Source organism: Pomacea canaliculata, linkage group LG14, assembly GCF_003073045.1.
Source record: "Pomacea canaliculata isolate SZHN2017 linkage group LG14, ASM307304v1, whole genome shotgun sequence".
Lineage (NCBI taxonomy): Eukaryota > Metazoa > Mollusca > Gastropoda > Architaenioglossa > Ampullariidae > Pomacea > Pomacea canaliculata.
In genome coordinates this window covers 13,647,134-13,751,693 of record NC_037603.1, presented here as the reverse complement: position 1 = coordinate 13,751,693, position 104,560 = coordinate 13,647,134, and the positions used below count along the sequence as shown (strand labels likewise).

General features: G+C 38.5%; 10 protein-coding genes across 15 annotated transcripts in view; 6 read left to right on the top strand and 4 right to left on the bottom strand.

Moving 5' to 3' along the window:
- LOC112555058 (E3 ubiquitin-protein ligase RNF13-like) overlaps positions 1-13,469 on the top strand; it is a 16,316-nt gene extending 2,847 nt beyond the window's left edge. The window contains exons 4-12 of one of the 2 annotated variants that reach the window (XM_025223214.1): positions 110-232; positions 3,056-3,146; positions 4,114-4,201; positions 5,082-5,190; positions 5,689-5,782; positions 6,658-6,738; positions 7,185-7,400; positions 7,967-8,082; positions 8,314-13,469. In XM_025223214.1, the coding sequence (XP_025078999.1) occupies positions 110-232; positions 3,056-3,146; positions 4,114-4,201; positions 5,082-5,190; positions 5,689-5,782; positions 6,658-6,738; positions 7,185-7,400; positions 7,967-8,082; positions 8,314-8,499 (1,104 nt within the window). In that variant the 3' untranslated portion in view covers positions 8,500-13,469. Of the gene's footprint in view, positions 1-109; positions 233-3,055; positions 3,147-3,726; positions 3,821-4,113; positions 4,202-5,081; positions 5,191-5,688; positions 5,783-6,657; positions 6,739-7,184; positions 7,401-7,966; positions 8,083-8,313 lie in introns of both variants that reach the window. The other variant, XM_025223213.1, reaches the window with a different exon arrangement.
- Positions 13,470-22,624: 9,155 nt separating this feature from the next.
- Positions 22,625-26,474, bottom strand: LOC112555819. The gene is made up of 5 exons (XM_025224345.1): positions 26,011-26,474; positions 25,022-25,148; positions 24,388-24,645; positions 23,966-24,100; positions 22,625-23,632 (listed from the first exon to the last, which is right to left on the bottom strand). The coding sequence occupies exons 1-5, from the start codon at positions 26,139-26,141 to the stop codon at positions 23,258-23,260; spliced, it is 1,026 nt and encodes a 341-aa protein (XP_025080130.1). The 5' UTR covers positions 26,142-26,474; the 3' UTR covers positions 22,625-23,257.
- A 5,693-nt stretch (positions 26,475-32,167) lies between these two features.
- LOC112554981 lies at positions 32,168-36,669 on the top strand. Of its 2 annotated transcripts, XM_025223073.1 has the most exons (7): positions 32,170-32,420; positions 34,105-34,152; positions 34,652-34,687; positions 35,165-35,206; positions 35,388-35,472; positions 35,964-36,051; positions 36,490-36,667. In XM_025223073.1, exons 2-7 carry the CDS (start codon positions 34,110-34,112, stop codon positions 36,577-36,579), a joined length of 384 nt encoding a protein of 127 aa, XP_025078858.1. In that variant the 5' UTR covers positions 32,170-32,420; positions 34,105-34,109; the 3' UTR covers positions 36,580-36,667. The 2 variants fall into 2 exon arrangements, with proteins under 2 accessions (XP_025078859.1, XP_025078858.1); XM_025223074.1 differs by lacking the exon at positions 34,652-34,687 and having other exon boundaries at positions 32,168-32,420; positions 36,490-36,669.
- Positions 36,670-39,669: 3,000 nt separating this feature from the next.
- Positions 39,670-43,484, top strand: LOC112554980. The gene is made up of 5 exons (XM_025223072.1): positions 39,670-40,217; positions 40,911-40,940; positions 41,144-41,228; positions 42,096-42,183; positions 42,699-43,484. The coding sequence occupies exons 1-5, from the start codon at positions 40,091-40,093 to the stop codon at positions 42,783-42,785; spliced, it is 417 nt and encodes a 138-aa protein (XP_025078857.1). The 5' UTR covers positions 39,670-40,090; the 3' UTR covers positions 42,786-43,484.
- Positions 43,485-46,028: 2,544 nt separating this feature from the next.
- On the top strand, positions 46,029-49,188 carry LOC112554979. The gene is made up of 5 exons (XM_025223071.1): positions 46,029-46,441; positions 47,371-47,412; positions 47,615-47,699; positions 48,222-48,309; positions 48,815-49,188. Exons 1-5 carry the CDS (start codon positions 46,315-46,317, stop codon positions 48,899-48,901), a joined length of 429 nt encoding a protein of 142 aa, XP_025078856.1. The 5' UTR covers positions 46,029-46,314; the 3' UTR covers positions 48,902-49,188.
- A 1,581-nt stretch (positions 49,189-50,769) lies between these two features.
- LOC112555642 lies at positions 50,770-53,126 on the bottom strand. Its single transcript, XM_025224077.1, has 5 exons — positions 52,925-53,126; positions 52,264-52,390; positions 51,628-51,882; positions 51,204-51,338; positions 50,770-51,051 (listed from the first exon to the last, which is right to left on the bottom strand). The coding sequence occupies exons 1-5, from the start codon at positions 53,044-53,046 to the stop codon at positions 50,770-50,772; spliced, it is 921 nt and encodes a 306-aa protein (XP_025079862.1). The 5' UTR covers positions 53,047-53,126.
- Positions 53,127-66,515: 13,389 nt separating this feature from the next.
- LOC112554977 lies at positions 66,516-70,391 on the top strand. 2 transcript variants are annotated; one of them, XM_025223068.1, is made up of 5 exons: positions 66,516-66,705; positions 68,067-68,111; positions 68,499-68,583; positions 68,996-69,083; positions 69,308-70,391. In XM_025223068.1, the coding sequence occupies exons 1-5, from the start codon at positions 66,582-66,584 to the stop codon at positions 69,386-69,388; spliced, it is 423 nt and encodes a 140-aa protein (XP_025078853.1). In that variant the 5' UTR covers positions 66,516-66,581; the 3' UTR covers positions 69,389-70,391. The 2 variants fall into 2 exon arrangements, with proteins under 2 accessions (XP_025078853.1, XP_025078852.1); XM_025223067.1 differs by having other exon boundaries at positions 66,520-66,705; positions 68,064-68,111.
- A 2,305-nt stretch (positions 70,392-72,696) lies between these two features.
- Positions 72,697-76,100, top strand: LOC112554978. Its single transcript, XM_025223069.1, has 5 exons — positions 72,697-73,246; positions 74,523-74,570; positions 74,961-75,045; positions 75,438-75,525; positions 75,747-76,100. The coding sequence occupies exons 1-5, from the start codon at positions 73,123-73,125 to the stop codon at positions 75,822-75,824; spliced, it is 423 nt and encodes a 140-aa protein (XP_025078854.1). The 5' UTR covers positions 72,697-73,122; the 3' UTR covers positions 75,825-76,100.
- A 928-nt stretch (positions 76,101-77,028) lies between these two features.
- On the bottom strand, positions 77,029-82,081 carry LOC112555290. The gene is made up of 6 exons (XM_025223626.1): positions 81,048-82,081; positions 80,640-80,786; positions 80,221-80,347; positions 79,634-79,891; positions 78,690-78,824; positions 77,029-78,271 (listed from the first exon to the last, which is right to left on the bottom strand). Exons 2-6 carry the CDS (start codon positions 80,765-80,767, stop codon positions 77,702-77,704), a joined length of 1,218 nt encoding a protein of 405 aa, XP_025079411.1. The 5' UTR covers positions 80,768-80,786; positions 81,048-82,081; the 3' UTR covers positions 77,029-77,701.
- A 9,641-nt stretch (positions 82,082-91,722) lies between these two features.
- Positions 91,723-101,246, bottom strand: LOC112555291. 3 transcript variants are annotated; one of them, XM_025223628.1, is made up of 7 exons: positions 100,840-101,246; positions 100,228-100,371; positions 99,815-99,941; positions 98,763-99,020; positions 98,240-98,374; positions 97,420-97,687; positions 91,723-92,544 (listed from the first exon to the last, which is right to left on the bottom strand). In XM_025223628.1, the coding sequence occupies exons 2-7, from the start codon at positions 100,353-100,355 to the stop codon at positions 92,249-92,251; spliced, it is 1,212 nt and encodes a 403-aa protein (XP_025079413.1). In that variant the 5' UTR covers positions 100,356-100,371; positions 100,840-101,246; the 3' UTR covers positions 91,723-92,248. The 3 variants fall into 3 exon arrangements, with proteins under 3 accessions (XP_025079413.1, XP_025079412.1, XP_025079414.1); XM_025223627.1 differs by lacking the exons at positions 97,420-97,687; positions 98,240-98,374; positions 98,763-99,020 and adding exons at positions 93,217-93,351; positions 93,511-93,768 and having other exon boundaries at positions 91,723-92,812; positions 100,840-101,242; XM_025223629.1 differs by lacking the exon at positions 91,723-92,544 and having other exon boundaries at positions 97,003-97,687; positions 100,840-101,241.
- Positions 101,247-104,560: the final 3,314 nt, after the last annotated feature.

Here is a 104,560-nt window from a genome sequence, read left to right as displayed (position 1 = left end):
GATATGAAAATGACATACACAATTGATGAAGTAGGTGAAGAGGAGAGGAAGATATTTCTGCATGAGTTTACGTGAAAGAAATTGATGCTGTATGGTTTTACTATACCAGGGACATCTGTTTTATGTGATACCACGCGAGGCATGTGGCAAGGATGTGAGTCCTCCTCCAAAAGATAGAAATTATCTCTGGATTGCCCTTATAGCTCGAGGAGGCTGCGAATTTGCTGAAAAGGTAAGCATTTTGTTCGCACTTTTGTATATCCTCTTAAGTCTGACTTAAAAAAACATCTTTTGGAGGAGGCTAAGTCTTTTAAAGTGCAAAATAATTTGTAATGAATTGTAGGTCATAATATTTGAAAAAATTTAAAAATAAATTCTCATGACCTAGTGCTTTTATCACTGTATTTTGGAGAAAGCACAATAGTACATTTTTGTGTGTATGTTTGTATATCAGAGAGAGCATGCACATATCCTATACATAATATAATCAAGCACATATAAAAATCTTTGTAAATGCTAAAGAAAATATAGATGCATATGCCTAATCATTTATGTGAAATCTGATCCAGATGTTTTGAACTATTTCGAGTGTACTTTTTTGTTTAGTTACCAAGTGTTTAGTTGTGTCTAATTTGCTTTCCATTGCCAGTTTAGCTTGCTAAAGTGGTAACAGCATCGAGTGATTTTGTACTGAGAGTGTGTCATCTTGTATACTCCTCCTGCTTTTCCGTGTGACCTCTTTTTATGAATTTTTTTTTTTCTCGCATGAGTTCTACGTGGGAGGAAAAAATATTTTGTTAATTTGAACTTTACCAGCAAGTTCAGTATGGAATTTTGTTAATTTGAACTGCACCAGCAAGTTCAGTATGGAATTAACAATACTACTACTATTTCTTATTGAATGAGGTTTAAAAAAAAATAGAATGAATCTTGCAAAGATATTAGAGACTGGGTCATCCACACCCATTTCAAGCTTAGCTACAGTAATGATACCTGCACTGATGACCTTCTGTTATTTTATCCAACCATGTTCTTCCTGAAGGGCAGGGGCCAGGTGAATAGAATGCAGCTAGCCTAGCAGTCAGCTAAACTGCTCATAATTTATTATTTTAGTTGGCCATTCTGCTAAGATGCTAGCTGCATACTGCACACTGAGTCCTTTTGGTGTGAGCTGTAAAGTGATACACTGCAAATGAAACTGCATCTCACCCCTCCCCAATGGTGTTTTCTTGTTTAAAATTGTGCACGTTATGCCTCCAGCTCTTCAGGCTTTCTGCTTTGTGTCAGCCAACAGTTTTTTTTTTTAATCTTCTCTCTCTACTGCATAGGGTTTCTGGAATTCCTTATTTTGCCTGCATCCTCCTCATTTTTGCTGTACCCCAAGATTTCTGCCATGCAACTTTGAGAATTTTGCTTTCATATTACTATGTTATATTTTATATTAATAATTGATCAGCTCCTCTCAGCAAAATGTTATTACTACCGTAAAAATCTCTTTATTAGGACCTTCCCTATTACGATCCCCTCTTAATTATGACCCACAAATTTTTCACAGACATATTTTGCTATACAAATGTCATCATTATTATTTCTTTCTACTTAACTGCTTTATTTTTTGCAGAACTAGCATCTTGAAAAAAAAATTAAGTACTCTTTAAAATAAACTGCTTCTGACCGACCGTCCCACCCTATATTACAAGAATTCATAATTTAAGTACATGTTGAATCTTGACTGCTTGTTCATTTGGTCAATGGTCATTTTAACCTAAACCATATCACTCCAATAAAGTATACCACACACCAGAGTTGAGTTGACCCATTGTGACTACTATGCCCCAATATCAAAAGTTGAATCCATTTAGAGAACAAATCAGATAAAGGTGAAAAAGCAATTTTTTCTTAATTTTTTTTTAGAAAGCCTTTGTCACCATTATTGTTTAGTTTGGAGGTTCATATTAAATGTATATACGGACATTTACACAATGTCACTTAAACAATTGTTTCTCTTAAATCAAGTTTTAATGAAAACTTGGTCATCATTATTTTTTAGTTTGGAGGTTTTTATTAAATGTTCGGTTAACATCAAACAAGTATCACTGCTTGGGCATTCATTGGGCCTGGGTCGATCTGGCTTTCGGTGTATTGAAGATATAGTCTTACGTGATACAGTATAGTCATGATGAGGTTGATTTGACTCAGGCGGAAGGTTGGTATAGCTAGGGCAATATGTTTTTTTGTCGAAATGACCACCCCGTTAACTGTCAATTCACTGTCACATCAGTCAATTATGCTTCATAAACAACCTTTTGCAGAAGTTATAGTTTCATAGAAATATTGTTTTTATGGCCAACTGTTTGTGCTTAACTGCAGCAATTATGTTCAAAAATATAAATAGTACATTTTAAGAGAGGGTCTTTGTCCACCAAAGTGCATGTATGTTGATAGATTGCTCTTCCCTGGAGAATTAGTTCCCCTATAAAACTTCAGTCAAGCACAACAATGACAAAATAAATATGACCAAGCAAAAATGACAAAGAAAAAGCATTTTGACGTGGTTTTTAAGAGCTTTATTTCAATGTTTAAATAAGTGAACTTGAATTCAGAGGTGCATAAAGTTCCCTCTCAGTTATGACCTGTTTTTTGTGGATTTTAGAGAGTTTTATGAAAGAGGTGTTACTGCATATTGATATTTCAAACAGGGCTTGTTTTTGCAGTGTAGCATTTCATTCTTAAATGATGGTATACACCACACTCAATGCAGAGTAGGAGATGCATCAGAAACAAGGCAAAGAAAGCATGTTGTGGGGGTAGAGGAGAGGTGAAGAGAACATTCTGCTTGTAAATGAAAGCTAACAGGGTTTATGCCAGTGATACAGCTTTTTTTTTTTTAATCTTTTGCCAGCCTTGTCTTCAGGTTGTTGTACTTGCAGACATATCTTGTACCTGCACATATGCCGGAGTGCATGCATGCATGTCAGGGTGTGTGCTTACACCATGAGAATGTTCATGTGTCTTTCACTAAGTGTCTCTTCTTGTATGTCTGTTGCTGTTTCAGGTCTATTATGCTCAGAAGGCCAACTTTTCTGGGGCTATTGTACATAACTCAGAAAATAATGATGAACTAGTGGCGATGGGAGGAGGGGAATGTAAGTTGTAATCACTCTCAGTTTTTACTCAGTGCTGTCTACCAGATTCAGTTTTTGTTGGGTTGTTTTTATGAAAATACAAGATGCAAGGGAGTGAGGTTCAAGGATTCCATGAAGCCAGCACTATTTGCAGACTTTAAAAATTTTATAGTGTCTAATAGTTCTTTGATTCAGGAATGGTGCTGTTTGTACTTGCTTCAAGAACAAGATCTTTGTTTCTAACATTCTTGATTATCTTTGCCAGAGGTTTGTTTGCACTGCTTTAGCATAAAGTGAGTGCAGACACTCTGATGGAACTGCATAGTCTGGCTTGGAGCTACCTCATTCCCTTGCCTTGTCTGGGTTAATGGGGAATGCTCTCTGTTTGGTGTAGCCTTTGTGCTGTTGTGGAGGATATTTTTTGAAGTGCTAACATCTAATCAAAATTGAAATCATTTTGAGACAAAAATTCGTTTTCGTGACACTCTTTGTTTGGTCCACAATAGTCATGAGCAGCTTCACCATGCAGAGAACAGAGCCATCAATGTGTGCATCTCATAGTCATGTAGATGCCACGCATAACGTGATACTATATTTACAGGTACTTAATGTACAGGAAAAGACATACTCAGCTGCTATTATACATAATTTTCAAGGAAATGATACATTGGATGATATGACCAGTGATCCGAAATGTAAGTCATTATAAGACCAGGGTTTAATTACTGTGTTTTGCCATATGTACATGCATAAAGTTCACCATTATTAAGGATAATTTTTTGCGCAGTTTTTGTGATGATCACTAGTGTCATTATTTAAGAAAGATTTGCTGTAATGTTAGGTGTAATTTTTGTGTTTAGGTGCATGAGTGTGAGTGAGTGAAAGTGCGTGTGAGTGAGAGAGAAAGTGCAATAAATTAGCCTTAATAAATTAAGATTGCTGTTGATTAGATTGGTAACTGCAAGTACTCTTCATAAATTTTTCACAGATGGGACTCGAGTCCAGATCCCCTCAGTTTTTATTGGCTACCATGATGCCATGCACCTGTATTCCAACTATAGCTATAATTTCACCAGGTAAAGATAGAGAAAGTATACTGTTTGAATGTGATTAATTTAATATAAGGGGTTTTGTTTTATTAAAGGTTGACTTAAAAAAATTGTTATCAGTTTAAATCTTGAAGTGAATCCAGATTGAACATATTTCTTATTGAGAAGAGCAGAGGTGATATTTAGTAAAATAAAGTTTTAATGATTTTATGTGTCCTGTAGTAGCAATAAAAACACGTATGAGCTTTTAACTTTGCTGACAGTGTTTATTTGGACCAAATCTTAAAATTTGGCCTTGATTATGGGCAGAAAAGGACCATCAATAACAATACTAGCTTAAGCATAATCTGTTAATATTGTATAATTATAAAACATTTATTTTACATTGAAGAGACATGAATATGCATACAATTGTTGGGAGGTTTTATAATTGTGTCATTTGTTTGACTAAAGAAGGTCACTGCTTCAAAGCATGTTTTGCAAGTCTTTTTTGTGACTTCAAAGAATGTTGAAGCTGGTGTAGAGAGAGAGCTAGGTTCTTTTATCTTCATGGCATATGCAGGGCATTGGTAATAATTATTTTCTGCACCGATAGCCAATTTAACCTTGAAACATTCGTACATTTTTTACTTTTAATTTTGCATATATGCACGAGTATGCAGGCTTGTACATTAAATCATGTAGATCTCTTTTTTACATATGTGTGCATATATATAACCACCCTGTAGCCTTACAGGTTCTTTCAAACCAGTAAATGATCACCTGATTTGTGTCTGTAGATGTATGTTTGTATCCTCATTTATGAGATCAGAGGTACCATATTGATAGTCTGATAGAGATGTATTGAAATTTGAACAGTGTGAAATTTGTTGTGAATAAAATCATTATGGCTGATTTGTTCTGACAGAACTGTTCTTATCAGGATCAAGGAAAATTATGACTATGACTTTCGTGCCTACCTATGGCCTTTTGCAGTTGTTGTGGGAACTTGTTTTGCATTAATGGCAATCTTTATGGTGAGTTAATGTTCTATATTGTATAGAGCACACCTGTTCGAAATGCAGCAATCAGTAGAAGGCATTAGTACCTGCATATACAGGGGACTGTTGAACTGTGGATTTAACATTATATTTTACTGTTTATTCCATGTGGAATGAGCAGCAGTCTTGGGTATTTTATTTATTAAGTTAATATTTTGTTGTCAGATAAATGGTGTAAAAGTAACTGAAGTCTGTGTAGTATGTCATACAAACATCTGCTCTCACATGGCTATGACAAATACAAAACCACAACAACCCCCTGGTGTCCTTTGGATTTTCATAGCTTAAAACGGACATATTCAACTGCCTGTCCATGACATCTATTTTAAAAAAAAAAATTGATGTCCGGATGATACACACACTCAGACATAAGACACAAGACTTCATATATGAATCAACTTTAGACCTACCACTACTCATCACAGCCAAACTTTCACATTCTGTTGATTGCTGTAAAATTTATTTTACATGCAGTTATTGCGCTGGGCCAGAGACATGCGTCGCCGCAGTCGTTCTCGGCTGTCAGCAAAACATTTGAAGAAGATACCTGTTAAGAAATATAAGAAGGGTATGTAGGCCATGAATTTTGTTTTTGACCATTGATAGATTAAAGACCATTATGAACAAGAATTTATTTTTTGATTTTTTATTATACATAGTGCTCTATATATAGTGCAGTGTTTCTCAAAGTGTAGTCCGTGGACCACTTGTCTGCCGCACGCATAAGTCAAGTGGTCCATGGCTGACAGTCATCATATATATCAGTAAAGTGATGTTTAAAACACCAGATATGCTAGCTAATATTGATTTCACATGCATTTTAATTTTATCAGTGCCCAACTTCTTGTTTGCATAAATTGCGAGCATTGTGCCATTTAACCGCATCGTTCATTACCCCTTAGTAATGCAGTGCACTTATTTTTAATATTATGTGTACTTTGTGAAGGATGTAATGTTATGTAATCTTATTACTATATTACTGTCACAAAAGTATATTTAGTTTTGAATTGTAATAAGACCAAATGCGGCAATTTAAATTTGAAATTCACAGTAAAGACTGATTTTGGGCCTTGGTGGTCTGCCGTATTTTTACTTTAGTAAAGTGGTCTACAGTCCGCAATACGTTGAGAAACACTGATATAGTGCATATTTAGTGGAGAAGATAGTATTAGTAGGCCTTTGTTTTACTGTGCGTGCGAGCATTCATTTGAAATAGGGTACGCACACACATATGTGTGTACATGTAGATATGTAGTGGCTTAATCATTGGAAACATGTGCCATAATGATGAAGCTCTGTCCCACCACTTAAAGAAATGTGTTCTGGTGAGTTAGTGAAACCTGCACAAAACTTAGACTTATGATTAAGGGGTGCAGTATCAGCCTGGTTGAGTCTATGTAGCAATTTTCTTAATGTCTTGAAACTGGCTTGTCCTTGAACCAGGTGATCATTATGATGTTTGTGCCATCTGCCTTGAGGACTATGAGGAAGGGGAGAAGCTCAGGGTGCTACCCTGCGGTCACAGTAAGAAATATCAGTCTTTATCTAGAGAGTGCTACCTGTAGTCATAGTAAGAAATGTTGCTGTTTATCAAGAGAGTGCTACCCATCAGTTACAATAATAAATGTTGCTCTTTATCTAGAGAGCTGTTGATAAACATTTTTATCAAGTATGACATCAGATTCTGATGAAAGTGTCAGCTTTTAGCAGTTTGCTGTTACTACCTAGAAGCAAATTTGAATTTTGAAAATTCTGTGTTGTTCCCTTTGCTTGAAAATCCTAAGGCTTGTAGTCATGTTGTATATAAATGTATGCATTTCCTTCATTCTTTAAGTCACCTTTTAAATACTTAAGGTTTTTTTATTGTTGAATTCTTTTTGGAAAAGGTTTGTTTATGATACCTTTATTTAATTTTTTTAATGAAGATAATAAAAAGAATGGCTTCAGTTCATCAGACAATTTATTCACAGCCTTCCATTGCAAATGTGTTGACCCTTGGCTGACCAAGCGAAAAAAGACGTGCCCCTGCTGCAAGCGCCGTGTTATTCCTGGTCGTGACAGAGAAGAGTCTGGGAGTGAGTCGGAGAATGAAAATGATGGTGATTCACCTGGGGAGACTACTCCTTTGCTAGCAGGTGGAAGTGGCCAGCCTAGCACATCTGGTGGATCTACCTTTGAACATTCAGGTACTGGTGGTCACTTATTCACTATTCACCCACATTGTGAGCTGATCACTTTGCACCTTTGTCTTTCCTATGAACACTCAAGAAGTAATGCTTATATGAACAATTATCCTAAGGATAGACAAGGATTTTTGGAAATCCTAGTCTATGCATGGTTTAAACTATCTCAGTGTTGTTGTCACTGATGAGAAGCCTTACTTTTTAATGTAGTTTTGAGAAGAAAAGTTATCACTTAAAAAAACTGATTTAAAAAAAAAATGTGTTTCCAGCAGTGTTTAATGCTGTAGATTATTGGTTTGTGATACCACCAAACAAATTTTTGATGTTAGATACTTTTGCACCTCAAAAAAAGAATCACATATTGAAAGCAAGGAGTCTAGGTTTTTTAAAAAAGGTAATCTTTTACATTTCAAATTAGGGCTTTGTCTATAAGTGTTATTATAATATTTTGATAGCTTTTATTATTGTACATCTGGCTTAGTTATCCGTTCATAAATGACCTTGATTTAGCAGTTCTTAAAAGGGATTGTAGAAACATAATCCAGTTTTCCCTCTAAATATTAATATAGCTCCTCCAGTGCTGGTCCACACAGAGGTGATTAGTGAAACCCAAGATGAGGCTCAGGACAGCTCTCTGGAATCTTTGGATGGTGCAGGAGCTTTAGAGGATGTGTCTTCAGAAGAGGTGGGTCTCTGCATACTGCTGTATATTACTGAAGCTCTTGTTGATGCATTTTACTGAAGTTCTGTCTTGGTGTGGTCCACAGAGGCATAGCTCAGTGTTATGTTTATGTGGGGCTTTTTTGTGAACTATGTTTTATCTACTATGTCTTGCATTTTCTTACCTCTGTGTGGATACATGTGCAGAACATTTTCTCCATAGTGCTTCTGATACTAAATTGTATGTCTCATGTAGGCTGTTACGGACAGCCAGCCCACAGTTGCTGAAGTTGACTCTGGCAGCAAGATGGATGCTTCCTGTGAGAGAGTGCAGCTGGCCAGGGCAGAGGGGTCTATCAATGCTGGATTTTCTTCCAGTGAAGATGATACATCAGTGAAGGAGAAGGGCAGGAAGAAGCGTAACAGTAACCAAGTAGTTTAAGGTGATCTTCACAAAATTTGTGGTTGATAAGTTGTCACCACATTGAAAAGAAATTTCCTTTAAATGTGGGAGTCTAATAAAGTGGAGATGGTGTTGATTAATGGGGTGTGAATAGAGAAATTACTCCTGTTAGAAAAGTATAGTTAAGTCCCCCCGCCCCTTCCCAAAGTTTTGTGATATTTCACTAAGGTAGGAGGAGTGTAAGTCTTGTGCCAATCTTGTAAATTATATAGAGCATTGAACATAGTCTGCATTTTAAGAATTTTTATGCTGTGTGTGTTTTTTTATGTATGTGTGGGAGGTGGGGTGGAGTGGGGTGAGTGAGAGAAAAAAAATGATAATAAAAATAGATGATTTTTTTTTATTGAGCACCTTATCCCACAAACAGGTGGATTCAAGGCACTTACATAAAGTTGCATGAGCACACATCAGTAAGCATCAAATACCTCTTACAAGTTGATTCTTCATCATTTGTAATTACTTGGTTTTTCTCTCTCTCACTGGCTCAGTGTTAAACACCAATTCTGTTCGCTCCCACCAGTCACAGGTGTGTGTGTGAATGGTGCGTGTACATGCGCTGCATATGTGTGTGCATTTTTGAGGGGTGATGGGGAAGACCACATGAGTGTGTTCCTTTTGCAAATGTCTGTGTATGTGTGTAGTTACATGATACCAACTGATGTATTTGGGAAAATACAGTGTTGCTTTGAAAGGCAAGAGATATAAAATGTTTATAAGGAACATGCTATTTCCAGTTTATAGTGCTACAAAAGGGTTGGTTATTGTTTATCTGATTTTTAGTCAGTGCAAACACAAAAAAGCTTGGCACTGATGAGCTTAAAGCACTTATTTTACAGTGTGTCATGTGCATCAAACTGCTTTGGAAACCATTTGTTACTTTAGTTGACTAACGTGATTGTGAGAACTTAATGGTGTCCTGTATGTTGAAAAGTGCACTTTGGGTGACTTATTCTGTCCTTGTTTTTGAAGAGAGTCTAATTCCTGCATTTTATTTGTGTACCTCTTTGTACTTGTATTTTGTCTTTGTGAAACGTTCAGAGAAGGTAAATGCTGTGTGTTTTCTCCTTCATCCCTCACATTATTTTGAATTCAAAAGTTGCTCTAGTGAGCAAACTGGGGTGTTTTCATAACAGTATTTCAACCGAGTGTTTGGCACAGATGACGAAGAGAAAGGTCCTGTGGATTTGAATGCAAGTGTGAGCATGAATGTGTGTTCCCATCCCCCAACTGGTACCAGTCAAGGAACAAGGGACTGATGAATGGGAGGACATATGAAATATAAACTGAATTACTGTTTGTTGAACTGAACTTTTTTTTGAATGAAAAATAATTGATTATAAGGTATTATTAGGATATCAATGTTGTTGCCCCGGTTATGTACAGCTGTATGATACAGTGCAAAACTGTACTGCATTAGAAGCATGGAAAAAGTTTTTGTGAGCATATTTGTCCAGATTAAGGTGTTTTGCCAATAAAAGGAGGATTAATTCAGGAAAGTGTTTTTCAGGGCACTAAATAATAGATTTACACATTTTGCCTAGAACTGCTGCACCTCCCATGGCTGTCACTTGTGCTCTAGTATTCTGTTGGTTTTTTTTTTTTGTGGACTGTTTGGAAAAGGGCATTCTTTAAGAAAAGAAGTGATAATGGTTGACCCTGTGATTCTGTATTGCTGATGAAGTCAGCCAAATGGCTTGCTATGTTCAGTTCTGCTGAAAACCAAAACAGGGTTAGGCCTTGCAGAGATTTTTATTTTGCTACTTAGTGTGTCTCTTCAGTGTATGTGCATATGTATGCTTGAACCGAGTATTGTATTTCTTTGTTGATTCTGTGACGCAGAGATAAGATACTAATGTATTTGAGTGTTTGGTAGAGTTCGTGTTCATTCCTACGCCTCTATTTTACTTCCCATGAATTCTTGCTCCAGTTATGGCATGTAGTGTTTGGGTCTTTTAAATTTATCTGCATGTCATCTTAATGCTTTGCAATTTCTGAGTCTCGATTTTATTTCCAAGCATGTCTGAGGCTTGGGATAAGCATATAAATGTTTCTAAAGCGGCATTGTGTAATTTAAGATTTGCCCAACCATTCCTCTCCTTTTGTGATGTGATGTTTAAAAAAAAACATTCTGTGTAGATTAAGTACGACACCTTATATTTTTTATGCCAGTTTGATTATGATGAATTAGTTTTCTTTCAAACTGCATTTACTCGAGATTTTTGTGGCATTAAATGCTATTAATTGGCCATAAAATTAATTGTACAGCGGTAGAAGTTTTAATGCATTTTTTTTCACAGGAGTTTCACATTGTTAACACTCTGTCACCAACTAAATGGTTGTGGAACTGTGTAATGATTTGTGTATGGTAATTTAAGCGTGTCCTTAAAAATACCGAACATTATTACCTCTGAGGGCTCATTAACATTCAGCATTTTTATGCAGATATTCATTTTCAGATGGGAAGCCTTCACTGAAGATGTTATTCAGTGAATTTCTTGTTTAACGTAGTCTTATTTCTTCATTCTATATATGACACCATTCTTAAATGTTTGTAGATCTTGCAGCATAAGCATTTTTTTGGGTTGGATTCATTTTTGATTCTGATATGAATCCTACATTTCTTGTCTTCCTTGTCAGGCATGGAAACAAATGTTGCTTGTGAGTGATGCACTCTCTTTCTCATCCACACTACACCCACATTCCCTCTCTCCCCACACATTAATTTCATTAAACCGCACTCATAGTTTCTTGATGTTTGGAAACAAAGGGTGTCTGAACCTATGAATCATTCTCTCTCCTATGTTAGTCAAAATTGACCATGATCATTGATTTGAAGGGGCTTTAGTTAAATCAGCTTTGCACTCGTTTTTGATTTTTTTCCCACTTTTTATTTTGGCCTATGTGTAAGCAAATGTCTTAAGTAGGTGTATTTGATATAAATGTAGTTGCATTTGAAATAGATGTAGTTGCATGTAAAAATGGCTTAGTTATGTTAAGCAGGATTTTTTTAAAGAAAAAGCCTGCTGACAGACATAGGGTGCAAGGTATTGTAAAAGATTTTGTTGTTATTTAAACTAGGATATAGAACTGTGAATCTTATTCTTTGTTTCCTGTTGTCTAAGTGTCAAAAGATTCTACTTAAGGGATAACACCATTATTTTATGTGTCTTGTACATTTTATTACCATAGAATCTCACTAAAATTAAGGGGGATAAAAGGCTGCCATGCACAGAATGAGAAAGTATAATTTGAAGTTACTTGCAGATGTTCTCTTTTAGACATTAAGACTTAACTGAATTTTTAGGTGTAAGTATTTGAGACATTTTAATTAAAGATATTTTAATTGATTGACTGAACTCTGTAGATTGTTTTTTAAAACAAGACAAATTTTGTTTATTTTTGTATGACTGAGCATCATGTCACAGAGTACTGTATTGGATATGCCTAGTTTTAGCACTAGTTATCAAAATACATTCCTTCACTTCTCAACCTTAAGACACTTTGCTTTTGTTTGTGCTGCCTGTGATGCATATTCACATTAAAACTCTTGAGTTGTACTTTTTATTGCACGAACTGTTCATCAACAAACCTAGATTTTTTAAAAAGGCTGCATGATCCTTAATCTGGGATTTTGTGCTTTTGTGTGATGTAAGTGAAGCAAGTATTTCATCTCATCTTTCTTTGTTTTGTTTCTCTAGTGTCAGAAGTAGCAGTTGAAGCTTATCTTTAAAACTGCTCAGTAATCAGATAGGATCCAGTGGTTACCTCTGTCTCTAAAAATATTTTGTTTGCACATTTTATGCACCTTTTTTTCTGTATTGTTGTGATAGTTCTGTTGATAACAGAAGGAATTTAAAGAAAATTTTAGTTCTTTTTATTTCTTAATGTAAATTGTGTTTGAGAGAGCAAGAGAGAGGAGAAAATGGGAATATTGTACAATTGAGTATAATTGATAATGTTTATTTTGTACAAGCAGATTAAATACAATATTTCTGGCCCTGTCTTGATGGTATTATTATGAACAGTGGCATCAAAACAGGCCTGTCATGATGCATTACAACTGGTGCCAGGATCTTTACTGTGGTGTTGGCTATTGTAAAAAATCTTTTAAAGAATTTGCTATTAGAAATTGAATGTTTTGCCCCATATTTCCATGACCGATAGTTCCAGCAACATAATTCTTATTTTTTTCCTGTAGTCCAAGGTGATGAAGTTCTTGTTCTTCAGTGATCTACACCAAAAGATTATTACAGAATAATCCATAAACATGTACAGTCTTCCATTATAGCTGGATTTCACTAGAATCACTCGTTGTGAAGTGATAGTTTGAATAAGCAATATGAATATTATATTGTGGCTTGTATTCTATTCATCACTATTTGTCTACTAAGAAGGATTTTCATTTTCAACGAAATCATGCAGAATCTTTCAAAAATTCACAGACTTATGTAAGATCAAAATTATCTAGAAACTACAAAAATATAAGGTGGGTGGCATGATCACAAAAACTCCTTTGAACAGTTCACCTGCATGTGTAGTAAGTGCTTTTGTGATCTTTGTGCTTGTGAAACATCAGGATTAATTACCTACTGTAGATAATGGTAACTGTAAGTTCCCTATATCAATGTTGTGTAAATTTTCGGCATTCTCAGTTCATGAAATTCCCACATACGTTGGTTGAAAATCAAGATTCTGTTATATCTTTACAGTTTATTTTTTAATGTTTGTAGGAATGCTAGTTTTTGGTTTGTAACATTTTAGGGTTTAAGATGAACCCGAAAGCCCAGATAGCTGTCACAAAACAATTTGTTGGATTTGCCTGACAGGGTCACTTTGAAAGTGCTACAAATTTTTAATAAAACACTGACATGCTCCTGTAACCATGAAACCGTAAAGTGCCGTTTTGTTAAAGTCATGCATGTCAATAAAAGTTTTATGAGTAACATTAAGTGTCGCTTTAGAACCGTGAGGGCTTTGTTATTCTTACTTTACAGTGATTTGCTTGTTGTCTGAAGGTTAATTGCAATATTGAAGTTTGTGAAACAGCTCAGCTAGCATCAACAGTCAGACTTTTCTTACTTTAGGGTAAAGCAGAACCACATATGAGTATCTGCATGTGTACTTATGTACACTTTGAGGAAAATGCGGAAGACGTTTGTTGTAATACCCGGATATGTGAGGTTTGCGAAAGTAGAAGTCGCTGTAATCTTTTGGTTGTTGGGGAATGAGGCGTTTCGAAACAGCACTTAGAAACTTTTTTTTTTGGGTGGCAGTGCTATCTTCTCTTTGATGATTCCTTTCCTTCTTCACATTAGATACCCGTTCAGCAGCTTAGGGAGGGTTGGGGTCGTTGCCCCAAAATAGTAGACCCTAATGAACGCTTACTGCAAGGGAAGTAAAATTACAAAGAATGAGAATAAGACATTCCCATTCTTAGAAAATGTCGCGCTCCAATATACTGGTCTCTACATTCACCATCATCACACACAGTAAACATGTTTTATTATTTGGTATTATTCTCTGCTCTTGCTAGGGGAAATGAATAACAATGTACTCCTTTACAGATCAAAGAAAACATTCCTCACCCCTCCATTTTTTTAAAAATGCGCTTAGGCAGACGTGCGTGCCCCTGTTTACAAGAGAGAGAGCAAGATGAGAGATTCCTTGCGTCTAGCACTTTCACAGATTTTCTTGTCAGAGCCTGTAGTATGAGAAATTCAAGCTTGTTGGGTGGTCGGAAAAAAAACCGCCAAACAAGATATTACATAAATGAAAGTAGATAAAAAATACCAGGTAAAATAACAATTTCAGGAAAATCTAACACCAAGGTTTGGTGTAATTACTGTTGTCACGATAATGGTATTAATAAAAGTACCTCATCCGCCATCATTGGTGCAGTTTGCATGAAAGATCAGATAATATCCTAAACAGGAGACAACATTTCATCTATAACTATGTTCATTAACTCAGTGGCAGTCCTTTATAGCACCTGTGAACGTTCAATGAGCACGCCTGATCCCCTCACACAGCAAGCAAATGCTCGCTCGCACTCATAAACACATAAACGGATGCACATGCATTCGAGTGCATGCAGGCACACACACATCAAGAAGGCGATATAAGTTCGAACACACACACATACACACGCGTGTGTCGTTAACTTGACATACTGCGAAGTCTGTCAATGGTTAGCGGCAGTCTCCATGGTGTAGCGCACAGGTACCCGTTAGCTGTCTCGTCTGCCGAAGGTACCCGACACCTCGACCGAGCTCAGTCACTCATCTGAAGGCGCTGTGGGCGTGGTCTCTCAGGTGTGCACTACCCGGACCACGAGACATAGGTCTGACGCTAGTGTTCTCAGAAGGACGAGGGAGGATTATTATCGACATCAACACGCAAACATTCGTAGACACATCGTGCATGCATGTGTGCACAGTGCAAGGACAATCCACCAGCGACCTTGTCCTCACCCCTACGCCGGTAACTGTTTTGATCCGTTTGTGTTAGCAACAATCGACTGTTTGCAACCCAGAGTAGCGAACCCAACCCTAACACACCCCATTCCACCCCCCCACCCCACCCACATCCCACCCCACTCAAAACACGCACACAGCAATCAGGCGCTTTTCCCCCACCCCACCCGACCTCCCACCCACACACATAGGGGTATTCTCAAGACTGTCCTGTCCTAGCTTGCCTCAGCTTGAGTGTGGAAGTGGTTAATGTTTTAAGTTATTTACCCCGCAATTATCGACCACATGAAAATGAATGAGCAGCAAACAAATAATTCACAAAAAAGCTGACCTTTAACTCCGAGATTTCGTGCTTAACGGAAATACTGCTACGTTAGTGACATCTCGAGGATTCAGGGTGGTCTCAGGTATCTAATCGAAGCCAGAGATTTAAGGCTCAGGTCGAAATGACCCCCTGCAGACGGCGGAGTTTTAGGACAGCCATTTAATGCCAGAGTGGTTTGAACAACGGTAGTAGTAGATGGTGGTCTGTCCCTTGTGTGTAGTTGTGTGGCGTGTGAATGGTGAATGTGGGTTTGTGTGATGTGTGTGTGGGGGGTAGTGAGAAATAGTAAGGTGTGTGTTGATGTGATGAAGAAGGAAGGAAGAGAGTAGAGTCCCATGGAGAAGTAAACGAACGTGGTTCATCTTAGGTCTGTAAAATGTGCAGTCTAGTCATCGCCTTTCTCCGCCATTACCTCTCCTGATAGCAGTAAACAACAACAACAAATGTAAAATTTATAAAGTGCATACTCACACTCCGAAGGAGTATGCTCTTAGCGCCTAAGAACAAAAGTGAGACACGGACAGCATGTGAGGGACTGGAAACAAACAAATAACACATCAACTAAGAAAGAATAAGCAACAGTACTAATGATGAATAAAAACAAGCACAGAAAAACACAGAGAACCAAATAACAAGAACCGAGAATATCATGAAAAAGACGAGCAGGATATGGCGAGAAAAAAGACTAGCATGGTGGGAAAGGGCGTTGGCAGGGCAGTTACTACAGTCACAGGTCCGTGAAGGCCTCAAACCATCTACTTTCTATTCCACATTGGAACTCAGGAACTACAAACATCCTACCCTTGTACAGAACCTGAAAAAAAGAAACCAGGCAGAGCAGTGGACATTTTAAAAAAAAGCCTTAGTCTTTAATTAGTTTTTCCGTTCTGCAATTTAGCGTTTTCCATTCTTTCAGCTGTCAGATTAGTAACAACGTTGGTTGTAACCTTAGTTAACAGCTGTGGTATACTACTACTAATACCCTACCTTAAGGAGGATGAATAAAAATAGACATGAAAGGAGACTGACGGAATATACACAGTATCGCTTCATATATCAACGTTTCCCCGGCAACAAGCTATTTATTACCTGGTGAGAAGCTTCACACTAACTGCTGATTAGTTTGACAGGAAGACAATTTTCACAGGTTGTGCCTAAAATTGGGTTAGCAACCAGATGATCAAAAGCATTTCATAACTTATTCCCGTCATAACAGCTCAAGGAAACAAGGCGATCATTACAGCGGCTTATTTATTGTGAAGGTCGATAAACAATTCTGACACCTGATCCTTTCCTCTGTTTTTTTAAAACTTTGTTGGGAATTGTTCTTGGCCAGCTCTCAGCCATGTCATACACCTTTTTCAGGTCTCTTTTAAAACCTGCTTGTCCAACACGACTTTCAAATGACAGGGTGTAGTTTATTTTAAGATGCTGTTTCCCCCAAAATCTGTTCACGATATACAAGCCTTTGAACATGACAGTTTTCTCTTATGTTCTGCAAATATGTCAAGGTTTCATGTCTCGTGACGGTACACTATAGTAGATTTGTTGTTATGGTAACGCCTTATTAGTTCTCGCATTGACTGCAGCCTTGAGTGAAAGCCAGAACTTCAAATTAACGGCGGTCCAGGTGGATGTAAAAAAAAAATTAGAATTTTTTTGTGTGACAAGCTAGTGGCATTGATCTGGTGCCGGGTGCACAGTCCGGGTGCTATCTGAATAAACATTATCTATCAACCCTTCTGTAAATAGCTGTAATAGTTTGAAGATGCTCCTTGTTTGCAGTTTCTGTCTTAGAGTGCTGTTGTATTAAAAACTTTGAGTGTTTTTTTTTTTAAAGAAAAAGCTTTCCCACAAAAGCAATATGAAATGGAATTCAAGAACATGCGCTGGGGCCTAGAAAGACAACAAAGTGTAAAGAGAAAAACTTTACAATACGTTGTGTAACAGTTGCACTTACAGTTAAGCACGTGCTGGAGCCTGGAACCTTCTATGAAAACCTTTGTGGTTACCCTGAACAAAGAAGTACTTTGTGTCTTCCATCCTGACCAGAAATACAGCGCCATCGCTGTCTCACAGAAAGGAAAGGGGTGAAGGGTGAAGGGGAGGAAGCAACGTATGTGAGAGAAACACCAATCAAGCGTAGCTCTGTCTTCACACCAGCTCGTTCTAGTCAATGATTTACCTGAAAACAGTTTACTTAAAAAAGACAGATTTATTTATAATTTGGTCAAGATTATATGGAATCCACGAATGCCGCCAACTCATGCAGTAAGATTTTTTTCTCGTTGTGTTGGCACAATTGACCGTGTTACCATGGTGATTTCAACAGCTGGCTTTGTAGACTCAATGGCACTGTATAATTAAACAATGGATTGAGTACAATCAAGAACTTGTATTCCTGGACTGCATGCAAACGACATTTTTTCCCCAGTTAACTACTAAAACGAAGCAGGTTTATACAAAGCTTCCGGTTTAGTCACACTCATTGTTTAGGCTCGCCGAGACTAACAGCGGAGAACTTCGCAAGAGGCTAAGTGTTAGTCTCGGCAGACAGACAGCAGTCCAGCTATAGACGTGGTACAACGGTTAGCGAACTGCTTTTTTTTTTTTTTAAAAAGGAGACGGTTCGCCTTCATTGGATAGTTTGAGAAACGGTGTGCAGGCTTTTGTTCTTTCCTTATTTTCAGACCCTCCATGTGTTTGATTTCATAAGCTTTTTGCAGTTTGACCCTAGATGGTGAGCGCGAGGTGGTCGTAGTATTAAAATTAAAGAAAGAGGACAACCACCTATTTTTTGATTACTTGCTAGTGATGGAACCCGGGCATCTTAATTTTTACATTTTCTTTTTATATTTATACACTGAGAGGAACACTAAAAAGAGTAAGCTGTTTCCTTCAAACGGCCATATAATTAAAAAAGCGCTGTATTGTCCAAACGAAAATATTTTCACAATTAATAAAGGTGCAACCCTCTTGTCTAGGTCGAATCCGTTCAAACTAAGGTGGTGAGAATAGGAAAAGATGGAAGTAGATACTTGTCCATTTGCTTGAAAACATATTGATAAGGACCTACGCCGATCACAAAGTCAGGTTGGTGTTTCTACAGATATTCTTAGAGATCTGACCAAAGCGTTTGACGCAGTCAGAAGAAATGGTTCGTGGAAAATTAATGCTTGTCTTAGTTGAAACCAATAGATTCTCATCATCCTCTGACAAATGTCATATAAGATAATTTTTTTTTTGTTTTACCTGAAAATGCAGGTAATCTGAAGAAGATTGAAATGATGTTAAATAACTTATGGCCAAAAGTACCCCATTAGGAGTTTATTACAGTAAGTACATTATAAAATCAATGGTTAGTACATTTTGTATGTGTTCAAGAAATAGTACGGTTAGAAAGAAAGATCTAGAAGCATTGAGAATGAGTTGAGATCGATTTGGTTGGTTAATATGCATGGCTTAAAGGTATCGACACAACCGCCAGTATACTGGACGGGTAGAGGGGGACAGGGGGCTGATTCCAGCTGAAACATGCCTCGAACGTTGGACAGGAAGAATCCAAGTTAAAAGGAGGGAAAGGGGATGAAAGAACAACTTAGAAAACTCGAAGGAACTTGAACAAACTTGACTAGAACGCAACACAAATCAGAAACATGTTTTTGAGTATTAGAAACGAACAGAGACTATTTGCAACAAAAAAGAGCTTCCAAACACAAAAATTTCTTTTGAAACGCTACAAAAAAGTGAGCTTACCACCCATATTGATACACAACTTCATTTCACCCAATCGAGCTGACAGATATTCGACACATGGGATTTTCCACCCAGACTGTCCAATCAGAGGTCTTCTTGTATATGTTGTTTTTTTTCGTTTTTCCAAGCGTGATAGTGATTGGTCAGTGAGACCAGACTCTGACATGTGTCCATCAAAGGAAGACCACTATAAATTTGTGTTCTGGACACCGTCTCAACCAGTCTCAAAGTGGAACTGCACTTCCCGAAGGTAAGCAAACCTGTACATTTTGGTATTTGAGCATTTTGATCCTGTTGTTTCAAGTAGCTGCACAAAGTACATAAATTTTCGAGGCTACCTGGGTGATAGTTGTCAGGTTGGGCAGCTCTCAAACGATCTGAGTGTTCTTATAATAATTTCGAGATGTAATAACAACAGCAGTAACACACAACCGAGAATAGAAGAGCAATTACAGCAAGTATTTTGAAACCCGACATTTAATGTGAAAATATGATCATTCTGACATACACAGGGTAGGGAAGGGAAAGCGGGGTGGAGGAGAGAATAAGTTTTTCAACATGCCATATTTTTCAGTGAGAAAAGCAGAGATTCCTGATTTCAAGCAAACATGGAAGAAGGTAAGCATAGTTTGAATTTTGTTATAGTAACAACACGTTGTTTTCACAATATTCTTGCATGGTCAGTGTATCTGTGTATCTCGCATCAGTCTTATCATACAACTTACAACTGCAATATCTTACTGGATATTGCAGTTGTGTCTAGACAAAATCTTATTTGCTTATTCGTATTATTAATAATAATAAAAATAAATTATTCGTAATTGCCTGTTTAAGATAGGAATGATGTCTATCTGAGTATATTATTGTTGCCAGGCTTTATGGATGGCCTTAGCACATGTGTTTCTAATCTTTAGATACTGATTCTAGGATATATTGACCCATATATATATATAGTAATTTATTATAGTCGAAAATAGGTGCAATTATTTTATTTGGAATGATAGCCTTCTACTGTAAAATGCAATTGTCATGTACTTAATGATGTAATACATGCTTCAATAAATGTAAAATAAACGGAGTAGAAACTATGGATTAACGTAGAATATCTCTCGCCTTCTTTCTCCCTTTTTAATTAGTTTTTCCTTCGTTATTTCTTTTTAGTTGTATTCCTGAATACGTGTATTTTTTTATGCTTTTCTATTGAGTTAGAAGTTCATTTGAAAGAAATTGCCGTGCTTGCAGCTCAAGTTGTTGTCGAAAAAAGTGTTCTGAAATACGACTTCGGAACAAAACCACCAGCAGGAGTCAAATTTAGGTGGACGTAAGTGTCGCTTGTTTTACTGAAAAAATTATCAGATATAATTTTATTAAGCATAACATACCTTCAGAAAATATTCAACGGGTTCATTGTCATTATTTTTGAGTGGTTTGTATTTCGCTATAGCCTTGGATTTGTTTGTGCATAAGCAGTGTTGACATCCCTACTCTTGTTATTAACTTCAAGCTGTGTAAAGATTGCAGAATGTATAGCCACCAGACTGTAACTAGCTAATGACATTTCAACACGAACAATTCTTTAAATAAGTATAATGTATTTGTAAATAAGTGTAATGTATTCTTTTAATAAGTGTCAATCATTTTTTATTGCTGATTGCAGAGCTAACGGGAATGCAGAACTGTATACGGACCACGACAGTCAACCTTCGTCAGGTGTAATTCCAGAAGATGTGAGGAAGAGTCTAGGCAATGTGAGTGTAAATAACGCTTTGTTTTTATTAATTTTGTTCATATTTGATTTTTTCTTACTTTATTATATAGTCCTTACTGTTTTTTCCTTTTTACTTTGCGGTCGAGTTAATAAAATTTAAGGAAAATCTCCTATTCTGCCTAAATCTGGAGGAGAACTACTGTAATTTCTAGAAGACTTACGTTTATACTTATCCAGATTTCTAAATATTTGCTAGAAAAGGAAAAGTGGAATAAAGGACGGTCAAAAATTATGATAGCAAATGAAAAAGACAATTTTTAGCCGTTAGATTTAAAATTAAAATCGTAAATTTTTACTGAGAGTTTTCAACAAATGCAGATGTTTTCTTTGTCGATCACAACCATGAAAGGTAGACAATTTTGGAAAGAAAACACGGGAGACTATTTTGCCTGTTATTTCAGGGACAAGTGAAAATTGAGGGCAACTATGTTATTGTGGAGTTCAACAAAACTCCCAAAGTCGATCTGACGGAATACCAAAGCTGTTTCTGAAACCAGAGGTCTGCGGAGTTTTCTGGAAGATAAACAAATCTGCTTTGCTGCACTTCATGTCGCTGTTCTTACAATACACACCAACACAAGGAACTGTCTAAGGAGGGACTAGACAGGTTATGATTTCATCTCTGTTGGAGGCATCACAGAAAATTAAAAAACTGAAGACTGATATATTTTCTAGATTTTTGTAGATAATATCTGCACCTAAAAGATGCAATAGTCATCTTCAGATTTTTGGCAGTGACGAATGAAGGTATTTTTGTTGATTTTTAAATTTTCGATAGTTTGTATCACAATTACTCCCTTCACTTAGTCTGTGCTTTGGCCTCTATACAGGCAACAATACCATTCTAAATTCTTTTTATTTTGTAGTTGCTGATGCATTTGAAAAGAGACTAACACACACATACACAAACCAAACAACTTTACTATTAAATTATAGGACATTCCAAACAAATATGTTTAAAGCTTAATCTTGTCCTAGGTTTTATTTTTTCTTTATCCAGTAAGATATTGCAGTTGTCTCTAGACAAAATCTTATTCGCTTATTCGTAGGTCTTACAACAAAGGTTGCCATAGTCTTAACTGAACTGAGAGATTTGCCCTCCTTGTGTACATCCCTTTTTCCCCCCACAAGATTCTTTAGAGTGCTGTAATATTCTTGAACGATTTGGAAAGTTGTTTGAGGTCTTTATGTACTGCAAGACTTCATCATGCGCTTGTACTCGCACATACACACCCTCGCGCGCGCTCGCACACACACACACAAACAACACAACATACGCATGCATTTTACTTCACACATTCTCACACAGGGAAAACATAATTATGAGACATGTTACTGGAAGCGAAAGTTATAAAATAAACGAATTTTTTGGGCTTAAAGCACTGCTTATGTTGCTTCTCTGTCTGAAATAAATGTTCGAACATTTTCATGTGTTTTGCTATCTTTTTGTCCATATTTGTGGAGATTTCTCGAAGAAAGATGAAAAATGGACGCAGACTAGGTCTGGTGCAAATAAGATGCGTGTGAGTGTGTTTGCGAAAGCACGCCTCCCTTATATATAGGTGTGTGTGTGTGTGTTGGCTTGTACTTCTGGTATTCAATAAATCACAATATAGCCAAGTGCTTACATTTATGTTCTGTACTCTATGCTTTTCCTGTTACTCATTAAAACTATGTAAAGTTTCACATCTCATAGTGACAATCCTAATTATTTTCATTTGTTTGAAAAAAAATTGAAGCAACGCTGACACTCAGGCCAATAGACAGGAACAATTATGCATGTTTAAAATTTATTTTCTCAAGAAAATTAACAAGCAAAACTGCTTTACCAACACCTCTAACTTCTGCTTTGTGGACTTCAATGCTAAATCAAACAGCAAATATATAAACATCCTCGAAAATAACACCCCATTCATGTAAACAGCAACAAAATAATTACATAATGAAAAGCAGCTTATGAAAATAAAGTCCTTAAGCGTAGCGTCTCTTGAGACTAATGTAGCTGATGTAAAATAGAAATTTATATGCTAGTATCAAACAGAATCCATTGACCTATTAATACAAATAAGTTTGTTTTCAGCACAGTCTATTTCTTTGACTGCTTGTTCCCGACTGCATGTGTTTCAGTTTCCGATTTGGATGAAAAATTTATGAGAATTTATTTAAAAAATAGAAATGGAATCTCCAGCAAATCCTTCATTTGAGGACAACCCACTTTTTCAAGCAATTATAGATTGTTCTGGATGCTGATGGTCACTGTGACTTAACCATTATCTTTTTTCGTTGTCGTTTCTACATCAGGCATAGAGTCTACCAATGTTTGAGAAGTCTGATGTTCATATTCAGTATTCTTGGCCCGATAGAAGTCGTCTGTCCCATTGCCCTGTACTCCTGCCGAGACCTTTTCCTCTTGTCTCAAAGCTTCTCCCTCTCCGGATGACTCTTGCACACACTTTGAAACAGGTTCCTTGATTTTTCCATTAGGAAGTTGCCTTGAATGTGTTTTGTGACAGGTTCCTCTGGTCTGTCGACCTCAGCCTTGTCCTGCTGCAGGTTGATCCTGTGGCTGGACAGCTGCACGCCGTCCACGATGCCTTCGATGTGAAAGATAACTGCGTCCTTCCTTGGTTTTCCAGTGACTTCGTCTGGCGGAAGAAGCTCCACGCCTTCAAACTTCTTGAAGTAGAATGGCAAACTGGAGATGATCCTTACTAGAACGAGCTCCCCAGTACGAATGTCCTTGATGTACACAGGCGCCTTCTTCTGGGGCATGGTCATCATAATGGATATCTGAAGATTATATTCAATTATTCATATATTTAAAGAAATAAAATTACATTTACTGCATGAACATCTTTTTGCCTAATAGGTACAAATAAAGTATTCAGAAAACTTCTGTTTTTCAGATGATTTAGCAACAAATTTGATTCAGAGACTAAACCATGCGAATCAGAACAAAAACATTTCGCAGAAAATGAAAGCTCGTGAAAGAACACAAAAAAAAAAAAAAAAAAAAAATAGAAAAGAAAAAAAAAAAAAAAAAAAAAAAAAAAAAAAAAAAAAAAAAAAAAAAGAAAAAAAAAAAAAGAAACAAAAAATCCTACATCTGCCCCTTGACCTCACCTTAAAATCGGCTAGCAACGTCCTTTCCTCCATGACAACAGTGGCCGTGTAGTGACTGTTGGCAGCAACTGTTATTTCACTCGTCGCGGAGGTTGTTACAGTCTCCTCAAACGTATCTCCCGTTGCCTTGGTTACCTGTTATTTGTTTCAACCACCTTATTACACACATGGCTATACCCAATTCTATTTAAAATATTTGTAGCTGGACTTTCAGATTTGCAGTATTTTCATCTAACACATCGCCACTAAACTTATGAGGACACGAATCTGAAGAAATTTATCCAACTTACGAAGGAATTGTTTTTGAAAGGTTTCAGAAATAATGCCTTTTATACTGATACTTTAGGGAATGTATTTGATTTTTTAAAAAACAAAGCTTCGTACAGTCCGTTCGCCCATGTTTTGAGTTGTTTCTCTCTTACCTCGACATATGCCTCCACCTCGGCTCCAACACTGCCGTTCTCGTCTACTTTAGGGAGGCCGAGGGTGAAGTTGGCCTTCCCCCCGATGCTGTAGCCCTTCTGATAGGTGATGTTCACTGAGGCGTGTCTGGTCTTCTCGAAGTTAAAATTGTACTTTTGCTCCTTTTCCGTGTTGTTGTTGAACATCGTCTTCAGCCCGACCAGACCGGACCCGATGGCAGGCTGCTTCTGAGCGCTCTTTTGACCGTTAGATGAACCCTCCAATGAGAAAAGTGGATTGCCTGCATTATCTATCTATCTATCTATCTATCTATCTATCTATCTATCTATCTATCTATCTATCTATCTATCTATCTATCTATCTATCTATCTATCTATCTATCTATCTATCTATCTATCTATCTATCACAACTTTTAAAATAATATAACCAAAATATATGCAAAATTGTGCGTTGTGAGTCTTTTTTTGACACTTTCATTTTTAACATGAGATTATTTAAAACTTATAAAGATTTTTGTGTCGCTTAAATTTTGATAATTTAACATTATCCAACAAATTTTTCTTGCTATGAAGGGACAGAGTTAACAACATACTACAGACTCAAAATGGCGAGGTCAGGATACAAACAGATACCTGTTCTGTTGGTCTCAAGGGATTGCTTTTTCTGATCTTAAAGTCCCGGGCGATTTCTTCGAAGTGATAATAATTCATTGGAACCTCGATTATGTAATCTTTCTTTTTAATCCTCCGTTTTTTCCACCTGCGATTGAAGACTATATAAGTGCCGCAATACAGACAGAATAATGATTAACATTAACAGAGATGTTAGAAGTTACACCATTGGCTTAGAAGAATTAATTCACTGAAAAGTTCGTACTTTCGGCTATCCTTAAAGTACACGTAAAACTCGAATCTGCAGAATAGAAGAAATGACACTCTGACTTTGAGTGAAAGCACTAAGACACGAACATATATATACACACACAGAGGAGAGAGACAGACAGACCGACCGACCGACCGACAAACAGACAGGTCAATCATGTTTATGAAATGTTCTCAGGTATGATTTTTTTGTGGTCAAATTTGTTTATTTTCCTTCCGGAATCACTGGCCTTCAGAATAATGCAAATAATATTTAAGTTTCCAGACTTTTAAACGCTAATACTTCCCATACCCTTCAAACTTTCAAATATGTTACAAGGCTCGTCAGAGCGCAAGGTTATCCACCATTGCAATTATAAATGTCACGTGACTTAGACGTCAGGGCAGCGAACTGTGATTCATTGTGTTGAGGACTGCATGTGAAAAACGAACCCAGTTCTATCCCATCTACCCTGATATATCATGCACCCATCTGCTGGGAGAGCTCTAGCCTTGAACCCTCGACCTTTTTTTGCTGACCTCTAGGTTGCCCCTCCTCCTTCAAACACATTGGCACATACGATAAGAGTTATCTAATGCAAACGTGAATTCATCAAGAGACGATTACAGACTGCGGCTAGAATATGAAGAAAGTTTCGCAAGACCGCAGACATGGACACCACAACGACTGTTCACCGCCCTGTCATCAGTCCGTTACTCAAGCTCACAGATGGTGTTCACGGGTGGTTTCCGTCACTCACCAGCTCTTCGACACAAGAAAACTTTCCCAAGCAGCCTTGGAAAGTACCTCCTGCACATCAATAATGAGAACATCGTTGTTTTTCACTTCTTCCTCCTCCTCCAGTCCCAGACACCTGAGGAGACACGCCATGGTTCACACCTCAGGCCCCGCTGCAAGATTGACCCTCAAAATGCACCGACGATGAATATTTGCTGCATCTCACAGCAACTAGGTCTTCCTCTTAGACGATGTGAAGTTTTATTCCAATTTTCAATCACGCCTCATCATGGAAACAATGGAAGTCACTGAACACACTTCAAGAAATGTCGCACAACACGTTTCGTGTAGAGCCAGCCGGGGTTGGCAAGAAAAATAACACACGGCAACCAGTCCTGTGTCAGGGAACAGATCAATGACACGCACCGGGGGAGAAGGACCGGTCGATGGTCCTCCCAGTCTGCTGAAGGGAGGTAATGTATACACTGACGGTTACCTTCAGTAATTCTTTTACTTCAGCAATCATTCGTGCCATGAAGTCTTTTGCAGTGTTTTCTTGTTTTCTTGCGAAAGATATATGTGTTGACAGTGTTTCGAATGCCGGTACCTGAAGTTGTCTTCTATTAATTTTGTCCCCGTCGCCGACATGTCAATAAATCTTGAGCTGAAGCTTACCTGGGTCACTGGGAACAAACAACAACATGAAATGCTTACAACAGGTCACGGCATTGAACTGCATTTTTTTTTTTGGTGCCAGGAGACGAAGATTCTAAACAGGACTGCATCAGTATTCTCTCTTCCGTCTCATCCAGAAAGGATTTCATATTTTAAGATAGTGAAATAGAATAATAAAATTTGTTTATGTGTGTTGAAATAAGATACAAACGTTTGATTGTCCCGTTATTAAAATTAAAAAAAAAAATCATGAACCATTTCAACAACAGACTCTTTGCGACCTGGTGATATGAACATCTGGGATTTAAGCTCAGTTTAATCGTAACCACTAATAAAAATAAATCTATAACCATACCATGAAAGGTAAACCAAAAAATGAGGCAGAAATTTTCTTGAACATAGAAAAGAGCAGGTAAGAAAACATTATTTATTCCATCTCCAGCCACAAAGATAGGCTGCAAGGGTATTTTTCTGTCCACAGTTGACTAGTTACACTGGCGACATTTTAAGAAGTAATTAACTTCCCCCTCCTTGTGTTTCATTTATTTTCCCCTTCATACATTACTCTTATTTGGTGTGTCTTAGTTTCTATTCCCTGTGTGTGTGCGCGCGCGCTTGTGTGCATGTGTGTTGGTGTGCGTGTGTGTCTATTCGCATGTTTTTGTGTGCGTGCGCGTACTCGTGTGCATTTCATATTGGATTGTGTGTGTGTGTTTTCTCTTCTCTTTCATCCTGACTCTCCAAAATCTTTAGTCAATGGCTGTCAGGAAATTTATGCTACTTTCATTTTCGTTTTATTGTCTCCAACTTTCATTTCCCCAGTCTACACACAAAGGGCCTAGGCCTTGGCTGGCTTTTATAATAGTTACACGCAAATGTGTATAAACAACTCGTTAGCTCTGTCGTCGAAGGTGACTGGAAAGACCAGGCTGAAAACACGGGGCAGATGACTCCTACATCAGATGAGAGTATAGGATGCGAGCTAGCGGTTTTCTTCATTAATTCAATTATATAAAAAAGAACAAATTCTGTCGGGTTTTTTTTTTTTGGTTAATGTTTGTTTGTTTGCTTGGAATTTTTTTGAGGAGGGGGGAGGAGATCCGGCTTCCTTCACTCTCTCTCTGTGTGTGAATACATTACAAGGCTGCGTGTTTGGCCTGCATGACGAGCTGTCAACATGTGACGCCATGACAACACAACAACAAACCAGGTTTGCCGGCTGCTTTAGCTCACGATAACAAAAGATTGTTGATTGTGTACTGTTAGTTTGGAAAATACAAACTTTGGTCCAATTAACGATGATGATGATAGCAATGATGACGACGACGAAGACGATGATTTATCAAACACCTTGCTCATCAAAGACGTCAAAGTCACTCAAACATCATCAGTAGCCATCAAATGCGTCTTTCAAATTAATTCACTATCAGTCCAATCAAATCTCTGTTTCTCTGTACCCCGCCCCCACCACACACACACAGACCGGAGGATGGAGTGCGTGAGAGAGAAGAGAGAGATATAAATTATTCCTGCTATTGAAGGTATTCGAGAAGGAAAAGCGTTAACTGCACAAAGTTTTTAAACATAGTTTGAAGGGTTGTAGCGGTGACACATTTCTAAAAGCCCGAGAGAAGAAACTGTAAAAGCTGGGGATGACAAACGACTTAAAAGGCTCGTCTGTGTCCTGGTGCAGGGAGGAATCCACAAAACAGAGACTGGATATAATGGTGTGTGGGTGGGTGGGAGAGGGTGGGAGAGTCAAAAGTTCAGACAGGGTGGAGGCAAAGTCACGAAAACACCGGTAATATAGTGAACATCCTCACCAATGTAGTTTGTAAGCGACCATGAACCTCACACCAGTGTAGACAGCAACATCGTTCATGAACCTTATACCAGTGTAGACAGTGTAGATAATGAACCTTATACCAGTGTAGACAGAGATGTAGCTAAACTGACACCAATCTACCAGCATGTAGTTAATCTGAACATCACCCGCTAATGAGTAAGGTATAGCCAGTGAAAGACTCAGTCATCACAAATAATAATTAGGTCTAAGCTTTGGCTCTGCTTTCTCATACAATAACAACTACATAATCTACATGCATCTGAATTTACTAGTGCTACAACAGGGGTGGAGGAACCCAACTGGTGTAACTACAACAACTACAACAACAACTCTGATCCGTCCACAAGCTGGACTTTCACGACCCCTCGACCCCATGTGCAACATTCTAGCGCAACTTTGCGAGTGAGTGTGAGAATGCGCGATGCAAATCCTTCATTTATTATTGTCAGGAATTTGATCACGTGACATTAAAAAACTAAGACTGGACAGCAATTCACAAACCGAGAGAAACAATAAAAAAGAGAGAAACAATAAAGGAGCCACTGCGACAGCCACTGCAGGTTGCGACTCGAGGACAGAACACATCGCCGCTCAATGGAGGAGAGTTCACACCCATGCCTACTGCGCATGCGCGAATGTATTATGTTGATTACTGCTCACCCTTCTCGTCAAGGTAATTCTAGTCACGGCGGCATGCTCGCTATTAATACATCGCAAGTGTTGTTGTCAACAAGTCTTTGCCTCGTGTCACGAGCAGTCGATGTGAAGAGCGAAGAGCGGATAGTTCACTGTAAAGACTCGTATCTTGTTTCACTCATTCTGGAGGTATTAACTCCAGCTTTTGAAGTTCTTTCAAGCAAGGATGCCCGCATGCAAATGAACCTCAACTTCGGTGACAGGCGCCAGTTAAACGACATACGTTCAGACAAACATATGGTCCAGGCCTCGAAAATGTCCATTATTGAGATTTAAAGTTCAGTTAAAAAATTCTGAAAACAGAGGGCCTCTCTTTTCCCCAAAGGTCTGAATAACAGTTTGTTTGCTGCATTCCACTTAGTTAATTAGTTATTCAAGCATACACTTAAACCTTTCAGCTAAAGTCAAGCATCTCTGAGCGAGGAAGTGAGAAAGTGAATGAAAGAGATTGCATGACATTTTACTTTTTACTGTTCACGTGCACTCGGCTACAGAAGGGGTGGCAGTACTACCTCCTTATTTATCCCTATTTATATCTGTCTATCCACACTTTCGGTCCCCCACACCCTTAACCATACAACCCTGAAAGCAACTGCAAATACACATACTGCTCTCTAAAACATACCTTGTATGTGCTGTGTGTGTATTATATACATGTGTGAGCGTGTGTGTGAGAAACAGATCGCTAGAGAGAACGAATAAAATAGAAATATAATTTATTCCGGACACGCACGCACCCTGAACTCAATGGAAGCGTCAGGGGAAGTAGAATCATGTCGACTGAACTAACACAAGCCCACCTGTACAGGTGTATTGAGGAAACATATTGTACACACTTGCTGTTTCGTTCTGTTACTTACTTCCCCTTTGACCGACACACCATGGATTCTGTTCCACGGTCTGTACAAGAACTACGGCTACCCGTTCTAGAAATTAAACATGTCTGCCAAAGCACGTTCTGAAATGGACTGAGTAGACAATGGTCTCTGAAATAGAAACACATCATAGATGAATTGGTTGACGATGTCGTTACTAGAAGATCGATAGGATGATCGATGAATTGCGTGGAGCGGTGGCTCTCAGCCAAGTTCATACAATGACGCGGTTAGGTTTTAATCAGAAAGATTTGCTGTTTTCAGCAACAGTTCAGTGTACAGTTAAGTTTATTCTTTTCGATCCACAAGGGAATTTGGAAAAATCCAGGATTATTTTGTTGAACAGCGATTCCTACAATACAAGCAGAGGAGGACCGACGCGTAAATGCACCTACTTGTGGGCACACATGAACACACACACACACACGCGCACACATACACACCACGCACACATATACACACAGAAGCACACATACACACACGCATACACATACACAAAAACGTACGTAATAAATCTTTATATATCTATAATAGATATATACACACGCGCGCACACCCATCTGACTCCTAAACATGTATTCGTATACACACATACCCATACAGGAGGAGTAGTATGAATAATCATAATAAGAGGGTGTGGACAGTTGTCATCAGCTACACACTTATATCGGGCAGAATGCCAGGCCTCACATGTCACCACTGTTCAAGTGTGTGTGAAGCAACCAAGCTGGAGTTTTACCAACAGTTAGACAAGAAATGCCGCACGAAAAAAAAAAAAAAAAAAAAAAAAATCCTCGTTGTAGAACAAGACCAAGACGAGAGAACGGGATAGAGGGACAATAGTGAGTTCGAGATTCGCGATGCGTAGGGAAAAATCGCACCACAACAACCGAGGCGCCCCTCTAGGATCACTCGTTGTGAGAAAGCGATTGAGATTTAAGCGACAGGAACTAATTAACTGATATTATCAACTGTTCACAAATATCTAAAAAGTGGCGTTGGAAAAATAATCGACATCACCTAACTTGCACTTTGCAGCCAACATTAACCTCAGAAGGCAGAAAAAAAATGAACTTCAACATACTAACAGATAGAACAGGTACATAATGGACGGGGACCAGCGATGACATGGTCAACACCATCAGTAACAGCAAAGATCTTTATGAACGGACATAAACTTAAGGAGGTCAATAGTACCTGGTGGACAATAAATAACAACCAGAAATTCTTCTCAGTATTGCACCATTGGTCTGACTTTACACGACCAGGCTCACCAGCACCATCAGCTTTGGTTCTAGGTACACATCCCTTGTTGTTTCCATCCAGCTTTACGAAACCGAGATGAAGACGCTGCTTGTCGACACGAGAAATGATCTGTGCATCAAAAATCAAATGCCTGTGAAATTTCTCCGAATTGTATCACCTGGAAATCTTGATAAACCGTTTTATACAGGGCATAGCACCTCCCTTCTAGCAACTGTAAACAAAAAAAGGCTTTTTGGGTTTGGCCATGGATGTGATTCCTCACAACTTATTTCTTCAGGATACTTTAAAGAGAGGACATCAAAATCATCAAAGAACTGGATGGAGAGCGGAGTGAACCAAGTTTTCTGTATTGTTGATATGCTCCACACTTGAATATGAAGAACAAACCCATTCACTCATTTTGGCTTCACAAATGTCTTCTCTGTACAGAATCCATCAGCACGAATTGTGTTTTAAGAACGGTTAGATTGCAGAACCACCGGTAGATATTTAAAAAGTGACAACTGCAGCTTGAAAAAAAATACAGCTGACACAATCACATACAGATACACATACACATATGTAATATTTAACCCAAACCTTTAGAGTTTAGTCCATATGTGGAAGCTTGTGTCAGTTACGAAAGACGAAAGGAGGGAGAGGTAAGACCAAGTACACTAAGAAAGTCGACAACAAGTTACTTCAGTCTTTCTCAGCTTGGTGGGGGACAATGTTCACACCTCCCTCACCCATGCTAAGCCCATCGTATTCTACCATCGCTCCATGTGAGCGACCAAGAAAAAAGGTATCGCCACTATCATCTAGAATACTTAAGTAGACATTTTCGGATGTCGGGAGAATAAATGGGGTGGCAGAGGATAGAGTTGCGAGTCATCATGCGACAGACAGCCAAGTAACACGAGTCATGTAGTCCTCTGAGGGTGCCATCGTGATTGGTGGAAAATCTCCAAAAGAATACATCGTGTAAGGTCCAAGGTGTGGAAACGAAGCCATCTTGTTTTGCAGCCTTCATTTCACCTACCCGCCCTTTGGTTTACACTTGCAGCTCGTTTTCTTGGATTTTTTGTCAGTCTGGTAAGTAAACGTATATTCCTTCATTTGAAAATAAAAGGATTGACTAAAATATATTATTGTACTAATTAAAATAAAAAAATTACATTCTTAAATAGATGTACACGTGTGTGTGTGTGGCATTGTATCAATTTCATTGTAGATTAGCATTCATTAAAATATTTGTGGTATAATGAATACAAAATAAAGCTTGTTTTAAATTAAAAAGACAGTTTAATTGCAAAATCACATCAAGCAAATGTTTGACATGAAATGTGACCACCAGTTAAGTAATAATAGAGACTACTCATGCGATTTTTCCTAAAAACGATTTTATCGGGTAAAATTATAAGATAATTTTCCTACATTTACATACACTAATGATGAAAGGATATTTTTAGTCTAAAAACTAAATTCAGGAAAGTATTACAAGATTTTGCCGTTCCTAGAAAAAAAGTTCTTTTTCAGAAGAGACATTTTTTCTTGACTGTAAAAGAGAATTGAAATATTACAGCAGCCACTCCAATTTTTTGTGTAAAATTTAACTATTAAACATGAAATAAAATCACCATTAATTATTTAGTTTTAAGTCTTTTATTCTGTTACCATTGCGAACCAGATTTATATTAACGATTCCTCAAAAACAACCACACCCTGACCCGACCCGGCATTTCAGATATTGTTGTCCTCTGTTACATTGTGAACAGCATGTTAGAGTGTGAATAAATATTTTAATTTATATGTCAAAATAACAGTCCAGAAATAAAAAATTCAGAGTTCTTCTTAATGGGTCTATGAAAGGCAAGTTTTCAAAAGAAAAAAAATATCTTTTTTGCACACCGATGTGACAGATCGGGTTACTCGTCGCCACGAACTGTTTAGTACTAACGGCAATGGAAGGAAAACAAGATTTAGTTCTTAGAGCTTTGAATGGTGTTACTCACACCATACACTTACATGTAAAATTATGAAACATTTTTTCTTGAACGTATGTGAAGAGGAGGACTGTGGTATATAGTTACTGGTTATAATAATCCATCGTTGGCTGACTCACTCAGATCGCTTGGTCGCTTTGGTACATTGACAGTCCACAGTCCACATACATCTAGGTCATTATTTAATATGAAAGAGCAACACAAGGTTGAATGGTCAACTGCAGAAATCCATTTTCTTTCTTTTCACAAGATGATCTAGCCCGCACTTCTCCATCTTTGTATCTCTGATATTTTCTAACAGAAAGTCAAGCGCACTGGTGATCAGGGACATGAGCTATAAGTTGTTCTTGTACTACTACTTATGATGATGATGATGATTAATGATTATTGATGATGATGATGATGATGATGATGATGATGATGATGATGATGATGATGATGATGATGATGATTGGTGATTGGTGATGATGATGATGATGACTATGATCATTGAGTTTACTTGATAAATCAACAGAGACAAAGTTTTTTTGAATTGATAAATACAACAACCTTCTCACTCAGCTCCCCAATCCCAAAACCAACACAAACACACACTATTACAAAAGAAAGATAAAAATGAATTGCCATCAAATAACGATCATTGACCTACTTAGTCTTACAAAAATGTTAATGGAGACCACATACACATACACAGACTGTGAATACTTATATTCTAATGGCTGTCCCACCTTGATTTGTGAAAGAGTTCGATACAAGTGCAACATGTTTTTCAGGGGCGATGGGTGGAAATACATCTAGCAATGCATCTAGCACACAGCGTGGTAAGTTAAACTTTTGTTTTTTTTACTTCTGTTTGTATTTTGAAGTCTACATGAATGTAGACTAGAACGACCCATCTGAAGTTTTGGTCTGTGAAAGAGCAGCAAAAGGTTGAATGGTCAACTGCAGAAATCCATTTTCTTTCATTTCACAAGATGATCCTTCCTCACTTTTCCATCTTTGTATCTCCGATATTTGTTAACAGCGGACATGAGCTATAAGTTGTTGTTCTACTACTACTACTACTTATTATAACAGAGACAAGGTTTTATGTGATTACAGATATAAAGTAAATTGGATGCACAGAGTTTTTTGAATTGATAAAAATAGATAAAAATAAATTTCCGTCAAATAACAATGTTTGTTAAATACATTGACTTAACTTAGTCTTGCAAAAATGTTAATGGAGACTACACACACATACACAGACTGTGAATATTCTAATGACAGTCTCACATTAATTTGTAAAAGACTTCGATACAAGTGCAACATGTTTTACAGCGGCGATGGGTGGAAATACATCTAGCACACAGCGTGGTAAGTTAAATTTTTGTTTTTTTTTTACTTCTTTTTGTATTTTGAATGTAGACTAGAACGACCCATCTGAAGTTTTGGACTGTGAATAGCAACACAAGTTTGAATGGTCAACTGCTGAAATCCATTTTCTTTCATTTCACAAGATGATCTACCCCTACTTTTCCATCTTTGCATCTCGGACATTTGTTCTTATTCTTCTTATTATTATTGATTGCGTTTACTTGATAAATCAATAGAGACAAAGGTTTTTATGTGATTACAGATATAGAGTAAATTGGATGAACAGATTTTTTTAAATTGATAAAAATAAATAAAAATAAATGGCCGTCAAATAACAATATTTATTAAATACACTGACTTACTTAGTCTTACAGAAATGTTAATGGAGACATACACAGACTGTGAATACTTATATTCTAATGATTGTCTCACATTACTTTGTAAAAGAGTTCGATACAAGTACAACATGTTTTTCAGGGGCGATGGGTGGAAATGCATCTAGAAGTAGGGTAGAACTTGGTAAGTTCAACTTTTGTTTTCTACTTCTTTGTGTATTTTGAAGTCGAAATACCATTTATGAGACCATTCAATGATCGTGAAGCCAGCATGCTATGATAAACATCCAGTCGGTCGGTTGGTTTATCCATGTACACATATGTGTGTCTCTGGTGTCTGACGGAAGATAAACTTTTATTTGTAGTTCAGGCTGGGGTAAAAGATGGGCATGTTGTCCAGCTGAAAAGATGTAGCACACCTTTTCCCCGTGGGAGTCATGGTATATGGACGTAAGCTCAAAAATATTTTCACTTTTTCATTCTCAGAAATAATAAACCACATAGACATGCAACCAAAACAACAACGACGACGACAACAACAATAACTGTATTGAAAACTATAACACACATGAACGAAAAATTATTTCTAGTCTATCAGAGTATCGGAATTGTGTTGTACTGAAACAATAAAATTTGTAGTGATAAGGCCAAATTAAAATGTTACATTACCAGAATGTTATTTAAACTTATCAGCAGATAATACCGGAAATGATGCCAGAGTCAAAAGCGAGAAGAAATATTTCTTTTGTGTTCTGTAATCATTTACTTATTTAATTTTGACAGTTAATTCATCCTACTATATAGAGATAACAAAAATAGAATAGTTGCTTCATATACACTATACACTACCCACATCTACATATTCTAGGACCTCCGCCAAACCAGTTACAATAAAAAAAATTACCCATGCAGACACATATATTGTAGTAAACGCATTTCAGAGGACGCATTTACCAAATTGTTGAAGCTGATGAAGTGCTGTACGCATCCAGAGAAGTTCCACCAGAGCTGATACCACAACTTGGATCAGTAAGTCCTAGTGAACAATGCTCTGTTATTATGATACCTTCACATTATACAGTCTCTAGTTTTATTTCCAATAGCCATACAGCATTGATAAAATTGATAAGCCACTGCTTATCATCAGGTTGTGTATGAGTTGGGATTTTAAATATTTGGCGATTTTGGATAAATTTTACTCTCGTTGTGATATAACATTAAAAAATTGAACTCCCATGTGTAAAAAAGTGCATACTGCAAGTAGAGGTGAAATAAATATATAAAGATAATACAGAAAATTTCTCTTGAACGTAAGGTTTTTGTTTTTAATTAGTATATAAAATATTACTATATTACAAAGGTAATTATTAAGTCTGGCTAATAATTAGAGACGAAAATAAGTTGTAAATTTTCTGTCTATAATACTGCCGATCGCAATTACTCACATATTGTTAAACTTTCTTACAGGGCAACATTAGTTTTTCAGGTGTTTATGCCACGATCACATTCAACAGGAACGATGGGAACCTGAGCGATCACTTTCTTGGATATCCATAAATATTCCATAACAATGATGGGGATATTAAAGAATACTTGACTTAATATCACATCTGAGATGAAACTGAAGCAAAAAAGAAATATCAACATTCAGGACTATTTGCTTGTCTTAATTCTCACGAAACTGAAGATAACTATTGTTGATGCTAAACAATAAAACATTTTGAAAGTTGCATCTTTTTGTAATCTTGCATATTGGGTAAGAACTAGAGACTAGTAATTATTCAGCAAACAGCCATGTACAGTTCCTTTACAATTAATATGAAAGAGTTCAAAATTCGAAGTGCAGACATTCTTCACCAGACATTTCTGATAAACAACATTCACCGGCAGGTATGCTTGTTAAGACTAACCTGCTTTTTTCAGATATCAGTAGATATAGGCGACATAGACCTCACCTGTAAATTTCAGCCTCCAAAACCCATCCGTTAATTAATTATCCGCTACGATTCGCACCTGCGATTAATGTAGAAAGTACAGGTAGTCCTCGGGTTACGACGGTCTCGAGTTACGTCGTTTCGTGGTTACGACGCTCATTCCGACTTACGAGGTCAGTGCATCAAAGAAAAGGAAGACCATCACCATGGAGGTGAAAGTGGATATCATAAGGCAATCTGAGAAGGGGGAAACAGCAACAGAAATTTGCAGGTCATTAGGACTTAGTCGTTCGACTGTCGCTACGATTATCAAGGATAAAGATCGCATCGTTGAACACGTGACAAGATCTGCTCCTATGAAAGCGACAGTGATAACAAAGCGTAGTGTACTGCACAATATTGTACTGTACTTATGTTTATTGATAATTATGTAGGTTGCTGTGTTAGGATAGGCTAAGTGTTTGCAGTACTGTACTGTTATTATGGTACAGTACTGTATGAACGTATGATCCGACTTACGTCGAAATTCGGTTTACGACAAACGCGTGAGAACGGATCCCCGTCGTAAGTCGAGGACTACCTGTAGTGGTTAACCACATCTGCTGAATTGTTTTACCACTAAGACATAAAAATCAGTAGTTACTGAGACAGGCATGCAAGCTCTCAAACACACAAACACATAGACATGCTTAGCACAGGCATTCCACTCCAGCAAACATGTACTGTAGGACAGTTGTTAATAAGTATTAGTTACACCAAAATAATGAAAGCTTTTATGTTAAATTTTTATTATTATATGATGATTTTTTTATATTTTCGTTGGAAAACTCAACGTAGTCGCCTAGGTTATCAAAGTCTTCAAAAGCAAGTCAAATAACAAAGGGATTCCGAGTCTCAGAATTGTTAATGGAAGGGAAGATCTCATAAAGCTTGTAAGTCTATGCAGCGAGGCTCAAGTTGCAGAACATAAACATTTGATACATCGTTTTATAGACATAAAATGTATAATAGCATCTTGAGCTTTCTGCACTTGTTACAACACCTTGTGAGGTCACCGCAGGTCAGACGTTCGGGCGTCGACAGTTGCTTTGGGCTTTAGTTTCTTTGTGTGTGAGTCTGTGTGTGTAATCCAAGAATTCAACGACCAGCCACTGCAGGTTCGAGCCTGATGTAAGACATTGTTTCCCTCATTCCTTAGCCAACTGGCATGTAATCATTAAATTACTTATAGTCCTCTAAACATGTTCAGAGGTACTTACAGTCCTCTACATGCTAAGCTCATGAGTCATGCCCCTTTGGAAAGACAATAATGCCCGACGACCTTATAGTTAGGTTCAAATTAAATGAAAATGTATATTTGTCTATAGATTGTTGTTGAATATGCTGTTTGGTATTGTCAGTATGGTTGTATCTCCACTGTGTCACAATGACCATGAGTCATTGGCAAAAAAATGTCTTGTCTCACACACACACCAAACACCACACACACACACACTATAATATAAATTTTAGTGAGGGTGCATATCACGCGATTCCGTTTAGCAGAGAGCTGAAATAAATTCTATCGAAAACACACCGACACACTTAAGTAGTTGAAGAAGGATTTAAAGTGTGGAAACTATCAAATAAAACTGTCACATTGTAACTCCCAGCCTCTGCCGGCAGTAAACTTGTCACATTCCCTCTCTTCTTGAGTCTGTGCACAACATATTTCTTTAACAACGTGCGCCTGTTGAAATGGAAATGGTTTATTAGTTGCTGAAGATAGCACCCTTTTAATGGCTTAACATTAAGATAAAATATTTCCTTCACTACATGCTTCTTTGAACATTTAACAGTCATTTACCACAATAAAACACACTCAAACTAGACTCTTTGTAATTGAAATTAAGCCGAATAAAATCAATTAACTGACTGCATAATATTTTCCGTGTAATTTTTCCCTCTCATTATAATTTTGGTTCTGACAGTACAATGAAACTTGGATCTACATTATTTTTAAGTGATAATACTTGATGACAAAAATGAACATGAATGGCAATTCTTATCACTCAAGAGCGAACTTCCACCAGGACATTTCGTTGCAATCTGCGATGCCAACTTATTTATTTAATATATACACAGAAATTTTAAGTATTGGAATTTCTTGACGGAGATCCTAACTACTTGTATCTTTACTCCTAACTGTGTGTTAAATGTCTGTATGAGTATGTATGCCTGTCCTTGTGAGCGAAGAAAAATTTTGGCTCCATTGTTGCTAGCAACCCAATCGCACGAACGGCATTGTCTCAGTGATTCTCGTCAGGTGGACGTACAATAAATGCAAGTAACTGAATCACAGACTGCTAGGAATAACAGTTGCAGGTGCCCTGGCCGATCTTGCTAATAAGCATTTAAGGTTTCACATCCACAATAAGCGAGCACACGATTCCCCGTCGCCCCACGTTCGTGAGCGCCATTGATTTTGACCAATCGTGGTTTTGACTAGAGAGGAACAGACGAAGCTTGAGTATTATTTGGTAGATAAAAAAAGAACTTCATAAGAATACTAGCATATTCTTCTATAATAATAATAATAATAATAATAAATAGTAATAATAATAAAAATAATAATGATAAAATAATAAAAAAAAAATTAAAAAAATAGAAATGCACTATTTATAAGGCATTTCTCCAAACCGAGGCACAATTGATGTGTCTTGTAAGTGGATAAAAAAAGACATACCATATCTGGAGAGATGTAGGCGTGGCAAGCGTGTTAGAATATTATTGTAGGAAACTAATAATTGACGTCACACACGTCAATCAACCAAGAAAAGTGACCAAATAAGTTTTGGGGCGGAGCTTGAACGTCATGTCACTTCCTGCCAGCGTAGTAATCCTTCATTTCTTCAGGAGTGCTAAAGCTTCTCAGTTCACTGCAAAGAAAACGTGCGTATCTGACAACGGGACCACCAGGACTTCATCCAATGAAACAGTGACATATCATCTTACCATCATTTACTAAAATTGTAAAGATTCGATTGGATGATATTTTCAGCTCCAGGATGCAAATGAGTTTATTTCACACTAACTAGCGACATATTGGGAAAAAATTTTCATAAGAAACGTGATTGGTGGACTGGAGAACGACGATGACAGGTCATTATGTTTATAAGGTGCTTGATGAGGGAGGACGCCATTTTGATCTGGGTGCTAGAGGTACACACAACTACTTCAAGCTCAGCTTTGAATTTGTTTCAGTGGGAAAAGATCCTCTCTGTGAGTAATTCGTTTCACTGAAATTTTTTTAAATTAAGCACGTTTGTTAAACTTTACATAACAATTTGAATTTGTGGAAAAAGGTCATCTGTGTGAGAAATTCTTTTTGTATTAACTTTGTTTTAATGAAGCACGTCTGTTAAATTTCAAATAACAATTAGCAAATGTGTTTATAAACTAACGACTCTAGAATATTGCTACAATAGGCGAGGAGTTAAGTATCTGTGTGTTTGATGTTTTCTCTGGGAGTGTGCACTAGACACTAGACAGACTAATTCTGATACATCGATGCGGCACCTCACCTATGTATAAAGAAGAAAATAATAGTCGAATATATCTAAAGAGTCGATAGCCAAATCAGAAGCCACTAATGATTATGTGTGTGGTTACAGACAGATGTAGACGAAATGGTATATGATAAAATACCCCCGCTGCCCCCCCACACACAAAGCGCAAACAACTAAACCAACGAAAGAACTAAAAATAAAAACAAAATGCTCTGCAAAGTTTAGAGTGAATGACCGCCAAATAAAGGAATAAAGTTGGTAATCATGATTGCTTAACCCTCAATCTTTAGTTATTATCTTACTAAAATAAGACAACATAAGCAAACAGATATAGACTGATGCTTACATTCTAATGCCAAACTTTGATTTTTAAGAGAGGTCTACATAAGTTGAACATTTTTTTCAGTTACAATGAGTGGAAATCAGCGTGAACCTGGTAAGTTAAAATTTTATTGGTTTTTTCTCTTTTTTTTTTGTATTGAAGTATCGTAATGAAAATTCCATTTATTGAGCAATCCACAGATCGTGAAGCCAGTTTTCCATAATTATCATCCAGCTGATCATTTGGTTTATCGTGAAATGATTTCCTAGGTACTCCTGTTCATCTCTTGTTTCTAAGCGCAAACTCTTCATTTGTAGTTCAGGCTGGAGTGAGAGATGGGAAAGTTGTCCAGCTGACAAGGGCCATCACACCTTTTCCTAAGCCAAGAAGTGGTGGCTGGAAGTAAGCTCAAGATTCTTTTTTATTTGATAACAGTATAGGAATGTTTTCTGTACTTATAAACACACAAATATTTTTCTGGTATTTCATACAATGTTTAAATATTAAGGCAGATAAATATAGTGTAGTAAACACTTTCAGTGGAGATATTTACCAAATGAAGATATATATATATAGCGAGCTGAAAAATCCTTTAAAGAGTTTAAGAAAACAAATCTCTAAAAGTTAGAGAGCATAAAATTAAGACTCAAGTTATCAATTTTGTTTAATTCACTAGTTGGAACCTATCATGGCAAGAAAGGTGAACGTATAATGAGAGATTGCTATATCTAGCGCCTCTACCAAGCTATACAATCATTTACATCAGGGATGCCCAACCTACGGCCCGCGGGCCATATCCGGCCCGCGACGCGGTGCCATCCGGCCCGCGAAACTTCTGCCCACAGTGCAGGAAATTGGCATGTTAGTAATAAAAAAGAATCTCTAAAAAAAACCGAAAAAAAGGAATAAGAAGTATTTATCCCTACGTAGGGGCGTCTCTCAATCTTTTTTTCGATAGACGAACATTTCGATTCAGTTCTCCAACTTGGTGTCTCTACGATGAGGCCGGACATTCAGAAGTTTCGGTAAAACAACTTCAAATATCCCACTAATTACTACATAATTAATGGTAAGTACAACTTGTTTCTAATAAAAATGTTATCTGCTCTATATTTTTTTCTTTTTTGTATTTTTGCGGTGAAGCGGCCCCGTGACACGCATGTCGGAAATGCGTATGGCCCGCAGGCCGAAAAAGGTTGGGCATCACTGATTTACAGTAACATTTGAAAATATTAAGGCAGATAAATATAGTGTAGTAAACACTTTCAGGGGAGAAATTTACCAAATTGATGGAGCTGGTGCTGTGATGTACCAGTCCAGACATGTTCCAGCGCCGCTAAGAAACCAGCTTGGATCGGTAAGTCATAGTGAAAATTCTCTTTTATACAACATTTTCAGATATATTTATATATTCTTTATCACTGACACTTACAGCACCAATTAAACTTACACAATTGTCCTCATCATGAGGCATGACTTTATGTTGAAAAATCTGGCGATCATGTATGACCTTTTGATACAATATACATCTCAACACAAACAAATTAAACTTTGAGGATCGAAACAAAATAGACCACAACCATTTGGTTTCTTTAGGCCCCTTTATTTACAAATTTTTCAGAGGACGTGGTGTCATACCTTCAATTCAGTTTTATTGTTTTATTTTTTCATTCAAAGTGGTACCATATTACTCGAGTGCAAAAGTGAAATGTATACACGAAGATGTAATTTTTTTCAGGTAAGACATAAAGTAATGCTCTCTGACAAAAGATAAAAACGAGTTTATAATACGAGAAAGAAATAAGCTGTAAACTTTGTCTCATAATAGGGCAAATCGTAATATATTGTTGAAGTTTCTTTTCTTTGTCACAGGGTAGCATAAAATTTGAAGGTAATCATGCCACGATCACATTCAACCGAAATGATGGAAATCTTGCCGAGTACTTTCAGGGTTTCTGAGCATCATATCTGGGATGATACAAATCACATTCAGAACTTGGGATCCTGTCTGTGCTTTTCTTTATTAACATAAAATTTAAGAGATGCGGATACTAAAACTGTTTTGAATGTCACATCTATTTTAGTTGTCAATGTTACATTATGGAAAATAATAACCGAGTAGAACTCATTCAGCATCAACCATGCATAATTTTTTTGGTTCTTTTGCTCTGTCGCTTTACCATGAGTAGACTGCTTTGAAAATTCGTCTTCAGGAAAACGTAAAAAACTTTGTGTGATAAAATACATAATTTTAATTGTTATCCATCGAAAAAATGGATTTAATTAAAAATTTGCGCGAGAGTATGAAAATTTCGTTGCAACAGCTTACTATTTGTTTTAAAATTGCTCGTAGTCTAAATTTATATTTGTAGAATGTTTTTGTTTGCCTAAGAAGAAATTTGGGACAGAAATGGTATTTAATCTTTTGTGTTCTCATTAACCATATTTAAACAATCAAAAGAGTACACAACTTTGTTTAGACATCAAGACTAAAAATTAATGATTATAGTAATGATCTGGTTAGGACGTATTAAGAGTAACTCAATAAAGATTATGTCTGAACTTTAAATGGAATTCTAGAACTTTAAAATGCCTAGAATATGGTTAACGAGTCATTTAAAAGGCTAACAAAGAATAAACTATGATGATAACTTTAAAGAGACTTTGTTTCTTTTGAAAATATGAATTGAAAGAAATTTGACTCCTATTGGTAGAACACCTAAATTGAAAGCGATTATACATTTGCATATCCAGTGTTGTCCATAGGAATGGGAATCCCATGGGAATCCCATGGGAAACGTCCCATGGGATGGGATGGGATGGGACAGCACACATTTGTATTTCCCATGGTAGTCGATACTTGATATTGCAAAATAAATTTACTGTTATTTCATTCATCAAGGATTTAAATCTTTCCTCTGAATCATCTATTGTATGTGAAGTAGCAGGAATTATAGAACAAAAGCCGAAAAGTGGTTTTCAGTGTTGTCCATAGGATTGTTAATACCATGGGAATCCCATGGGAAACATCCCGTGGGATGGGACGGGATGGGACAGGCATAAATTGCCATGGGATGGGATGGGACGGAATAGAAAAATATGTCCTATGGACAACCCTGTGTATATCTATGATAGCTGTTGCCAATTAAACCAGACTTCCTCATAAATTAGTTACAATGTTTAATCTTTTTCTTTATATGAAATCAAACCCCACATAAATTCAGGAGAAAGATTAGTTCTAAATACGCTCAATAAGACCATCTAAGTATGCCTCATATTTCCCCTTTTATGTTGGACTTAATTGTCATGGAATTTAAAAAAAACCCCATGAAATACAGTAACCACGGATGGACATGTATTATTCAAGATACCAGGACAGAAGTCAACTACTTAGAACAGATGGGCATCAAGCAGCTCCGTAGAAAAAGTTTCTGTGTGTAGCATATCAATGCCATACCTTGGATTTAAGTTATATGTTGTCTGCTTTTATCCACAAGTCAACATTTGTTTGTTTAAACACATATATATATATTTTAAAAAAAGACCTGTTTGAAATCACAATTCGCTCAACCTGACACACAAAGCACGTAATAACAAGTACTTTTTTTTATTAGACACCTGGCTTGTTAACATTTAATCATCAGTAGCCCTATATACATATAAATGTTCAGGTTGTGCTCGATGACCATGATTGTTCTAAGCGCTAGTCATTGTTGTTTTGGGTTATCTTGCTGTTATTACAAAAAGCCAGAGCTGTTTTCTACAGCACTGTCCAATAAAATGGTGCAGATACAGGTTGGGGGAGCTTGGTTTATTTAGTCCTCACATTTTATTTAAATACATTGAAAAAAGTAAAATGAAAGTGTAGACATATGATAATGTTTCCCAGAAGGCAGAATGCTAAGTGTCCGTGCACCTGACGATTGAGCAGATGGACACAAAGAGAACCCAGTCCACAAAGTCAAAACCCTAAACTATTAACCTGTAATGGTTAAAGGCCAGAGACAGGGTTGTAGAGCTTAGAGTCTGTGTCAACTGATGATCTTCTCTTTAAATGTCGTTGGAGATAGTTTGGCGAAGCCATGAGTAAAAGTTACAGGAAACCAATGGTCTGGGGGAAATGTTATAGACATTGGAACTTTGTGGTCAGCATGCTTTGTGTCTAAGATCAGACATGTTTGGCAATACATTTTTGTTACATTTTAATATATTTTCAAGTGTTTCTGTGTTTTGACCCTTCGGCATTTTGCCAAATTAGAAAAGACTTTCAGGAGTTTTCTCAAACTATTGTTACATTTAAGTCTATATACATCCCTGACAAGCCTAACAAGACTTGTTTGTGGTCTTGCTGTGACAAAAATCTGAAAACCAGAGTTTTGAGTTTGTAGAGCGTTACCTACAGTGAATATTAAACGTGTAAGTCGCTTGACAGTTTTATTGTTACAAAAGACATGCAAAGATGTCAATGAAGACACAATGACAAAGCACACTCAGGTGATTCGGTCAGCTCTCGATATAACCTCTATGTCTTCATTGACATCAGCTGTGGTTTTACCGATATGGCTCAACACTCTCCAGGACTGAGGTGTTTGGCTCAATTGTTGCTAGCGACCCAATCGCACGAACGGAATTGTCTCAGTAATTCTCGTCAGGTGGACGTACAATAAATGCAAGTGCCTGAATCACAGACTGCTAAGAATAACAGATGAAGGTGGCCTGGCTGATCTTGCTAATAAGCATTTAAAGTTTCACATCAACAAGAAGCGAGCACACGATTCCTCGTCGCCCCACGTTCGTGAGCGCCATTGATTTTGACCAATCGTGGTTTTGACTAGAGAGGAACAGACGAAGCTTGAGTATTATTTGGTAGACAAAAAAAAAAAAAACTTCATAGGAATACTAGCATGTTCTAAAAACTTTAATAATAATAATAATAATAATAATAATAATAATAATAATATAATAATAATAATAATAATAATAATAATAATTACTTAAAAAATAAAAATAAAAAATGTTCTATTTATAGGGCATTTCTCCAAACCGAGGCACAATTGATGTGTCTTGTAAGTGGATAAAAAAAGACATACCATATCTGGAGAGATGTAGGCGTGGCAAGCGTGTTAGAATATTATTGTAGGAAACTAATAATTGACGTCACGCACTTCAATCATCCAAGAAAAGTGACGAAATAAGTTTTATACGAGATGTAAAGTCCCTGCCAGCGTAGTAATCCTTCATTTCTTCAGGAGTGCTAAAGCTTCTCAGTTCACTGCAAAGAAAACGTGCGCATCTGACAACGGGACTACCAGGACTTCATCCAATGAAACAGTCACGTATCATCTTACCATCATTTACTAAAATTGTAAAGATTGGATTGGATGATATTTTCAGTTCCAGGATGCAAATGAGTTTATTTCACACTAACTGGCGACATATTGGGAAAAGATTTTTATAAGAAACGTGATTGGTGGACTGGAGAACGACGATGACAGGTCATTATGTTTATAAGGTGCTTGATGAGGGAGGACGCCATTTTGACCTGGGTGCTAGAGGTACACACAACTACTTCAAGCTCAACTCTGAATTTGTTTCAGTGGGAAAAGATCCTCTCTGTGAGTAATTCTTTTTATTAAAATTTTGTTTAATTAAGCACTTATATTAAACTTCACATAACAATTAGCAAATGGGTTTATAAACTAACGACTTTAAGAATTTCACTATACCATACTTGTGAACAAGTAACATCAAGGACTTTTGAAGAATTATTATCGGAACTTAGTTTTCGTTAGCTGTGTTAGCTATAATTTTCTTACATAGTAATGTGCATATCCGCCTATCTCTCTGTGGTGTGGTTTATGAGTTCGCGAACCAGCTTTCACGATTGTGTATATCGAAATCTACGTGCGACATCAAATGAGAAAAAAAAATCTTTTTAAAAAGAAAATAAAAACATACTGTTGACAACATCGAAAAAAGTAATCATTATTTAAGAAATTAAGAATTGTACTAATCTATGTTATAGATATGTTATTTATTAGTTCTTACATTTTGGATATTTTGGACAATTTAATGATTCAAAAAAATTAATTCATGTTGTCTTGAAAATACAGATTGGACTTCAAGTAATTGTTTCTTGCTCCGGTGCATAGTGATATTGTAGCACCCACGATAATAACCTTAAAAGAAAGAACATAGGAGCAATAAAAAAAAAACCTTAAAAACTAACCTAAAGAGAGATAAGAGAGAGTCTACATATAATTTAGCATCTTTTGATGTTAGCTGGTGATTGTCACTATTTTATACAACACTTGGTGTTTTATATTATGATAACATACCTCCATCCAAAATTATGAAAAGCGTTTGCTCGAGGAGTTAAGTATCTCGTGTGTTTGATGTTTTCTCTGGGAGTGTGCACTAGACAGACTAATTCTGATACATCAAAAATAAGTTCGAACTGATATCAGACTCACTGCACCATTTGTCACATCTGTAAAACTTGGATTTTAAATAGAGCTCTACATACGTGGAACATTTCTTTCAGTGACAATGGGTGGAAATTCATCCAGTAATCAGCGTGAACCTGGTAAGTTACAATTTTATTGGTTTCTTCTTTTTTTGTATTGAAGTATCGTAATGAAAATTCCATCTATTGAGCCATCCACAGATCGTGAAGCCAGTTTTCCATGATTATCCTCCAGTTGATTATTTAGTTTATCGTGAAATTATTTCCTAAGTACTCCTGTTCATCTCTTGTTTCTAAGCGCAAACAAACTCTTCATTTGTAGTTAAGGCTGGAGTGAGAGATGGGCGAATTGTCCAGCTGACAAGGTCCTTCACACCTTTTCCTAGTTGGAGCAATGGCAGCTGGAAGTAAGCTCAATATTTTTAAAATTAGTAAACAGTGTAAGAATGTTTTCTGTACTTATAAACACAAACATATTTTTTCTGGTGTTTCATACTACCTATATTTATAAGCAGGCATCTTCATCATCACCTGTTTGTTATACTTAAGCTTGTCCCTGTCGTTTAAATATTTATATGACGCGTTTGAAGATCTATCTATATATATAGGGAGGTCGTGTATTATTTTGTGTAATAATAGTGTCTTGTGTCTGACGTCTTGTGTGCGTCATTTCTTCCACGTCACTTGAAGCAGAAAAAAGACGTCATATATCAGAGAAAAGCAGACAGTTGCTCTAAAAATGGCCGAGAGAGCGGGGACAAGAAATTATCAGTATTTTTTAACTCACTAGTAAAAACCTATCATGTCAAGAAAGGTACACATATAATGAGATATTGCTATATCTAGCGCCTCCAACAATCTATACAATCATTTACAGTAAAATTTGAAGCTATTAATACAGATAAATATAGTGTAGTAAACACTTTCAGAGGAGGTAGTTACCAAATTGTTGGAGCTGGTGTTGTGATGTACCAGTCCAGAGATGTTCCAGGACCAATCAGAAGCCAGCTTGGATCGGTAAGTCATAGTGAAAATTATCTTTCATGCAACATTTTCAGATATATATATATAGTTTATCACTGACACTTGAAACCAGTTAAAGTTACTCAATTGTCCTCATCATGATGCATGGCTTCATGTTGAAAAATCTGGCGATCATATATGACCCTTTGATACCATATACATCTCACCACAAACAAATTGAACTCTGAGGATCGAAACACAATATACCGCAACCATTTGGTTTCTTTGGACCTCTTTATTTGCAAATTTTTCAGAGGACTTGGTGTCATACCTTAAATTCAGTTTTATTGTTTTATTTTTTCATTCAAAGTGGTACCCTATTACTCGAGTGCAGAGGTGAAATGTATACATGAAGATGTAATTTTGTTTTTCAGGTAAGACATAAAGTAATGCTCTCTGACAAAAGATAAAAACGAGTTCATGATACGAGAAAGAAATAAGATGTGTCTCATAATAGGGCCAATCGTAATAAATTGTTAGTTTCTTTTCTCTGTCACAGGGTAGCGTAAGTTTTGAAGGTAATCATGCCACGATCACATTCAACCGAAATGATGGAAATCTTGTCCAGTACTTTCAGGGTTTCTGAGCATCATATCTGGGATGATACAAAACACATTCAGAACTTGGGATGCGATCTGTGCTTTTCTTTATTATCATAAAAATTAAGAGATGTGGATACTAACAACCGTTTTGAATGTCACACCTATTTTAGTTTTCAATGTTACATTATGGAAAATAATAACTGAGTAGAACTCATTCAGCAAACAATCATGCATAATTCTTTTAGTTCTTTTGCTCTGTCGCTTTACTCCAAGTAGACTGCTTTGAAAATTCGGCTTCAGGAAAATGTAAAACCCGTTGTGTGATAAAATACATCATTTTAATTTGTTTTTACCGAAAAAGTAAATTTATTTGACAATTTGCGTGAGAGTATGAACATTTTGTTGCATCAGCTTACCTTTTGTTTTAATTACTCGTAGTCTAAATTTACTTGTAGAATATTTTTGTTTGCCTAAGAAGAAAATTTGAGACAGAAATGGCATTTAATCTTTTGTGTTTTCATTAACCCTAAATAAACAATCAAAATAGTAGATGACTTTGTTTAGACATCAAGACTAAAAATTAATGATGATAGAAATGAACTGGTTAGGAAGTATTCAGAGTAACTCAGTAAAGAGTATGTCTGAGCTTTAAATGGAATTCTAGAACTTTAAAATACCTAGAATATGGTTAACGAGTCATTTAAAAGGCTAACAAAGAATAAACTATGATGATAACTTTAAAGAGACTTTGTTTCTTTTGAAAATATGAATTGAAAGAAATTTGACTCCTATTGGTAGAACAGCTAAATTGAAAGCGATTATACCTTTGTAAATCTATGATTGCTGTTGCCAATTAAACCAGACTTCTTCATAAATTAGTTACAATCTTTAATCAATTCTTCATATGAAACCAAAACCCACATAAATTCAGCAGAAAGACTAGTACTAAATCCGCTCAATAAGACCATCTAAGTATGCCCTGTATTTCCCCTTTTATGTTGGACTTAACTGTCATAGAATTTTAAAAAAGCTGAAATACAGTAACCACTGATGGACATGTATAATATACATCCGCTCAACCTGACACACAAAAACACGTAATAACAATTACTATTATTTTATTAGACACCTGGCTTGTCAACATTTAATCATCAGTAGCCCTATATACATATACATGTTCAGGCTGTGCTCGATGGCCAGTATTGTTCTAAGCGCTAGTCATTGTTGTTTTGGATTATCTTGCTGTTATTACAAAAAGCCAGAACATTTTTCTACAGCACTGTCCAATAAAATAATACAGATACAGGTTGGGGGAGCTTAGTTTACTTAGTCATCACATTTTATTTAAATACATTGAAAAAAGTAAAATGAAAGTGTAGACATATGATAATGTTTCCCAGAAGGCAGAATGCTAAGTGTCCGTGCACCTGACGATTGAGCAGATGGACACAGAGAGAACCCAGTCTATAAAGTCAAAACCCTAAAATATTAACCTGTAATGGTTAAAGGCCAGAGACAGGGTTTGAGAGCTTAGAGTCTGTGTCAACTGAGGATCTTCTTAGACGGTCAAATGTCGTTAGAGATAGTTTGGCGAAGCTGTGAGTAAAAGTCAAAGGAAACCAATGGTTTGTGGGAAACGTTATGGACACTGGAACTTTGTGGTCAGCATGCTTTGTGTCTAAGATCAGACATGATTGGCAAGACTTTTTTGGTACATTTTAATATATTTTAAAGTGTTTCGGTGTTTTGACCCTTCGGCATTTTGCCAAATTAGAAAAGGTTATCAGGAGCATTCTTAAACTATTGTTACATTTAAGTCTTGGCTCCTTTCTGCCTTTTTGTCACTTTTTTCGAGAACAGAAGACGGGTCTTCGCACAGATTTTGAGAATGACTCAAGCAGACATTTAATTCTTAGTAGTCGTTAGGAAAATACACGGAAACGCCATCTGTTGCTCTCTGTTCAACCACTTGGATGACACTTTGCCTGCTGGACGTTGCTGCATCTGGACCTCTCTGAGGCATCCTACCTTCTGCAGGGATGCGGGCTGCTTCGCTTCGGATGCCTGGCCGTTGACCAACAATCCCTGCTGCTCTACTTCCAACGTCCATGGAACCATTTTGAGGAGAATCTGCATCTGTGTTATTGCTACGGTCTGCCTCTGTTTGCTTAAGTTTGATGCAGTGGGTCGAGAGCTACCTGTACATAAGGTCTGATAGAAAGAATGAGCTTAGTATAAGAGATAATTGAGAAAGTTCTGGGTAGCATATGGGCAGGATATTTTTTCCGAATATCATTAGAATATGCTGCAAAAAATAGTCAATGATGAAATAGCACTGCACGTTACCTTGAACGTTGCCTCCAGGTTCCGTTCCTCCATGACGACAGTAATTGTATAGTGACTGTGGGGAGCCACAGTTATCTCGCTTGTCGCCGAGGTGGTCACTCTCTCCTCGTGTTTTTCGCCCGTTGTCTTGGTGACCTATGGGAAGTTGATACTAGTGTACACAGAGTAGATTCTCTCTCCCTGTATATGTGGTTTTGTGTGTGTGCTTGCTTGTATACGATCAATCTTCAAGATGAAAAGGAGGAGGAAGAGAAGAAAATATAAAGGAGGGGAGAAAAAACTAGCAAATAAGGACAATAAGAAAAAGAAGGCAAAAAACCCCACCAAAACCAAAGACTACAAAATAAATAAGAGAAAAGAGAACAACAAACACAAAGAAGAGAAGGACAAAGAATATAAGTCTGAGTCTGTTTCTGGCTCTTACCTGAACGTGAGTTTCAATTTCTACCCCTAGACTGCTGTCCTCGGCTATCTTGGGTATCCCGAGAGTAAAGTTAGCTTTGCCACCGATGGAGAAGCCTCGCTGGTAGGTGACCTCGACAGACGCTGACCTCTCCTTCTGGAAGTTGAAGTTGTACTTCTGCTCAGTGTCCGTGTCGTTGTTGAACCTCGTCTCCAGTCCGATCATTTCTGGTGTTGCCTGTCTCCTTGAGCCTCCTTGTTTGTTATTCGCATCTGTCTGAGGGCATTGGGAAATAATATGAGTGTTCCTAAATTTCTTTAACAATAATATAACAAAAATGTTCACACATATATATATAGGCTTGAATATCACATTTGGAATTGATACACTGGGATTTTCTGTCTTTCTTTTACTTCTCGTATTCTTGTCTATCTATTTCTTATGCAAAAAAACAGGTTAACAAACATGCAAACAATCATAAAAGCATGTTCACGAAAGCATATAATAGAATGTAACTTGGTTAGGACATGCTAATAAAATCACTGTTGTCCTTATGACAGCAATAAAAACCAGCTTTACTTTAGTGTTTAAAGAAAATGTGACAGTCAGCTTTTAGGAACCAAGTAAGCAAATTGTTAGGAATTAAAAACTACTCACAGTGACCATGTTAGCAGAAAATGTGGATTCCATTAAGTTTATATCAGTCTTCCCTTGCTCAAAATAGTAGTAGTTCATTGGCACGTCTATTACGGAGTTCTTTTTTTTGATACAACACCTCCAAAAGCTGTCATCATTCGTAATTAACAAACAAAAATTAGTTCTGAATCCACCAAACATATCATGATACAATCTTCTTATTGTAATTATCGTTATAACCATAGTTATCGATATTTTAAAGAACAGTTTACAAATAATAAATTTGCAGCCAACGCTGTACAATTGTTATCGCCATGATGAAAGATAAAGTGTAGGTTGTAGTCGTTAAAACTTGTTATTACTAGTATGGCAGAGCCTGTAATAGCATGAACAAAATGATTTATATGTCAGATTGCTATACCTATTTCACACATACACACATTCACATACATACATGTATATGCTCTCTCTAACACACAGACATTTACACAAACTCACACAAACACATACACACATATATACTCTCTTTCTCAGAAACACACACACATACACGCATACACACTTCTCAAACACATTCCCTTTTACTTTGCTAGAGACAGTGCTGATTTTAATTACTACTTCTCATCAGACACATTGACCTACACACATTCACTCTCATGTTTTCCCATGACCATGTACGCACCAGCTATAGGAGTGAAGGAATGATTCCCAAGCTTGGTCTCCAAGCACCTTTTCCACATCAACGATTGGAGCATCTGGTCCCTCATCTTGCTCTGGGAAGGCAATGCTCTCTATCAACCCCATATTAGCTGCTTCTCAGGCATTTCTTCTCTTCTTCCTTGTTCACAACAAGGGAGAGCATTCTCGGTTCGACACAGAATCTACAAAAGTATATATATAAGTAGTATAGGCATGTTGTTTTCACCCCCTATTTGGGGAGCCGTTTTGGGGAGCCGTGACGTCACACCCGCCGGAAGTCGCACGGGGGCGGCCATCTTGCCGGAAGTGGCATGGAGACGGCCATTTGATGAGTCATATCCGTGGCGGCCATCCTGTCGACCATCTTGCCGGAAGTCGCATGGGTGCGTCCATCTTGATGAGGTCATATCCGTGGCGGCCATCTTGTCGGCCATCTTGCCGGAAGTGGCATGGAGGTGGCCATCTTGATGAGGTCACGAGCGTGGCGGCCATTTTGTCATACCCCCTCATCTTGTCATACCCGAGTGATGGTTGTTTTTGTATTTGTGGAAAATGTATTGAAAGAGCCCATTTCGTCAAAGCTTAGAAAAGTATAAACTTTAATAAACTTTGTCCACCAGTCGCCACGAGGAGGCAGGGCTTTGTTTGACTGGCAAAAATGTGTTTGACGCACAAAGAACAAGAAAAACTTTTATCACAGCTTTGAAGATATCGCAGTCTAAACGGAGCAGCAGTCTCAAATATCCAACGGTACGGTAGTCACCCCATCGGCAAGGACCTTTCGCTTGATGTACAGATAGGACAAGGAGTTGCGGTGTTGTTGGTAGGTAAACATAGATTTACCATCTGTTTTGAAACCGGTGTTGCATCCACCGCTGGCTTGCTGTGTCTGTAAAACCTGTTTGAAATGGCTGTGGTCAAGTTGATTTTGGTATTTGTTTAGCCCCTTGGTGCTGAGTTTTTGCGTGTCGCCGAAACAAATGTAAGTTTTGCTGCAGAGAGCCACGATGCCATCGCCTGTGTACTCTGTTTTAAACAAGCCCGGTGTGCGTTTGTCGTCGCGAGCGCGTTGGAGACAGGCAGGACAGGCAGAGGGGTCCCAGGGTTTGTGGTTTGTTTTGCTGTGCACAAAGTCTCGGTGATGTTGGTCGCATGCTTGTCCCGGGAACCATTGCGTGTATTCTTGAAAAAACTGTTGTTGCAATTCAGGACGGACGGCATCTTCGAAGCGAGGTGCCGCCAAAGCCATGTACAGCGAGTCCGTGTCCATCTCGCACAGCTGAAAGTTGCTGCGGTCTACGTACTTGTCCACGCAGTCGTAATAAAACTGAAGCATTCTCAGTTTGGCGTACTGGTAGACGAAATAGCCAATTTGCAAGGGGAGGCCCCAGTTGATGTTCTTTTTGGCCATCTCTACCTCGTACAAGTCTTCCGTCAGTTCCGTCAGTTTTTGAAAGCGACTGTCGTTTATCAGTTTTTCACAGTCAGAGTCACCGACGTAGTAAATGTCGCAGTGCTGGCGATGTTGGTGAGCGTCTTGCCGTAAGCACTGTTGCCTAGCAGTTTGAAACGTTTCGCTCAGAATGTTTTTGGACGGATCGCTGTCTCCTTGGCGTCGCGCGCTGGTGACCATGTCGCCAAAGGCCTTAAAGCAAGGTTTGGGTTGGTATTCTATCACCAGGTAAACGGCAGTGACTATGAGACCATTTTTCAAGATACCATTTTTAACAAAGGAGTCGCTAGTAAAACTTTGTTGCCGACATAGCTGCCGATGAGCGTTTGTGGAACAGGTCAACAGTTTATATTTTTCCGCGTACGCTCGCATGAAAGGACAATGTCGGAGCGCGTGACATGAATGTTTTGAAGATGGGCGTCATCTCGCTAAACCGTTCGCGCAACGCCTCGGGGACGTGAAGATCGCACTGCACCAGGCCGAACAACGTTTCGTCTTTCACGGCGGCTAAAATGTCGTTTTCGGTGGGATATCGTTTGGAACTGTAGGAGGGGAGCTTTTTACAGCGTATAACGGTGGAGATTTGGGGGTTGGTCTTTTTTGTCTTTCCCATTTGCACTCCCACATTTCCTGCACAGCAACACCGACGACGTTTTGTAAGTACGCGGTGATCTCGCGCGTTTTTTCCCGCAACTCGACGAGTGGCTTTTTGTTAAACGGGTTGATGACGCGACCGCGCGTGAGGGAGCAGTTTTCGTGTCCGTGAAAAAGACAGCCGTGAAACTGATAGACGGTCTGCGTTTCCGAATGCCACCCATCGACGCGAATTCGCCTTTTTCCTAACTGTTTTTCTTTTGAATTAAATTTATGTCGAATGTGAATGTTTTTAGAAAACATGACCCACTCTAACCACTCGCGACTCTTTTGACCGTACACGTCTCTTTTTTCCCCCTTGAAATTATTTCTTTTTTACGGATGATCGGGTGTTCCGTCGGCATGTTTTGACATAAGGCCCAGAGATACAAGGCGTTGGCATCGAAACCCTCTATGCTTTGTACGGGTTTGCTGATGTCGTTGCGAATAAACGTGTGAGATTTTTCGTGATGGCGGTGAAAAATGATGGAGGGACCGCCTGTGATGTTGTCGCGAAGCAGCGAGTGGATGTCTTTCGTTTTGTCATCGAAAAGAGAAAAGTAGACGTCGGAAGGCAGAGTTTTGAAGAGATAGCGCAGTGTGATGCCGGGAGCCGAAATAGCGTCTTTCACCATGTCTACACCGAGAGTAGCATAGAACGTGATCTGGTTGTCGAGCGCTTGCAGAAAAGGCACAACGTCGAGGTTGTTGTACCACATCAGAAAATCTCGCAGCGACGTCATGTTGCGAGTCTCCCAGACCTGTTGACAGTAGGCGTACTGCTCGTCTGTGATGTTGCTCTGTTTGAGTGTCGAATAAAACGCGGCGTGGGGAGGGAGTTGCTGTTCTTGTAGTGTGTCGAGAGAGGTGACGTATTCGTAGGGGAAGAAACCTTTTTGCTCTGTGACGTTGTAGGCAGCCAAGTACTTTGCGTAACTAAATCCCGGCGCGAGAAAATTGACGACGTCTAGAAATTTCAGCTTTTGGGTGCAAATGCACAAAAATGCGTTGTGGCGCTTCACCACAAACTTGAATGGGTTTTTTGTCTCGTCAACATCGTCATCGTCTGCTTCTTTTTCGCAAAGGACAAACCGGCGAACGAGGTAGGGTTTGATGACGTTGATGTCATATTTTCCCGAGTTAAACCCTATGACCGGTAGTTGACGCAAGTAGTCGTCGAATCGGGCTCTGAGGGCGGCGGTGGGAATTTGAATACTATCAGGGGAGTTGTTTTGTTGTTGATCGACAGCATCTAGCTCTGTAAGCACGTCACTAAATCGCTCACATAATAAAAGATAAGACCGGTCCGAAATTTTTTCTAGATGATCGACCATGCGATCGATCAAGTTTTGAGAGTCGCCGTCGCTGACGAAACAAACCGGCGATTCAAAATCTGGAACGTTACTGGCTACCGACACGGACAAGGGAACGTGTTGGGCTGTGTACCGCGTGTTGTTGCTGTGGGGTTGGGGAAGACTAGAGCGATCAAAATAAACTTCAAAATCAAAGGTGGCCCTATACGGAAAAACAAACGACGTATCGACCGAAAACCCGTGCGATTGTAAACTTTCCAGGACGGAGGGTGTACCCTGATAGACCCCGCCTTGATACGTCTCTTTTACCTTATCACCCTGACATGTCTTTTCGTGTCGCTCCATCATCCAATTTTTTTTCCAAAGTTTTCCGCACTTGGGACATTGAAACGCGTGTTGAGCTTGTCGATGTCGATGATGTGCATGAAATGTTGCTTGTAATTAAAAGACGGAGAACGTCTGTATACTTGTACGCGCTCCGCTGGAGGGGGACGAGAATGGAGGAGACTGACTCTCATCAAACTGAAAAACATCGATATTTACTTTAAATTTATCTTCTAAACTCGGCAGATCTAGCAGGGTCACTCCTGGAAAGTCAGAAAAAGAAGCAGACGCGGACCATTGGTTGAACAGTTCTCGCGCAGGGATCTGTAACGAGTGTGCCATCATGTCCACCTCCTTTTATGTCAACCCCATCGCCGACTTTCCTATCGGTTGTTGTACAGATGATGCTTTACCCGAATACATACAAAATAACAAAAGCCTGCATACACTTCAAACAGACGAACACAACAGACAGGGCGTACCGTGACAATCTTTGTTTTTAGAGCCCTCGCATTACACCGTGGCGCCAACGCACACTCGTTACAGATCCTGCGCGAGAACTGTTCAACCATGGTCCGCGTCTGCTTTTTTCTGACTTTCCAGGAGTGACCTGCTAGATCTGCCGAGTTTAGAAGATAATTTAAGCGTAAAATTATCGATGTTTTTTCAGTTTGATGAGAGTCAGTCTTCTCCCATTCTCGTCCCCCTCAGCGGAGCGCGTACAAGTATACAGACGTCTCTCCGTCTTTACATTACAAGCAACATTTCATGCCACATCATCGACATCGACAAGCTCACACACGCGTTTCAATGTCCAAGTGCGGAAAACTTTGGAAAAAAAATTGGATGATGGAGCGCACGAAAAGAGCATGTCAGGTGATAAGTAAAGAGAGACGTATCAAGGCTGGGTCTATCAGGGTACACCCTCCGTCCTGGAAAGTTACAAATCGCACGGGCTTTTCGTCGATACGTCGTTTGTTTTTCCGTATAGGGCCACCTTGATTTTGAAGTTATTTTGATCGCTCTAGTCTTCCCCAACCCCACAGCAACAACACGCAGGTACACAGCCCAACACGTTCCCTTGTCCGTTGTCGGTAGCCGAGTAACGTTCCAGATTTTGAATGCCGGTTTGTTTCGGTCAGCGACGGCGACTCTCAGAAAACTTGATCGATCGCATGGCTCGCATCATCTAGAAAAAATTTCGGACCGGTCTCTATCTTTTATTATGTGAGCGATTTAAAGTGACGTGCTTACAGAGCTAGATGCTGTCGATCAACACAAACAACTCCCCTGACAGTATTCAAATTCCCACCGCCGCCCTCAGAGCCCGATTCGACGACTACTTTGCGTCAACTACGGTCATAGGTTTAACTCGGGAAAATATGACATCAACGTCATCAAACCCTACCTCGTTCGCCGGTTTGTCCTTTGCGAAAAAGAAGCAGACGATGACGATAGGTTGACGAGACAAAAAACCCATTTCAAGTTTGTGGTGAAGCGCCACAACGATTTTTGTGCATATTTGCAACCCAAAAGCTGAGATTTCTAGACGTCGTCAACTTTCTCGCGCCGGGATTTAGTTACGCAAAGTACTTGGCTGTCCTACAACGTACAAGAGCCAAAAAGGTTTCTTCCCCTAGCGAATACGTCACCTCTCTCGACACACTACAAGAACAGCAACTCCCTCCCCACGCCGCGTTTTATCGACACTCAAACAGAAGCACAAACATCACAAGACGAGCAGTACGCCTACTGTCAACAGGTCTGGAGACTCGCACTGACGTCGCTGCGAGATTTTCTGATGTGGTACAACAACCTCGACGTTGTGCCTTTTCTGCAAGCGCTCGACACCAGATCACGTTCTATGCTACTCTCGTGTAGACATGGTGAAAAGACGCTATTTCGGCTCCCGGCATCCACACTGCGTATCTCTTCAAAACTCTGCCTTCCGACGTCTACTTTTCTCTTTTCGATGACAAAACGAAAAGACATCCCATCGCTGCTTCGCGACAACATCACAGGCGGTCCCTCCATCATTTTTCACCGCCATCACGAAAAATCTCACACGTTTATTCGCAACGACATCAGCAAACCCGTACAAAAGCATAGAGGGTTTCGATGCCAACGCCTTGTATCTCTGGGCCTTATGTCAAAACATGCCGACGGAACACCCGATCATCCGTAAAAAAGAAAATAATTTCAAGGGGGAAAAAAGAGACGTGTACGGTCAAAAGAGTCGCGAGTGGTTTTAGAGTGGGTCCATGTTTTCTAAAAACATTCACATTCGACATAATTTAATTCAAAAGAAAAACAGTTAGGAAAAAGGCGAATTCGCGTCGATGGGTGGCATTCGGAAACGCAGACCGTCTATCAGTTTCACGGCTGTCTTTTTCACGGACACGAAAACTGCTCCTCACCGCGCGGTCGCGTCATCAACCCGTTTAACAAAAAGCCACTCGTCGAGTTGCGGGAAAAAACGCGCGAGATCACCGCGTACTTACAAAAGTCGTCGGTGTTGCTGTGCAGGAAAATGTGGGAGTGCAAATGGGAAAGACAAAAAAAGACCAACCCCCAAATCTCCACCGTTATACGCTGTAAAAAGCTCCCTCCTACAGTTCCAACGATATCCCACGAAACGACATTTTAGCCGCCGTGAAAGACGAAACGTTGTTCGGCCTGGTGCAGTGCGATCTTCACGTCCCGAGGCGTTGCGCGAACGGTTAGCGAGATGACGCCCATCTTCAAAAAACATTCATGTCACGCGCCCGACATTGGTCCTTTCATGCGAGCGTCGCGGAAAAAAATATAAACTGTTGACCTGTTCCACAAAACGCTCATCCGCAGCTATGTCGGCAACAAAGTTTACTAGCGACTCCTTTGTTTAAAATGGTATTTGAAATGGTCTCATAGTCACTGCCGTTTACCTGGTGATAGAATACCACCCAAACCTTGCTTTAAGGCCTTTGCGACATGGTCACCAGCGCGCGACGCCAAGGAGACAGCGATCCGTCCAAAAACATTCTGAGCGAAACGTTCAAACTGCTAGGCAACAGTGCTTACGGCAAGACGCTCACCAACATCGCCAGGCACTGCGACATTTACTACGTCGGTGACTCTGACTGTGAAAAACTGATAAACGACAGTCGCTTTCAAAAACTGACGGAACTGACGGAAGACTTGTACGAGGTAGAGATGGCCAAAAAGAACATCAACTGGGGCCTCCCCTTGCAAATTGGCTATTTCGTCTACCAGTACGCCAAACTGAGAATGCTTCAGTTTTATTACGACTGCGTGGACAAGTACGTAGACCGCAGCAACTTTCAGCTGTGCGAGATGGACACGGACTCGCTGTACATGGCTTTGGCGGCACCTCGCTTCGAAGATGCCGTCCGTCCTGAATTGCAACAACAGTTTTTTCAAGAATACACGCAATGGTTCCCGGGACAGCATGCGACCAACATCACCGAGACTTTGTGACCAACAGCAAAACAAACCACAAACCTGGGACCTCTGTCTGTCCTGCTGTCTCCAACCGGCTCGCGACGACAAACGCACACCGGCTTGTTTAAAACAGAGTACAAGGCGATGGGGCATCGTGGCTCTCTGCAGCAAAACTTACATTTGTTTCGGTGACACGCAAAAACTCAGCACCAAGGGGCAAACTAAATACCAAAATCAACTTGACCACAGCATTTCAAACAGGTTATACAGACACAGCAAAGCCCAGCGGTGATGCACACCGGTTTCAAAAACAGATGGTAAATCTATGGTTTACCTACCAACAACACCGCAACTCCTTGTCCTATCTGTACATCAAGCGAAAGGTCCTTGCCGATGGGGTGACTACCGTACCGTTGGATATTTGAGACTGCTGCTTCCCGTTTAGACTGCGATATCTTCAAAGCTGTGATAAAAGTTTATTCTGTTCTTGTGTGCGTCAAAACACATTTTTGCCAGTCAACAAAGCCTGCCTCCTCGTGGCGACTGGTGGACAAAGTTTATTAAAGTTTATACTTTTCTAAGCTTTGACGAAATGGGCTCTTTCAATACATTTTCCACAAATACAAAAAACAACCATTCACTCGGTATGACAAGATGAGGGGGTATGACAAAATGGCCGCCACGCTCGTGACCTCATCAAGATGGCCACCTCCATGCCACTTCCGGCAAGATGGCCGACAAGATGGCCGCCACGGATATGACCTCATCAAGATGGACGCACCCATGCGACTTCCGGCAAGATGGTCGACAGGATGGCCGCCACGGATATGACCTCATCAAAATGGCCGTCTCCATGCCACTTCCGGCAAGATGGCCGCCCCCGTGCGACTTCCGGCGGGTGTGACGTCACGGCTCCCCAAAACGGCTCCCCAAATAGGGGGTGAAAACAACATGCCTATACTACTTATATATATCCTCAAATTGTTCGTGTTTTGCTTTTCTACTTTTAGAGGTAGAAGCCCCTTAAATATAACATTTCTAAAACCGAAAATGTTTTCTTTATTTTTTTGGGGGGTAAACAATCTTTGAAAAGTATATCCGAATTTCCTCCCCTTGCTTACACTCTGCCTCCTTGGTTTATTTCTACTTGACTGCCTTCTTCCATCTCGCAAACACAGGTCAAATCGGTTTCAGGTCAAATTACTAAATAAGCTCTTGAACTTGTTCACCTCTGTTTCTCGTAAATTCAACAAGCTCGCGAAATCATGGCTGTGTAGTTAATTTTGGGTTTTGCTCTAATTTACAGTTTTGTTTGAAAATATCTGCCTTTTCACTGGGGAAATCAAAGCTTATATTTGCGATTCCAGTTTATTTTATCAAAGAGATACTCGTTTATTCTGTTATACTTGAAATTAAAGAAAATCTCACCGTAATTTATTAAGACATGTTAAGCAAGAATGCATAAAGCAAAGGAGCAGTATGAAATATTATTGCATATATTTTTGTTACATGCACAAACTGGTTTCTGATGCCCCGTGTAATGAGAAGACGGGGCGAGGATAACAAGGCGTGGTCTGTTTACTATTTATACTTGTGTGTAGCCTAAGCCCTTTTGTGTGGACTTTTTGTCTGAGTAGAAATTTCATACTCATGGCGGGTCGTGATGAAACAGAAGAGAATAAATGACAACACCCGACAAAGTGCTTTGCAAATTGAGATCAGTTTGTCTTTGTCTTTGTTGATTGGAGGTGACTGAATGTATTCAGGTATACATGAATGACAAAAAGTTCCTGACTGATATCGGGAAAACAGAATGAATTCTCAGAGTATAGCACTAATATTCCGGTAGAACGCAGTAGAAAGTATTGACTCCTGAGTAACCAGGGAAACGAATACTTGCTCGGTGTGTCATACACCTGGTCAGGTGACTGAGTAACCAGAGAAACGAATACTTGCTCGGCAGAGTACCTCCTTGGTGTACCATACATTTGGCCTTAGTTTGTAGCAGATTCTGTAAAATTCCATTTAAAATTTAAAAAAAATTAAAGTCGTGGAAGAGTTCCTACCTCCGGTGCTGTAGATTTTTTCATATCAAAATGTTGTAATGGAATATTTGTTCAACCGTGGTGCTGCCTGGTCTGGAGCCAGACTATTTATTCTTCTAGCAGTTCTTCAGTGGCAGTGTCACGGTTAATGATTTATCGATTACTTTCATCATGACTGCGTGGGTGGATGATGATGCTTGTGTAGTTCTGGCACTGCTGACTGTTTCATGTCTTTGAAAAGGTCTGACTAGTAATTGCGTCCATTCTTTGGGAAAATTTTTGGATTCTCAGACTCTTGATTACGGAGCAGTGATGATCTTTATTGTTTCATGTTAATGTTGAAATAATTAAAAATCTGTTATCTGGCATCAAAGTATTTGTCTTTATCATAGAATACAGTTTATCAAGGGAACATTGGGACACTTTTTTCTGTTTTTGTCATTTAGAAGACCATCCATTTAGATATACTTTCATATTTGATGTAGGGTTTCAACTGTGCCGTGCTCTGAGCTTGGTCTCTGGTGTTCCAAAAATTTTATTTGCCTCGTATACTTGGTGTGCGTGATCACTAAAGGATAGCCTTCCCTCTATCACCGAACCAAAGTGCATAAACTGGCAGCCCTCTACACCTGTTGTACTCATCTGATTGATTTGTATCGATGGAGAGAGAGGTTACTGCCAACGACACGGCTAAGGAGCGGTCTACACACATCTCCGTGTACCCTTGGAAAGTGCGAGTGAAGCCTAGGCCCTTTTGAATAGACTTTGCTAAAACGAAAGTTGAAGGCCAGGAAAACGAACACGAAAGTAGCACAAATATACTGACAGCCCTTGACTAAAGATATGTGCTAGTCGCGATCAAATAGAAATGCAAATGTATAAGACAACATGCAGCTAATTCTAGGAGACAAATCAAGTCATGTTTAAGATTTTTTTTAAAAAGCCCGTTTTAAACTCTAAAAAGACACAAGAACTAGTTATTTACCTATTTTACTTAGTTTACATCTTTATATATTGTTGGTATCTCTCTGCCACCAACTTTTCAAAAACGAAAGTTGAGGCCAGTACAATAAAATGAAAAATTTCTTGACGCCTTTGACTAAAGATTCTGGCGAGTTGCGACCAAACGGAAGAGAACAAGTGAGAAAACATTCAGTTGGTTCCAGTTCTACAGTTAAGTTAGCAGACTTAAGCTTAAGTTCACTTTTAAGTTCGCTCATGCACATCGGCCCTGGAGACAAATCTGTGAAAGTTCGTAGAACACTGCTAGAGCGATCACCAATTTTTAAACTTTAAAAGGGTAGATATTTCAGGATCTCGTACGGGGGACATAGAACCTATGACTTTGTACAAAGCTTGGTCACCACACCATAAACTATAATCAAACGACATAAGCTGGTCTGGTTTGGCCATGTGACCCGGCACAACACTCTGTGGATGATTGTTCTTCAAGGAAGAAGGTGGACACCAAGAAAGAACTGGTTTAAGAAAGTAAAAGAACCTGTTGACCATCATTCATGACAAGCCTGAGTGGCTGGCCTCATCTATTCATGTGCTCCCGACAAAGACCAGAACCAGTCATGGGACGGATTGAATGAATGGCGATTTCGAGCCGCTCTCTTGCATCATAAAATCTAGAGGTGCATGTAAATAGTGCCATGTTGCCGTAGATACGTATTGCACACTTGCATTTCTCGAATTGCCACGTTTATTTGTGCTCATACAAACACACTTGCGCACACATGTTGATTCAATGCACTCACACATTCTGGATGGATTTACAATGATTGTTTTTACAGAAAACATCTCGATCTTTAGCATGTTGACGACACGTATCAAAACGCTTTATCGTTAAGGTCGCTCAGGGGTCAACAGATCATTTCCCCTTTTGAATTCTAAGGCATAGAAGTTATACAATACAACACTCGCACTGGTACAGAACTAGTTCGCGCACTTGATTGCAGGACAGATCAGATGGACGAGTTCAAGTCTGACAGTCGAGGATGTGAACATGGCGGTCAGCAGGAAAACAAAAGATCAAACAACAATATATTGCCTTTACATAAAATCTTGTCGCTGAGTGGAAAATGAGACAAAGTAAGCGTTTAAAAACACACTTTGAAACTGCTAGTCCTCAAAAAGCTGCTCAGAGGCCAGTATTAGTAAATACATTCAGCTGAAATCAAACCCATTCACACTTCTTCACACAACAGACTAGAGTAGACGATAATGTTTTTTCAATGGTGGCTCACTGTCCATTTTGAGAACTTTTAATCGTTTCATGTAGCCAGAGTACAAGGAGTATACTTAAAATATAATATATCTTCCACTTGTATTTACATGTGATGACATGTCCTCTTGAAGCTGTACCAATGGAGCTACATCGGAGGCATGGACTACCAAGGCAGTGTCTTCTACATGGACGTCGAAGACCGGACGGTTATCTAGAATTCAGTACTTTCGGTTCATAGCCAAAGTTTTAGGATACGATGCCGTTGAATGGTAGGGATCGAAAATAAAAACAACTTGAGATAAAACTCATGCACCTCACTCCTGGCTTCTCCCCATCCCAACACCCTCCCAGAAACCACCACGTGTGCAGAGCAACTGAAGGGCCTGAAGTAGCAAATGATGTCAGCTTTATTTTGTTCACTGACAGCAATTCTGGTTTTACCGATATCAGTCAGGAACTTGCGGCATGGCTAGGAACATGTTTTCCTTCGCTGGAAAATGGTTAAATTGGGGAGGGACCATATGAGCTGGGTCTGAATACTCGACTTCCCACTTAAGACAATGACGAAAAGACTCGTTTTAAAGACCTCGAACACAAGCCAACTGCAAGTTTTGAAAGTTAAGTCAATAAACTTATGTCTGACTTAAGACTTTACAAGCAGCCATCCACTGGTAGTCTGAAATTATTTCTACAAGGCACAATCTGTTTGACCAACGACTGACTTCTGTATTCAGATTTTTTTTTCATATCCTCCTTTCTTTTGTATTTACAGTCCAAAAAATGAGGTATTACACCATAGACATCAATGAGAGAAAAATGCGTTAACACGAGTGAAATCCATTGGCGAGGCTACAATATACTCCTTTAACAAAACTTTTGACTCATAATTTCCCGATTAAACAAACAATTATGTCATCTTCGTCTTGTATCCATAGAAAAGCATCAAAGAACAAAGATAATATTTGGACAAAATTCTTTTCTTTAGTCTACATCACAAACAGAAACGTGTCTACACCTGCAAAGAAACGGAAATTTCAGACCTATTCGTCATCTTTAAAATTATCATCGCACATGACAAAGTCTAATTGATTCTAAAACGAGCACGAGCATGAAGCTGTAAAAACAAATCACACTTGAGTGACTCGGTCAGCATCAGATATAAGCTCCAGGTCTTCCCTGACATCAGCTTTGGTTTTACCGATATGGTTCAACCTGTCCAGGACCTTGCTGGTAACAAGGCAATCACATGTGTGAAACTGTCCACGTAATTTTTGTCACGTGGACGAACAATTTTTGCAGATGACTATGAAAATCATGGATTCTAAGAACTCCCGGGAGCATGAAAAACAAATCAAACCTGAGCGATTCGGTCAGCATTAGATATAAGCTCCAGGTCTTCCCTGCCATCAGCTTTGGTTTTACCGATATGGCTCAACCTGTCCAGGACCAAGCTGGCAACAAGACAATCACATGTGTGGGACTGTCCACGTAATTGTTGTCACGTGGACGTATAATTATTGCAGATGAGTATGAAAATCGTGGATTCTAAGAATAGTAGTTGGTGATGGCCCATCTGACCTCAGTTACGGTCTTCACATAGTGACGATAACTGGAGACACACAGCAGACAAAAGTTGAGAAGGATTATCTGGAAGAAGAAACCCTGCAATAATACTTGTGTGTTTTAGATATAATAATAATTACTTAAATAATTAATAAGAATTCTACAGTGTTTTTCCACACAACTGAGGCGAGCCCGACACGCTTTGCGAGAGGATAAAAAGTTTCCATAAATGGACATAAATATATGTTAATGTGTGACAAGACCAGCTGTAACTCTGTGTCTACCCTAGACTGGAACTGAAGAAAATGAATGAGTGACACACGTCAGTCATCAATCCAAATATCGTTTTGGGCGGAGTTTGACTGAGATGAAACCGGACTGCCGACCACCCAGCATAAGTGTTTCATTTCTTCAACAGAGTAGGCGCAGTTCTTTGGGTGGAAGTCTGCTTATCCTGAGGCACAGGCCATAGAGTTTCAACCAATGAAATACTGTGTTCTAATATAAGTTTTTGTCACTGAAATGCAAGGACAAGATTTGATTGGCTAAACGTTTCTGAAAACAACAATCGTCGCACGTAGCTACGTCATTTTGGAGAAATTTTCCGAACATAAGACACTTGATTGGTCTTCGCAATGAGGAGTCGGTGTACTTACGAGCTGTTGGAAGGAAAGACTTGTCATTGCGACGCAGCTTTTTCAGGGACAGCAACCTGTGACTGGAAGTTGGACACTTTTGTAGCAGTTGAGGATCGACTGGGTGAGTACTTTGTTTTGGATTTGATCACAACCCACTTCAAAAATTATACATAATATATTTATTAATATATTATAAAATTAATGGGTGATTAGAAGAATTGTAGAGACTTCTTCTATTAATAAACAAGCTTTCTACTCATAAAATTTCCTTAGCCGTAGTTTGTTGAGAGATGGCTTTTATTTGGATTTGTTATATGGCTATGGGCTATGTCATGCATGCATATGTGTGTATGTTGTGCATTAACCTGTTTCCAATTTAGCATGTGTATGATATTATCGAATAACATTTTAGTGAAAAAAACCGGAAAGTGGAAACAAGGATTCAATATTTTAGGAAAAATTTTGAGAAAAGTTAATGTGAACTATTGTTGTTCATTATCTTAGAATATATTTGTTGCTATTCATTTAACTAGAGAGTGTTTTGATTCTTCTGTATTGGACAAATCGTTTGTTGAGGGATATAAACCGATGTATTCCTTTTTGCACCTAATGTCTGTCTAGATTATAAGCCACTAAGATGTCACATGATGTAGTTTTCATGAGTTAGGGTTAAGTTAAGAAGACCAAATCGCACGTTTTATTTTATCATACTTAGAGATGCCTGGGGGAGTTCATGGGATTTACAAAATGTCCGCACACTCACATGCTTGCACATAAACAAATTAACGCATCAACCAAACTAGTTTTTACATTTATTCATCCTTTGGAAATTCATGAAAAGGTAATGCTGGACACTTCTAGGCTGAACTCAACACTAGGGTGCACAGCAATTATGATGATCGGGTTTTCATCGTATGAGCCGACTTGGTCGAAAAACGCCTCACGTATCAACAGGACTTCAAACCGGAAGTGGTCTACCTTGGGATGAATAATTCTCTAAAAATCATCCATATAGGCCGCAGACAGCCGACGAGAAGCATACGTGTCCTGTCTTTTCCCTAATGGAGGTTTCTCGCTTGTGCCTCAAAATTTACTACCTTATTATGATCATTCACTTAAAATAAATTTAAGTTGCTGTGAACAAGCTCATGGACTGACTGCAATCTGCGATTGTATTGGCGGGCCGGATTCATTAAATGATATTGTGAACTGTATTTGGTTTCCCCAATCCCTGCTATATATAGATACCTCCCTCTGTATGAACTCATTGTTCTGTTTAACAATCATGTGCTGTTTACTATGTTTTGGTGTTTTCATTCGATGTCGATACTTTTCATAGACAGGAAGATATAGTTTGATGTGTTTAAATCACTGTTTCTATTTTGTTAAGGGCAGAAGTATTTAGACAGTAATTGACATTTGTTGTGACATTATGTTTACTTGCTAATATTATTATGTTTCAATGAAATTTGTTTTCAGAAGAAATGGGTGGTTGTTGCAGCCGATCAAGTAATGCGAGAGAACCGAGTAAGTTAAATCAAATAAAAACAACCGATTTCATTTATTTTCATATCTGTTAGCCTGTAAGTAAGAACTTCTGTAGAAACTTCCTCGCAGTTATCCCAACTACTGATCAAATAGAGTTTACACCTTCCCTGACCTCAAATGTAAAGAAGTTCTTCGGAAAATTTGTAAGTGAATCGCTTCAAATGTTACTCCTCTAAAAACCTAAAATATCAAAAACCAGAGAACCTTGTTGAAGTGCCTTGAGGCTGTGAACTGTAAGTGATCAACTGAAATGAAAATAAGGGCGCCAGTCTCTGCTTTTGTTGCCTTTTACTTAATTAATTAAGCATCCTTCGAACAAAGTCGACATTGAAATATATCATATCACCAGCTTTATGTTTTTTTCAGCTCAAACTGGAGTGCGAGATGGGCGGTTTGTTGTCGTACAAAGGAGTACTACAGACTTCCCTGGGGACAGCACGGGAGGATGGAGGTAACTTTAAAGCCCGTTTCAGCAAATCTTGAAGCTGTATTGTCACAAAAGTTATAAGGCTCTCTGTTCAGATCTCATGTTCGGGCACAAACATACTTTTACTGATTGTGAGACCTGAGCTTAGTGCTATCGGGTGGGTGTTATCGCTGGATACTCTAGTTCCATCCTTCTTCGTCAGCCTCCTCCTATGGTAAGTTATGGCTTGAAGGCCTTTAGATATTAAAAAGATTCTGTGCGCGCGCACACACACACACTGTCTCTCTCTCAACGGCTTCTTGTACTCCCAGTTCTTCTTCCTTTTCCTAGATTTTACATACAGGAAAAAATTTAAATGAACTATGACCGCGATTTTAAATGTGTACACAAAAATATATCAGTGAATTGTATATGTAAGTGCAGTCTTTCTTTGTAGTGGGGACGTCTACCGCATCACTGGAGCAAATCAGACTATGTACAACAGCCAGCCAGTGCCTGAGGATCTTAGACGCCAAATGGGCAGTGTAAGTTCCTTAAAGAAGTAAAACTGCTAATGGTAGGGGAGTTAACTTGCTACAGTAGACTATCCGATAAGTTAAATCATTAAGCTGCTAATGATAAGAAGTTACTTTGATATTTGTGCACGCAATATTTAGTGCTTCTATTCAGAAACAGATCCAAACAAATTTCTACCAATGTCGGTCAAAGAGGCGCTGAAACACTGATTTTTGTTCTCTCTTATTTTCAGGGCAACTTAACGATCGAAGGGGAACGAGCAAGGATAGAGTTTCGAGCGAACAACGGAAATATTGACCAGTATTTCCGATAAACAAAGAAATTCACCAGTGCAAATGTATATACATGTAGTTAGTATGGTTTCGGATGCCCTCCTTTGCACAAAACGATTGCGTTATGCAAAGGGGAACAACTATGTTATTAAGGGACGCCACTCTTTCAGCCATGCTGTTTTCATTGCTAGTTAGCACTGCGACATCATGCAACAATGAAAGTGAATCTGTTGTTTTAGTATTTTAGTAATTTGTAAGTCTAGTAATTTGAATTTACAACATTCTTTACCTTTTTTTTAAAAAAAGTGCAGCTTGTTATCCTTACCATGGTGATCAGTTATTATTAGCTCCCCCAACAACACGGCAACAAAAGCGTGTACCTCTCCCACCCACTGACCTACAATAAATGAATAGATCCCAGCTGGCTGTACCTGAAGTCAACTAGCCTCCATATTTGAACTCCCAAGGTAATAATGTCACAGTGTTTGAAATGTACTAGGCTGTATTTCCGTAAACTGCCAACGTCGAATGCCTTTTCCGTATCTTAAATTGTTTTAGCTCATGTCTTGATTTGATTTGAAACTAATGAGGTAGGTGTCACTCTGTTCATGCTCCACGCTGGCTTAAATGACTCTGGGAGAGGCCAGGTGATGAGGCTGCGTCGTGGTTTCATCAACCTCTCTGATAAAGTAGAAAGGGTGTGTCCAACAGTTTTAGATAAGTTCTCTCTATCACAACCCATTTATGTTTTTATCAGCGTATATATATCTACACATAAAAATATTAAATTGATCCGGCTGTAACGTATTGCAAATGTAACAGTCAGGAAGCAATGGAAATTTATTTTAAAAGTCATATAATAGCAAATCTGGCTAATGGTTTCAGTTCAAATTTTGAGTGATTTTCTTAAATGCAGACTGGTACTGTCAGATAATCAGTGAAAGTAACATCAACCTCTCCTTACAGGAGGATCAACAGGTGTTGTAAACAACTTTTGCCCTTTTTTATGTTGTCTACATGTAATAAAGCTGGCATGTTTTTTCACATTTTACTTCACTACAATGCTTGGCAGCAGTATAAGAGACTTGAGTGTTTAAGCTACTTCAGGAATAATGTTGTGATGAAGTCTACATGGATTTAGATCACGTGACTTTCCTCAGATTGTGCCAGTAGGTGCACAGAGAAAAATAACTCTTCCTCCAAAGTATAACAGATAACTTCAGTGCTGATGCTGTTACTACTACTACTACTACGCACACACACACATACACATCGGACTTTAAACTATAAAAACATCGTTTATCTTTATTTTAAAAGTTCTGATCCCCAGACCCAAAAGAATATTCAAAAATATACTACAATGGTTAATCTTAATCTAACAAATTATAATGAAGATAATGTGTGGTGATTTAAGTACAAAAAAACATGGACTTTGTCCAGTATATATATGTGTAAAATTTTAGAAACTTAGAGACATAAACCCTTCCATACGTCGATACTGTGCTAATACTCAACGTATTCAAGCAATTATTTCCCAGTTAAGCTTAGTCAAGGAAACAAAACGAAACTGTAATCCTCATTAGAAAAAAAAAAAACAACCACAATTACACTGAGTTCTATGCCAGACACAGTCCACAATATCAAGTTCCACTAATCCTATACTTAAAATAAAATATATCTTCCACTTGTATTTACATGTGATGACATGTCCTCTTGAAGCTGTACCAATGGAGCTACATCAGAGGCATGGATTACCAAGGCAGTGTCTTCTACATGGACGTCGAAGACCGGACGGTTATCTAGAATTCAGTACTTTCGGTTCATAGCCAAGGTCTTAGGATACGAACTGCCGTTGAATGGTAGGGATCGAAAATAAAACAACTTGAGATAACTCATGCACCTCAACTCCTGGCTTCTCCCACTCCCCAACACCCCTCCCAGAAACCACCACGTGTGCCAGAGCAACTGAAGGGCCTGAAGTAAGCAAATGATGTCAGCCTTATTTTATTCACTGACAGCAGTTCTGGTTTTACCGATATCAGTCAGGAACTTGTGGCATGGCTACGAACATGTTTTCCTTCGCTGGAAAATGGTTAAATTGGGGAGGGACCATATAAGCTGTGTCTGAATACTCGACTTTCAAATTAAGACAATGACGAAAAGACTCGTTTTAAAGACCTCGCAGACAAGCCATCTGCAAGTTTTGAAAGTTAAGTCAATAAACTTAAGTCCAACTTTAGTAGTATGAAATTATTTCTACAAGGAACAATTTGACCAACGACTGACCTGTATTCAGATTTATTTTCATATCATCCTTTTTTTTGTATTTACAGTCCGATAAATGAGGTATTCCACCATCGACAGCAATGAGAGAGAGAAAAATGCGTTAACACATCTCCTAGTGAAACCCATTGGCGAGGCTTCAATATACTCCTTTAACAAAACTTTTGACTCATAATTTCCCGATTAAACAAACAATTATGTCATCTTCGTCTTGTATCCATAGAAAAGCATCAAAGAACAAAGATAATATTTGGACAAAATTCTTTTCTTTAGTCTATCACACAAACAGATACGTGTCTCCACCTGCAAAGAAACGGAAATTTCAGACCTATTCGTCCTCTTTAAAATTATCATAGGACATGACAAAGTCTAATCGATTCTAAGAACTAGCAGGAGCATGAATCTGTAAAAACAAATCACACCTGAGTGATTCGGTCAGCATCAGATATAAGCTCCAGGTCTTCCCTGACATCAGCTTTGGTTTTACCGATATGGTTCAACCTGTCCAGGACCTTGCTGGTAACAAGGCAATCACATGTGTGAAACTGTCCACGTAATTTTTGTCACGTGGACGAACAATTTTTGCAGATGACTAAGAAAATCATGGATTCTAAGAACTCGCGGGAGCATGAAAAACAAATCACACCTGAGCGATTCGGTCAGCATTAGATATAAGCTCCAGGTCTTCCCTGCCATCAGCTTTGGTTTTACCGATATGGTTCAACCTGTCCAGGACCTAGCTGTTTGGGTGGTTGCTGGCAACAAAACAATCACATGTGTGGGACTGTCCACGTAATTTTTGTCACGTGGACGCTTAATTATTGCAGATGACTATGAAAATCGTGGATTCTAAGAATAGTAGTTGGTGATGGCCCATCTGACCTCAGTTACGGTCTTCACATAGTGACGATAACTGGAGACATACAGTTGAGAAGGATTATCTGGAAGAGGAAACCCTGCAATAATACTTGTGTGTTTTAGATATAATAATAATTACTTAAATAATTAATAACAGTTCTACAGTGTTTTTCACACAACTGAGGCAAGCCCGACACGCTTTGCGAGGGGATAAAAAGTTTTCATAAATGGACATATATATATGTTAATGGTGTGACAAGACCAGCTGTAACTCTGTGTCCTACCCTAGACTGGAACTGAAGAAAATGAATGAGTGACACACGTCAGTCATCAATCCAAATATCGTTTTGGGCGGAGTTTGAGTGAGATGAAACCGGACTGCCGACCACCCAGCATAAGTGTTTCATTTCTTCAACAGAGTAGGCGCAGTTCTTTGGGTGGAAGTCTGCTTATCCTGAGGCACAGGCCATAGAGTTTCAACCAATGAAATACTGTGTTCTAATATAATTTTTTGTCACTGAAATGCAAGGACAGATTTGATTGGCTAAACGTTTCTGAAAACAACAATCGTCGCACGTAGCTACGCCATTTTGGAGAAATTTTCCGAACATAAGACACTTGATTGGTCTTCGCAATGAGGAGTCGGTGTACTTACGAGCTGTTGGAAGGAAAGACTTGTCATTTCGACGCAGCTTTTTCGGGGACAGCAACCTGTGACTGGAAGTTGGACACTTTTGTAGCAGTTGAGGATCGACTGGGTGAGTACTTTGTTTTGGATTTGATCACAACCCACCTCAAAAATTATATATAATATATTTATTAATATATTATAAAAATTAATCGGTGATTAGAAGAATTGTAGAGACTTCTTCTATTAATAAACAAGCTTTCTACTCATAAAATTTCCTTAGCCGTAGTTTGTTGAGAGATGGCTTTTATTTGGATTTGTTATATGGCTATGTCATGTGTGTATGTTGTGCATTAACCTGTTTCCAATTTAGCATGTGTATGATATTATCGAATACCATTTTAGTGAAAAAAAAACCGGAAAGTGGAAACAAGGATTCAATATTTTAGGAAAGATTTTGAGAAAAATTAATGTGAACTATTGTTGTTTATTATATTAGAATATATTTGTTGCTATTCATTTAACTAGAGAGCGTGTTGATTCTTCTGTATTAGAGAAATCGTTTGTCGAGGGATATAAACCGATGTTTTCCTGTTTGCACCTAATGTCTGTCTGGATTTTAATCCACTAAGATGTCACGTGATGTAGTTTTCATGAGTTAAGGTTAAGAAGACCGAGTCGCACGTTTTATTTCATCATACTTAGAGATGCCTGGGGGAGTTCATGGCATTTACAAAATGTCCACACACTCACATGCTTGCACATACACAAATAAACACATCAACCAAACTAGTTTTTACATTTATTCATCCTTTGGAAATTCATGAAAAGGTAATGCTGGACACTTCTAGGCTGAACTCAACACTAGGGTGCACAGCAATATAGTCGTTCGGTTTTCATTGTATGAGCGGACTTGGTCGAAAAACGCATCACGTATCAACAGAGAAGCATACGTGTCCTTTTCCCTAATGGAGGTTTCTCGCTTGTCCCTCAAAATTTACTACATTATTATGATTATTCACTTAAAATAAATTTCAGTTGCTATGAACAAGCTCATACATCAACTGCAATCTGCGATTGTATTGGCGGGCCGGATTCATGAAATGATATTGTGAACTGTATTTGGTTTCCCCCATCCCTGCTATATATAGATAATTTCCCTCTGTATGAACTCATTGTTCTGTTTAACAATCATGTGCTGTGTACTATGTTTTGGTATTTTCATTCGATGTCGATACTTTTCATATACAGGAAGATATTATTTGATCTGTTCAAATCACTAAGTTTCTATGTTATTAAGTGCAGACAGTATTATTAGTATTAGTATTATAATTAGACAGTAATTTATATTTGTTGTTACTTTATGTTTACTTGCAAATATTATGTTTCGACGAAATTTGTTTCAGATGAAATGGGTGGTCTTTGCAGCCGATCAAGTAATCAGAGAGAATTGGGTAAGTTAAATCAAATAAAAACAACCGATTTCATTTATTTTCAGATCTGGTAGCCTGTAAGTCAAAAATTCTGTAGAAACCTTTCTATCAGTTATCCCAACGACTGATCAAATAAATTGAGTTTACACCTTCCCTGACGGCAAATGTAAAAAGTTCTTCAGAAAATTTGTAAGTGTATCGCATCAATGTTACTCTAATAACCTAAAATATCAAAAACCAGAGAACCTGGTTGAAGGGCCTTGAGGCTGTGAACTGTAAGTGATCCACTGACATGCAAATAAGGGCGCCAGTCTCTGCTTTTGTTGCCTTTTACTTAATTGATTAAGCGTTCATAGAACGAAGTCGACATTGAGGTATATTATATCATTAGCTTCATGTTGTTTTTTTTAGTTCAAACTGGAGTGCGAGAGGGGAGAGTTGTTGTCGTAACAAGAAGTACTACAGACTTCCCTGGCGACAGCACGGGAGGATGGAGGTAACTTTAAAGCACATTTCAGCAAATCCTGAAGCTGTACTGTCACAAAAGTTATAAGGCTCTCTGTTCAGATCTCATGTTGGGGCACAAGCGTATTGTTACTGATTGTGAGACCTGAGCTTAGTGGTAGGTTTTGGGGTTCTCGTGGGATACTCTAGTTCCATCCTTCTTCAGCCTCCTCCTATGGCAAGTTATGGCTTGAAGGCCTTTAGATATTAAAAAGATTATGTGCACACACACATACTGTCTCTCTTTCTCAACTGCTTCTTTTACTACCAGTACTTCTTCCTTTTCCTATGTTTTATATGCATTAAAAACATTTATATAAATTATGACCCCGAGTTTTAACTTTTACACAAAATATGTAAGTGAATTTACGTCTTTCTTTGTAGTGGGAATGTCTACCGCATCATTGGAGCCAATCAGGTTATGTACCAAAGCCAGCCAGTGCCTGACGATCTTAGAAGCCAACTTGGGGAGGTAAGTTATGTTAAATAAGTCAACTGCTAATGGTAGGGGAGATAACTTGCTACAGTAGACTCTCACATAAGTTCCTTAAATCATTAAGCTGATAAGAAGTAACTTTGATATTTGTGCATGCAATATTTAGTGCTTCTATTCAGAAAAGGACCCAAACAAATTTCTACCAATGTCGGTCAAATAAGCGCTGAAACAATTATTTTGTTCTCTCTTTTTTGCAGGGCGACTTAACGATCGAAGGGAGACGAGCAAGGATAAGGTTTCGAGCGAACAACGGAAATCTTGATCAGTATTTCTGATAAACATAGACATTCACTTTAATGAACACCAGTGCAAATGTATATATATATATGTAGTTAGTATGGTTTTGGATGTCCTATACTTTGCACACAACGATTGCGTTATGCAAAGGGGAACAACTATGTTATTAAGGGACGCCACTCTTTAAGCCATGCGGTTTTCATTGCTAGTGAGCACTGCGACATCATACAACAATAAAAGTGAATCTGTTGTTTTAGTATTTTAGTAATTTGTAAGTCTAGTAATTTGAATTTTAAATATTCTTTACCTTTTTTTTTAAAAAAGTACAGCTTATTATCCTTATTATACATGGTGATCAGTTATTATTAGCTCCCCCGACAACACGGCAACATAAGCGTGTACCTCTCCCACCCACTGACCTACAATAGGTAATAAGATCCCAGCTGGCTGTACCTGAAGTGAACAAGCCTCCATATTTGAACTCCCAAGGTGATAATGTCACAGTGTTTGAAATGTACTAGGCTGTATTTCCGTAAACTGCTGACGTCGAATGCCTTTTCCGTATCTTAAATTGTTTTAGCTCATGTCTTGATTTGATTTTGAAACTAATGAGGTAGGTGTCACTCTGTTCATGCTCCACGCTGGCTTAAATGACTGGGAGAGGCCAGGTGATGAGGCTGCTTCGTGGTTTCATCAACCTCTCTGACAGAGTAGAAATGGTGTGTCCAAAAGTTTTAGATAAGTTTTCTCTATCACAGGCGTTGTAAACAACTTTTTTTCTTTTTTTATATTTTCTACATGTAATAAAGCTGGAATGTTTTTTTTCACATTTTACTTCACTACAGTGCTTGGCAGCAGTATAAGAGAATTGAGTGTTTAAGTTACTTCAGGAATAATGTTGTGATGCAGTCGACAGGGATTTAGATCACGTGACTTTCCTCAGGCTGTGCCAGGGGGTACGCAGAGAAAAATAACTCTTCCTCCAAAGTACAAGAGATAACTTTAGTCCTGATGCTGTTAATATTTTAATACTAAAACACTTTTAATATAGCACTAAGGCTGAAAGCAATTAGCCAGCATGGCATACACCTCCAACCCAACTTATTCACCCAACAAATAAGCAGAGAACACAAAACATACGCACGCTGCGCACGCATATACACACGCACTCATCTGCGCTTGCGCGCACAGACACACGCGCGCACACACACACAAAACGGTATTTAAACTATAAAAACAATGTTGATCTTTATTTAAAAGTCCTGACCCCAGGCCCAAAAGAATATTCAAAAATACTGTACAATGGTTAATCTTAATCTAACAAAGGATAATGAAGATAATGAGGTGAGGTTCTTTAAGTACAAAAAAACATTGCTTTTTTTATCAAGTATATACATTTATATGTATGCAAAATTTTAAAAACTTAAAGACATAAATTATTAAATACTTCTATACTGTGCTACGACCAATAATTTCCCAATTAAGTTTATAGTCAAGGCAACATAAACGAAACTGTGTTTCTCATTTGAAAAAAAAAATGCCAAAACAACACAATTATACTGAGTTGTATGCCAGACACACTATCACTCCACAATATCAAGTTCGACTAATCCTGAAGAGACAGTGTTACCTATAAAAAAATCTGTCCACCAAAAGCACACGCACGCATACAGTCACATGAATTATTTGGAGTAAAGTTGATTCAAATTGGCACCAAAGCATTATGAAAGTTTTGGCAGTGTTGGAATCCTACACCACTAATAACATAATAGAGAGATCGTGCTATAGGTCGTTACATATTGTTTACAAAATATTACATGTTGCGACCCAATGTTACATTTTTTGACTTCATGTACGAAGCAAATAGCTGCGTTTAAAAATGTTAGCCGAGCAATGCCATATTTTCTGGTCAAAACTAGAATTCTAACCATCGTCCAGGAACATGCACGGCACCACTGTCTTTGGCCTGCTGGACAATGGCCTGCTGAACGCCTTCCATTGCTGAAGCGTCTGAACTGGGCGCCACCTGGAGGATCCGGTCCCCCACACCCTGGCTGCGCACCGGGTCCTGCGCACTGCTGCTGCTTGCCACATCCGTGGTGGTGGCCCCACTTCCGCCTGACGGTTTCGAAGCAGTCAGCAAGGCTTTGCCTTTAGGCTCTCGGGAACTTACTTTGGGAGAAACCGCAACAGGATTGCTGTCTGCAGTGACCACGCCTGTCTGTCTGAGGTTGATGCAGTGGCTAGAGAGCTGAACACCGTTCACGATCCCAGCGATTTTGAAACGAATATCCTTGCATTGGGCATTAAGCTCTTTAGTTTTATCGATGACCTCGCCATTGGCGTTGAGAATTTGGACATCCTGAAATTTGAGGAAGTAGAAGGGCAAGTTGGTGACGTTTTGGACATAAACCACTTCGCCAGTCTCCTTCATCTTGATGTAGACGAGACCTCGCTTTGCCGGCAGGGTCATGGTCACAGGGATCTGGGGACAATACACACACATACAAAAGGGTTAACAGCAGTAAAAGAGAATAAACAGGTCACAGAAGATTAGAAGCAGACAAGACTGCGTCTGAGTTTGGCCTCGTTAATGTTTTGTAATCTTTTTCTAAATGAAAATCTGTCTTGCTGGCTGAAAAGGTTAGAAGGTATTAGCTGATGGATGTTAAATATCTGGACACTGTTACATATTCTTTATCTTTTTTTGTTTTGTTTCATAACTGACTGTTTGTGTCGGGTATTCCGCTTCTGTTGCTGCTAATATCGTAGAGGTAGCTAACTGTCTGACATCTGGAATGATGACCACAGACAAAACAGAATTGTTGTTAGTTGCATAGAAAGGTGTGACACACTGTAAATATCTTTGTCTGACAGCATCTTGTTGTCTCCTGGGACATTACCTCAAAGTCAGCAACCATCGATCGCTCCTCCATGACGACGGTGGCGGTGTAGTGGCTGTGGGGAGCCACAGTTATCTCGCTTGTCGCAGAGGTCGTCACTCTCTCCTCGTGTCTTTCGCCCGTTATCTTGGTAACCTGCGAAACATTCCAGTGAAGATTTGAGGAAAAATACACTTCACCTCGCCAGCTGCCATCCAGATGACAATCGCGAAGAAGTCAGTTAATTAGCCTTTGTTAATTCATGAAAGTAAAGGTACACTCGTGACCTTTCGGTCGTTGTGAAGTTAATTTAAAAAGACTAAAGGCTGTAAAATTTGTTGAGGATTGTGTAAACTCGGTGCGAATCTAGATAAATACACTTGTATTCTCGAGATTCTTCCAAAAAAAAAAAAAAAAACCAACCCCCCCCAAAAAAAACCCCAAAAAACCCAAAAAAAACAAAAACAACAACCAAAAAAAACAAACAAAAAAAAAAAACAACAAAAACAAACACCATGCGCAAGAAAATGTGACATTTGTACACAGTACGCTTAATTAGCAAATGAACACAGCTCTTCCGTTGGATGAAGAATTTACATATTAAAATAATAAAGTGCAGCTCTGTCATTTGTTTCCTTGACCTCTTTCTGTGCATAGTGAGCCTGTTTCTCAAGAAAAACCGTTCAGGGTTACATTTGAAGAAGCTGTCTGCTTAGATGAACTTTACTTAATCATGAGAAACACATTTCACACAAAATTAGTCCGTTAAAGACATTACTACTTCTTGGTCACGTGTTTTATTGTCTTAAACAAATTACATTGTGTGTGTGTGTGTGCATGTGGGCTGGAGACAGAGGCAGTGAAATATGTAGGTAACAAACAAAGAAGTTAAGAGAGGTCTTTTATTTGCGAGACAACCGAGAGAAAAAAAGAAGAAAGAATAAAAAAACTCGGAGGCAGCTTACCTTCACATGAGTTTCAATGTCGATGCCAACTTTACCCTCCCCAGTAACTTTGGGGACCCCGAGAGCAAAATTAGCTTTGCCACCGATGGAGAATCCTCGGTGGTAGGTGACCTCGACAGACGCTGACCTCTCCTTCTGGAAGTTGAAGTTGTACTTCTGCTCGGTTTCCGTGTCGTTGTTGAACCTCGTCTCCAGGCCGATCATTTCCGGTACCCCTCTCCCTTCTTGGACGGCTTGTCGTGCGCCATCTGTGTCTGTCTGAGAATAACAACAATGACATCGATGACAATTACGATGACGAGGATGACGAAGACGAAGACAACTTAAAATATAATTAGGTCAATGATGATCCCGATGGTAACAGCAATGCTGACGACGATAATGACAATGCTGAAAACAATGACGAAGCCACCAACGTCAGCAACAACAACTGCTACTGTTTACTGATGAACACAGTTTATAAAAAAATTGCTATTTATGGTTAATCTACACACGAAAAAGTTGTTACATTTTAAAATCTGCTTATCCTGAATATACTGAACATTTTGACTGATCTCTGGATGACTAAACTAGTGATGGCTGCTCACACTCAGATTGTGTCGTGTTTGTCCTACGTGCCTCACTGTTATTTTGGGTGGCCCTTGTTCAAAGTGGTAGTAGTTCATTGGAACCTCTATGGTGAAGTTCTCCCTCTTGATAAACTTCCTGCGGAAACTGAAACGGGCAGATTTACTTGAACAGTTTTAATCATTTAAAATATAATTACATTTATCATGGGCCCCAAAAAATGCTGTTTAGTGAAGCTATTGGATCACTTATTGCAAGAACAATAATGTTATGTAACAGCAACTTAAACTGCTCAATGTCCATCAGTTGCGGCGTTTTTGATGTATTCTACATTCACGCTGACCTGTGACCTGGATTTCCTTGTCCCTACTATCTAGGTTGACTAAGTGAACCCCATTCCCCCCACAGAATTATTCCTGTTTGACAGTTGAAGACGCACGGGCCATAGGCGTGGATGTACATGTCCCAGGCAGCTTCTGCCAGAACTTCTTCCACATCAATGATGAGTGGATTCGGTTTCTCCTTCTCATCCTGCTTTGGGAAAGCCAGACTGTACAGGAGGCCCATGTTTGTTGACTGGGGGGATCTTTTAAAGGCAAAAGTTTGAATTAGTCCTAGAATTATCATGTTTTGCTTAGAAGAAAAATTCTCTTCCTTTAAAACGTTTTAACAGTTTAAAAAAATTAATTTGGTTTAGATGGAATCCCAATAAAACAGTTACAAACAACTGAAGACTTTTTCAAAGTACTTATAAAAAATGACTGATCAGTAGGATATTTATTAAATGCAGGTATGATAAGATAAACGACGGTCGTTTGCTAGAATGGATTGAAAAGTTTGTACTTACTACCGAGGTGTCCAATCTAGCCAATGCAAATAGCTGTTAGCGGGCAAAGTAGGGGAGGAAGGAAGCGGAGTTGAAGTGGTATGATTACCGTAGAGCACAGCTGATGAGAAAAACAACTCAGGGGGAGCTACATCCGTGTGTGTGAGTCCGCAACTGTCAGTAGGTGAGTTCGTGAGAAAAGTGTGTGTGTGTGGATGGATGTTGTGGCGGGCGTGTGTAGGTAACTCTCTTGTCCATCCTTGTATCTGTATTCTTATGTGTACTTCCGCATTTAAATTTGAGCATGTGGATGAGTGGGTGTGTGTGTCTCTCGCTCTCTGTGCACATTCGCGTGCCTCACTCTACTAATGAAGGACATGCGGACTTGCATAAGTCGCGTGTCGAATGCTGGCTTAGCCCGAGCCTTAGTTCTGAGGGGAGGAGGGGGTTGCTGCGTCATAATCTGACGCAATTTTGTAGGTTTTATTTTACGTTTTTGGCGGGAAAAAAGAGGTGAAGGATCTCGATGGCGGCGGATTGCAGACCTCTGTCTTCGGGAGTGAAATTCCAGCTAGTGTTCCGGTCGTGAGGACGGACTAGAAACCTTAAGTGGTGGTGACTGGGAATTTTTTCTGGAGATGGCGAGATGGAAGATGTATATCGCCGCTCATCTGTTTGTAAACGTCAACAACATCGTCAACCCTTTCGAGAGGAGTGAGGGGGGCCAGCTGGAGGAGAGGAAGAGGGAGGTAGGGGTCAGCGCTGGGGTGGCACGCAGGGCCAGAGGGCGGGCTGCCGCCCAGCGGACACCTTGAGCGGACATTTGACCTGCTACCCCGCAGTGCGTGCGGGTGGAGTGTCCTATTTGTGATCACTTTGTATCTCGCCTGTGCACAGGGCAACTGTTTTACTGTATTTATTTTTGTTTGTTTATTTTATCTTTTTTTTTTATGTAGGTGTTAGAGACGTATGAGATGTTTCTCTTGCATTATTTTACGTAGTTAATAAATTAGTTTGTTTTGTAATGTGAATTTTGTCTTTGTCATTGCTGTGTGGTCTGCGCTCAGCTGGGTTCGAATGGTTCATCGCAGGCCGTCTCTGGACGAGCGAGGGGTTGGGCGTTCGTGCCGGCGGTTACTGGCGTGCATCCTGCGACGTCTCGGGATGGTACGCGACAAGGAACTTAACTTCCGTTTGTCAAATCTCATTTCCTCTTGTTTTGTGAATCTGACATAAGGAAGAAGTCTAATCTACTTTGTTGCAATGCATTTTCCCATGCCAAATGTATCATAGTACTTATGGACTTAGTTTGCACTGCATAAGCCCAATTGTTTAATACATTCTTCTAGCTGTCAACAAAATTGTGTATCCTCCTTAATATTTATTAATTATTATTTATTATATAATTTTTTAAAAATTATTTTGTCCACATATACTACCAATTAAGAACTTTGATGTTTTTATCACTACCATAGCATGATTCCCTGCATTACCTCTGCAGCTTTTAAAACTGAAAATTTAAAGCTGTTCTTAAACAGGGTTGTTACCACATGCAAGGGAGAAATATATGAAGTAAAGACCTCATTCTACAGAAAAACCTTGTCTTGCATATGTTCATAGTGTGTCTTGCAGGGGGTAAATTGAATAAGTTTAATTATCTGAATAAATTTCTCTTTTTTTTTACATATGACCTAGTCCCTGACAGCTCACTGTAGTGAAATTTGTACTCCTATATAAATAAAAATGTGTACTCAGCGCACATGACATAGCTTTTGTGTTCTTTATTCTGCCACTACTGTCTCTTCAAAACTGGTTATATCATGGCTAAATGATGAAAATTAAGAATAAACAGTAAAGCAGTAAATGCAATGATGCCTTTATATAAGATGTAAAGAAACCTGATGTATACATATTGATCAAAGATTGACAAAGCAAAAAAAAAAAAAAACAAAAAAAAAAAACCACAACACTGTAAAAGACATTAATAAGTAAACAAGCACATGAATACAATTTCTTATAACAGTGTTAGCAGGGTGGCATACCATAGTCAATATTATTTGCCATATACAGCACTGGCTGTGAAGATTTTTAAGTAGTGAAATTTATAAGCAGTCCTTGACCTTATAAACATGCACCAATACACTATTTACAAAACTGGGAAAAAGATATTACAAATATACATTTGTATAAAGAGTTGTCTTTCTAAAAGGCTAGTTAAATTATATTTGGATACTTGTGTGTATGTGTGTATTCTTGTGAGAGTGTGTCCAGGTGTTTGTATATGCATAGTGAGCTGCAATGAACTGAAAGATGAAAAAAGTACATGGACCTTTTTGTTAAGGCAATCAAAAGTAAAAAAGAAACAATGTAAAAAAGTGACGTCTTAGTGCTGAGGCACTTAAGAAAATAAAGAAAATCAAGTCACAAATCTTTTACAAGCATACCAGAACAAGTTCAGAAATGAATCAAGTGAACTCAAGCTAGAAATTAAGTTTTACAAGAAACTTTATAGTTTACAAGAAACTACCCCAGAAAAAATGCTTCCAGAAGAAGACAGGTGTGTGTATGTGTATGTGTGTGTGAGAGAGAGAGAGAAACAGTGTATTGTGAGCAGCAATGGGTTCTTACATTAACATGGTGAAAAAGAAAAGAGGGAAAACTACGTCACCCCTTGACCAGAAAAGAGGACGAGTGAAAAGTATGTTGTAAACAGAATAGTTGACAAAAACAAAAAACGAATACTTCTGCACTGCATACAATCAACAAAATGTTCGCCCCAATAGTAATGGCGAATTCGTGTTTACACAGTTAGTTCTTTGTCTGAGGTTGCAGTTGATTGTTGGTTTCTTGATGTGGCTATAGAACAAAGCTGTTTCAGGGTCGAGAACCTCCTTCTTGACCCAGGGTTTATTCTTGCTCTTTGGTCGCCCTAGTATCTTTTTGGCCACCCTAGTACCTCTTCTTCTTTGAACAGACGAGGACATATACACACATAGAGCATACCTGTGCTTACATAATACATGTTTAATCACATGTACATACACTTCTCTACCAAATGCTTATACACACTGACACTGAATATAGAGAAGTATTATTTCAAAGTCCAAACTTCATTAAGGTAAACGATGTTCACATATTTTGAATATGAAATCGGTGAGGTGCAAGGGTTTGTATCAACTATTAAACCTAGGAAAGGAAGACTTTTATCTACATACAGTTCTGAAAACTGGCATATGTATGTAATACACCAAATACTAGAAGAAAGAAGAGAATTGTCAGATACAAGAGATATCTAAAATTGTTATTATTTACATTACGGTTTATAGTTGTCACAGATGAGACACAGAAATCTAAAATTGTTCCTAAATTTTGTTTTCTTTTGTTGATGAGGCTGTTAGTATATTTGAATGAAACTTCGATCAAGATATGCACGATAAATGTCGTGTCGTAAAATGTTTAATCATTACGATAAAACACCAGCAATAAATAAAAAAAATTATCGTTCGACCATAAGAATTCAACTGAGTCGGCTTGAACGTGTTGCGAATAAAAGCTGATTCATAATTGTTGTATTTTTTATTTTATTTTATTTTATTTTATTTTATTTTATTTTTTGCTGGGGATAAAAGACAAGTAGACTGGTAACGGAAAAGCGTCAAAGGAACTTTGGAAGTGTTGGGTCCCGTATGACTTTTCTGTTAATAATTGATGATGATGATGATGATGATGATGATGATGATGACGAGGAGGAGGAGGAGGAGGAGGGGAGGAGGAGGAGGGGGAGGAGGAGGAGGAGGGGGAAAGCAACAAAAGAGAAAAGATGAAAATAGAAATTCTCATATTACACCTGGTGCACGAGCACTCAAATTCATGATCCTAACAGTTAACCTCTTAAATATAAATACATCCGTGAAGTAAAGTAATCACCGTGTGAGCTATTTCAACACGAGATGCAAAACACGTGAGGGGTAAAGGTTACGGAAAGCCATTCAATAAGTGTATCCTTATTAAACAGATGTAATCCCTTGTTCCAAGTGCTGTCTGTCTGCTCTCGTCTAATTACCTAGTTATCTCTCTTATCAACTTCGATGATAGGCTTAACTCTTAGTGTGTGTGTGTGTGCTCTGAAATGTTCAGAAAATTACGCGATTCATTTTATTTTGTGCAGATCAGTTGTTGAGAGGGAACGGGTACTTTTCTAGCCACAGAATCTCTCGCACACATAAATCTTATTAAGATGCAAAACACGTGAAGGTTAGAGGTTAGAGGTTACAGGTTTCAGGAAGCCATCAATAAGTGCATCCTTATTAAACAAATTCCCATGTTTTCTGCCCTCGTCTGTCTAGTTAGCTAGTTATTAAGTGTCTACTTACTATTAATAGTATTATCATTAATTATAATAAGAGTTCCAACGTATAAAGAATGAGCAATGAAAGTGGCCTACTGTACTAAGGGCACGGCGTTCAAAAGAAGATGAAACTTCGCCTTCCGGAGTTCCACCACCACCACCACCACCACCACCACCACCACCACCACCACCACCACCACCACCACCACCACCACCACCACCACCACCACCACCACCACCACCAATGGTGCTTTATGAGTATGATTATGCACTATAAAAATTACAGGCTTATTATTACTTATACACGAACACGAACCATTTTATTAACCTGAAATTGAACTGGCAAAAAATATTCACCCTACAAAATGGCTCATACGGGTATTTTGAAGCGAGCGCCACCTAACGGACGCCATAATGGCGGCTACAGCGAAGCTTCGAGCTGGTGGAGACTCAAGCAGCGCATTTGCACAATATCTCGTCACAAATATCCTGGCAAACCGTTTTTCAGATTGGTCAGATTTCCATTATCACACGATTATTTTCAATACTGTTTTTAATACACAGAAATATTGCTTGCTGAAGATTATCGATGCTGAACTTCGTCGTCTGCTACACTTCATTTTCCGGATTGGATACACAAAAAGCGATAATAGATTAGAAAATTTCGGTAGGTTGATAATTTTCTGGAAGTGAAGTTAAGGGTTAGTTGATGAAAATGTTGATAATTGAACAAACGAACAAAGAAATCGACGTGTGTGTGTGTGTATGTGTGTGTGATATTGTGTTTCCAGCGGGGTACTGCTCAGGGTAAAGTCCTTCATAATGGTTTAATATAAATATTTTCATGGAAGACTAGTTTCAATTTATGTTTGAGAGTTTATAATTCATTAAGCTAGAGTCATGGAGATGGAGGAGGATGTTTTAGTGGTCAAAAGTTATAGCTATATATTTATAACTATTTCTAGATCTTAATGTTGTGGCAAGGACTTGAGAAGACAACATCAAAAAAAAAAAAAAAAAAAAAAAAAAAAAATAAAATGCATACAAACTATCGCCCAGTGCACGGAAAATTAGACTGAAAAATGTCCACTCTAAAAAAAAAAAAAAAAAAAAAAATTATCTAACCAAGGTAGATTCATTTGTAGACGTTTATACCCAAGTTTTAGGGGGAATGCCTCTACAAAACAAAGCCAAATGAATATGAAAGTCTTAAATGCTTAGTTGACACAGGATATATTATTATATTTGTTTCTTAAATTCAGATTGATTTTTTGGTTTTCCTTTTTGTCCGAATTTAACTGCAAAATTGCATGCGGCACATAGTATTGTATTATCATTTATCTTCAAAAAATCGAATGCAAGAAGAAATATAAACACTGGCAGAATAAAGATTTTGCTGTAATTTTATGTACATTTACTATTCTACTGAGCCACATTTTGTTGATTCAACAAAACAATTATAGTAGCCGCTTAGAAATGGTTAAGAGCTCCAACAGAATTAAAGAAAAAATACAACAGTATTTTCGTCACTCGATTTTGTTAGCAAAGATGTGTTTCAATGAAGAAAAGGAAATTTTACAACTTACATTCACTTTTCTTTGAAATTCTTTAAGGACATGTTTATATGTAGTCGAACATAGAGGCAAATAACAAAGCACACCGATGCGATTTGATCAGCACTCGAGGCAAGCTCTAGTCTTTCATTAATATCAGCTCTGGTTTTACCGACATGGCTTTGTTACTGTCCAGGGTTAACCCTAGGGTCAGTTGTTAGTAGCAACACGAGTTGAATTGTCCACGTGATCTTCGTCGCGTAAAGGCACACCTAATGCAAATGAATGTAAATTAATGCAAATTCCAAGAATAGTAGTTGTGAAGGGTGTAGCTTACCTTGTCGATAAGCAATGGTGGCGTGGACCTAAGAAGAAGCCTGAGCAGAATCTGATAGAGGACAAAGTAAACCTCATAAAATACCAGCAATTTCTAGACAGTTTTTAATAATAATAATAGCAATAATAATAATAATGATGATGATGATGATGATGATGATGATGATGATGATGATGATGATGATGATGATGATGATGATGATGATGATGATGAATAATGATGAATAATGCGTCAATATTTCCATCACATTTCACCACACGAAAGCAAGATCGATGCTTTTTTACAAGTTGGCAATTAGAAAGAAATAAAGAAACAAATGTTGTAGACGTTGCAACCCAGGAAGTAACTCGTACTAGAATTAAGGGAAAATAATTGATGCATGTCGGACATGTCAGTCATCCATCCTGAGTGACCAAATATGGTTCCCATCAACTTTAGGGGGCTGGAGCTTGAGTGATTTGGAACCTTCTTGCCAGCATAACAGTCCTTTATTTCTTCAGTCATATTAAGCTTCTGTTTACTCCATAAACAACCAGTGAAACACAGTGTTGCAGACTGAAGTTGTAAAGAAAGATTCGATTGGTTTAAATCTTCGGTTGGAGGAACCAAATTATTGTCCAATAAAGTTTCATAACGTTGAGAAGTCACTCTATATAATGAGCTGCTGGATAAAGAGACACGCCATCTTGACTTGGATGCTAGACATCAAATCTACTTCAAAACTCAACTAATAAGTTTCTCAGTTGATCGTCTCGGTGAGTATTTTATTCACATTTATTGGTATAAATTTAAGAACATCTTTAAATTTCAACAAACAATGAAGTAAACAAGTCAAGGCATGAATTTGACAATAACGCACTTATCAACAAAAAATGTAAAGAAATAACCGGAGCTTTGAGTTCCTTTGCTATATTCTGTTTCTGTTTCTTTATTTTTACAATTTTATGTTATGTATAGGTTTGTTTACGTGTTAATGTCATACAAGCTTCTGTGTATGTGTGAAAAAAAGATATGTATGTGTGTACGGGCTCGCGTGCGTGAGTGTATGCTTCTGAGTTCCCAAACCAGTTTTCTTGCTTCTCTGCATGTATGATTGTGTGTGATAGCTTTGCAAATAATTTTTAAATTAGTATTTTTAGAGATCGGTGTCGTGGGAATTAACGGTTGTCTTAATTTTAGGTTTTTTATTTATTCATTTGACTGTTGAATCTACAAAAATTTATTCACTCTGTGGGAAAATGCTTTCCTAATTTTTCTTACAACATTCCTTTCAATTGTCAGCTATTTGTTTCTATTTTTTTTTCGGTTTATTATTTTTTTTTGAATGATGGCACTGAAGCGCTCATTAACGGCATCATAGAGATTTAAAAAAAATCTAACAATAGTGCACAAAAACTTCAACAGAGGTCAACTTGTAGCACAAAGAACTAAGAGCTCACGTGTATTTTCATACTTTTGTTTCAGCTGGTGTTAGTAATTGTGTTAACAAAAAGTTTATTAAAAAATCAACATTTTCTCAGAATCAATAAACTCGTATGTACGGTGTATATGTGTGTGTGAGAGAGAGGAGTGTAATACAGTACTTTTTGCTTTACCTATTGCTGACAAAACAACAACAACAACAACAACAACAACAACAACAACAACAACAACAACAACAACAACAACAACAACAACAACAACAACCACCCCCGAACGGGATTTTACATAGGAAAAGCTTCTGTTGTTAATGTGTGTGCTTTTTTTCCCTCACACAAATTATATTGTGTTTTCAGGTGACGTAAGAATGAATCCACAAGTACCAGATTTAAGTATGTTAAGTGGCTTTGCTTTTTACTGGCATTTTACTCTTAAATATAGAGGACATCATCCATGGGCTGTAGTTATTAAACGAGAGTAAGTAACTACGGCGCACGTGATCGCGACAACATGCATTCAGACGTGTGTGTGTGTCCCCCGTATAAAGTCCTTTCATTCATTTACACATTTAAAACCCTCGACTGTGTCTATTGTGGTGATACTAGACTAGCAACCCTCCATATCTCCTGTTAAAACTAAACGCTCTTGAATTTGTTATACTGTTTTATAATTGAACAGCAGCGTTTCTTTTCTAGTTTTGCCATTTCGTGCTTTCTTATTAAGTATTTCTGCTTTCGATCACTTTGTTTTTTTTTAATAGATTAATCATTTCTTTAAAAGTGCGCATGGGCAGTAGTCGAGGAAATCCATAACAACGCCCTCAGGCAACGACTTACTCTCGCTTCAAAGCTACAGTCCCTGGTGTTCGGTCAGTCACGTCTAATAAAAGAGTTAAAGAACTTTGACAGATAAGTTTTCGTGAAAGGCTTGACAGAAAATCATATTAGAGAACGAAAACATCCCAAAGCAAAACACCAAAAAGAAAAACCAGAGAACCTATGAGGCTATGAACTGTAAGTGATCCACTGACATCAAAATAAGTGCCACACTCTCTGCTTTTGATTAAGCGTTCATAGAATGAAGTCGACATTGAAATCTATCATCAGCTTCATGGTTTTTTTTTTTATAGTTCAAGCTGGAGTACTAGATGGGCGAGTTGTTGTCCTAACAAGGAGTACTACAGACTTCCCTCGCGACAGCAGGGGAGAATGGAGGTAACATTTAAACCCGTTTCAGCAAATCCTGAAGCTGTATTGTCACGAAAGTTATAAAGCTCTCTGTTCAAATCTCATGTTGGGGCACAAGCGTATTTTTACTGATTGTGAGACCTGACCTTAGTGCTAGGTTTGGAGGGTTCTCACAGGATACTCTAGTTCCATCCTTCTTCAGCCTCCTCCTATGGCAAGTTATGGCTTGAAGGCCTTTAGATATTAAACAGATTCTGTGCACACACACACTGTCTCTCTCAACAGCTTCTTGTACTCCCAGTACTTCTCCCCTTTCCTAGGTTTTATGTACTAAAAACATTAAAATAAAAAAAATTACCCCGAGTTTTAACTTTTACACAAAATATGTAAGTGAATTTACATCTTTCTTTGTAGTGGGGACGTCTACCGCATCATTCGAGGCAATGAGGTTATTTACCAAAGCCAGCCAGTGCCTGAGGATCTCAGACGCCAACTTGGGGAGGTAAGTTATGTTAAATAAATCAACTGCTAATGGTAGGGGAGTTAACTTGCTACAGTATACTCTCCGATCAGTTCCTTAAATCATTAATCTTCTAATGATAAGAAATTACTTTGATATTTGTGCATGCATTATTTAGGGCTTCTATTCAGAAACAGATCCAAACAAATTTCTACCAATGTCGGTCAAAGAGACGCTGAAACAATTATTTTGTTCTCTCTTATTTTCAGGGCAACTTAACGATCGAAGGGAGACACGCAAGGATAAGGTTTGGAGAGAACAACGGAAATCTTGATCAGTATTTCCTATAAACAAAGAAATTCACTTTAATGAACACCAGCGCAAATACATGTAGTCAGTTTGGTTTTGGATGCACTCCTTTGCACACAACGATTGCGTTATGCAAAGGGGAACAACTATGTTATTAAGGGACGCCACTCTTTAAGCCATGCGGTTTTCATTGCTAGTGAGCACTGCGACATCATACAACAATAAAAGTGAATCTGTTGTTTTAGTATTTTAGTAATTTGTAACTCTAGTAATCAGTGTATATATAGTATAGATATACACATAAAAATATTAAATTGAACCGGATGTAATGTATTACAAGTGGAACAGTCAGGAAGCACTGGAAATTTCTTTTAAAAGTCATATTATAGCAAATCTGGTTACAGTTCAAATTTTGAGTGTTTTTCTTAAATGCAGACTGGTACTGTCAGATAATCAGTAAAAGTAACATCAACCTCTCCTTAAAGGAGGATCAACAGGTGTTGTAAACAACTTTTGTTCTTTTTTATGCTGTCTACATGTAATAAAGCTGGAATGTTTTTTTTTTACTTCACTACAATGCTTGATAGCAGTATAAGAGACTTGAGTGTGTAAGTTACTTCAGGAATAATGTTGTGATGCAGTCGACAGGGATTTAGATCACGTGACTTTCCTCAGGCTGTGCCAGGGGGTACGCAGAGAAAAATAACTCTTCCTCCAAAGTACAAGAGATAACTTTAGTCCTGATGCTGTTTACTAAAATACTTTTAATATAGCATTTTTCGCACTAAGGCTGAAAGCAATTAACCAGCATGGTATACACCTCCAACCCAACTCATTCACCCAACAAATAAGGAGAGAACACAAAACATGTGCACGCTGCGCACGCATATACACACGCATACACACACAAAACAGACTTTAAACTATAAAAACAACGTTGATCTTTATTTAAAAAATTCTGACCCCCAGGCCCGAAAGAATATTCAAAAATATTGTAAAATGGTTAATCTTAATCTAGCAAATGATAATGAAGATCATAAGGTGAGATGCTTTAAGTACAAAAAAAAACAACATTTTTTTAAATCAAGTATATATATTTATATGTATGCAAAATTTTAGAAACTTAAATACACAAATCCTTCCATACTTCTATACTGTGCTAACACCCATCGTATTCAAGCAATTATTTCCCAATTAAGCTTAGTCAAGGAAACATAAACGAAACTGTGTTTCTCATTCGAAAAAAAAATGCAAAAGCAACACAATTATTTTACTGAGCCTGACACACTATCACTCCACAATATCAAGATCGACTAATTCTGAAGAGACAGTGCTACCTATTAAAAAATCTTCCCACCAAAAGCCCACGCACGCACGCATACACATTCATATGAATTATTTGGAGCAAAAGTTGATTCAAATTGACATCAAAGCATTATGGCAGTGCTGGAATCATGCACCACAAATAACATAATAGAGAGAACTTTGCATATTGTTTACAAAATATTACATAATTCGACACATTTTTTGACTTCATGTGCGAAGCAAATAGCTGCGGTCAAGTAGACGAAAACTTTAGCGGATCAATGCCAGGATTTTCTGGTCAAAACTAGAATTCTAACCATCGTCCAGGAACATGCACGGCACCACTGTCTTTGGCCTGCTGGACAATGGCCTTCTGAACGCCTTCCATTGCTGAAGCGTCCGCACTGGACGCCACCTGGAGGATCTGGTCCCCCACACCCTGGCTGCGCACTGGGTCTTGCGCACTGCTGCTGCTTGCCACATCCGTGGTGGTGACGCCACTTCCTCCTTTCGGAGCAGTCAGCAAGGCTTTGCCTTTAGACTCTCGGGAACTTACTTTGGGAGAAGCCGAAGCAAGGTTGCTGCCTGCAGGGACCACACCTGTCTGTCTGAGGTTGATGCAGTGGCTAGAGAGCTGAACACCGTTCACGATGCCCACGATTTTGAAACGAATGTCCTTCCATTGGTCATAAAACTCTTTAGTTTTACCAACGACCTCGCCATTGGCGTTGACAATTTGGACATCGTCAAATTTGTGGAAGTAGAAGGGCAAGTTGGTGACATTTTGGACATAAACCACTTCGCCAGTCTCCTTCATCTTGATGTAGATGAGACCGCGCTCTGCCGGCAAGGTCATGGTCACAGGGATCTGGGGACAATTCACACACACACACACGAGTTAACAGCAGATAAAGGAATAAACAGGACACAGAAGTTTAGAAGCAGACAAGACTGCGTCTGAGTTTTGCCTTGTTAAGTTTTTGTAATCTTTTTCTAAATGAAAATCTGTCTTGCTCGCTGAAAATATTAGAAAGTATCAGCTGATGGCTGGTAAGTATCTGGACATGATTAGGTATTCTCTTTTTTTTTAAACTGATTGCTTGTGTCGGGTATTCCGCTTCTGTTGCTGCTAATATCGTAGAGGTAGCTAATGCCTGACATCTGGAATGATGACCAGAGACAAAACAGAATTGTTGTTAGTTGTGTAGAAAGGTGTCACACACTGTAAACAGCTTTGTCTGACAATATCTTGTTGTCTACCCGGGACATTACCTCAAAGTCAGCCACCAGCGATCGCTCCTCCATGACGACGGTGGCGGTGTAGTGGCTGTGGGGAGCCACAGTTATCTCGCTTGTCGCAGAGGTCGTCACTCTCTCCTCGTGTCTTTCGCCCGTCGTCTTGGTAACCTGAGAAACATTCCAGTGAAGATTTGAAAAAAATACATTTGGAGACAGAGACAGTGAAATACGTAGGTAATAAAGAAAGAAGTAAAGAGATGTCTTTTATTTGAAAGACAACCGTGAGAAAAGAAGAAGAAAGAATTTAAAAACTTGGAGACAGCTTACCTCCACGTGAGTTTCAATTTCGATGCCAACTTTACCCTCCGCAGTAATTTTAGGGACCCCGAGAGTAAAGTTAGCTTTGCCACCGATGGAGAAACCTCGCTGGTAGGTGACCTCGACAGACGCTGACCTTTCCTTCTGGAAGTTGAAGTTGTACTTCTGCTCGGTTTCCGTGTCGTTGTTGAACCTCGTCTCCAGTCCGATCATTTCCGGTACCCCTCTCCCTTCTTGGACGCCTTGTTGTGCGCCATCTGTGTCTGTCTGAGATTAACAACAATGACAGCGATGACAATTAAGATGATGATGATGATGACGAAGACAACTTAAAAAATAAGTAGGTCAACGATGATCCCGATGGTAACAGCGATGCTGACGACGATAATGACAATACAATGCTGAAAACAATGGCTGCTCACACTCAGACTGTGCAGGGTTTGTCCTACGTGCCTCACTCGTATTTTGAGTGGCCCTTGTTCAAAGTGGTAGTAGTTCATTGGGACCTCTATGGTGAAGTTCTTCCTCTTGATGAACTGCCTGCGGAGACTGTAACGGGCAGACGTTTACTTGAACAGATTTCCCGATAAAATATTTTTAATCACTTAAAATATAATTAAATTTATCATGGCCTAACAAAAAGCTGTTTAGAGAAGCTCTTAGATCAGCAATAATAGCAAGAACAATAATATTATGTAACAGCAACTTAATCTGCTCAATATCCTTGAGTTTTTTATTTATTCTACATTCATGCTGACCTGTGACCTGTATTTCCATGTCCCCACTATCTAGGTTGACTAAGGAAACCCCCTTTCCCCCAACAAAAGTGCCTGTTTGACAGTTGAAGACGCACGGGCCAAAGGAGTGGATGTACATGTCCCAGGCAGCTTCTGCCAGAACTTCTTCCACATCAATGATGAGAGGCTTCGGTTTGTCCTTCTCATCCTGCTTTGGGAAAGCCAGACTGTGCAGGAGGCCCATGTTTGTTGACTTGGGGGATCTTCTTCCTGAAAAAGAAAGGCAAAAGTTTTAATTAGTCCCCTAGAATCATCATATTTTGCTTGGAAGAGAAATTCTCTTCCTTTAAAACGTTTTAAAATTTTTTTTTAAAATTAATGCGGTATCGCAATAAAACAGTTACAAACACGCGAAGACTTTTTCAAAGTACTTATAAAAAATGACTGATCAGTAGGACGTTTATTAAATGCAGGTATGGTAAGATAAACGACAGTCGTTCGCTAGAATGGATTGAAAAGTTTGTACTTACTACCGAGGTGTCCAATCTAGCCCCTGCAAGGAGCTGTTGGCGGGCAAAGTAGAGGAGGAAGGAAGCGGAGTTGAAGTGGTATGATTACTGTAGACCACAGCTGATGAGAAAAACAACTCAGGGGGAACTACATCCGTGTGTGTGAGTCCGCAACTGTCAGTAGGTCAGTTTCTGAGAAAAGTGTGTGTGTGGCTGGATGTTGTCGCGGATGTGTGTATTTAACTCTTTTTACCGTCTTTGTGTCTGTATTCTTATGTATAGCTGCGCATTTAAATTAGAGCATGTGGGTGAGTGGGTGAGTGGGTGTCTCTCTCTCTCTGTGTACACATTCGCGCCTCGCTCTACTTTTTCTGAAGGAAATGCGGACTTGCATACAGCGATCTCCCTACGCAGATGTGAAAAGAAAACAGATAAACAGATAAGCAGGGCTTTTATCAAATACAACAGCACACTTTCAGTGAAGCTGTTTGAAATCCCGTACTTACGGCTAAGGGGTTAACCCTGTCCTGAGTTTAGTGACAACACAGAGCTACGATCGAGAATAAAGTTGTGTACAGCGAGCACAACTAGGTTGCCGAACTACATCCTGTGTGTGTGTCTGTAACTTCTGCTGGCTGAGCTCCGTAGAGGTGTGTATGGTGTAAGTGTCTGTATTATGGCTTCGTACACGAGATATGTGTAAGTCTTTGCACAGGCTAATAATTTTTTTCTATCTTTCTATGTACATGCATGCATGCGTTCGTACGTGTGCGTGCGTGTGTGTGTGTGGTGGAGGGACAGCTTGCCACTCTTAAGTAATTTTTTTCAAGCAGACAGATAATTCAGTGTAAACAAAATTCTTGAAAGTAAGCAAAAAGACACGAAAAAAACACACTTGCCAATATCCACACAAAAGCTGTCTGTAGTGTCACCAGTCCAGTGAAAAGGTGCTGGTTCAGATCTTGTCTCGGGACATTCTCTGTATATGACACATGTTCTAGGTTTCATTTTTTCCCTCTCTCTATCAACGGTGGCAGCACTTTCTTACTAAAACCAATCAACTTTCATCCAATTTTTTTGACCATGAAATCGTCGGCACGACAGAAAATAGAATTAGTGGCTCCTCCTTGCACCTCAGCATTGTAGCAGAAACCACAGAATGTGAACATGGGAGGTAACTCTCAAACACACATTACTTCATAAATGTAATCGAATTATCTCTTGGAATATCGCTCGTCCACCTAAAATAAAAATCATTCTGTGTGAAGCATTTGTTGTCGATGGATGTCAATGGACGCACGTCTTTGCTGTCCTCTCTCTTTTCCTCCCACAAACGGTTCTTGACAAACCAAATACCAAGGCGAGGGAGGAAACAGGATACAGGGATGTTGACTGTCCGGCTTTGTTGTGTGATTTGTGATTGCATTGTCATTCATACAACGCTGAAGCAAACAAATATAAACTTTAATTTTTTTCTTGATGGCGCTGATAGTTTGGGGATCTTTTTTCATGTCTGACAAAAGAGAAGGTTTGTCCTTTTTAAAAATTAATATTACATATATGTACGTGCACCCGTGCGTCTGTCCGTGCGTGCGTGCTTGTGTGTGTGTGTTTGTTTGTTTTAAGTTAAGCGTTCACATATCTCACCAACAACAGTGGGAATCCATTGAATGGCTACATGACATTCATTTTACAACAAAACCTTTAAGCAACACTTTCCCTGTTAAACAACCAACAGGTAGTCTGTGCTCAACAGTCGTTTCACTGTTCACCATGCTAGGTTTTTTTTTTTTTTTTTTTTTGAGTGTACAGGTTTAGTTTTTTGTTTCCTTTCTTGGTTTTTGTCTCCATGCAGTTGGTACACGTGGTTTTGACACGTAAGATGAAACAGAGATGAGATACAATAACACACACAAGTATTATCATTCAATTGCAATCATTGCTGGACTTCGATTTATTCCGAAGAATCCCGACAAAAAATATCGCATCTCTTCTTTCTGTATTTGAAACTATCTAATAAATACCGCAACTCTGTCCTCGCTTTTTATATAGGGGTCCATGGCTTATGATGGATCTTTCTAGTCTACCGTCATCTGACTGTGACTAATAACCTTTTGTTCAAGTTATATCAGATAATTTCAGTGCCGAAATACTATACTACTACTACTACTACTACTACTACTACTACTACTACTACTACTACTACTACTACTACTACTACTACTACTACTACTACTAATAATAATAATAATAATAACAATACAACTTTTATATAGGACTTTTATTTCTGCCAAGGCACGATTCGAGTAACAAGCAACCCAAACACACACGCGCGCACAACCACACACACAACCACACCAGAGTTGATAAGCAAAGCGATGCCAGAATTTTCTGATTGAAACTAGAATTTTAACCATTGTTCAGGAACATGCACAGTCACACTGTCTTTAGCCTGCTGGTAGATGGCCTGCTGAACGCCTTCCATTGCTGAAGCGTCTGCACTGGGCGCCACCTGGAGGATCCGGTCCGCCAAAGCACTGCTGCTGCTGCTTGGCCCATCCGTGGTGGTGACGCCACTTCCGCTTGACGGTTTGGAAGCAGTCAGCAAGGCTTTGCCTTTAGGCTCTCGGGAACTTACTTTGGGAGTAGAGTTGCTGCCTGCAGGACCACACCTGTCTGTCTGAGGTTGATGCAGTGGCTGGAGAGCTGAACACCGTTCACGATGCCAACAATTTTGAAACGAATGTTCTTCCATTGGTCATAAAACTCTTTAGTTTTACCGACGACCTCGCCATTAGGGTTGACAATTTGGACATCGTCAAATTTGTGGAAGTAGAAGGGCAAGTTGGTGACATTTTGGACATAAACCACTTCGCCAGTCTTCTTCATCTTGATGTAGATGAGACCGCGCTCTGCCGGCAGGGTCATGGTCACAGGGATCTGGGGACAATTCAGTCAGGAAAGGGTTAACAGCAGACAGAAGAGAATAAACAGGAGACAGAAATAAACAGCAGACGAGACTGTGTCTGTGCTTACCCTTAATGCTAATGAAAGGGCTAAGTGGACACTGACATTATATTTATAGATGGGAGTATAATTTCAGACCTACATGTGGTTAAGGTTTTTACAAGGGAAATAACCGCTAACAATAAACAAGGGGAGACAATTTGTGACCTAAACCTATCTTCTTTTCTCCGTTCCATTGTTCTTCTTAAACTGAAAGTGTGTATTACTAGAAAATTTATGTGCATGATTAAAAGGTTGCAAAGTATCAGCTGAAAGATGGGAAATGTCCTGACATGATAAATTATCCAATTTTTTAATACATCAACAGCTGCTTGTGTCAGCTATGTCGCTGTTATGTTGCTAATGTCATGTTCTTAAGAAAATAGCCTGAAATAGGGTCACAGACAAAACAAAAATATTATTTATTGCGTGACACACTGTAAAAGCTTTGTCTGACAGTAGCTTGTTGTCTCCCAGAGACATTACCTCAAAGTCAGCCACCAGAGTTCGCTCCTCCATGACGACGGTAGCGGTGTAGTGGCTGTGAGGAGCCACAGTTATCTCGCTCATCGCAGAGGTCGTCACTTTCTCCTCGTGCCTTTCGCCCGTTGTCTTGGAGACCTGAGGATCAACACAGTCAACATTTGAGGCCGAGTGCACGACATGAAGCTAAGCGGCGGTGGGATAATTTCGTGAAGCAGTCTGCTAAACTTCTCACAAATTAACCAAGCAAGCAGGTAAGGCTATATTACAGCAAGGCAGCCAGCCATGTAAACAGATGCCACATGCAGAGAAAGAACAGCGTGCCTGAGATGAGAGCTGAACCCAGGACAGACAACCTTCACTGTATTGGTGACAGGCGCTCACCATCGTGCCACTGGGCTGATCCTCATATAGGGGGAACATGAATGCAGGATAAACAGAAAATAATAACGTCGATAATAGAACAAAGAAAAATAGAAAGGACAAGAAGAATGATAAAAAATAAACGAAGAGAAGGTTACATTACCTCAACGTGCGTTTCAATTTCGAAACCCAGTTCACCATCGCCGGCAACCTTAGGAAGGCCGAGAGTAAAGTTAGCTTTGCCACCGATGGAGAAACCTCGCTGGTAGGTGACCTCGACAGACGCTGACCTCTCCTTCTCGAAGTTGAAGTTGTACTTCTGCTCGGTTTCCGTGTCGTTGTTGAACCTCGTCTCCAGGCCGATCATTTCCGGTACCCCTCTCCCTTCTTGGACGGCTTGTCGTGCGCCATTGGTGTCTGTCTGATGATGATGATGATGATGATGATGATGATGATGGATTACAATAACAGCAGCAATGTATACAGTTTGGTGGCAATGGTGTCCTGTATAAGATACTTATGTTAGTAGCAACAACAGTAATTACTGCTATCTTTACTACCCCATCAAGATACAGCAACTATCACAAAAAGCAATAACGAGCACAATGACAAGAATTTTTAAAAATTTACAAAAATGCATCAGATAGATAGATTATGTCTATTCTAAATAACAGTAAGATTTTTTAAAGCGCATTGCCCCACGATTTTAAAAGTAATCTCAGTGCGCTGTACAAAAATAAAAACTTGGCAGAGTCCGCAAATATACAAATATAGACTCAAAATAAACAGAACACACATGCTTATACAAAAAGATATATTCACAAACAAATGTACAGAGACCCATTAGCACATCAAAATAAGATAGAACTCGCAGTCAAGGGAGGTGGAGAAAAGTTTGAAGGAAGAGAAAGTAGGTTTTCGGTGAATATGAAGTGACAGCTCATTCCAAGTAAGAGGACCAGAAAAGAAAGTAGACCAAATATAAGAAATCTGGTCTGAGGAATAGAAAGCTTGAGGAAAGGAGGAGGAGAAGATAGAACGAGGTGGAGCGCAGGTATGGATAAAAGGATTGGAAGGGTTAGAAGGGGATCTTTTAAAGACACTTTGAGAATCCTGACTTGATATTAAAAGGACTAAACAAAGAAACAGCTACAGCAAGTATATTTTAAAGTCTGTTTATCTAGCAGGTTGACTTAACTAGTGTTGGCTGCTCACACTCAGATTGTGTCGTGTTTGTCCTACGTGCCTCACTCGTATTTTGGGTGGCCCTTGTTCAAAGTGGTAGTAGTTCATTGGAACCTCTATGGTGAAGTTCTTCCTCTTGATGAACTGCCTGCGGAGACTGAAACGGGCAGATGTTTACTTGAAAAAGTTCTCCTACATAACATATTAACTAATTTTAATTCATACACTGATAATTAAAGGAGAAATAATATTACAGAAAGCTGTTTAGTGTAGTTCGTATGTCAGTTGCTGCTTGCGAGGACATTGACGGTTACGTTTCTTCAAAGTGATTTTATAATGACCAGTGTTCTTAATTGGGAGTCTTCTGATTTGTTCCACACACACACACATACAGACTGACAGAGAGAGAAAGAGAAATGCCTGTTTGACAGTTCAAGACTCACGGGCCATAGGAGTGGATGTACATGTCCCAGGCAGCTTCTTTCAGAACTTCTTCCACATCAATGATGAGAGGCTTCGGTTTGTCCTTCTCATCCTGCTTTGGGAAAGCCAGACTGTGCAGGAGGCCCATGTCAGTCTATTACCTCCTTAAAAAGAAAAAAAAAGTTTTAATTAGCCCCTCAAAAATAATCATGTTCTTTGCTGGGAATGGAATTTTGTTTCCTTAAAATATTTTAATTAATCGTCTTTAATCAATGGGGTTTAGAAGGAAGAACAATCAACGAGTTACACGCGAAGGAAGACTTAACAAAAATACATAGATAAATAGGACTGAAAAGCAACCACGATCAACAGTAGTCTTTCAAATGGTTTCAAATGAATGTAGCTCTGGCTGAGGTGCTATTCCTGTGTCGAGTCTAGTCATAGCACGGAGCTCTCAGCGGACGAAGGCGGGAAAGGAATGGAGAACGGGTTACACAATGAAATCAATGACAGCACACCTGAGGAAACACCTACAACACGGTTTGCAGTATACGCTCGTGTGGGTCTGCAACTTCGACTTGAGAACCGTGTGCAAAATGTACAAATGACAAATGTACTGAATATGTACTTACTCTCACTGAAGAATGTCGTCTGTCGCTCGTCATACAAAGCAGTGTTTTAATGTTTCGTGATCCTTGAACTCACAATAAACTTTCCCCAACACAGCCGTCAAAAGTTGTGCAATCCAGTGAACCATAACAAAGTTATTTTTAATCTGCCATGAAGAAACAGAAAATATGTTCAGCCATTACCCACAGAATTTTTCAAACCTCGAATAACAAAGTTGGTAAGCAGTTGTTGTAGCAAGTGGTCTGTGCTCCTAGAACAGGTACAAGGTGTTTGTAGGATCTCACGATTTCTATCGAGGTTAAGTTTGACCTGACCTACCCCGCGACACTCCTACAGCGGGCTCCTACCTTCGCCGGGATCATAACTGTGCATGCGACACTCGCTTGCTTGAGGCTTCTGTTCACACCTGTCTGGCAAGACTAGCTATGGGGAGCTACTGATCTCCCTTTACCTGCAATATAGGCAAAATATAGTGTGTAGCCTATGACATATTGTGTGTGTGAGACAGAGAGAGAAAGAGCGCTGTGATCAATAAAGTTGTTTGAACGGTAAGCACAGCTATTTATTTATTTTTAGCACATCAGCTCTTTGAATGAATAACAGTTTGAGCTGATGCCTTTCAGAGTTAGTAGCAGAATCGACATTATTGTTCCCGTGACATTCTACCCGTCATCGACGTATTTCAGCCAGTCATTCGTGATGAATATGTGCTCGTAATAAAGATATTTCAGCCAGTGATTCATGGCGTAAATGTACCCGTAATCGATGTATTTTCCTCAGTCATTAATCAAAGGGCAGCGACAGGATGACTGCTGCAAGAACAAAATTTCGCATGACTTTAGGTTCTTATCTTGCTTTCTTTTACATTCATCTTTTAATTAACAATATTATTATTATGCTTATGTAGAAACGCTCTCAAGTTTGCAAGTACGCACACATATCCAGGGGCACAATCACATCCCCGACTGTAGCTATTTACAAAAATGCTCATAAAACAAAAGAAACAAATTGAGAAGAATAGTTAAGCTGAACAAAGCGATGTGTTACGGGAAATTTCAAACATTTAATACTAATAAGTCAAACAGCTTTCAATATGTTCCAATACTAACACTTCAGGTGTTTCTAAAACGGATTATTGTGATAGTTGCGTTGAAAAGGTTTAAACACCAGCTGCTAGATCATAGATGAAATGTAAGTATCGATAATTAAATACTGTACATAGTCTGTGGCCAAGTGCTAAAAGAGAGGTAACTCTTGCAGACCCGATGGATGAGCTTGAGGGTAGTTTCCCTTTGATCGTCTTCGTAATGAACTCCATCCCATTGTCTCTAATGGAGCCATCTGTAGCACCACCAACACTAGCTTCAATAGTGTTTCTCTTGTCGCCACAAGAACTATCCTTGGTGTCACTACAATAAGGAAAATTAATAACTATCTTACACCTTGTGGATTTTTTAAGTACCTTATTCTATACACATTTTTCCTAGTTAGCTAAATTTCTACAAATAAAATGAACAATTAAGGTGAGAGAGAATCTTCCTGCCTGTATCCTCTTCTAACATAGAACCATAGAAGAATAACGTGCCGTTAACTGACACTTGATTTTATATTTGTGTTAAAAATGGTTATACATCACAAAAATTGAGACTGAAACCAAAAGAATGCTAAGCAAGTATAATAAGCATAAAATTTCAGCTAATATTGTCAAAGGTTTTCAAAATCAAGGCATATCAGTAAGCCATGGGATACCAATCAAATCATTTATTGGGATATTATCCTTAATCTATTATTCCTAAGATATCTCCCATGGATAGAGCCAGGTTGTTCTTGATAAGACATGGTAAAAATTGCTTTCATTCTATATGAAATACATGCTGCAACACTCATATGTAAATATTTAATAGAGTGATTGGTCTCCAGTTCATACTCTGATCTCTAGGTTTATCTGTTTTGATAATAAATATGATTACACCTTTTTATAAATAGGAGAATTCTCCTCTTTTTTCCTCCTTACTTTTCAGCTGTGTAATTGTTTTTCTAATATTTATCCTTTTTTTCACTTGCATATAATTGTTTTCATTATAATTTTCATCACCATAGTGTCCAGAAGTGTATGATCAAATACAAAAAGTTGTAATTCCAGTAAAGGAATACTTGCTAATTTATTCTTGTCACATGGAAGGGCTAATTACTCTTCTGTAACTTCTCTAATAAAATTACTTGAGCTAACTCTTGCATTACCTTTGTAACTTTAAAACTGAAAATTTAAAAGTTCTTTTTAAATAGGACTGTTTCCCCAAGAATTTATGGGCCCATTCTTGACTGAACCAGCAACATACCGATGTTGTATAAACATCTTGATTTTTATCAATACAATAAAGTATTTTATAATTTAAGTATATGTACACTTCCTTTTAAAAAATGTTGAATAACTGGAAGGATTGAAAATATGTTTTCAAATATGTGATGCACCAAAATCAAAATATTTGTATTACACAAATGAAGTTAGAAGTCAGTGGTGATTAGTAATAAGATTTTTATCTCAATTTCAGGGCAATTTTAAGGTTGAAGGAGTGTAAGCAAAATAAGATTTTACAGAGCTATTTAACTTGAACACTACTTTTTCAAGTAATTTTTGGGAAAAGAAAAGAAAACAAACAAAATGAGGCAAACAACTAAACTGAGCTAATGTGCTACAAGAAATTAAAATGTTAAAAATACTAATTCAGCAGTTTTTCAATATTAACATTTCTTGTGTTTCTAAAACATATTATTGTGTTGGACAAAAGAAAAATAGAATTAAACGCCAGGTGAACCGTGTATCTCGATATATATCTCGAGTTTCTTTTCCCGTTTATACATGTTTATGGGCAGCTGCTAAAAGAGAGATAACTCAAAAAGTATTGGAAGCTCCGGCTATAGCTTCCCTTGGATCGTTTTACAGCGTTTTTGTATTTTACTCCCTTGAGCTCTCTCATTTCTCCCCGTGTCAAAAAGAAAATTATCGTAAATCATCCTTTTCTTTTGATATATCAACACCAACTTGAACATTGCTCATTGTACACCGGCAGATAGACTAGATATGTGCCAATGTTATTGCAAGATTCAGAAATAATAATAATAATAATAAAAAAAATAAATTTGTTTAGCGCATTTCCTCGTCTACTGTGTACTGGCGAGCTGACAGTCAACAATGAAAAAACAAAAACAAAAAACCAATTAAAAAAACACACCCACAGGCCTCCACAAAGAAAAAAATATGTTGGTAAACATGAACAAAGTACATGGACGAAGAAGGAGACTTGATAGATGAATGTAAGATTATGAACGACATTTTTTAAAGAAAATTTTTTTATTTTTGTATATTCTGCATTCATATTTCCTCCCCACCCCACACACCCATATGAGGATCAGCTCTGTGGCACGACGGTGAGCGCCTGTCACTAATACAGTGACGGTTGGCTACCTGGGTTCAGCTCTCGTCTCGGGCACGCTGTTCTCTCTCTGCATGTGGCATCTGCCTTGCCGTGATATAGCCTTAGTTGCTGGCACGGCTTAAAACACCAACACCATTGGTGTTTGTCTAACTTTTACTCTTCTATGTGTGTGGTTTTTTTTTTTTTTTTTTGCTTTTTTGTTTTTTGCGTGGTTTTCTTCTTGATTTTCTTTATATTCTACTGTATCTTCTCTATCTTGGTCTTCTTTTTCTGTTTCTTTTTCTCA

Excerpts from the sequence above, each read along its gene's own strand:
- LOC112555819 (XM_025224345.1), bottom strand. The coding sequence starts at position 26,141 with ATGGCGTGTCTCCTCAGGTGTCTGGGACTGGAGGAGGAGGAAGAAGTG. Across the intron at positions 25,149-26,010 it reads TTTCTTGTGTCGAAGAGCTG|GTGGAAAAAACGGAGGATTA; the intron begins GTGAGTGACGGA and ends CTTCAATCGCAG. Across the intron at positions 24,646-25,021 it reads CCTTGAGACCAACAGAACAG|GGTTCATCTAACGGTCAAAA; the intron begins GTATCTGTTTGT and ends TTCTCATTGGAG.
- LOC112554981 (XM_025223073.1), top strand. The coding sequence starts at position 34,110 with ATGGGTGGAAATACATCTAGCAATGCATCTAGCACACAGCGTG. Across the intron at positions 35,473-35,963 it reads GGGAGTCATGGTATATGGAC|AGGACGCATTTACCAAATTG; the intron begins GTAAGCTCAAAA and ends AACGCATTTCAG. Across the intron at positions 36,052-36,489 it reads TGATACCACAACTTGGATCA|GGCAACATTAGTTTTTCAGG; the intron begins GTAAGTCCTAGT and ends ACTTTCTTACAG.
- LOC112554980 (XM_025223072.1), top strand. The coding sequence starts at position 40,091 with ATGACAGGTCATTATGTTTATAAGGTGCTTGATGAGGGAGGACGCCAT. Across the intron at positions 41,229-42,095 it reads CCAAGAAGTGGTGGCTGGAA|GGGAGAAATTTACCAAATTG; the intron begins GTAAGCTCAAGA and ends AAACACTTTCAG. Across the intron at positions 42,184-42,698 it reads TAAGAAACCAGCTTGGATCG|GGTAGCATAAAATTTGAAGG; the intron begins GTAAGTCATAGT and ends TCTTTGTCACAG.
- LOC112554979 (XM_025223071.1), top strand. The coding sequence starts at position 46,315 with ATGACAGGTCATTATGTTTATAAGGTGCTTGATGAGGGAGGACGCCAT. Across the intron at positions 47,700-48,221 it reads TGGAGCAATGGCAGCTGGAA|AGGAGGTAGTTACCAAATTG; the intron begins GTAAGCTCAATA and ends AAACACTTTCAG. Across the intron at positions 48,310-48,814 it reads TCAGAAGCCAGCTTGGATCG|GGTAGCGTAAGTTTTGAAGG; the intron begins GTAAGTCATAGT and ends TCTCTGTCACAG.
- LOC112555642 (XM_025224077.1), bottom strand. The coding sequence starts at position 53,046 with ATGGGGTTGATAGAGAGCATTGCCTTCCCAGAGCAAGATGAGGGACCA. Across the intron at positions 51,883-52,263 it reads TTTCTGCTAACATGGTCACT|ACAGATGCGAATAACAAACA; the intron begins GTGAGTAGTTTT and ends CAATGCCCTCAG. Across the intron at positions 51,052-51,203 it reads ACCTGGAGGCAACGTTCAAG|CTCTCGACCCACTGCATCAA; the intron begins GTAACGTGCAGT and ends ATGTACAGGTAG.
- LOC112554977 (XM_025223067.1), top strand. The coding sequence starts at position 66,582 with ATGAGGAGTCGGTGTACTTACGAGCTGTTGGAAGGAAAGACTTGTCAT. Across the intron at positions 66,706-68,063 it reads AGCAGTTGAGGATCGACTGG|AAGAAATGGGTGGTTGTTGC; the intron begins GTGAGTACTTTG and ends ATTTGTTTTCAG. Across the intron at positions 68,584-68,995 it reads GACAGCACGGGAGGATGGAG|TGGGGACGTCTACCGCATCA; the intron begins GTAACTTTAAAG and ends CTTTCTTTGTAG.
- LOC112554978 (XM_025223069.1), top strand. The coding sequence starts at position 73,123 with ATGAGGAGTCGGTGTACTTACGAGCTGTTGGAAGGAAAGACTTGTCAT. Across the intron at positions 73,247-74,522 it reads AGCAGTTGAGGATCGACTGG|ATGAAATGGGTGGTCTTTGC; the intron begins GTGAGTACTTTG and ends AATTTGTTTCAG. Across the intron at positions 75,046-75,437 it reads GACAGCACGGGAGGATGGAG|TGGGAATGTCTACCGCATCA; the intron begins GTAACTTTAAAG and ends CTTTCTTTGTAG.
- LOC112555290 (XM_025223626.1), bottom strand. The coding sequence starts at position 80,767 with ATGGGCCTCCTGTACAGTCTGGCTTTCCCAAAGCAGGATGAGAAGGAG. Across the intron at positions 79,892-80,220 it reads AAACACGACACAATCTGAGT|ACAGACACAGATGGCGCACG; the intron begins GTGAGCAGCCAT and ends TGTTATTCTCAG. Across the intron at positions 78,825-79,633 it reads ACATTGAAACTCATGTGAAG|GTTACCAAGATAACGGGCGA; the intron begins GTAAGCTGCCTC and ends AATGTTTCGCAG.
- LOC112555291 (XM_025223628.1), bottom strand. The coding sequence starts at position 100,355 with ATGGGCCTCCTGCACAGTCTGGCTTTCCCAAAGCAGGATGAGAAGGAC. Across the intron at positions 99,021-99,814 it reads AAACACGACACAATCTGAGT|ACAGACACCAATGGCGCACG; the intron begins GTGAGCAGCCAA and ends CATCATCATCAG. Across the intron at positions 92,545-97,419 it reads CATCAACCTCAGACAGACAG|GTGTGGTCCCTGCAGGCAGC; the intron begins GTGTGGTCCTGC and ends TCAGACAGACAG.